The 144179-nt window shown below is 39.8% G+C and overlaps 1 protein-coding gene across 1 annotated transcript; it reads left to right on the forward strand.

Moving 5' to 3' along the window:
* The first annotated feature begins 2102 nt into the window (after positions 1–2102).
* Positions 2103–117372, forward strand: TRPC6 (transient receptor potential cation channel subfamily C member 6). Its single transcript, XM_074817004.1, has 12 exons — positions 2103–2245; positions 73982–74756; positions 82684–82869; positions 84901–85065; positions 89771–89984; positions 91820–92047; positions 97942–98206; positions 101118–101313; positions 102919–103122; positions 110931–111014; positions 112912–112987; positions 114318–117372. The coding sequence occupies exons 1-12, from the start codon at positions 2103–2105 to the stop codon at positions 114467–114469; spliced, it is 2688 nt and encodes an 895-aa protein (XP_074673105.1). The 3' UTR covers positions 114470–117372.
* The last annotated feature ends 26807 nt before the right edge of the window (positions 117373–144179 follow it).

The raw sequence follows: 144179 nt of genomic DNA on the forward strand, positions 1-144179 counted from the left end.
TTAGTTTTAAAAAAGAAGTATACCAGAGGGTGAGCAAGAAAGAAAAGAGGAAAAATATAAGGACCTAGAAGAGAAGATCTGAAACACTAGCCTAGTATCAAATAGAGCAGTTGAAATAAAATGGAGAAATAAAAAATATCTGCAAATATTTTTGGAATATACAAAAAAGACTGATTGGAGAAGCACTATATGTTCATACAGAGTAGTACAAGTGAAATGAAATGGTTATGCACAGAGCAGCATAACACATTAAAATTCCTCCCATCACAAAGTACTCTGTTACTGGTAAACAATTTTCTTACAATAAAAATGTGAGATATTATCAACAGCATATTTCTCAAATGCAAAGCTTGCACATAACTTTATAATATCTGTTTTTATAGTAATATGAAATAAGCATTAGCATGAGAGCTAGAAAATATACATGGTAACATTGTTACTAAACCTCCTATTTAAAATAAAATATTCTTTAACAGAAAAAAATGTTTTTTAAAGAAAGGAAGATTTCTAAAACCCATTAGAGTCTAATTTTAAGAGCCATAACTATGAGGATAAAAGAAATTTTGAAAACTTTGAGCAACTGTGGAATTACCTTTGACTGCAGGTATTTCTAACCCTCATCTACAGACCATGTCAATACCGTCATGACTTCAACGAGCTGTGGATCTCTTTATATACCTCCTCCTCTTGCAGTTCAGTTGGTGAAACAAGTCTCAGTGGCTCAGACAGTCAATAAAACCATGGTCCGGCAAAGGCTGGTGGAGAGCAGGGACAGCGTCAGCCTGCCTGCATGCTTTCCAAATGATCGTGCTGGGGTTTGCCCAGTTAGTTTCTCAGTTTATCACCAAATTAGGGGAAGGTGTGCATGCCCGGAGGGTAAAGGGTTTGTGCTATTCAAATACAAACTCTGGCAAGAGTTTCATTATGTGAACATGGCTGGGGATGAGGGAGAGGTTTTACTTGGATGCACTCATTTTTAACTGTATGTTTACAACAGTTATAAATATTCCATTATGAAGTAGTAAGTCTATCATGTGTACTGTGAAAGAGGCCTATAGGTCATATGTTATTTCTTCAGTGCCTTGTATTTTTTCCTAGAGAAGTTTGTAATTACTTTAGTATATTTAAGCTATTACAATCTATATAAGTAAAATAAGAATATCAAAGTGCTACCAGTGAAGCAGAACTGAAAAATCCAAGTGTTTTGCTAAAGTGTTATTTTCTGCAAAACTATTGGGATTTTGCTAAGAAATATTTTACCCCCGCTCTTATCTGAAATCATTAGAGGTGATAAAAACAAGTTCTGCTGTGAAACAGGTGAACAGCGTTTGCAGAAGGACCCAAGCCCAGCACCCGCTGCATTTCCAAGCTAAAATAACGCCAGAGGACCTGCTGCTGCTTCCCCCCGGCGGCACACCGGCAGTCCGGCCAGGTTCCTCGGGGGGTTCGCGTGGGTTTTTTCAGACCGCCGGGGGTTACATTTTATCCCCAGCGGCTGCAGGTGAGCGGTGTCGCTGCCGAGGCTCTTTCGAATACAACCCCATTTCTGGGGCGTTGTGGAGCGCAGGGACGCACCGCTCCGCTCAGACGGCTGGGCCGTGCAAGCGCAGGTGAGACGGTGTCACCGCGGCGGGCGAGTGGGGCCGGCTCCGCTGCGGCGGGGCGCCGGGGCCCGGCAGGATCGGCGCGGGACCGGCGGGACCGCGAGGGCGGCGCGGAGGGGCTACCGCAGCCCCTCGGGGGAGGCGAGCGGCGCCCGCCGCCCTCCCACCCCCCGCCCCTTCCCGCCGGCTGGGGGCAGCCGCGCCAGCTGGCGCGCCGCAAACTTTGCAGCCCCCGTTCGGAGCCGCGCTCGGACTCCGGCGCGGCGGCGGCTCCCGGGGCGGCGGCGGCCCCGGTTGACATAGTAACCCCGCGGCGGGGCGCGCAGGCGGCCGCCCCTCCCTCCCTCTCTCTCCCCCCGCCCTCCCCTCCCCTCCGCCGGGGGACGCGGCGCTGTGAGGCGGCCGAGCCGCAGTGCCGCGCGCTGGCCGGTTCCGCGCTGCTTCCGCGGCGCCCTCAGGGAGCCGCTGCGCGTCCGGGCGCCTCAACCGCGGGACAACATGAGCCAGGCGCAGCCCTACGCCCCGCGGAAGAGCAGCTCCCCGGCGGCCGGCACTCGGCGGAACGACAGCCAGGACTACCTGCTGCTCGACGCGGAGCCGTGCGAGGAGAGCGCCCTGCCGCCCTACGCCTTCTACCCCGTGTGAGTCCCGCCGGACGGGCCCGGGGTCCCTTCCTCCCTCCCTCCCTCCCTTCTTCCCTCCCTGCGCGGGCGCGGAGCGGGGCGGACGCCGGCCTCTGCGCTAACTCCCGCTGGAGGGAGCGAGGCGGCAGCGGGACAGGTGCGGGCGTGGGGCTGGGCTGGGCTGGTGCCGCTGCCCGCCCGCTGCGCCCCGGCTGGGGCAGAGCCCGCGGCGGGGTCCGCTCCTGGGCAGCCGCCGTGGGGACTCGGTCATCTTTCCTCGTCTGCCCCGGTAGAGGAGCGGGGTCTGCGAAAGCCGGAGGAGCAGCAGTAGCCTCCCGTGTCCAGCTGGCAGAGGTCTGCCGAGGCGCAGATACCTGCCCCGCGGTAAGGGAGGCGAAGGATAGCTTCGATTTGCTGTGGAGAGTGCTCGAGGGACGACGGTTGTGCTTAAAACTAACGGTATCGAATAGGTTTAATATAGTTACAGAAATTGTAACTCCTGCGATCAGTTGCTCCCGCAGAGAGGGTGCACGTTACAGGCGTATTCACAAACCCATAATCTTTTCATTACCGTGTTTTGTCAGAAACGTGTAGCCTCGCTTGATTTGATTCTCTAAGTTTTGCTGGATAGTTATCGTTTAAAGTAGGGTGTAAGAACATACGCAATAAAAACTAAATGAAGCATAAACTATAAAGGTTTCAGGAACCGCAATTTTTAATATCCAGGTCAATTGACATTCAGGGTTGACAGCGTCCTTCTGGTTATGTGTTGTCAGCATGACTTCTGTAATTACCACTTGTTAATGCTTCTGAGGAGAAGCTGTCCCACAGAGGGGGAAAATGGGTATTAAGAAATGCAAGATGCGTCATAAAATCTCAGGTGATTACCAGAAGATGTGTACTTTCTTTTGTACAAATTGTATTTTATTGCTTAACTGGTAAATTCCAGTTACTAACCTCTCATGGTTTTTGCTGTTTTATCCATGAGGGACTTACCAGCCACTTGCCAACTACCTGGATATAGGAAAGGAATAATAGTAAGGAAACTAGCAACACTCACAGTGTTTGTTTATTTATAAACACAGTTAAGAACAAATTTTCAGAATTCACTGCTGTCTTGCTATTCCTAAGTGTCTCTGTAGAGTACTAATTCAGTATGCTCATGTAACTGTAATTGCACATTGGACTTAAACCCCACCTCAAAATATATGAATGCACCTGTCTAATGAATGCTTTCCGAAGAAAAACCTCATGATGGTTAGTTCAGAGACTGGTTCTGACTAACAGACTTCAGCTGTGAACTAATATGGCAATTCCGAAGTTCTTTGCTGTGTACTTAGAATGGTTGTGCAGCTATGAGAGGATACATCTTGCGTAAGTGATTCAAAGCATCTCTTGAAACAAAATCTGCAAGGTTTGTGAACTGCTGATATTTTCAGTTCAGCAGGATGAGCCTGTGCTAGCAGCTCTTGGTCCAGCACACAAGCGTGGAGATCGCCTCTCATCATCTCACAGTGGCAATAAGGAAAGCCTAGGTCCTAGGCAAGTTACTTTGTAGAACTAGGATAGCACTAAATGCAGGAATTTCTCTCCAATTATGTCAAAGCCTCAGATGGCTGGCTCTGTGGTACAGGTAGGTCCAGGACCCTGGAGTCCCTCCTTGGTAGAAGGTGTTTCCATCAGTCTTTGAGAGAATAGACAAAAGCTACCTGATATGCATGGCGGGTATAAATTTGAGGAACATGCCCCTTCTCTAATTTATATAGTTGCTACTAAAAAGGGTGCTTTAGTGGGCAGTGCTTGTTTTTTAGATGCACCTAAGGCATGGGGAAGCTGTCATTCAGGGCTTCTCTGGGTGTGGAAAGGAGCCACTTCACAGGCACCCATAGATGATGCCTACATGCAACCACTGCAAGGACTTCTTGTCTGACAGGGATGAATGCAGTGAGTATAGGCTCCTCCAAGGTGGAGGACTAAGATGGAGGACCTGTACTAAGTACAGGTTTTGAATTTTCCTGCCTGAATTCCACCTGTTTTAGGTATATTTTGCAGATCTGTCTTTTCAGACAGAAGTCATTAATTTTACTGGTGGCCTTCAAAGGGCCAAGAACATAGTCAGATGGCCAGTGCTTAGAATATGCTTTTCTAATCTTTGTCATCTACATGCAGTAAGAATACTTTTTTCTACTTTATTTGAAAATCCTTAAATCATGTTGTTATGGTAGAGAGTGTTATATGAATCCTACCTTGTATCTGTAAAGTCATAAGGTCTCTGGAGATCCCAAGGATGCTGCTGATGAAGGGCATGTGTTACCCTGAGAGATAAATTATGTAAAATCAGTATTTCATCTGCTATGAATCTGCTTGGACTCAGTGCGTGTGCCTTATCTGTCCTGTTTTGTCAGCATTTATTCTTTAGCTACTTCTCCAGAAATGTGGCAGCTCAGGGAGCTGGTCATGCTGTTCGGTGCTGTACCATGAGTCCTCGTATGAATCTTTGGTGCCCATTGGATTATGAGTCTAAACCATGGGGACTGTGGGTCTGTCCACTGAGATAGAGTTACGTGTCCCTGGAGATTGAGTGGTGCATCTGCGCTTGAATGCAAACACAAGAAAATAACCCTCCAGATAACATCAGTTGGTGTATTAAAATGTTTTAACTGAAGCCACGTACATTTCACTTGGAGTATTTCTTGGTATATCCCATTACTAAGGGTATTTTTTTCAAACTAACTGGAAAATGATAGGCATCATTTGCACATGCAAAAATGCCCCAGGAACATCTTGTGTGATGGTGATTAATGCAGAACAGTAATGCAGAGTACAGCTGATGTCCAAAAAAAGCTCAAGTGTACCTCCTTTTAAACATTACTGAGAGGGTAACATGCTTAGTGGTGTAATATGGCATGTGACTGTCGCTTGAAAAGGAGTCTGATACCATGCAATACTTTTCCTCAAGTGGTGATTTAGTGCTAATGCTGACGTTTTTGCGCATTGTGTGTAGAACAGGTTTTTCATGTGTTGTTTTGTGACTGCCTTTGAGTGGTATAGTGGCTGGATTCTAAAATCACCACTTTAAGAGAACTATTTCTTGTATCTACAGCCCTAGTCTATCAAACTACTGCTTGAGTTCAGTGGTGTTACTCCTGAGCCTTTATAACAGCAAGTAATTGTTTAATAAAAGACATTGAGTTTGCCTTTTTTTACCCCCAGGTGATTTTTCAGATGATTCATTAATTGTAAAATAGTGTGGTCATATTAAAAATCAGAGTAACTGTCACTGATCAACCCAATTGGCTTGATGTTGTGTCAATTAGGCTGAGACAGTATAGCATGCTTAGGTATTAAATTACCTGTAAATTGGACAAATATTTGAAATACTGACCTGTCAATGTTAACTGACTCTGAGTAGCAAGAGACCTGACAGACTTACTCATATATTTGAGGCTTTCTTTGAGTTTCAGCACTTGTGCTTAACAATGGGCATGATATTGAATGAGTGTGAATTCAGTACCACTCTTTCTGAGGAACAGCTTTAATTTGTCCAAGGTAGCCACTACCTTTGTTGCAAACAAGACTTCAACAAGGTACCTTGGGCTCAGCAGCTGTACCAAGTGGGGTCACACAGTCTTTTGGCAGTAAGTGGATAGAAGACTCTTACCTTTATTTGTGGTATGATGCAAAATGGAATTCTAATGGGATTTTGTGCTGAAAGATCTTGCTTTTCCTTTGAATTCAGAAACTTTGGTAGGAAAACCACACTTCAGGCTATCTGCAAAATTTGTAATTAAATGGTTTCCAAAAGATGAGGCTACGTTTTAAGAATTTAATAACTGTATATTAGAAATCATATGCAAGTAAACACTTTTTTTCTAGTAGTCCTCCCATCTAGTCATCAAGGCTCATCCCTAATGTGCTAAAAAATACATTGCATCATGCATGTCAGAAGATTGCCTCCTGAAATAAAAAAATGTGGATATGTTTTTTTTGTTCTTCTTGTTGCAAGTATTTTATTGGCAAAGAGCCTGGTTTTGTAGTTTAAAACAGGATGGAAAGTGCATTTTAAGGTCTAACCCCAAACCTGAGTGCTGATGTGCAGTGGGATTGGAAAGTGATAGTACTTGTATGTAAATTTCCCTGCTGAAAAAATGTAACTGAAGAACAGATTGTCAGCATACTGAGCTAGTGAGAATACGCTAATTCGGTCAGACATCTGGTTATATTGCTTATTTATACTTTGAAATATTTTCATTGTGAAAAATAAATCTGTTTTCTTATACACGTGAGGATGGATAATTTTGCATTAAAAATGTCAGTGGTAAAGTAAATGAGGCACACAAATTATCAGATGAAAACAGGGAAAAAAAGGGTTCTGATGGGCATAACTGCCTTGAGGCATAGATTCTTTCTCAGTTTTTGTGGTTTCAGATCAAGTGTTTCTCAGTACTATCAAACTCAATGCGTACTTTAAAGCCCTTTCTTTGTTAAATAATATGTTTAGTAGTTTCTTTCCTGCCTGCAATATAACAGTTTCTGCTGCTGGTATAACATCATTTTTATCTCCAGCCTCAACTATCTTGCTTGAAATGACCTGTAAAATTATCTTCCAGACTCTTCATTAGCCATAATCTCTTTAGGGAGTACTGTGCAATGTGGCAGCTGTGTTTCAGATAGCTAGTCTCCTTGCTGAGATGCTATGTCCTCTGAAAATACATTGCAATAGTTTTGGTGATAGCAAAAAGGTAGAAGAGTTAGTATGGAGGGGGGGTCATTCCCTTTTATAGCTTAGTGGATGGAACACTTTCCTATGAATTAGAACTAATGGAGCTACTTTCTACTGGGCACAGGAAAAAAAAATATCATAGTTTGGGTGACTGAATTCAATCCCCAAGTCTTGGGTAAAAGAACATCACCATTATTACAAAGCCCCAGAAAATCCAGCTTTTAGTTCCCTCTGCATCTTCTACAAGTATCTAGAAGAGAATGCTTCACTTTGAAAAGATATGCTTAATGTTTTTTTTTTTTTCCCTAAATACATTTCTTTTAAAAATCTGAATGAATAATAGCAAATAAATATTTTGTTTTAATCAAAAGGAAATATATTTATTTTTATATTTCAGCCTGACAGGTTAATTAGTAAAAAAAATCAGTCATGTGGTCTGATGTTTCCTACCTCATCAGAAATGAGGAGAAGAGAAACCATAACCGTGTTTTTTTGGGGTAAGACATTCAATAAAGGTTTATTTTAAAAGAGTGGCAAAGCAGACCAACAATACTTGTTTCACCTTGGAGAGCTGAGGTCTGTTGCTAATGAGTACTGTGCAGCTCAGTCCGTAAGGTGCACGATACTGGCCAGGGCTAGGTGCTGGTCTGGTGGGCTTTAACATGCTCCGTTTTGGTGCCTCCCTGGAGCAGACTCAGTGTTCTGTAGATGGAGTTTTCTACCAGATCATTTTATGCTTTGAAGATGTTTGAAAAAACAGTGAACTTATGCAGAAACTGGTATACAGTCTGAAAACTACCTCATAAAGATGAATTGAACCATGTATGTTTGTTTTTGGTGAAGACCGGTGGGATTTGTTGGGTTTAGTTGTTTGGTACTTTTGCATTCACTGGATATGCTCACTAATTTAACAGTGAACTTCCTTTGGTCACCTATGTCACCTATGCTTGTACTTCGTAATTGGTTTTGCATGACCCATTGCAGTATTTCTGTAGGTTTATTTATACCCATTCTTAAGAAAAGGATATATTTGTGGATCACTCTTAGGTAGTTACTGAACGAATGAAAGCCACTTCCCTGTGGGACCTAATTTTATAAAACTGGAAGCTTTCCATATAAATACGTCATTTGTTAAATTTGCATGAGGAAGGTGGAGTAGTGATTAAGAAATGTGTGGGATATATATGGCATGCTTTTCACTGTAAATGTTAATAACAAGTGTGTTCTTTGTCAAACACCCTCCCAGCAGCATTTGCCACCACAGGAGCTGAAGGTTATAATAACTGGCTACTTGAATTCCTGCCAACTATCAGTATCCCCAACTAAAGGTGACTTGGCATGGTGGGTCTACTTCATCATGCTGTCTTTAGACTTCCCATCTCTGCACACATGAGCAAAAGAAAATTTTGGCAGGTAAACTATATTCATCAAATTCTTTATAACTTGTTTTCGTACCTCAAACTGTGAGAAGTGCAAGGCAATAACTTAGGAAAGGGCTTCAATCTTAAAGTGCATGAGTCTTATGTACACGTTTGTGCACATACTTGTGAGTGTAGACACTTGCACACAGAGCCTACTCAACACGAGGCTTAAAGGATTTGCATTGATAAGTGGTATTTAAATGTAAGTTTTGATAATTAAATGTCGACAAAAAAACTGCATGTAATTTAATTATCACTAAGCTTCTCTGGAATGGATTAACATTTTTATCTTGTATTAGAATGGTTATTATTTGTTTAGCAGTGACCACTTAAATACATAATCAGGTATGCTATTTTTAGCAAAATAGATGTTATGGAATATAATGTGAAGATAACTAATTAAAGTCTGGGTTTATTTTCTATATCCATTTCTGTACAACTACACGTTTTCATACCAGCACAGCTCTGTTGTCCCTCTCAACCTAATATATCTAAATAAATGTTTGTCAATATTAAAAAAAAAAAAAAAGTGCAAGCTTTGGCACTAGGAATGAGATGTGAGATTGGGTACAAGAACCCCAAGTAAGTGGAGTAGAAGAGGAACTGCATATCAAGAATTGTCATTTTAGATGTGTTCTCAAGGCTATGTGGGAAGTGTGGATGGCTTGTTTTCTGTAAGAATTGAATGTAAGTTCCTTTTGTTTAAAAAAAGTTGCAAATTTGAAGAAAATGGCACTGTTGTGGATGTAGATTTGCTGGGTGAAAGCTTTGTTGTGGATGGGCAGCTTTCTTTTAATGTGGAAGAGTATTGATGAAATAAAAATGTCAAATAGTAGTAGCAATAATAATTGTGAATCACCAAGAAGTAGATGTGATGCCCGCCTCTTCGCTCAAACGTTCCTGCGGTAGTGCCCTTAGTCATACTGCTGTTAATGTTCTCCCTTGTACGTCATTAATTAAAAACAAAACCAGCCTTGCCCACTACCAGATTAAAAATACCCCAGGAAACAGAGTACAGATCACAAGGTCTGTATGATGCAGCGCTAGCAATTTTACAGAATATTTGGACTGGAGAATTTCCGTGAAACTTTGCTGCTTTGTTACCAAATCTTGACCGAAACAGTGCATCTCTTACAAATGGCACCTTGTATTCTTTGAGTTAAGTCCTGGTCTATTGAAGGTAGTGGGAGTTTTGCTGGATAGCCCAGGTGTTTAGGAGGTTCATACTACAAATTGACTCAGTTGTGAATGACCAGCAGCAGCCGGAGCCCCTCTTGACCATGTGCACAAATAGCTGTTCCAACAGACTTATGCTTGGCCCAGCTGTGGTACGCCAATAGTTGTGCACGTGATGGGTTGTAATCACTGAGCTGCACAGATGATCTCATATATTTCTAATCAGATGCTGGCTAATTGCTGCTAATAAGGGCAAAGTACTATAGAGCCAGTTGAATTCTTATTTTGAAAAGAGAGGACCTTGATTTCACCATGACACATAGGGGACCCCCCCATGCAAGCAGGCAATGTCTAACTCGGAGCTGGACAGTACCTAGCCTGAGACCAAGGAGGTGTTGAAAAGACTTGGCAACCAGAGCTGTCCTGGTTCCTCCTGAAACATTTTAATGCATCCTGATCAGCTTAATTAGCAAATAGGTATGTGCACAGCAGATTGACAGGGTGAACTACAATGCTGGTCTGTTGCCTCCCATTTTTACTGGTGTTGGTTCAAATGGAGACTTGGTTGTGCTGATTTTCTTCCTGGCCCAGTCTGGGTTTCTCCTGTCTTGCACACTGACTGAATTTAGGAATGATGACTGATCGCTTAGAAGCCTTTCAAAAGGGAAGATTCCCTCATCTTTGAGGAGTGATTTATGTTTTCTTTCTATTCTGTAATATTTTTGCCTGTGGCATATATGTTTCAGCTGTTCTAGACATGATTTTTCTCCCCTTTTTTAGAACAGGTAGCCAGGTCAGACCGCTAAACTTTGTTAGTCTTACTCTGTGTACGTGTCTTAGGCCTGCCAAGTGGTAATAATCCAATACTTGGTGCTTTTTATAAGGCTCTTGAAGTGCTTTGCAAGCAGACATGTTGCACACAGTCCAGCTGTCGACCTTCCAGCCGCTGGGTGCTTGGCAGCAGAGAGAGCTGTTCTTACAACAGCAGTGTTTTAAATCATGGGTTGTGTCAGTTAAACAACTCTACAGCACCTGGCACGTTGCAGAAGGCCATAACAGTGGTACTACCAGCATGAATCCAGGAAATACTTTTAACTGAGGTGCAGTTTGTGGGAGGATGTTTTGGAAACTGTCATCGTGAAGCTCGGAGGATCTGTGCCATTGAGACTCACGCTGTGAACGTCATGATTACCATTTCTCTGCTAATCATGGTGTGGGAAAGTGCCCTTCCTTCCCCACGTGCCCATGAACATGCCAAGTCATGCGTGGCAGAAGCATGCTTATGAGTGGGGGCTTGTGATGTGGACAGCATTTAATACGTCTGATCACTTAGCAGTGGGCTGCTGCATCCATCCCATGTGAAACAGCTGAGCTTGGGAGAGATGTGTGTTGACTCGCAAGCCCCACCACACAGGGAGCTTAGTGCCATGAAAGATCCAGATATTAGTTAAAATAGTGGATTGTAGCGTTTTTTTCCTAAGCATTTGTGATATGTGCCAATGATTATGGTCACGTTCTGTGAGTTTCTAACCATGTTCACTGATTTATGTGGGATCAGAACCATTGTATTGATTTTTTCTTTTCTGTTTTTGTAATCCTTTCAGAAGACACAGTGAGCCTCTTTGAGATTTGTTCCTAACCAACTGTTTTTCATGATTGAAGACTATAAACCAATTTTCCCTTCTGTTTTGCAATGTAATAATTGATTTTCTACATTAGTTTAGTTCCACTCTGCTAATCTTTGGTTTTATGTGTTATTTTCTTAAGCTAATTTAAAATTATTTTCAAGTGTGTTTTAAAATTTGTTAATGCAATGTCACATGTACTAGAAATTTTTAGTTTATTATCTGCACTTGCTGAATTTGTTGGATTATACTTGAGTCAGATTTTTTTTTTCTTGCTGGATTTATGATTTTATAGTTATACAGTAAACCTGCTATGATCCACATATGTTAAGTACAGAAAGATTTTGAAATGGTAATTTAAAGGTCATAGAGCTTTATTTTGGACACATGTGAGAGAGGAGTCTTTTTAGAAGTTAATATAAATTTATGTAATACGAGTGGGGCTTACTCAAAGGGAAATCCCATGCTCCGAGAACTCTCAAGTTTCCCTAGCACTGAAGCGAAGGATGAATCAGTATGTTCATGGATCTGCCTGCACCACATCCACGGTCTGGCTTTTGCTTTCCTCTGTCCTGTAGGAGCACATGGACTAGGATGGTTGCTCAGAGCGTTTAGGCTCTGTATAGGATCAACATGCTCCACTGTACCAGGGAGGTGAAATTAAATTAACTCTGGTGCAGTGGGATACTTGAGAACATTTGCAGTAGAACTTTTAAAATTTCTGTCCAGACATTTAAGTCCTGCTCTAAATTGTGTTGACAAATCAGATGCAAAGAGCAGGCTGCTGGATGGCAGCAATGACTCTTCCTCTATGTAGCTCTTCTTTTCCTTTCCCTTTAAGAACAGGTTTCCTATAAATTTCTCAAGACAGTTTTTGAAGTCTGCTGCTTTCATAGCTTTCTCAAGTGAGTCTTAGAATCATACTTCTCCCCTTACTGTGTACTATTTTGTTGTCATCTCTTTCAGTGTAGAAATCTGAACTGAAAAATGCGATGACTGTTAACAAAAATTGGATCAAAGTGCTAACAAAAGTTAGTTAATACAACTGTGTTTTCAGGTAGTGGCAATGGGATGGAATTTCCCAAAGATATTAGATATTTTGTATGGCCTCACATTAGCATTCTCACTTCAGGATATTAAAAACTAAAACCACACATCAATATCGCTGGAAAGTTTGGGCTGCAGTCCGTGTTACTGTTCCAAGTCCCATGGAGTTTGGTGAGGGTGGGAGTCTGTAACAGCCTTTTGCTGGCTAGGAAAGGCTAAGGAGTTACAGCAACATGGCAGATACTGTGGAGGAAGAATAGCTATATCTTGAACTGACATCTAAGCAACAAATAAAACACACAAAAATTAGGGTGGGAGAGGAACATAAGTTTCTGAAGATACAGTCTATTCTATTTAAAACATTTTGTAGAGCACAGCTAACAAAAAAGTCAGCAGTAGCAGTATCTCCAGAAGGTCTGTAGAATGAACCACTGCCTACAGTATGAAGTGGTAGAAGTTAATGTTCTCCACTTTTCTTCAGAAAAGAATTTCAGAAAATTAAGTCAGAAAGCTATTTAATCATTTAGCAACATCTTATGTGAGCACATTGGTAGGTAAACAGCAACTGATGTGATAGTGAAATTTCAGCACTGCTTTGTATGATAAAATAATAATGACCTTACCTAACAAGTTGATATATAAAATATACACTGGGATTTCTTACCCCACAGCCAGTTCCAGCCTAAAATCAGCAACAATGTTTAATATATAACAGGAAGGAAGGCCTAAAAATCTAGGAATGGATTTACAGAGACAGCAAGGCTAATGCCTCTAATCTTACAAAGCTGTCTGAGGATCTTTAATAACCTAAGGTGTATACATTATTGATTTTCACATCAAATCTGAAAAAAAGCAGAATTTTCCCTAGTATCAGTGAGAGCATTGATAACACCTTAAAGGGTAGTAATATCCTTTGTGGATTGATTAACCAGCTTCAGTTCATGCAGGATTTGTGATATGTCCCAATGAATCAATGAGGAAGGTGCTGGTACAGGGGTAGCAGCACTCTGCTGATTATCCGTGTGCCTTGTCTGACCTCTGGCTGTGACAGGACTGACTTACTCCCAGCATGCAGATCTTGATATCTCCAGAGGGCCAGAAAAGGCATAGAGGTACACAGTGAGGAGGAGGGGAAATAGGGGGACTCACTGTGGGGGATATGGCGCAGTTCCTATCTGGATCTCCTTTTCTTTGAAACTTGAGTAGGGGGTGGGAGGGCTGGTGCATGTACAGGTATCACCCCAAAGACAGCATGCATGCATACAGGAAAGTGCAGGAACTTGGTAGGATTCCTAGTGGTGGTGATGTATGAATAACTTGTGATGCTTCATGTTCTTGAGTTCATGAGTTCCTGATTTCATGAGTCTTGAACGTCTAGATCAGGTTGTAGGTGTTGCATATTGTGGATCAAGCATAGTAGGATTGACAGAAACTCCACATCCATCCATGGTTTGTTTTCAAATCCTATAACTTTTAGTAAAAATGTAAGGAACTTTACCATCTTCTTTTGATTTAGACATGGAATCTGTGGTTGGAAGGTGGAAATCCTGCTGGTACCTGTTTTCATTTCTGTGGTGGCCTTCAGGCTTTTCCCTTCCTTGAAGACTTCTGCCGGGGTGACAGCAATGTCGACGAATCTAGGAGAGACCAAGGGGTTTGTCTGAAATGAAGCATCCAGCTTGGCCTCATGGTCTGGGCTCCTTCTGTAGGGTGTGAAAGAGCCAGGCCCCTTCAGGGGCTAGTTCATCAGATCTGTTTCAGAACTGGGTGAATCATGATGGTGACTAAAATATTGTGGAAGGGTTGTTGATGAATAGCAAATCTATATTCCACAACATGCAGATGCGCTGCTGCTTCAGTGGGATGTGTTCATAGGCCTGTGGAGAATATTATCCTCAGTCTTCAGTATCCCTGAATGTGTATTTTGTCCTGTGTTTCACTGTTTGTGTTGTGTAGTGTGTATCAATAATTGATAATCTAAATACAGAAGAAAAGATGATAATGTATTTCAGGAACAGATTATAGAAATGAGAAATATGTGATATACAGTGAAAACCAGCATGTAATTCTTTGACTAAGGCTAAATTCTGATATGTATCTATATGGATGGATTTTCTGACCTTTGGCTACTGAACTACACAAAATTTAGATCGACCTAATTTTTTTTGAGAGAAAATTTTGAGAGCATTAGAAAGGATATTTTGCATGCAAATCATCTGCACTGCATTAGTGAATAGAGTTAGAAGGCAGAACATGAGATACAGACCCTAACAGCTTTATTTTTTAACAAGAGGAATTTTGTTTCGAATTTAAATTAAAACTTGAACCAAGCAATTAGAGCGTAATCCTTCATTTTCATTAAAAGCTTCACTTAGAATTTGCAAAAGTATTAAATCTGATTAATTTAATAATAAATTGTAATGATGGATTCCATAAGCATTACAGAAGACTTTGCAGAATTTCTGTTCCTGTTTCCTGATTTTTCAGTTGGTCAGCATGGATAAAGTAGTTTTGTTAGTGGTGATGTAACTCTGTTTCAAAATAGAATTTCTTACAGTTAAGGCTGTTTACTAACATCCTGTAATGTCAGATTGTGTTCCCTCCTCTTGAGTTACACGCATGGCTCGCTGACATAACCTTTAATTAATTTAATGCTTCTGCAGTCTACGTGCAGGCTAGTACAGGCTGAAGTTGAGAATGTACCTCAGTTGTAAATGAGATTTTGCTCTGCAATTATTTAGAATTGTAAAACATTCATTGCATAAAATTTGCATAAAGTTTGCATAGAAAACAGGAACATTTTCTGTTCGAAAATGAATGAAAGTCTTCATTTTCAATATCTCTATGACCTGAACGTTCACCCAAAATTGTTTTCCTCCGTTCACAAATCTGTTCAGTCGATGTCATTCTCTCGGGAGACCAGCCCAGGTGAGGCAATTGTGACCAGAACTACAATTCTGTCTTCCTTCAATAGAAAAGTATAATTAACTGTTCTGTGGAGCTGATGCAAAATGGTACATTTCAGATGAGTTACAAAGTAGCCATATGAATGTTTTCTCCTCCTCCACAATATTAAGGTTTGGATCCAAGTAACACAACTTCCCCTTCTCCCCTTCATTTTAATGTATTTGGTTAAAATCTGATAAGTTCGACAAGCAAGAAAAATTCCTGTTGAAAGTTTTTTTTCAGAATCTGTATTCGCCACTGGATAAATGAAAAGGCCGCTTTGATTCTCATTTCTCTTTATGTAGTTTGTTTTTCCAGCAGAAGAGTTTCCTTCCATCCCAAAGAACTGATGTCGTATGGGTCTTAACTCTGCTAGTGTACTTGTGATTTCACACTAAAAAATGCCTTGCATTGTTATTCTGCTTCAATTCACCGGATTCTCTGGATGTTAGTATTAAGATAAAGGATGGTGTTTCTGTGTAACTAAAAGTTTTAATTAAATAGTAGTTCTCTCAAGTATGTTGCAAAGCCAGTATAATTTGATAATAAGTAGAACTAAGTAAAAACTGGTTTTGCTTAGTATTTACCACTGCAATGTCAGTGGTCCAAAATCCATGTTTATGTGTCAGTTTGAATAAACACCCCTTAGGAAGATTTCTCGTTTCTTTATTTTGCCATAGTGAATTATTTAGTGGTAAGGTACATTTGTGGGGTGTCAAAGACCGAGTTGCAAGACCTGTTTCAACTAGGGCAGAACAGAAATCTCAACCACAGTTGCTACCTCCCAGAAAAAGGTCAGCAAGTCCGAACCGTTCTTCTATCTGTTCCTCAGGTTTCTTCTTGAAGATAAAGATCTTGAAGTTTTCTCAGTGTATTTTGAAACTTTATTTTTCCACTGTGAAAGTGAACCTCTTGATTTCCATTTAGATACAATAACAGTCTTTGTCAAGTGGTTGTAAGAGCCTCCCTATGTTATTCTATTATCATCTAACTAGACAGCTACAGCAACTAATGATATTGTCAAATATACTAGCTGAGGATTTCTTCTGTTCTGTGGGATCAAAGGCGACATGGTGTTTAGTGGATGCCGGGGCTTTTTACTCTCTTTTGAGTGGTGGTGGGCTGACAGAAGGTTCTTTAAATTTTACAAATGTCACAAGAAAATATTCTGCAATTATGAAGTAACAGTAAGTGTTAAAGGTCTCATTTTATGTCCTTATCAGATCAGGTCTTTTACATTGTGCCATGTATTGCACTCATTATATCTCAGGTCTGAGAAATGCAAATGATCTTTTCCTGCTGGAACTGGGTGTGTGAGTTGCCACCAATTCTGTTTTCACTAAAAGTGTCTCTGAGGTCAGAATACCACATACTTCATTTGTGCATATCAGGGAACAATAAACATCATGATTGTTTCTTCATTCTGATAAAGCAATTACTTTTTAATAATAGTAATTACAGTTATTAAACTAAACCAAAGTAATTACTTTTTTTACATTGTTTTCCCTTTTATGTAAGTGCACACATTGAAATGCTAAGCACTTCTTCAGTGGCTGTTGTTTATCCTGAAGTTATACTGTGCTGATTTTTAGTGGAATTTTCTTTTTTTGTGCAGAATGCATATTTCTTCAACCTGCTTTGCAGCAGATAGTGTGTAACATCTCCAGAAATAACTCTGCTCCCTCCTTGTTTTCATGGAATTCAGCTTCATGTTTTTTAACTGTTTTTAGTTTAATTCTGGGTAACATCTCTCAGCTGTTCTTTTTGTTGAATACCATTTGTTTTTTAAGCACTTCTAAGGTAAATTTTGTCATATTGCCTTGCTTCTTCCATTTAATTAGCAATACATCACATTCACATAGTGAAAATTACTTCTTCCTAACATAGATGCAGGAGGAGTATAGATAGGTGCATTTCATTGTTTTCCCATAAGCAGAGCAGGAAGAAAAATAAACGTCTCCTGTAGCGGAGCTATAATTGTTGTGGAAATCTTTATTTTATCCAAGAAGGAAAAATTGGTTTAGATTTGTTGTTTTCTCTGAACTTGTTAAAAAAATAGAGTTGCTAGTTAGCATCAGCACTTCATTGGTTGAGTTACAAATGAAGCTTTTCTGGAAAATCTTCATTTTGTAGAAATACTTGGTTAGACCCACATTCATGTTAGCTGATGGACACATTTTATTGTTACAGAGTATAATGAGTAAGCAAATGGATAAACACGTTAAGGTCCTTAATCAGTCAAATGTGACTGCTAGAATAATCATACCTATTACCTTTATGGAAGTGTGTTTGATATATTATTGCATATCTGTTTTATGGGAAATGCAGTTACCTTTAGGTTAATTGCTGCCTTTAGTCATATCCTCTTCTGCTTCTTTGTGAAGCACAGACAACTTACTGCCCATTCTTCCTCAGGTGCTGAGCAGAATGCGTACGTGCTGCTTCTGCAGAAGGAAGTTCTCTGTCCCCAAGCCCTAGTCACTTGTCTAATTCCAACAGGTTCTCCTATTGCTGTTTTCAGACATTTAAAAGACTTTTAGTGCTTTTTCCTGTACTCTGAGTAGCTCTGAGGTTGTTGGTTGTCATTTTCCTAATCAGTTGTTTACATGGCTTTCATTTCATGAGTCCCTTTTATCCACAATTGCATCCACTCATAACTTACCATATTAGTCTAGTTCTTCAATCACATAAGACATTTGTATTCAGCATGGAGGATCCATGATGTTAAAGTCCATATTCTTCTCCCATCCTTATTTTACTGGCAATTTTCTTCAGAGCCCTCCCTATGACAGGTCAGGATCAATGAGAGATATCCAAAGGAGGATATCTGGAAAGATGATATATTTTAAAAAAAGAATAGGATCTGAATAATATTTCAGCATGAAGAACTCTGAATTTAGGGACTATACTTAGAAATTGATGCTATTTGATGACATGTTAACATTGTTATATTTCATATCTGCAGTTCTCTGAGAAAATCAGACACGATTACTGTCAATGGTAGTGATGAGTGGGTTAGACAGATTTCAGCTATATTTGATGTTAATAGTTAGATTCTCAAGAAATAAATAGAGACTGAATAGATCTTCTGAGAGTAAAAGAATTACTTGGGCTTTGGTTACAATCCAGAAACTGACAAATATGATTAAAGCGCAGTTCATTCCTATGTTGGAGTGTTAGTTCAGTGCTGACTGGAGGGCATGCTGATCTGCCATATCCTTGTTACGGACTCTCTGGTTTGTGTTGTACACTACAGGTTTTACGGATAAACCATGCAGGTGTATTTCCCCTCATTCAATTAACCTTTTTTTTTTTTTCTTCCACTTTTCTATCTTTACTTGCATTGGATGTGGAAATATTGAGGTGATTTTAGTTGCCACATTGTTTCCTGTCTAGAGTTCATACTTTGCAAACTTGATGGCTTTTTAGACAATTCTGTGCTATAGAGGATAAGAACTATTCTACTGAAGATCTTAAGTTTTGTGCATGTTTTTCTTAAAAGATGAGTAGTTGCGGTTTAAGAGAAGCAATAAAAAATGTGAATAGCTAAAATTAATACAGGTTTACAAAAATAAAGTAAAAGTATTATATTTAGACTTCTTACATTTCTCTAATCAAGTAGTAGAGGAAGCAGCTAGCTTAAATGCCATCTTGTTAAGACATGACTGTTATCCTTTTTGTGATCCTCTACAGCTTTTCTGTTGGAGATGATTTTTATGTTTCTCTGACCTTTTTGCTGATACCGTACCCTATTGCCTGGAACTACAACTCTGTATAATAAACTGTGCTAAAGGTAATGGTGAAAATTGTGCCTGACTCATGCCAGAAGTAATTCATACCACTAGGAGAACAGGGAAGAGGAAGAAAAGGTGACCTTGTGAGTTTGGTCTGAATTCTGTGCCAGTGTTTCACCCTGTGCTTAATTCCTGCATTACTGTATTAGAATCAGATTTAGATACATTCAGCATCTGGGATGAGCTCATTAAACTGCACTGTGTGATACACGTTTGTTTTCCCTCCTTTTATAAATGTATATACAATACATGTGTACATTCATATACATTCCCTTTTCTCCCCCTTTTTGAAAATAGATGTCATTAAATGGAGTTAAAGGAAGTTACCCCTTGTCATTAAATGATCAAGGCAGTGAGAGCTCAGCAGAACTCTTGGCAACACCAGCACAGGCTTGTGTTATCCTGTCAACATAGCGTCACGTTCCTCCTCATCTGCTGAAGAGTTCTGTGAGTAGATGGTGGCTGGACCTTATGTGGGTATAAATTGTGTGAAGGCAGTCGGGAGTTTCTTCTCCCTCCCCATCACATGGCAGCCCCAAGGGGCATTGTAGCTTCTGAGCTAAGGTAATGTAGGTCACTGGTGCGAGGATACTCTTCAGCAGGGTTACCGAAAGAGGCAGGGATGGACAGGGAGAAGATAGGATCATGTCTTTGTCCCACAGGTACATAAAAGGAGTGGCTGAGGTAGCCACCCATGTGGGATGCAGGGCAAGGGTTATTTTGCACCTTGTACATACAGAACTGTTTTATCTGGGTTAGTTTTTGAAATGTGATGTTAGCCACTGCATGCCAATTCATATCTTTTAAGTGCTGATTGACATTGTTCAAAGGTTGAACAGTTTGAGCATGAGTTTAGGGGGAGTCGGTGTGCCCTAGCATCACACCTTTCAAATATAAGCCAACAGAAGGTCTGAAACAGAAAGTCTTCACAGTGCCCGAGCACCTCCTTGTTACTGCAGTAATATGGCTAAGTGCCATGCTCTAGCATTTGGCAAGTGATTGCAAACACAAGCAAAGCAGTTGAGTCAGACTATGGCTTTTCAAACAAGGCCCTGCAGAGCTATAGACACAAATATTTACTGTTTGAGCTTAAATCTGTTGTCTGGAAAGATGAGAAGACTCAGGTGTTTATGTTGACCAGGCGTAAAGTTGGGAAGGGAAAAGCTAGGGTCCTAGCAAGTCTTGTCACAGATGGGTCTTGTTTCCAGGCCTGAAATCAGTCTTACTTTCTGTTTCAGTTTGTACTGGCTAATATTTTTATACTTTGTTACAGTTGCTAAACACAAGATGTTATCTACAACTCCCCAGGTTATTATGGCTAGGAAAAGATAGTGCTCTACAGAGCTCACTTACTGCTAGTAGATCATGACATTAATAATGAGAGCAGTTAAATACTGTTTAAATATTGAAAAATAAACATATCTTGAAGACGTTGAAGCATAAATAAACATATGTTGAAGCATAAGACATGCAGCTTGTGTATTTGAGAAACGTACTAAACATGGGACTGCAATACTGAACATACAATCCAGCAGAATGCCATAAAATCCAGTTTAACTAAAGCAACAGTAGTTTAATGTTAAAATGGAGTGTGCCGCAGTTGCCTACCTGGTTTGCCCATTTTCTGTGTTCTGCTTAATCACAAATTCCAGCTGTAGAGATTTTTGTGTCTGAGGAGGCAAAACCCCAGGCCTGGGAAGGAGGCAGGTAATGTTACAGAAGCTGGTGCTTCTTCTGAGGCTGTCTCTGAGTATGGGGGCTCTCTTCAAACAGCATAGTGAATACTTTCTGACCGGGAAAGCATCAAAGGGTTGTTGTTAGTAGTTTAAAAATGAGAGGACTACAAGGTACTTGACAACTATTAGTTTGTTTTGACAAATGTAATTATATGTGCTTAAATCACAGCTGTGTAGAACCTTCTTTTGCTTTTGAATTCGTCTGTACACAAAAGGTGTAGGGAGCAGCGGAAGTGATATGAAAATGTAAATTATCTAAGCCTACCCATAAGGTTGAACACACATTTAAGACTCCTCCAAATTCAGAAAGTACTTGAGCTTGTGATTAAGTCTTAATGGTTTCAATAGAACTCAAGTGTATTCTTAAGTGAAAACCACAGATCTTCTTTTATGAACTTAGATTGTAGCTACAGAAGAGGAAATGGAAAGAATCAATTCTGGTATTTTACTACTCTTACACTCCTACGAAAATTTTTTTTCTAGTTTCATGTGTGGTATTTTCATTGTACAGAGCTTAAAGAAAAAGATAGTTTTAAATATATTAAAATAAATGTTTTAATTTTCCTAGTGTGTATTTTACATCACATTCCTGAACATGATCCTGGCATTCTATGGTTTTAAATAATTTAAATTATGCTGATATTTTTTTTTATGGTTTATTATACTGAGAAGCAATAAATTAAGTTTTCTGTAGCATTTATTTGACTATGAATGAGTCATTTAATTAAGTTGATAATAATATGAGTTAGAAATTTTGCAAGACATAAAAATTTAAGTTCCAGTATTTAACATTAATGAACAGTATTCATATGATATGTTAAAAGGATGGGTAGGCAAAGATGTATTATACATGTATTGAACTGATCTGTTTCTGTATGTGGATTTTTATAAAGTGTGTTATAAGGCTTTAAAGCATTTGTCAATTTTGCAGATTTAAAAGGGGGTAAAATACAATTTAATTTGCATAGAGATTGAAAGATGATTTGGTTTAGATGAGTGGTAGGACTTTATCTGCTAAGAGGTTCTATCGACTGTAAGGTATTAGAATGAGAAATAATTTAAACCTGATTCTTTCTTTTTGTTAACCGGGACGGTTTAAATACGTCAGCACTGAGTAGTGGTGTTAACTGACAGTAGAGCCAATGTGAAGAACAAGAATTTGAAAATGAGGACTGCTGACTACAGGAAAAAAATCGGCCACTCATTTAATTTAGATGAATAAATGAGAGTACTTAAGCACTAAAAACTGAACCTAAATATATCTGAGGAACTGTTTAAAAACATAGCATGTATCTTGGCTGTAGTCAAATTGTTGAAGTATGTACTGCAAGAAATTCAGCTGTTCTTACAGATGACAGACTGTGAATATGGGAACACCAGCGCTGTAGGTTTATAGTTCTCCTGAAGTAGCCCTGAAATCTGTGTTTTGTGTTATAGAGAAGTAAGTTTCAGCTTAATTTAGCCATCTAGCATCTCTTTAGTTTACTGCAGGTGAACAGGATTTGAGTAAGTGTTGCTGTACTTACACAGGACTTTCTTTTCTAGTTAGAAAACAAGTGATATGTTTTCTGCACTTCTCCAGATACTTACTGGTTGTCTTCTCATTGCATAGGCTGAAAGTCTGCATGAATTCCTGATTACCTGGATGACTTGCATTTTTACTGATTAAACTGTCTTTTGTGGATGTTGTGAGGGGTGTTGTGTTTAGATTTGAGAACCTTAGCAATCTGCATTTTTAGCAGTTAAGTATGACTGGTTTATTTGTAATCTGCAAAACTCCAAAAAAACCATTTTACTGTGATTCACTTTCTTTAACGACAGTTCAGGTATCTTTATGGTTATCTTTAGAGTTCCTATCGATGTACAAAAATAATTCCTTAGATAGTGGTACTGGCAATGTCATAAATGCTATTGAGACAGATAAATATTATAGTGATAATGGGGTGTTTATGCATGTCAGCATAACTGGGAAAAGATTGATGGGTTTCTAACAGCTTACACCATCCGGAGATCACCTGTATTTATGACATTAATTGTGGGAAGGGAGCAGTGTTTGAACAAATTTTATATGGGTGGACAACATTGAGAAACATTTTATTTGAAGACCAAATAATTACAAACTTCAAAAGGCCGTTTTTTTCATAGGTGCAAAGCCCCCAACTAGTTAATTTGTTTCAAAATTCTGAAGATTAGTCTTTCTAGTTATGGATATTTGTTTTGTAACATCACTTTTAGAATGACGAACTTATTATATGGGCAATTATAACTACTGTGAAAATAAATGCCTTTGATTATTTGTATCTGACACTGGATTTATAAGACTTCTGATTTTGAAATTTACAAATGAATTTGCTAAAGTGAGCTTCAAGGTTTGATAAAATTGCCTGTGTATGATCGTGGTGGTATTTTATTATGTGCGTTCTGTCAAAATTTATTCTGAATCTGAAAATTATAAGTACTAGTCTGTCACTTTGCTACATTTTTTCAGGTACAAGTGTAATAACTTCAAGGAAAGTTAATGGTGACCTTCAAGTGTGAACAACACAAACATTCTCTATTTTAAAGTTACATCTCAAGATACATAGTACAGTTAGAAGCTGTGAGCTTTCGTTAAGGATTTCTATACTGTGAGTTGATCTAATTTTGATTTTTGGGAGTTTCTGAATCAGATAAAGGTCATTATTTGGTTTTCTACAGTAGCTGAAGTTTTCCAACTCAGGGCAAATGGATACTCTTGACATCCTTATCCTAGGGCGAGTTTAGTGAGGCAGCTATTGTCTATGCTTTCTTTATTCTAAAGTGTACATTTCAGTATGACCACAATTCTTATTTAGGTCTTGAAGGCATCATCTCACTTGTTAGAATAATTAGAAATGGAATAATTAATTATATGCTGTGTGAAAGTATCTTTCCACATTTGGCATTTGTTTAAAGTTTACAATATTTACTGCACATTGCACAGAAACTGGGACAACTTCCAATTAAAATAGGTCCTACTTCTCATTCACAAGGCTGATTCTGATCCTTTTACTCATGTTAGGAAGACCCAGACCCAGCGTATGCCCAGTGTAATACTTGGGCAGAAGATCTGTTTGTTCCACAGTTAAGATGTCGGGTACAGTATTTCCAGATGAGCTTCTTGGAGAGCATCAGAAATATAATTGACATTTCAGAGACTTTGGGTTTGGAAGAGGCAGAGACCCCACAGACTTCTGAGGTCAGTGGCCTCATCGGCCAGTGCTTGGGAGAAGCCTGAGAGTAGAGTCAAGGTGTGAATGCCATGCTCAGTGTGTGAAATTTGACAGATCTGCAACAGTTGTCAAATAACTTGACTAGGAACACAGGTTAGAGAGTGAAGTGTATCTAGCAATGTTAATTTTATCATTTGGTGAACTGCTCAAAGGTGCTGAAGTGCTCCATTGAGGAATCCCCAAAAAATTCTTAGAAGAGTGACACGCATTTGGACTGAAAATGTCAGAGAGTTATAGAGATTTAAATGTTAATACAGTAATAATTAGCAGAGCTAATTTGTTATAAAACGAATCATGGATGTCTTCAAACAGCAGTTCTCTGGTTTGAACTTTCATCATCACTGGACATTACTTTTGACATCACTTTCCTTAAAAACAGCTTTCAGTGTATTGTACATAATGTACTTGATCACTGATATAATTAATTAGACCACTGGAGTTACTCTAAGGTTCCTTCATAATCAGTAGAGATAATTAGTAATTTTTAATGCAGAGTTTAAAACTCTAAGGTGTCTAAAATAGTGCAAAATAGGTGGGATGTACCCCAGGGGTTTCTGATTCTGTCAGTTACAGTGTGAGCATGTGGTCTAGCTCATGTGTCCCTTTCCACATTGTACTTACTACGTATATGTTGTTTAGATATGCTGTGCTCTGCTTTTCTATACAGTTATCTCAGTGGTGGTGTAACACTCAAATGTATACATTACTTGTGTTTAAATTAATCTTTCAGGCAAATTAAATGGAATATTTGAACTTCTGTGAATTTACTCCCACTTTGCAATAGAAAGGCTCTGTAACGTATTTTCATATGGGTATAGAAATGTCAAAGAGTCATGTAGAACACCCATCTTGGGAACCCATTAAAATTAGCTCTTTCATCTTGAAACAAGCTTGAAACGTCTTAAGTATGTTGAACAAGTAGAATAAGACCTATGAGAGGCTCAGCTCTGCTATCTTTTCTCCGTTGTCAATTAAGACATACTGAGCAACGTCTGTTCCAAAATAAACCCTTCATAGCCTTCTTTTTTTGCTATATCTTTGCATTTTGATTGTGAATCTTTGACTAATTTAGTCTTTTTTAATACTGTTAATTATGATAGGATCCCTTTATCCCTTTATTATCTTCTTTAAATTAAAGGTCAGTGAAGACTGGTGCCAGCAGTACATTAACTGCTTTGGGATTCTTAGATTCATCCACTGTAGCTCTCCCTTGTGGTGGAGTAGTGGACCAAGATTCGTCTTGGCTCCTTGCTTCCTGTTAATGTGTTTTTGGAATAATTTCTGACTACTCTTCAGGCACCTCCAAGCTGTTTGAATTTCATTTTTTTCCCTGTGCTTTCTGCTTCTATATTCTCTTTCTGTGTTTGTAATATTTCTTAGCAAGCTGTCACTTCTGTTTCCAGTACTTTCCCCTCATGTATCCAGAAAGACCCATGGTTTGGTCAAGATCATCTATTAACTTTTCTATCTTTCACGAAAGAAAAATGTATATTTTTCCTCATTGTACTGGCTTTATTTTTAATAATTTCTTAATTCTTGTGGACTCCTTTTTCTTTTAGAGATTTTTCCAAGATCTTATTTACTGTTTCTTGAAATATATCCTGCTGTAATCCACTATTTTTGTTTTGCCATTACATTTCCTTCTTGTATTATAACCATTTCCCTTTCCATTTATTGACAAGGTTCTCATTTTCCTGACCCAGGCAATTTGATCTGAAATACATAAAATTAATTTCCTGTTGCTCTTCAACTGTTTTGTAAACAAAAAATGTATAGATGATTGAAATGAATTTATGAAATATAATAAAGTAGAATAAAAAATAAGCTACATCTCAGATAGAAGCTCAGAAGAATTATAAGACTTTCTCTTAAAACGAAATTTCATCTTGGTAGAGTTGATTCAAAACATGTTATAAATGGAATAGGGAAAATATTACAATCATTTTTTCCAAGGCTAATGGAAGCTTTCAGTTTCTAAAGGCAATCTTTCCTTTGCTTTTTCAGTTTTTAATATATCTATCAAATAGGGGTGCTGTTTCATGACTAGTGAATGGTAGATGTACTAATGCTGTTTTAAGAACAGTATACAAAGTTTTAGAAAAAAAATGAAGGAAAGAATAATTAGACAAAATGAAATAAAATGCATTGCAGGCTAGTGCAAGACTAATTGTATATGAATAGGAAGGACAATAGAGTTAATTTACCAGAACTCAATAAAGCATTTCCTATAATGTCATATAGGAAATTATTCGTTAAGTTGGAAAAGATGGTTGTAATTGAAGTAATTAGTTTAGTGGAAGGCAATAGAGAGCTGAGTTCTGGCTTCCAAATGTTTAACTTTTACAGTTTTTCTTGATGTAACTCCTTGGCTAGTCCAAGGGGATAGTTATTCCTTTCCTCTTTGAAGCATTACTTATCTGAAAACTTTTTTGTATAGTGGAAGTCTTCCCAGGTTGAGAATAAACAATCCAGTTCCTTCAGTCTTTTCTCAAGATCTCTTTTCTTGACTTCTAATAATTTATTATCACGTTTGCCAGTGATGATTGGGTCCCTATTCAGTCATTTGCAAAAGAAGTTGCTTCTCAGAAGCAGTTCCTGTTTCTTATGTTTCTATGCTTCCAAAATATACTTACTTTATACATTTTCTAGGTTGAAAGGGAGGTTACCTTTCTAATGAAATGAATCAGTTTCTGGAAACATTCCTGAGTACTGGAATGCAGTCGTCTATACTATTAAATTGTTCATAGGGTCACTAAATCATAGAACAGTGTAGGCTGAAAGGGACCTGTGTAGGTGATTCAGACCAAACGCCTGCTCAGAGAAGGTCTGACTAGATCGTGTTGCTCATGGCATTGTTCAGCTGTTTGGACAGTTTGTCTCCAACAGTGGAGATTCCATAAATGCTCTGGTGAACCTGTGCCACAGGGAAGAATTCATTCTTTACACCAAATCTGAATTTCCTGTGTTGCAACTTCTGCCTATGGCATCTTGTCCTTCCACTGTGCACTTCTGAGATTAATCTGACTCAGTTATCTTTATATCCTTCCAGTAGGTCTTTGTAGAAAGCAGTAAGTTCTCTACCTTGGCTTCAAGCTGACTAAACAGATTTTTCTCAATCTCTGCTTTCATTTCTTGTGCAGCCTTGAGCACTCGCTGGACTCATCCCAATATGTCCATGTCTTTCTTTTTTTTTTTTTTTTTGTCCTGGTGAGTCCAGAACTAGACACAGCACTCCAGATGTGCCCAACAGAGTCTCACCAGTGCCCAGTAAAGGGGAAGGATCACTTCCCTTGACATGGTGGTAGAACTCCTGGGTTTGACATGATTGACATGGATTTGATGGATGGACCACTGGGAGGATAAGAAATTGGTTGGATGGTCACACTCAGAGTTGTGGTCAACAGCTCGATGTCCAAGTGGAGAGCAGTGACGAGTGGCGTTCCTCAGGGGTTGGTATTAGGACCAGTGCTATTTAACATCTTTGTTGGCCACATGGACAGTGGGATTGAGTGCACCCTCAGCAAGTTTGCCAATGACACCAAGCTGTGTGGTGCAGTCAACACACTGGAGGGAAGGGATGTGCCATCCAGAGGGACCTGGACAGGCTTAAGAGGTTGGCCTGTGCAAACCTCATGAAGTTCAACAAGTCCAAGGACAAGGTCCTGCATTTGGGTCGAGGCAATCCCAAGCACAAATACAGGCTGGCTGATGAGTGGATGGAGAGCAGCCCAGCGGAGAAGGACTTGAGGGTATTACTATGAGCCAGTAATGTGTACTCACAGCCCAGAAAGCCAACCATGTCCTGGGCTGCATCAAGAGAAGTGTGGCCATCAGGTCGAGGGAGATGATTCTCCCCTCTACTCCGCTCTCATGAGACCCCACCTGGAATACTGTGTCCAGCTCTGGGCCCCTTCCAACATAAGAAGGACATGGACCTGCTCAAGCGGGTCCAGAGGAGGGCCATGAAGATGATCGGGGGGTGGAGCACCTCCTTTATGAGGACAGGCTGAGAGAGTTGGGGTTATTCAGCCTGGAGAAGAGAAGGGAGACCTTACAGTAGCCTTCAGTACTTAAAGGGGACCTACAGGAAAGATGGGGAGGGACTCTTTATCAGGGAGTGTAGTGACAGGACAAGGGGTAATGGTTTTAAACTAAAAGAGGGTAGATTTAGATTAGCTATAAGGAAGAAGTTGCTTCCTGTGGGGGCAGTGAGACACTGAAACAGGTTGCCCAGAGAAGCTGTGGCTGCCCCCTCCCTGGAAGTGTTCAAGGCCAGGTTGGATGGGTCTTTGAGCAACCTGATCTAATGGAAGGTGTCCCTGTCCATGGTAGGGGGGTCCCTTCCAACCCAAACCATTCTATGATTCTATCTTTTCCTTTGCCACAAGGGCACATTGCTGAGTCCTCTTCACCTTGAAGACCTTCAGGTGCTTCCTGGAAAGCTGCTTTCTATGCAGTTGTCCTCCAGCTTGTTTCTTTGTGTTTTCCATCCCAGATGTAAGACTTTACAATTGTTTTTGTTGAAGTTTATGATGTTCCCTTTGGCCCATTTCTCTAGTCTACGTTCTGAATAGCAGCCCTACCCTACAGTGTATCAAACGCTCCCACCATCTTGCTAAAGGTGCAGTCTGTCTCATCATCCATGTCATACATTATACACTATTGGCACCAGTATCATTCTGGAGGCATGCAGTGGTAACTAGATGCAGTTGGACTTTGTAGTGCTTAATGCTACCCTTTGAGCCCAAACATCCTGGCAATGTTCTGCTCACGTTATGTCCCTCTCCAAAGCATATCCTGCTAATTTGTCTATTCCACTGTGGGATCATGTTGAAGGCCTTGCTAAAATCAAGGGAACTCGCAGCCATTGCTCTGCCTCAGTGCAGTGAGCCCATCATCTTGTCACAGAAGGCAATCAAATTGGTCAGGTATGATTTGCCCTTTAGTAAATTGATGCTGGCTATTCCCAGTCACCTTGTTATCCTTCACATACCGGAAATTTCTTCTGAGTGAATTTGCCATGTAACCTTCTCGAGGAACTGAGATTGGGCCGATTTGCCTACGGCTCTGCATATCCTGCTCTGGGGAAATCCTGCTTTGAAAATGGATGTGACATTTACCTTTTTCTAGTCATCAAGAATCAGAAACCTTTCCTGATTTGCCAAAACCTTTCAAAGATGGTAGAGGGCAACCATGCAATGATATTGGTGAGCTCCCTCAGCAACTTTGGACGTCTGATGTGATCCATTGGACTTATGTATAGCCAATTGGTCCAACTTAATCTTCTTGTAATGTAGATAATGCTTTAGTCCCCCAGACTCTGATAGTTGGATCAGGGATCTGCAAGGCTGGATGGCAAACTTTGCTAGTAAAGAACGAGGCAAAGGAAACACTGAGTACCTCAGGCTTACTCATGCCACTGGGTTCACTGGCCCATTGAGTAAGGGACCCACATTCTCTTTAGCCTTCCTTTTTCACCATTGTATCTTCAGAAGCCTTTCTAGTTGCTTTTCACATCCTTTGCTATTTTTGAATACCTGAATTTTGGTTTACCTAACTATCCCTGTGTGGTTGGGCAGTATCTTTGTATCACACTCAAGTAGTGTGCTCCTTCTTCCACTATCCTAATGCTTCCTTTTTGCACCTGTGGTCAGTCTTTGTTGTTCATCCATGCTGGCCTTCTACCATGCTTGTTTGACTTTTGGTACATCACAAAGGACTGTTTTCATACTTTTGAGGAGGGTGTCCTGAAGATCAACAAGTTCTCCTTGACTTATTTGCCCTCCTACAGGATGCTGCCAAGCAGGTTTCTGAACAAGCTCATGTTTGCTCTTCTGAAGTCCAAGGCTCTAATTCTACTGTTTGTCTTGCTGCCTTCTTTCAGTGTATTGAACTGCACAACCTCACAGTCCTTGCAGACAAGGCTGTTGTTGACTTTTGTATCTTTAACCAATTATTTGTGAGTAACAAGTTAGAAGGTTTCCTGGCATGCTTTTTGCCTGAGCCATCTACGGTGTCCTAAACAATTCCCTTCACAGTTTGGGAATTAAGAGTGTTGCTGGAACTGCTCCCAGTTGTTGGTTTTCATGCAGCTGCTCTGTTTTCAGCAGTGAGAGTTTACTGGAACTGAGCACAGTGGTCATAGTTTTGGGCTACTAGATGCCAACTGGCATTAGTGACCTGAAACATTCCTTTTTACTAGTGTAGATGTAGCTGATTAGTCTCACAGGCCTGCCATGCAAGCAGTTGACTAAAATGGTGAAATACATTGTACCACCTAGTGCCAATGAAAATAACATGTCTTTGTTCTGCAAAAGCAGACTTTCTTTAGTTTTAAAAATGGGAAAGATACAGAACAAATGATAGAGAAATTTAAGTGTGTGTGTGCATGTTCCCACAAGCACTCAGCCAGTCCTGACCTGGGAAAGTTGCAAATGGAGTTCGTTGCTGGTAAGAGACAAGTGGTCTGTCTGATCCCCCCCCCATACCTCTGTTGTTATACTGGTTTTCCTTGCTCCGAAAGTCTTCCATTGGACTTAAGTTTGCTTCATGCTGATTCTAGAAGGAAAGCCTGAAGAAGTAGCTGATAGTTTTTTTACTCTGTCTAAACTGGTCCATGCACACTTCCAAAGCTCTGCATCTAAAACATGCCCTGGAAGCTTCCAGGATCACAGTGTCCTTTCCCCACCTCCATCTTTCCCACACCCCTCCTGTCTCCCTTTGGTTTTATATGAAATAAACTCTCATGTGCAGGTTGGGAGGGAGCCATAACTCTCTGGAGTTTACTTAATGCTGAGTTTTGACTTAGTCTGAATAAATAAATCTCTTATGACAGTTTAATTTAGGTGCATGTTACAGCCACAATGTGACAATACACTGAACGGGAATGTATTTATAGTTGTACAATAGAAGTGTAAATGTGTTCTTGAATCCTTCTAATAAAATAAAAATGTCATGGTAACAAAAAAGAGAAATTGGCCTGAGGAACACTTACGAATTTATTGTATGATAGTATTTCACTGAAAAGTTATTCACAATGTTCTAGGTAGAATTTATGAATTTTTAAAAGTGTGGGTTTTTTGGTTTGTTTTTTTTTTTTTTTTTTTTTTTACTGTTTGCAGTATTTCCAGGGGACATTTTGCTTCCATAAACTCCTCTATACAGTAGTTTTTAAACAGTATCCCTTTATATGGTACCTTCTCTGTAAGTTTATTGAAACTACTTCGGAATTTTTTTGTATTTGTAGTGCTGAAGTTTAAATCTGTGTATTGATGTAGTTCTGCAATGATGGGCACCTCGTTCTGGATGGAGATATCTTACTCTGCCGTGACTTGTACTGAATTGGAGCTCATGAGCCAAGACAGATCAAAGCTGGCTCCCGCAGAATGTCTTGTCACCAGTCAGCATTGCTGGAGAGACATAGTAGCTGGATACTGCATGATATGTATGTACTGGCTTGTGTTTGCTCCAGTTCTGGAGTCAGTCATTTCTCATGTATCACAGAGTGCTGGAACATTGCAGGAGTCCTGTGGACTCAATAACTTCAGTTTCTTGCCAGCATGGTAGCTCTAGGCTGGCTCTGCACAGTGCAAGCTGTGTGTCTGTGGAGCACACTCCCACTGTGCATATTGTCACAGCTTTTTCATTCTCTTCATAATCCCAGAGCATGCTGCTAATGGGAGGTTGCAGAGAACTGGGGATGAGTCTCTTTAACCAAGTAATAAGTGACAGGACAAGAGGTAATGGCCTCAAATTTCACCAGGGAAGGTTTAGACTAGATATTAGGAAGCATTTCTTTACAGAACAGGTAGTTAGGTTTTGGAATGGGCTGCCCGGGGAGGTGGTGGAGTCCCCATCGCTGGAAGTGTTCAAGAGTAGGGTCAACATAGCACTGAGGGATATGGTGTAGTTGGGAACTGTCATTGTTAAGTTAATGGTTGGACTAGATGATCTTCAAGGTCTTTTCCAACCTAGACGATTCTGTGAGGTTGGCCGTATTAACTATGTAGAAATACTGGTTTGCAGAAAATGAACATTGCTTCTGTGCAAAGGATCATGGAATAAGACTTCCTGAAGATTTACGTAGCAGCCAGATTCATGACTGAAAGAAGTATTATCCACAGGTCAAGATACATGTGAGGTTCATAAATGTTTTTTTTTGTGCTGTGCAAAAGTTTCTTATGGGAGTTTTTGCTTGTTAAACTCAGATTATCTTCGTACTGTTGTGTGTGGTATGGACATTCCACTTGGTAAAAACAGGTGAACCAGAAAATATTCTGAAAGGGGATGTTGACAAAGGTCATAGCTAAAGTCTGCAAATAGTAACAGAAACAAGGCTCATCAGTCTAAAGTTTAATTGATCCTGGAGGATCGAAAAACTTGCTAGATGAATAATGGTGAGTCCTGAAAAGCCCCTCACATTCTATCACTGCTTAATTACCTCCAACATGAGAAGCCACCTAATACCCTCTTTCAAACTCCGTAGAAGAGAGTTTAAAATACTTGATAAAATATTTTGGTTCTATTTAAAAGATTTTCTTTAATTTCAAACTGCAGATTTCAAAAGTAGTTTTTTTAGTTTACAATTTTTATAGACATTTGTGGTTGACTGTCTTAGGACTCTGGTTTCAGCAGATTAGTATAAAAAAACTTCAATCAGAAAGTTGTTCAAGATTCATCTTTTCATAGAAATAACTTCTGTTACATGAGGCTGGATTTGAATATGTCCAATGTTTTGTGGTAACCTAAGAACAAACAGCACTGCAATAAAATGTGAGAATGAGGCAATTAGAAAGTTAAGAATCTTTTCCTTCTCCAGTAAATTCACACCTGAAAAGCGAAGGCAGGTCTCTTGAACCTTCCCCAGAACCCTTGCCTGAGGATTACAAAGCATGCTGAGATTCTGTGGTGACAGGATACAAGGATTTATACTTCTGTATAACCAATTCAAATCCACTTTATGCTATCAGAAATGTGGGAAAGATCCGTGCCTAGCTAAAAATGTTGTACTCCATGGAACTTCAGGGATCTAGCTTCAGAATTATCAGTAGCCTCTTGCTCTGTATTCATAAGAAATTACTTGGCATTTTCATTTTAATTCTGCAGGTACTATCAGCATATATACACTTCATGTTTTTGGCTACCTACAAAATCAGGTCATTCATATGCATGGTATAGATGGCTTACTGTTCCCACAGAGAACTTCGACATTGCTGTGTATACACAGTCCTTCACACGTGGATGCCAACTCGGCCTGAACTTGCTCTTAGCTCATAAATGCCATTGGTATGGCGGCAGCATTTGGGTTATGAGCTCAGCTGGAAGGCAGATGGCTTAGACTGAACTTTTCGGTTAGCTGTGGGTACTCAGCTTTGCACTTGGTGAAGGTTCACATCAGGCCAGCTTAGAAAGTCAGCAGAATGAATGAACGCTTGCCTACAGGCAAAGGTTATACAGATAACAGAGTGTCATTTTTGATGTTCATTAATGTATCTGCCCAGAAACTTCAATGTGGCAGTTTCTACTACATGAGGAAAAAGGAGAATCTCCGGCAATTACAGGTGTATGATCTATTCTTCTTCTACCATTACCTTAACTATAATCAAGGCACTGAACTGTCACTTAGCAATAACATGAACTTACCAATAACAGAAACAACCAGAGGTTCAGCTACTCAGACCATGGGACTCGCTTTGAGAAACCTGGTCTACTGGGGACTGATGGGGTCCGTCTGTCAGAGAAGGGGAAGAGCATCTTTGGTCATAGCCTTGACCAGCTGGTGAAAAGGGCTTTAAATGAAAGTTGCCAGGGGAGGGGAACCTCAATCCATCCCATTCCTACCAGTTTGATGCTAGTGCCAGCAATAGATGCCCAGAGCCTCACAGGTCAGCAGGAGAGCCCCTGAAGAGCAGCACCAAGGAATTCCAGACATTCCAGTCAGTAAGGCAGCTTCATTGGGGGCCCAACTTCAATGCCTCTATGCAAGCGCACGTAGCATGGGGAATAAACAAGATGAGCTAGAGACGTGCATATGCCTGCAGCGCTACAATCTTATTGGCATCACAGAGATGTGGTGGGATGTCTCCTATGACTGGAGTGTTGTAATGGAAGGATACAGTCTCTTTAGGAAGGACAGGCAGGGAAGAAGAGGAGGGGGCATCACCCTCTGTCAGTCACCAGCTGGAGTATGTGAAGCTCTGCCTGGGGATGGATGAGAAGCTGATAGAGAGCTTATGGGTCAAGATTAAAGGGCGGGCAGGGACAGGAGGCATTATAGTGGGGGTCTGCTACAGACCACCTGACCAGGAAGAGCAAGAGAATGAGGACCTCTATAGACAGATAGGAGCAGCCTCATGTTCACAAGCCCCGGTCCTCATGGGGGAATTTAAACACCCAAATATTTGTTGGAGGGACAACACAGCAGGGCATAAGCAACCCAGGAGGCTCCTGGAATGCGTTGATGGTAACTTCTTTCTCTAAGTGATGGAGAAGTCAATGAGGAGAGGTGCTATGATGGACCTTGTTCTCACCAACAAGAAGGGGCTGGTGAGGAGTGTGAAGCTCAGGGACAGCCTTGGCTGCAGTGACCATGAAATGATCCTTGGGGCAGTGAGACGGGTGCACAGCAAGCTTGCTACTCTGGACTTCAGGAGAGCTGATTTTGGCCTCTTCAGGGATCTGCCTGGCAGAGTAGCATGAGATAAAGCCCTGGAGGGAAGAGAGGCCTGAGAAAGCTGGTTAATATTCAAGGATCACCTCCTGCAAGCTCAGGAGTGGTCCATCCCAACAAAGAGGAAATCAGATAAGAATACTAGGAGGCCTGCATGGATGAGCAAGGAGCTCCTGGACAAACTCAAACCCAGAAAGAAAGTCTATAGAGGGTGGAAGCAAGGACAGGTAGTCTGGGAGGGATACAGAGAAATTGTCCTGAGACACCAGGAATCAGGTTAGGAAAGCCAAAGCCCTGATAGAATTAAATCTGGCCAGGGATGTCAGGGGTACAAGAAAAACTTTTATAGGTACATCAGTGATAAAAGGAAGACTAGGGAAAATGTGGTCTCTCTCTGGAAGGAAACGGGAGACCTGTTTACCCAGGATATGGAGAAGGCTGAGGTACTCAATGACTTTTTTTTCCTCTCAGTCTTCACCGACAAGTGCTCCAGCCTCACCACCCAAGATGCAGAAGACAAAGGCAGGGACTGGGAGGAAGAAGATCCTCCCACTGTAGGAGAAGATCAGTCCATGGGACCTGATGAGATGCATCTGTGGGTCCTGAGGGAACTGGCAGATGAAGTGGCTAAGCCACTATCCATCAGATTTGAGAAGTTGTGGCAGTCCAGTGAAGTTCTCACTGACTGGAATAGTGGAAACATAACCCCCCTTTTAAAAAGGGAAAAAAGGGAGACCCAGGGAACTACAGGCCAATCAGTCTCACCTCTGTGTTTGGCAAGATCATGGAGCAGATCCTCTTCGAAACTATGCTAGGGCACATGGAAAATAAGGAGGTAATTTGTGACAGTCAACATGACTTCACAAAGGGCAAATTATGCCTGACAAATTTGGTGGCCTTCTAAGATGGGGTTACAGCATTGGTGGAGAAGGGAAGAGCAACAGATGTCATCCTCCTGAACTTGTGCAAAGCATTTGACACTGTCCTGCATGATCCTTCTCTAAATTGGTGATACATGGATTTGATGGATGGACAGATGGATCACTTGGTGGATGAGGAATTGGCTGAATGGTCACACTCAAAGAGTTGTGGTCAATGGCTCAATGTCCAAGTGGAGAGCATGACAAGTGGCAATCCTCAGGGGTCAGTACTGCAACCGGTGCTATTTTAACCTCATGAAGTCCAGCAAGTCCAAGGATACTGCATGTGGGTTGAGGCAATCCAAAGCACAAATACAGGCTGGGTGGTGTGTGGATGGAGAGCAGCCCTGTGGAGAAGGACTTGGGGGTATTAGTAGGTGGAAAACTGACTATGAGCCAGCAATGTGAGCTCACAGCCCAGAAAGCCAACCGTGTCCTGGGCTGCATCAAGAGAAATGTGGCCAGCAGGTTGAGGGAGGGGATTCTCGCCCCCTCCACTCTCATGAGACCCCACCTGTAGTGCTGTGTCCAGCTCTGGGACCCCCAACAAAAATGACATGGACCTGCTCAAGTGGGTCCAGAAGAGGCCACAAAGATGATCAGGGGGCTGGAACACCTCCCCTGTGAGGACAGGCTGAGAGAGTTCAGGTTGTTCAGCCTGGAGAAGAGAAAGCTCCAGGGAGACCTTATAGCGACCTTCCAGTACTTAACGGGGGTTACAGGAAAGATGGGGAGGGACTCTTTATCAGGGAGTGTAGTGATAGGATGAGGGGTAATGGCTTTAAACTGAAAGATGACTGTATGAGGTTCAATAAGGCTAAATGCCGGGTGCTGCACTTGGGTCACAACAACCCCCAGCAGCGCTACAGGCTTGGGGAGCAGTGGCTGGAGAGCTGCCAGTCAGAGAGGGACCTGGGGGTGTTGATTGACAGCCAGCTGAACATGAGCCAGCAGTGTGCCCAGGTGGCCAAGAAGGCCAATGGCATCCTGGCCTGTATCAGAAATAGCGTGGCCAGCAGGGACAGGGAAGTGATCTTACCCCTGTACTCGGCACTGGTGAGGCCGCACCTCGATTACTGTGTTCAGTTTTGGGCCCCTCACTACAAAAAGGACATTGAATGACTCGAGCGTGTCCAGAGAAGGGCAACGAAGCTGGTGAAGGGTCTGGAGCACGTGTCGTACGAGGAGCGGCTGAGGGAACTGGGGTTGTTTAGTCTGGAGAAGAGGAGGCTGAGGGGAGACCTCATTGTCCTCTACAACTACCTGAAGGGAGGTTGCAGAGAGCTGGGGATGAGTCTCTTTAACCAAGTGACAAGCGATAGGACAAGAGGGAATGGCCTCAAGTTGCACCAGGGAAGGTTTAGACTAGATGTCAGGAAGTATTTCTTTACAGAACGGGTTATTAGTCAGTGGAATGGATTGCCCAGGGAGGTGGTGGAGTCCCCATCCCTGGAGGTGTTTAAGAGTAGGGTCGACATAGTGCTGAGAGATATGGTGTAGATGGCAACTGTCATTGTTAGGTTAATGGTTGGACTAGATGATCTTCAAGGTCCTTTCCAACCTAGTTGATTCTGTGATTCTATGAGGTCAGATATAAGAAGTTCTTCAGTGTGAGTGTGGTGAGACACATTGGCACAGGTTGCCCAGAGCAGTTGTGGCTGCCCCCTCCCTGGCAGTGTTCAAGGCCAGGCTGGACGGGGCTTTGAGCAACCTGGTCTAGTGGAAGGTGTCCCTGCCCATGGCAGGGGGGTTGGAACTGGATGATCTTTAAGGTCCCTTCCAACTCAAACCGTTCTGTGATTCTCTGTATTACGTATTGATTATGAACTTTTGCCCTCATCAAAACATTCCTTTCCTTGCAATTTTGTTTTGATTTCACATTTAAGAACATTTTCAAAGCCTTTGTTTCCTCTTACTGCTCTGTTTTTCCTCTCAGCTCAGTGCTTACCTTCACAAAGTGATGAAAGATTGCAGATTGCAAATTCAGAATACCCAAATGATCCTGACATGGTTATTAGGATAAAATTGCTGTGCTGTTCTTTTTTGGTGACCTTTCCTCACTTTGTTCCATTTTCTAGAAAATATCTGTGCTGGGTTTGAGTGGTGGGGTTTCTGCTAGTGGGGGAGGGGGCTACAGCAGTGGTGGCTGTGAGAATCTTCTCTAAGCTTTCCTGGCTCCAAGTCAGATCCGCCTCTGGCCAAAGCTGAGACAATTAACAACAGTGGCCGAGCCTCTGTGATAACGTATTTAAGAAGGGGAACCTGAGAGTGTGTTGGGAGTTGTGAGGAGGCATTACGAGAAGGACACCTCTGCAAACACCAAGGTCAGTGGAAGAAAGGAGGAGAAAGGGGGGGAGGTGCGCCGGAGCAGAGAGCCCCCCTGTATCCTGTGGTGAGATGGCAAGGCCACCCCCCTGCCACCCATGGAGGTCACTGGAGGAGCAGAGACCCACCTGGAGCCCATGGAGGACCCCCGGGACTCTGTGGGAAGAATCAGCCCCCATTGTTGTAGTTCGGCACTGGGAGGACTGCAACATATGGAGGTGACCCACGCCGGAGCATCTCAAGAAGAATGCATCCCATGGGGAGGACTCACAACAGAGAAAGTTTGTGGAGGACTGTCTCCCCTGAGAGGGACATGATGTGGAGCAGGGGGAAGAATGCAGAAGAGTGCTTCCCTCCCCTTTGTAGGAGATGCAGTGGACTGACCACACCCCCCATCCCCTGCCCCTGTGCTGCTGGGGAAGGAGGTAGAGATATTGGGAACAAAACTGAGCCCTGGAAGAAGGGAGGGGTGGGGAGAAGTGTTTTAAACTATGGTAATGCTTCTCACTGACCCATTCTGTCTGTTAAGTGTTGGTTTTGTTAGTGTTTGAATTAAAGTGATGTTCTGGGTTTTTTTCGTCTAACAAGGCTGTCTTTTGCCTGTGACCACAGTGGGTGAGCACCCCCTCTCTGTCCTTATCTCCATTCCTGAGCCTTTTGATTCTTTTTTCTCCTTCCCAGTACTGGGGGGGAAGGGGTGAGTGAACGGCTGCATGGTGCTCAGTTGCCCTCTGCGCTCAAACCACAACAATATCTTAACATATCATTTAACAATTGTAGTCTTGGAGATATCATTGTTGGTTGAAGTTTCAGTTTCTTTCAGTTGTTTTAATTTTCTGTTTTTCAAACTCCCTCCTGTTTATAGAATCTACTTGTTTCACATATACATTAGTGCAGATCCCTCCCTTCTTTTATTAGGTTACAACTCTCTTTTAATTGTAAAATAATATTTACATTTTTACATTGTAAACAGCATGTCCATAAAAAGCAGATGGCTGAATTTTTTGTAATAGGTGTAAATCTGAAGTTACTCAAGAGGAATTAAGGAATGGGAAAAAAGCTGCTGCTGCTGCTTCTTGTAGAAATTACTTATTTGGTTTTAGGAACATTATATATTTGTAATGGCTGTGAGACCTCAGGCTTTTTTGTCTTCCTCTCCTCTCCAATCCATCAATAACTGCACAGCATTCTTTCCTCCTCATTGTTTTGTTTCATTGCTTGTCCTTGGAAATACATGGGGTGGGGGGAATCTTGTCATTCAGCTAGCTGTGTTTCCTGGGATATGCAAGGTTTATTATTTGTTTTGGAAACACAGGATCTTTATTAGGGTTATTCTTAGGCATCTGCTCTCTCCACATTTTTCTGTCAGGACCCAATGTGCCTTTTTCAGCTTTTTGTGAGTACCCAGGAGTTTCCCAAAACACCTGCAAATGGAATCAGTAGGTACTGGGAACTGAAATGAAGTTTATATTTTTGTCTCCCTCATAAACCTGTTGATCACAAAGGTACTGTGTTTTCTTATGTATCTGGACAGCTTCTCACACAAAGGGTTTCTGCTCAGTGACTGAAGTTCTTAGGCTATGTCTGTACTAATAAATGAATAAGTGCCAGGGAATGTTCCTGGGCAGCAGAACTCAGTCATCTGTATGGCTAAGTTCTTAGCATGGTCCCTGGTATGTTTTTGGGCTAAGCCAACTAGCACTCTGAAACATTCCCACGCACTGCTCAGAGTTAACCCAGGCCACAGAAAATTTCCATTAGGTAGTCTGAATGCAGCCACCCTGTTTTGGTAACTAGCAGAGTTTAATGTAGGGTCACGGGTGGTTCAGAGCCAGTTCACTTCAGTGGCCCCAGCACACTTCACTTTCTAGCGCAGATACAGTCTTAGAGCTTTTACTACTTCCGAGATGTGCATCACACCGCTACTCTAACTCCATGTCAGAACAAGACCCAGGAACTCATAATTTTCTTCAGATTTTCTTCCCACATCTTGAGGCTTCCAAAGAAGGAAAATGAGTCTGCTGGCTGGAAGCCAACCATAGCATTATCCAGACAGATCCTCAGTCTGGACGGGGACAGGATGAAGATGATGTGAGCACGCAGCAGAAAGCACCTGCCTGCCATTCTGTTTCTCTGTAGCCTTACATAACATGTCTCATTTTGAGCATAAAACAATTTTTTCAGCTCTTGTTTCCTGCATTAAAAGGGAGGAGTCTAGAACTTCTTGGGAAATTACTTGTATTGCAGGCACTTGAAGTCTGTCATTTTCCTCAGGACCAGAGGCAGCTCATTAGCCTTCCCTGTGATCCAAGAGAAATGAATGAGCTTCATCCTCTCTATCTGGAGTAGGGTTAAAGTGCACACCTCTACCAGAAATGTGATATGCAAAATTTTTCTAAATTGACGCAGATTGACTTATGTTTTAAATAGTATGGCAAAACAGAATACATTTGTCTTTTAAGAGTCGTAATTTTGATCATTGTCAAGTCATATAGTGAAATCCCAGCCTTATTAAAGTGAGCAGCAAAACTTCTGTTGTCTTTGATGGAGTAAGAGTTTTATCCCTGCTATTTGGTTTGGATTTTTTTTTTTGTTTTTTAACTTTGATGTTCTAAAACAGCCTGGTCATTAAAGTAAGATGGATCCTTATTTTAATAGTGATTCATCTCTTCCAAACAGATAATATTACTTCATCTCATCACAGGACTTTTCAGACCCTTTTTGACTATTAAAGGTCCAGACCAGTTCCCACACAAGTCAGTAACAGTTGAACCAGATCCAAAGAGATGTTTGGCTTTATCTAGCTTAAACTGACATGGTACAAATGCAACTGCCTGGGGAATTTTCACAGCATTATCTGCCCTTTTGCAAGAGCTTAGACTGAGTATCAGAAAACTATGTTTTTAAGAAGGCTTTGGTTCTTACGTAAACCTCTGGGATCCATGCTTTAAATCTAATTTCTGGTACAACTTCAAGCATAATTCTCTGTGTTGTGCTTTATAGATAGAGGAGCACAGTTTGAAAAACTAGTATGCTTCAGGTTCCAGAGGCAGTCAGAATGATAAGGATAAGGTTTGTGGGTAGAGGTGATACCTTTCTTGGACCAATTAGTGTAGATCTGAGTCAGAACATGAAGAAGTCTTCATCTTCTTAGATAACTTCAGTGATATATATGTAGGTATCTACATCTCAACTAGGCATGCTTAGCTCATTTTATAATCAGTGGAGATAAATAGGGACTTCTAATGTGCAATTCAATTTAGACGTTTACTTGGGGTGATGAGTCATGCTGTGGAAGGGCTTATTTCTGTCCGTCAATGATGTTGGAGGTTTGGGGTGCCTAGCTCAGTTGCAGATGTCTGCATTGTGTACATCTATATTTAGTCAAATCAATCCCATCTGATTGTGTCACACATAATGGATATGATTAGACATCATCCCATTTTCCAAGTCAGTTCTGGTGTCAACATGAGTATACTCCATTAAAAGCTGTCAGATTATTTTCTACTGTGCTCAATGACTAATGTTTAAATTTTTTGAAGAAAACTACACCATACTGACATATAGTATATTTCTTACTAGTGGATTGCGTAAGTGTAAAGGTTTGAACTCAGCCAGACGCCACGTGGCCGGCCGTTCACCTCCCCCTCCCCTCTCTGGTGAAATAGGGGAGGGACAAAAAGAAGAGAATTCATAGGTTGAATAAAAAGAAAGAATTTATTAAATATAACAAGAGAACAACTGTAACAATAGTGAGTCCAAAAAGAAAACGGGTAAAATGCAGCAGTGGCTTACCGAGCATGGTGACCGCCCCCCCCCGCCCCCAGCAACAACAAGACCCGATGAGCAGACGGCACAGGCACCTGTGCAAGCCTCAAGTGAAAAGCCATGAGAGAGAGAGAGAGAGAGAGCGCCCACCCACCTAAATCCCTGGGCATGACATCACATGGTATGAAATACTCCAATGAAAATTAACTCCATCCTGGTTGAAACCAGGACAGTCTGTCAGAAAGATCTAGTGTAGTAATGTAGACTATACACAACAGGAGAGAGCATGCTTGACAAAAGAGCTCTCCAGATCTTAGTAGTAGTAGAAGCGTGACTGAGTCATAGTCCTGAGTCCTTTCAGGGCGTATTTGGAAATGCCTGGGGCATTCTGCTCAGGTGTGTTGAAATCTTCTGTGTAACAGCATGAGAACCAAAGGCTAATTTGGTCTTCTAGGCAGAGCTCTTGACATCCAACCAGTCCTTCAAAAATTCTGTAACCATTCAAAGGAAAGTGATTAAAGATTAGTTTGCTAAATTCTATTAAGAAAATTTAACAATTAAAATCAAAAGAAGAGGTAGTAAGGAACTTCTTGTTCTTTGAGTTGTAATTAAAAAATAAGACATTAATTTAGAAATAAAATATATAAAGTTAGAAACTTTATCATACCAAGCTCCACTAAATCCACTTGAATTTGATGACTTATTTAGGTATTTTTCCCAAGTTATTGCCCAGTGTCTGGACTTCAGCGGGAACGATTATAGTACTTGTTCCTTAGACACCAGTTTTCACATCCTGATTCCTGCACACCCTGTTAACACACAGATGCCTATGCCTCCCTTCCTTGCTTGTTTCCCCTATCTAAAGGTGAAAAGGTTCAAATATAGGTACTAAAGGAATGAAGTGGAATCCATTGGTGAACAGAAATTTCCTATGGCCTAAAATGTGTGTATATGGTAGTTTCAGCAAGGAGCCTATAATGACCTCTGATGAACAGCTTGACAAGATACAAGAGATACAAGAGAAGTTTAAGGGGAGAGATACTTGTGGGGTTGCCCTGTGTTGCATTGGCAGGTGCTCATTCATGAATGCACCTACACAACCAGTTTTTCCTCTCTGAAGTTAGACAACACTAAGGACACTTGCAAGATAATAAAAATAGAAGTATGTAATTAAAGAAAATGTCAGGTCTGTAAAGAGGATTATGTCTTCCCTGCTCTGACTCACCCTGGGGCATCGCAGGGCCTGAGTAAGAGGCTGCTGCAGGAGGTCTTGTTGAGGCAGGTTGTCCCAGCAGAGTGGTCATGCTTAGGGCAAGCGGTTTGAATTTTGTCCATTTATAAGCTGAGCCACAGATAGAGCTGTTCACTTTGGAAATTGAGATGATAAAATGTTATCATGAGAGAATGTTCTGTGAAACACCTTGACAGGCTTAAGAGATGGGCCTGTGCAACCCTCATGAAGTTCAACAAGGCCAAGTGCAAAGTCCTGCACATGGGTCAAGGCAATCTCAAGCACAACCACACTGGGTGGTGTGTGGATTGAGAGCAGCCCTGCTGAGAAGGACTTGTGGGTGTTGGTTAATGAGAAGCTCAACATGACCCAACAATGTGTGTTCGCAGCCCAGAAAGCCAACCGCATCCTGGACTGCATCAAGAGAATTGTGACCAGCAGGTTGAGGGAGGTGATTCTCCCCCTCTACTCTGCTCTCATGAGACCCCACCTGGAGTTCTGTGTCCAGCTCTGGGACCTCCAACATAAGAAGGACATGGACCTGTTGGAGCGAGTCCTGAGAAGGGCCACGAAGGTGATCAGGGGGCTGGAGCACCTCCCCTATGAATACAGGCTGAGAGAGTTGGGGTTGTTCAGCCTGGAGAAGAGGAGGCTCCAGGGAGAACTTATAACGGCCTTCCAGTACTTAAAGGGGGCTACAGGAAAGGTGGGGAGGGACTCTTTATCAGGGAGGGTAGTAATAGGATGAGGGATAGCAGTTTTAAACTGAAAGAGGGTAGATTTAGATCAGATATAAGGAAGAATTTTTTTCCTGTGAGGATGGTGAGACATTGGAACAAGTCACCCAGAGAAGCAGTGGCTGCCCCCTCCCTGGCAGTGTTCAAGGCCAGGCTGGACGGGGCTTTGAGCAACCCGGTCTAGTGGAAGGTGTCCCTGCCCATGGCAGGGGGTTGGAACTAGGGGATCTTTAAGGTCCCTTCCAACCCAAACCATTCTGTGATTCTGTGAAGTCTCTCAAAATGAAACCTACAGAGAGGCAAGGTAATACACAATCATACATGGCCTGTATTTTTGTACATACATGCTCATACCTTGCTGTAAAATGGATCTATGTGATGGGGCATATATAGAGAGCCCAGTTGACAACTGTGATAGTTGATGGCTGGTTTTGATTACTACTTTGTCATCTTTGAAGAAATGTTATCATAAGAGATGTTGCTCTTAAAGGTATATATCAAGATCCCTCTAACTAAGTTCTTCTTAGTCTTCCTGGGTGTCTGTGGGGCAGCCAGCAAGGTAAGAATTAGGAGGCTTTAGATGCTACATCAGTAAATAATCATAAGGGCAAAACCTTTCTCATAATATTAGTGCTATTTATTTAGTTATGCATTATATTTTCAAATAACTTCTGTCACATCACTGAATTCAGTGCACATGAAATGGATGTCAGTTTTTACTCTGATGTAGTGTCAAAAGGGGTTTCAGTGTATGCGGTCATAACTAGATATGGGTACCTCATGCAAAGAGCTGTGGATGCCCATCACAAAAGCAATTTCAGAAGCTCAGGAAATAGAACATGAAAAGTGATGTTTCACAAAATACAGGACATTTATTAGTTCTTTATCAAGGACAGCATTTAGGACATACTTCTTTAATCCTAGCAAAACAGGCAATTTGGTGACATTATTTAGCTTCTGACAGTGTTCAACAAAAAATCACCCTAGACATAGCAATGCCTACTGCCACATTGTAAGAGGTTGCATTTTTCCTCCAAATCTATTTTATGATATTTATTATTCAGTCTCTAAAAGTTTTGCTTTTGCAAAGCCTGAAGAAAAGCATGCAGTTGTTCAGGGATCTGGTGACACTATTATATTGTTTCCAGAAGTGAAAGCGGACAGAAATGGATTGTTACATTTCAGGGCCACTGACACTAAATATGTGATGCTAACACAAGACTTATTTTTCCTTTTAAGGCAGAAAAATAGCAATTTGACAACTAGCTTGTGACCTCGAAGATCAGAATTAACATGTATCCTTTTGATGCTGAGCAAAACACTTAAGACTTTTTTAAACTTTGCACTGATGAGTCTGCAGAGAATCCCAATATTCAGGTTTTGCTCTATGCCTGCAGTCATTGAAACATTTAATTTCTTCACTAATGAACTTCAGGACAAAAAAGAAGTTCCCCTAGAAAATAAACTGCTTCATCAGTTAAGTTCCTTTGTTCCTATCCCAAATGTGTTAACATCAATGGGAATTTTTTCCTTTGTTGTCTGCGGGTTTTGGATTTGAGTTGCTGCTCTTTTGAGGGAAACAGAATCAGTTTAAATTGTTACTTTTTTGAGAGAAACAGAATTGGCTAACAAATATAAAGACAAATAGATTATGGATGTCCTGGTCAGTTCCAACTTCCAGGTAGTGACATCTTCAAGTTTCTTTTTTGCAATTTTTTTTTTTTTTTCCCCTGAAAGAGTATCTTCAGCTGGGAGGTCAGCTTGCGGGTTTTCAGTATTTTTGTGGAAGTGATAATAGGTGCAAGAAGCCTTTCCTGGGTACAAGGTAACATGAATTTTGTCAGTCTAAGAAAACAACATGTTCAGACTATTTCCTTATATGTCATAGATGTTGCCCATGATTTCATGTGAAAATAATGACACAAATGCTTCACCGCCTGCTGTTTCATTGACTTTTTTGTGCTGCACACAGAAACCCTGAATGGTACCAGTAGAATCAGTGTAATCCTGTTATGCCAGAGAAGAACTGAAGCTTCAGCCAGGAGCTGTATATTCATTCCTTTTCTTACAGTCCATTTATCCACAAGGATTCCCACATACAAGCTTGTGCAGCATGCCTATTGGGGAGTGGCATTTCAAAGACGTGTATCATCAGATCCATAAATCTTTCACTGTTCTGGAGAAGCACATTTAGACCACCTTGCTAGTCTCAGTACTTCCAGGAATGGAGAACACAAAAGATGGTTTTATTTTTCTTTGTATCCCTGTAGCTGTTTGGTGATATAGCGTGAAGATTCCCTGCCATCTGAATATGCAGATATGACGAGTTTGGACAGAGTACTTTCACTGGCATTGAAATCCAATTAAATGTTTTGTAGGGCACAAGAATTCTTCAAGTAAAACAACATACAGTTGGAACGGAGCAAACCAGCATGTTTTTATTTCTTTCTTTTTTTCTTTCTTTGTGGAAAAATGTTGATTTAATGATGCAAAAGGAGAAGGGAGACATGCAGCCAGAAAGGGCCCAACAGTGCACTTTCCTGGAGTGTGTATAATCCAAATTCAGGCCGTCTCTGACACCATGGATTTTAGCTTTGCAGAGAAACATTCAAGATCATATACTGCTTCAGGAAGCTGTGTTTTTATTCTTGAGTAATTTCCTGACCTGAGGTCCTGGTTGTTAACTTTTCCTTGAATTTTCTCACGCTCTCCACTATTTAAAGAACACTTTTCCACTTTGGATCAACTGACTGCCATTTTCTCATTTTTTAAGTGCCTTAAATAATCCAGGTGCCAGCATGAGAAGTATGTTTATGAGTCAGATTTCTTACATTATTTTCCTTCTTGTCAGCAGTGCTTCCTGATACAGCTGTGGAATGATAACAAAACCCTTTTAGGTCATTCAACCAATTTTTTATGGGCCACTCCAGCAAGTCCTACTCGGAAGACTCTCTCAGACTTCATTCAGGTTGTTTTTCTCTAAGAAAAAATCTCCAATGAAGACTAATATTGTTGATGTTGTTTCAGTGATGTTGTCTGATATTTGATATTATTTATTTTCATTATTTATTTCTGATTTTAACTCATTTAAAAATATTTACCCTTCCCTGCCTTATTTTAATATTTGCTTGTCTTTTTTTGTTAATTGAAATGAGTCAAAAACTTGAAAAGTTATACCTCAGAGACAGCAGAATTGAAAGGAAGTATGTGGTCTCTGTTTTGGGCTTGCTTTTATTCTCTAATCAATTTGCAATAAGTTTGTAATCCTTTCAACAATTTAATTATTGCAATTGTAAAGCTGGCATGACTGCTCTAGCAATCACAGTAAGCAACAATTTCAACAGAGGTACGGTATATATGAAAAGTTTTGCAAAAGAACACTGAAGAGTTAGACCATGATAAATAGACTATTATGGTTGATGACGCAGACAAAGGGAATGTAGTGTATTAAACTTATTTCCTCCCTGCTATAGCAATGAAAACACATTGATTTTCTTGGAAAAGATGAGGCTGACACAGCGTATAAGCATACTTCTGCTATTACCAACCTGTCTATAGAATGGAATAAGCTAAAAAGAAATACAACAAATTAAATTAAAACCTCTGGGCTGGTTTTCAGAAAGTTTGTAAGACTTATTTTTAGACACCAATGTAGAAACAGATCATAGAATCATAGAATAGTTTGTGTTGAAAGGGCCTTAACGATCTTCTAGTTCCAACCCCCCTGCCATGGGCAGGGACACCTTCCACTAGACCAGGTTGCTCAAAGCCCCGTCCAACCTGGCCTTGAACACTGCCAGGGAGGGGGCAGCCACAACTTCTCTGGGCAACCTGTTCCAGTGTCTCACCACCCTCACAGGGAAGAATTTCTTCCTTATAGCTAATCTAAACCTTCCCTCTTTCAGTTTAAAACTGTTACCCCTCATCCTATCACTACACCCCCTGATAAAAGAGTCCCTCCCCACCTTTCCTGTAGCCCCCTTTAAGTACTGGAAGGCCGCTATAAGTTCTCCCTGGAGCCTTCTCTTCTCCAGGCTGAACAACCTGAACTCTCTCAGCCTGTCCTCCTAGGGGAGGTGCTGCAGCCCCCTGACGATGAATAGACAACAGGAAGAAATAATAGAACTTGTATATGAAGGCCTGAGAACAAGGTCCCTACATTTTGTTTTTGTGCATAATTCTAGGACACTGTGCTGTTCACCATACAAAATACATTAATCTGGAGAAAAGTAAAATTGAATGAGTTTTTGTAAGGAACACTGAATAGTCATCTCTTTGTGTCTGTTGTTTCCACTGTTTCTACTTTATTTCATCTTTTCCTTTTATTCAGTCTTGATGTTATTTTTAGTTTGCTCTTAATTCTTTAACTGTTTGTGGAAATTTTATCATAGTGAATAACAGAAGTCTGTTGTCTTCTGCATGATTTTTCTCAGACTCTTTCATAATACCTATCCTTTTTGCCCAATAGTCTTTTCCATTATTGTCTTATGTTTGGAGAAATAGAAAAACACAATATCCAAAACATGCAGACCTCAAAAAGAGTGAGCTGAGTTCATCCAACTTATTTTTAAATTACTTCTCTTAGTGTCTGGCATTGCACAGCTTTTAGGGGCTACAAAAGGTGCTTCAGTAAGAAATCCATCCATTCTGAAACTAAAGGTAGCATTAAATGAATCTATTCACTTTTTTTGGATAGCTGAACTAGGTTTTGTACAGTGAACTTGGCCCAGATGCTTCATATCACTATTACTTATTTATAGGTAAAATGTAAAGTATTTTTAGAAAAAAAGAAAAAGCTCATTCTTTGCTTACAAGAGTTCTTTATTTAGGTCACATAAAAAGGAGGAAGTGGGAAATTTTATACAATATACATGAAATGTGAATAAGAAAATATAGTTCTGACTGTGTTTCCAAACCTACCACTCTAGATTCAAGCTGCAATGAGGTTAAGGAAAGGGTAACAGTTACACCAAACACTAACGTCTTTCAGCTAAATTCAGCAAAGGTCTAGGTGATCTGAATTACTTTTTGCGCTTCCATAAATTAGATCATTTGATACTTTTTTTCCCTTTAGTACTAAGTACTGGAATGCTTTCACTTTGGTTTTGTGAGTAGATATAATTTTCTGTTGCTTGTCTTGTATGTGGACATATCAGGCATCTCTACGGAAGGGTTTTCTTTGGGCAGTGTGCAGGTAATAAGTGAGGAGATTTTGATTTTTGGCATAATAACCTAAAGTTTAGACTTTGGGATGGTTCGCTTTCTCTGCTTACTGCTAGAAAAAGCAATTCAGGGTGAGCCTGGACTACTGAACAGCTTGACTAATGTTGAATAAGCAGTTGAATAGGTTAATCAGATACCTTCTACAATTGTCCTATACATTTGCTTAATATTCTTTACCAGTGTGAAATTGAAGCATTGCACAAGTGCCTAGAGTAAAATGACGGGTTTTTTTCTCATTTTCTGCTAGCTGATATTCCACTTTATTGTTTACATATCAGACTATCTTGCATCCACTGATGTTTCTGCATACAGAAACCAGTATACCAATGAACCGATGAAAGTCAAAGCTCAACACTCAGCAAGCAAGTGGAGTGGCCACTCCACTGGCTTCTGCTCCAGCAAACTCTTCTGAGTGGAGTGACCTAGGCCTGTGGTGCTCTTCTTAACAGAAGGTTTCTAAATATTTAAAACCCTGTTTGATGACAGCTTGTGTGTCCATAATTACCTTACTTCATCCCAGTATGTTATATTTTTTCTTGAAGTTGTGGATTTTTTTTCACCAAAACTGTCCAGAGCATAAGTTCACATCTTTATTCCTGGAAGATCAAGACTCACATGGATTTTAGGTAGATTTATTGTTTGTATTGTGAGACAGATTTTTAGTATAATACAGAGAGAAATCTACTAACCAGAACAGAGTTGCAGATAGACAGCAATGGTTTATTGTTCTCAAATACAGTTTAAGCTTGCACAGCCTGAAGTACTTCAGAGTGCCTTTTACTTGCAGAGGCAATGTTGAACTGATTCCTTTCAGTCTCAGTATATCTACTTCATCTCCATATCAATTACAGTTGCATGTTTATGAAGTATGTTCATGATGATGGTAGGTAAAATCAGGAATTTGCATCAGGAAGATCCAGCTGGGGACCTGTCATGCACTGATTCCTCTGCATCACCACTAGTAATCTATGAAAGCTCAGTCAAAAAAAAAAAAAAAAAGCCAAGAAAATTGAATGCTTTAAAAAGAATAGGGAGTGGATGTATTTTTTATAAGCTTAATTAAACAGTTTTCAGAACTAAATGCTTGAGGTGGTTAGTAAGTCTAATGAAGAAGAATAATTGTGGTTCTTTTTTTCCCCTTTTTACTATGCAAAGGAAGTAATGATTGTCTGAGCTCAATATAATACCCAAGTTATTACTTGAAAAATGGTCAGTAGTGCTAGAAGATGGCCTGCCCTTTGTCCAGGTTTAGCACTGCTTTCTAAAAAATGTGGGAATGGAAATTTGGCATTCTTGAAAATGGAAAGTGAATCCAAGCTCTGTATGGCAACTCCTTCTAGACACATAGCTTGTGTTCCTCCTGTGTTATTTCCAGTTCTTGTACTACCATGGCCATCTTTTATTCTGTTGCTGGATTATTCAAAGGAAGGAATGAAAAGCAACTATATACACTATATATAACTATAATATTTTAATTTGATAAATTGATGATTTATCCATCAATAGCCATGACAGTTTGAAAACAAGAAAGTATGCCTTGTTAATTTTCTGAAGTCCTTTTTAAGTACCATAAAAATGTTGCATCAGATAAATTATATGCTTTGGAGATAGCATATTTATGTTTTCTAAAATCACTTGACAAGATTCCTCACTGAAGGTTATGAGTTGTGGTAAAATGGTGTTGAGTGAAAGATGAAATAGGATATTGGCTAATTCCCAGAAACAAAAGAACAGCCATAGATGGATCTTTTCATAATGGAAAGGAGCTAAGAATGGAGTAATCCAGCAGCCCTTGTCAGAAGGGGGATTTTGTTATACTACTGGGCTTCTCCATGTCTCAGAGGTGAAAGACAGTTGAAGATTGGTAATAGCACAGAGAGGAGAGACAAATGCTGTCCTGCATCCTGAAAAAATCATACCATGTGCTCTGGGAAAGCAAACGTACCCTCTGTATTTCAAAGAACCAGAAATGGAAATTGTAGATGGACTTTTTTTGCTGAAAATACAATCTGGTTGAGATTGCTGGGTTTTAGGGGTAAAACCTCTACATTTATTTCTTACAACTACAGAGCAGGAGATTTTGAGCCCTGATTACCTGGGTAGATAGTTAGCTGTCTGCTGGAATGTGGTGTATCTCCATGCAAAGTTTGTGCAACTTTTCCCCTGTGTGTATTCCTTGGGGAAGTTCAAAGTAGGGTGACTTTTCTGCATGTTCTGGTTTGGTTAATTGTTATTAACAACTATCTTCTAGGCTTAAACCATGTAAAGTGCAGCCCATCTCTGCCCTAAACACATAAAAACAGAACCCAAAGAATTGGGAAGAATGGTGCATTGTTTTATAATTTTTGTTCTAGTATATTAATTTTATTGCATATTGTTATTTCCAGGCAATTTCTTAATATCTACTGGCAGGTTTTGAATGTGGGTAAAGTAGGTGACTTGTCTCTAATGAGTGTTGGTTTAAAATTAAATGGAGGAGTTAAGAAAGTCCTTGGGGAGAAGCATTTCACAAATGAGGTTAAATTATCACATGTCAGTAAGCAGAGTTCAGTTTGTGAAAAAGAAAACAGCAGAATGAACAAGGACTCTGGTAAAAAGTAGAAAGGTACAATTAAAATAAACTGAAAAGGAGCAATACGGGCAAGAGTGTGAAGTTTCCCTGCTTTTAAAATGTCTTCTTGAATGTGGCAGCTTTACAAGCTAAAGTGAAATTAATCTTTAAACATGCAACTCCACTGTTATCAGAAGGCTAATGCCTCAGGACCATAATAGGACATCTCTTCATATCTGAGGCATAACTTAAATATATCCTTCCCCCGCATTACTTGAGTTTTCTTTGTCCTTTCCACTTTTTTTTTGTCAACAGTATTCAACCAGGACTTTTTCTTGTCCCTCTGTGCAGTCTCCCACAGATTTGCCTGTTCTAGGAAGCAAAACAGAATATTCCAGGAGATGCTGTTACTAAAGGCTGCTAAGTTAGGTTTACCCATCATTTCACAGATTTAGGCAGTCTTTTACATGCTGCACCTACCCACGGTGTTCAGCTATGGTCATCTGAAGTCACGGCCCCTGCAGTTCCACAGCTGGGATTTTGCTGGTGCTCATAAATGCATAACTGTACTCGAGAGTCCTACCTCTTCGGCCCTTACTCTTTGCTTTGGGGGTATGAGCTGGTGACTACTGATAGTGTCACTTCCCTGACCACAGACAGCCTGAAACTGTAGCTCCACAAAGTATGAACTGCCCAGTTATTCCAAATTAGATATCTGAGGTTTCCTGCCTTTCACAGAATCATCTAGGTTGGAAAAGACCTTCAAGATCATCTAGTCCAACCATTAACCTAACACTGACAGTTCTCAACTACACCCTAAGCGCTATGTCAACCTGAAGCGCTATGTCAACTCGAGGTTGCCTGGTCCCAGCAGTGTTAAGCCTTACAAGTAGTAAAACTCTATTAAATGGGATTAAATGTACCTCACTGAAATCCCATGTAGTTGCATCTTGTGGTTTTTTTTCTCTAAAGATCAAGATGTGCTATGCAAAGTATGTTTCATACATTGTTGTGTGTACTATTCGTAAGAGGGTAACTGCTTTTAGAAAAAGGTTCTGAGCTGTGCTGTCAGATACTTTAAAGGTCTTGAATTTCAAACTAGGGTTGGAGAAACACGGGAAAATTTTCCTCACCTGTATTTTTTACAGTTAATTACTCTTGTAGGTAGAATTTCATTATCAGAATCATGAGGCTTACATCAGTGTTCTTTTCTAGCTGTGAGCCATAGTTGTATAAGGGTTTGCAAAGACAAGAAGGCTTGGATGTAGAGGATGATAGATGACGGCATAGTAAATCAGTGTTGCTGCAGAGTTTATAGGCTGTTGCTGCAGTATCAAGAGCTCATGCCATTGAACTTTGACATTTCAACTCTGGAATTTGCTGATGAAGAATGGACTGCTGCAGAGCTAATCAATTCATGGGTGATCTCCCTGTCTTTCTGATACATTGTACACAGATGTTAGTGTCTTTTAAAGCTGTTGTTTAATTTCAGATGTTGATATTTATTAGAAGGGAACCTAAATCAAGTTCAGCTGTCTGAACACTTGAGTTCTTCAAATTCTAAAGAAAACTGTAACTCAAGCCAGTTTCTAATCCTTACACTTATTTGCACTAATCTCTTTAGTGTATTTTTCTCTTAGGCGTGAAGTGATTTTATAAACATAAATCCATTAACTGTAAATTACCACTATACTAAAACAGATTCCATGTCTCTCTGATAGAGATTGTGACTTTACTCAAAGGAGCAATGCAAATATAATTTTGTCTCTAGTATATAGACATACTTTCCTGTTGCCTAATTTAATAATCTTTATCCATACTCAAGTTTGTGTAACAAAATGCTCATACAGAAATGAATTTTTATTAAGCTACATTGTTAAAGCATGCACACATCTATGTGACACTTAGAAATATTAAAGTTATTGGCCTAAATCTGAAGCTGTTCTAAGTCCTGGTCAGAGAATGAGAAAAGAAACAGTCCTTTGAAGAGGTTCCTGTGCTTTTCTTATTTGTGAGGCACCCAGAAGAAAGCTGTTCACCTCTCAGGGTAAGCTGAACAGCCTCAAAACCCTAGAGAACATGCCACTGTGATGTGTATGTCATGAGTTGACTCTGGCTGGACACCAGGTGCCCACCAAAGCCGCTCTATCACTCCCCTCCTCAGCTGGATGGGGAAGAGAAAATATAATGAAAGGCTCATGGGTCGAGGTAAGGACAAGGAGATCACTTGGCAATTACCATCATGGGCACAACAGACTTGACTTGGGGAAAATTCATTTATTTCCAATCAAATCAGTGAGGGGTAATGAGAAATAAAAACTAAATCTTAAAACACTTTCCCGCCACTCCTCCCTGCTTCCTGGGCTCAACTTCACTCCTGATTTTCTTTACCTCCTCCTCCCAAGCGGCTCAGGGAGACAGGGAATGGGGGTTGCGATCAGTTCATCATATGTTGTGTCTGGCACTCCTTCCTCCTCAGGGGGAGGACTCCTCACACTCTTCCCCTGCTCCAGCATGGGGTCCCTCCCATGGGCAATAGTTCTTCATGACTGCTCCAGTGTGGGTCCCTTCCACAGGGCGCAGTCCTTCAGGAACAGGCTGTTCCAGCGTGGGTCCCCCACAGGGTCACATGTCCTGCCAGTAAACCTGCTCTTCTGTGGGCTCCTCTCTCCCCAGGGCCACAGCTCCTGCCAGGAGCCTGCTCCAGTGTGGGCTTCCCACGGGGTCACAACCTCCTTCGGGCACATCCATGTGCTCCAGCGTGGGGTCCTCCATGGGCTGCAGGTGGGTCTCTGCTCCACCGTGAACCTCCATGGGTGCAGGGCACAGCTGCCTCACCATGGGCTGCACCACGGGCTGCAGGGGAATCTCTGCTCTGGCTCCTGGAGCACCTCCTCCCCCTCCTTCTTCACTGACCTTGGTGGCTGCAGAGCTGTTTCTCTCTCATAGTCTCACTCCTCTCTTCACCTGCAGTTGCACAGGTTTTTTCTTCCCCTTTCTTAAATATGTTATCCCAGAGGCTCTGCCAGCATCACTGATGGGCTCGGCCTTGGCCAGCGGTGGGTGCATCTTGGAGCTGACTGGCATTGGCTCTGTTGGACATAGGGGAAGCTTCTAGCAGCTTCTCACAGAAGCCACCCCTGTAGCCCCTCACTACCAAAACCTTACCACACAAACCCAATACAGTGCTCTTTACTGCCATGGGGATTGGAACAGAAGCTGTTGGAATCTGCTATGGGCTATGGAAACAGCTACAGATATGGGAGTACCTTTACTGAATCTTTCTGCCCAGTGTAAAGGATTCAAAAGACAAACTAGTATCTCTCCTCAGTTCTACCTGTGGTTCAAGGAAACCTTTTAAGTCAGGCATCTATTTACAATTATATATATATGATTAGGTATGTGCATAATTTTATGTATAAAAATATATATAAAAGGGATAAATTACAGACCTCACAGTGTCCTGTCTCTAACGGGGGCCAAAGCAACGTCTAAAAATGACTATGAGACTAGTGAAGACAAGAAGCGATACTTTTCCTAGCTTCCTGCAATCTACTGCTCAGAATTTTCAGAAACTTGGTATTTAATACCATCAGTGGACTTTTTACAAGGGCATGTAGTGATAGGATGCGGGGTAACGGTTTTAAACTGGAAGAGGGTAGATTTAGATTAGACATAAGGAAGAAATTATTTACTGTGAGGGTGGTGAGATACTGGAACAGGTTGCCCAGAGAGGCTGTGTCTGCCCCCTCCCTGGAAGTGTTCAAGGCCAGGTTGGACAGGGCTTTGAGCAACCTGGTCTAGTGGAAGGTGTCCCTGCCCATGGCAGGGGGGTTGGAACTAGGTGACCTTTAAGGTCCCTTCCAACACAAACTATTCTATGATTCTGTGATTTCTGTTCGCTGAATTTGTCTAGTTGCCCCTTGAACCTATGGGTAACTTTTAGCACCCGTAGCATTGTGTGGCAGGTTCCACATACTAAATGCACAGTATAAAGGAGCACCTCCTTTTGCTAGTTTTGGACCAGTTATCTGCTAATTTACTTACTGCTTTATTTTCTTCAATTTCCTTTGTAGGGAAGAGTTACAGGCTCTGCTTGTACATGTTCTTGGGAAAAAAAGGGAAAACAGGCAGTATAAGTCATCAGCTCTCCCTTCAAGTGCTATTTAAAAACATGCCTATGTGTGGTCAAAATCAAACAAGACATGACAGAAGGGAAATACACACTACAGAAGCGCAATATTGCGTTGCCAGATAGTTTTAAATATGTTGTTCTGTCAGTTCATCGGCATACGCTCTCTAGAGGGAAGGTGTGTGCGTATGTATGTGTGTAAATGGAGCTTTGCTCTTGCTAGGCTCCTGACTATTCTCTCAGCAGAGAATCAGAGTAGCAGAGTTCAGTAGTTGCCTTATGATGACTCAGAGATTTGAGCAAGAGAGCTGTGCATGAGCATTCCTGGGGGCATGGAATCCCATTTGTGAACTGTAGACAGTGAGTGGATAGTAAAGGATTAAATGCTGAGAAAGTAACCTGGCCCTTCTGGACCCATAGGTTTCAACCTGTTTTCTGTTTAGTAGTCACTAAAACCAGAGATGTAGTTCCTGTCAGGTTTTAATGGAGATCAGCTGAGGGACCGCTATTACTTATTTAAATATGAATAATATGCCCAGGTTCTGTTTATGTAGTTGTGACATGGTCAACCACAAAACAGAGATTGATAGAGAAAATCCAGATGAAGTTACATTGTCTATTCTGCTTTTCACCTGCCTTCTAGATCATCTTAACTAGTCACTTGATCATCATCATAGGTAGATCATCTATCTGTTCACTTGATGAGTGAATACAAAATGCTGGTTGAAAAAAAACCCCACATTTTTTGCATGATAGCTAATTGTTCTGACTAATATTGCTCACAATATAAATATAACATGAAGCAAAACAGGGTGGTATGATGGACAGAGGGAGAGCACAAGGAAACAATGAAGTCAAAGTAAGCAACTTGGTAGACGTCTATGCTTGGTACCATAGATATTAAGTAGCATTAGTCTATAGATTTCCATATGCTTTGGGGGTGACTTTAACAACCACTGTCACCACAAGAATCAAGTCTCCCTCTCTCCTTACTCCCTGTCTCTGATTCCTGGCCTCATACTATCTCCTACCATGGGCCAGCACAGGTGTTTGCATCTATAGGATAAACTGAGGTGGAGAACTGGGCTTAGAGTAAGCATTTTTTTTTTCCTGAAATGTTAATTTTCATTTAGATAAGCTCCTTGATTGGGGTCAACCTGGAGATGCCCCAGTACTTATGTCAGAATAACAAATAGCATGGTGTGAGAGTAGCAATGAGCAGCCAAAGCAGAGCAGAGGGTTAGGAGTGTTTCTGCAAGAATGCACATGAAACAACATCCTGACCTAATTTACTAAGCAGTTAGCAAAACTGCTGCACTGTATAAATTATGACAGTATAGGAATTAACCTGTTTAATTGAATAAAATTCAATTGTAATCCTTTTGAAGCTAAAAAAAAAATGTATTTGTCCCTCCGTCTCTACGGGATCAACATTTTGTGTCTTTGGAAAGATGAAACACTGCACCTTGTCTGTAATTTATAGTTTGAAAGTCAGTTTCTCTTTAAGAATTTTAGTTTCCAACAGGGGAGTACCAAGATCAAGTTGCTTGCACATAATAGAAGTTTGCTTTGTTTGTATCCAGTTTTAGCATTGGTACAAGTATCCATGCTCTATTTTAAGTGCTTTTATTTATAACCAGTGGGACACAGTGCTAAAGCACATACTACATGGTAGCATAACATTCCAGAGATCTATATGAGAAGTAGGTTTTGCTTGTATTTGAACTCCTTATCACTCTGTTCCTAAGGAACTCAGAAAATAACAAGGGCTATCTTGTTGACATCTTCTACTTTATTACTAATGTAATAATGTTCTGTTTATAGAGGCATGTTTGTCATAGACAGCCAGCTGTGTTTGTGTTACAGCCATTATATTGATTGTGATTGTTCTAACTGGAGAAAGTTTTAGCTTCATTTTAAAAAGACATGACCTGTCAGCTTTAGTGATTTAGTCTACAATTCATCAAGAATAGTCTTATGATAGTAATAATGAAAGAGTAGTAATAGAAGGAAGTGACATTAGGAGAGTTATGGAAATTAAGTCAGCATGGGTTTATGAAAAGCAGGTCATGCTTGACAAACCTCATCTCCTTCTACAACAGGGCGACCTGCTTATTGGATGAGGGAAGGGCTGTAGATGTTGTCTACCTTGACTTTAGCAAGGCCTTTGACACCGTTTCTCACAGCATTCTCCTGGCAAAACTGGCTGCTCGAGGCTTGGATGGGCACACGCTTTGCTGGGTAAAAAACTGGCTGGATGGCCGGGCCCAAAAAGTGGTGGTGAACGGAGTTAAATCCAGTTGGTGACCGGTCACGAGTGGTGTCCCACAGGGCTCGGTTTTAGGGCCACTCCTGTTTAACATCTTTATTGATGATCTAGACGAGGGGATTGGGTGTACCCTCAGTAAATTTGCAGATGACACCAAGCTGGGTGGGAGTGTTGATCTGCTCGAGGGTAGGGAGGCTCTGCAGAGAGATCTGGACAGGCTGGAGCGATGGGCTAAGGCCAACTGTATGAGCTTCAATAAGGCCAAATGCTGGGTGCTGCACTTGGGCCACAACAACCCCCAGCAGCACTACAGGCTTGGGGAGGAGTGGCTGGAGAGCTGCCAGTCAGAGAGGGACCTGGGGGTGTTGATTGACAGCCAGCTGAACATGAGCCAGCAGTGTGCCCAGGTGGCCAAGAAGGCCAATGGTGTCCTGGCTTGTATCAGAAATAGCATGGCCAGCAGGGACAGGGAAGTGACCTTGCCCCTGTACTCGGCACTGGTGAGGCCGCACCTCGATTACTGTGTTCAGTTTTGGGCCCCTCACTACAAAAAGGACATTGACGGGCTGGAGCGTGTCCAGAGAAGGGCAATGAAGCTGGTGAAGGGTCTGGAGCACATGTCGTACGAGGAGCGGCTGAGGGAACTGGGGTTGTTTAGTCTGGAGAAGAGGAGGCTGAGGGGAGACCTCATCGCCCTCTACAACTACCTGAAAGGAGGTTGCAAAGAGCTGGGGATGAGTCTCTTCAACGAAGTAACAAGCGATAGGACAAGAGGGAATGGCCTCAAGTTGCACCAGGGAAGGTTTAGACTAGATATTAGGAAGCATTTCTTTCCAGAACAGGTTGTTAGGCATTGAAATGGGCTGCCCAGGGCAGTGATGGAGTCCCCATCCCTGGAGGTGTTTAAGAGTCAGGTTGACATAGCGCTTAGGGATATGGTGTAGTTGAGAATGGTCATTGTTAGGTTAATGGTTGGACTAGATGATCTTCGAGGTCTTTTCCAACCTAGATGATTCTGTGATTCTGTGAATTTTAGCAGTGGATCTAAAATGAACCAGATAGACCTTTTCAGTAGGCTCATATCTAGGTGGACAAATGGATCCTAAATTGCCACCTCTGATAATGTCAGATGTTGAATTTTTAGATTGCTAACTGCAGTAGCTTATTAACACAGAAACCCCAGTTATAATTAATGAACGGGGAAGCCTGCTTGAGGCAGCCAGTCACCTAGGAATTGTTATCTACAGTAGTCTTCCTGCTAGCAGCAACCTCATAATGAGGTGAGTAACGAAAGCCAGTAACTCATCAGAGATAGTGAACATAGCAGACTGCTTGCATAGCGCATATACTGTACAGTATTAATAACTACATGAAAGATGTAGCTTGAACTGGACAGCAAGCACTTGGCAAGAAGACTGAATTTCTGAAAGGGGAAATAGTTTCCAGCACTAACAGAAGGAACTTCAGAAAGAACCATCAACTGCAGTGACAAGTTAGACACTGCCTGGTAACTGAGGAGTGAACAAGGCATAGGGCATTCAATTTTGCAAAACATGCAAGCTCAGATGGACCTACACAAATTGTTTAAGTCCCAACTCCAAAGGCATATAGATACGTCTGGAATTGCAGAATGATTTACTTCATCTCAAAATGGCTATGCATAAGACTGTAGGAATAGATACAGAATTTAGCATACCCCTTGGAATATGCTGGAAGTGGGATAGCTCTATAAACACATGGCAATGAAGACTCTGATGTACTTTAGGTATTCCATATAAGAAACACAAATTAACAAAGTAGCCAGCTGTTAAAATTATGTTAAAGTCATACTTTGTATTTCATTTGCTTCTAACTTTATTTTTTTTTCCAGTCTTGTAGCGAAAATGTTAGCTTTAATTTGAATTATTAAGACTTTTTTGTTCGTTGTTTTACTGTTGCTGAAACCAATAAGCTTCAGATGGTCTGTCTCCAGAGGGATAAAGTATGTAACAAAATTATGCAGTAGACACCAAAAGGTACTTCCTGGAAAACATGTAAGGAACGTGGAGCTATAAATTTTTTATTGACAAGTTGGGTATAGAGTGTGAGGCTTAGTAAGGAGTTCCCTCTGGTGGGCGCACACCAGTATTCTTTGCCACCTTCTGCAAGAAACAGTCTGGAAACAAAATGCTTCCTGGCTTTAAACAACCTCAGAGTAGCACACTGATCAAATAATCTGTGAAACTAGGCAATTACACTCAAAGTGTGTTTTAAAGGGTGAATGCATTCATTTTTTTAACAGTTGAGGAAAAATGTTTGAGGAGGTATGTATTAGATATAAAGGGACTACTTTTGCAGACAAAGCTAGACACATTCTGAGCAAGATCAAGTACTGGAAAACAACAATTCAATTTTTCAGTAATTCTAAAATTAGACTTCAAATCTTGTATTTAAGGCTTATTGTCAAAAGTTTTCAGCAGCCAGCATGAAATTATGCCTGTGCTCAAGTACAACAGGATCTTCAGACCTACAAAACCCAGTTCCATAATAGTCTTCTAAAGCTTAAAATTACACTAATCCCCAAATAAAAGGATGATAAAAATAAAAAGCTGTCTTTTGACACTCCATACTAGGCAGTTGCAACCCGTTTCTTAGTGTCGCCTGTCCCACCTTACCATCCTATGCTGTTTAATCTGCTGTTTTCTTTGCCTTGCAGGTATGATATATAACACATTCTGGGCTGGTAAAGCACTTTCTTCTCTGCTTTTTTATTCTTAGGAGAGAATTGAAATCCCTTTTCTCTGTTTAAAAACTTCAAGTAATCAGAGTGCTCTAACCTTTTGTTTGTTGTTTCTGATAAATCTCCTTTAAGCAGGCTCAGTTGCAGTTTTCCAGGTTGTCTTACCTCCTTGGATGATTTTTCTCCAGACACTGTTTTACTAATCATTTCCCTAAACTCTTCTATTTATTTGTCATTCCTGTTGCAGTGGTGAGCAGCTGCTTCCTAAATAATAAACCACTGGTTTTATTGCTGGAGTGAAAGAGCAGGGTAAAAATTAGGGGAAATGACAAATGAGAGGCTGGGAAACAGTTTGCCCTATGTTGTGTGCTTTCTCTCCATCAACCATTAAATAGCCACTGAACTACTTTCCAGGGGAGAGAGAAAAATTTTTTGCTATTTCCTGAAGAAAATGTTTGTTAGACCACTACCTTTCCAGGATCACATCAAGAGATGTGAACTTTCCACCAAGCTGTGGATGAGGAAATACTCTCTAAAATTAAATTGTTTTTAACTGCTTCTGTACAAAAGCATTTGCACAACATAATCAGCTTGGAGAAAACGCTTCTCAGTAGTATGTAAACAAAAAGCTGTGACAGTCCAGGTCTCAGAAGTGCCTCCAGGGCAGTCCCAGAAGACACATCAGTTCCAATTTCAAGTAACAGTCTTAAAGGTGACATATTTTCATACTTGGTGTTAGATGTGCATCTTCTGATAAAAAAACCCCACATGAGTAGAAATACTCCTACTTGTACCTTTCAAGTGCTGCAAAATGAAATACTTCAGGGATGTTCATTACAGGCTTTTCTCACTTCTGATGCAGTCACGGTCATTGATTATTTGGAAATTTTTTTGTAAATGTCCTCAGCTGGTTTTGGCTTGTTATTTACAGAGCGATTCAGCTCTAGCCCACTTATAATTGAGCACCAGCTTCTAAGTGTTATGGGGGAACCGTGGATCCTTATACCAAAGTGGATATTATTAAGAGGCATTTCCCATTATCACTAAATAGATCAAGGAATGATCAAAAGTCATTCCAGTTAGAAAACACCAGAAAAAGAAGGCCATCTTGCTACCTGTAAAAGATAAACATTTCTCTGACACTGTATGGGTGGTGGCCCCACAATCACCCCTGTGTACCCTGTGCTACACTCAGACCGGGAGACAGTAATAACCAGCGCCCTTACTCAGTGTCCAGGCCTGTGCAATGGGCCTTTATCAACACTCAACACTTAGCATGCCTTCAGTTTGTACAGGCTCTGACTTCAACGATCAGATTCAAACCAGGGAGTTGTCGTGGTCTGTCGTTTGTTACTGGTTCACTGAGGGAGACATATCTTGTGAGAGCTGCATGCATGTGCTTTGTAGTGTCTGACTCATAATGGAGAACTGCAGAAGCAGGAGTACTGAATAATATGGTCTGAGGGGTTTGTCTTCTCTCGTGAGACAGATATGTGCCTGTTAATAATTTGCAGCATCAAACTGTAGACTTAGTAGGGCTAGGAGAGACATGGACATCTTAACCAATTTCTCTCCACCAAGAAAAGTCAGCTGTCCCCTAGCCATTCCTACCACTTGTCTATCACAGCTCTTCTTCAAGATCTCTGGTGATACAAAACCTAAGGTTTTTTCAGGTATTTGTTTCCAGACATTCACTGTCTTTACATTTAGAACGTTAATCTAACATTCCTTTCTACAGCCTATCACTTTCTATCCTGTAGCATGGTATTGCATAGAGATTCAGACCACGTGTCTGTCTAAGCCCACATCTTATCTCTTATTGGACTGAGTAGATATTATTTAATTTTATACATGTTACTATATATTTTTTATATATCAATATATAATTTTATAAAATATATTTCTTGCAAATATATGTATTATTATGTTATGTACTACATATATTGTTATATTTTTTATATATATATATATGATATAGAGTAGAAGAATAGAACATCCAAATAATCCTCTTTCCTCTGAAGTATTTTCTCACCATCAAGTTTTCGGAACTTTGGAGCTACAGGTTGCCTACAGATCCCAGACCTGAATAGAGACAAATTATTCCTTTCCTTTTACACCATTCCTTTGAACACTAGCTTCCTTCCAGTCTTGTCTAGATTAAACAAAACCTACTTGTACTTTATTTCATGTCTTCCAGACCTTTGATCAGCTGTGTAGTTATTCTCTAGACTAATTGCAGTTGGTCTGTATTGTTTTCAAAGCACAGGGCCTGTGTCACCACAAGTTTGTGTAACACCGATATTATTTCATACCCACCCCTTCCAAACTAACCTATGCTATTCCCGTCTTTTAATGTGTGCTTGCTTATTCCTACTTCAGTGCAAAACCTTTTATTTCTTGTTTTTGAATTGCATAGCATTTATTTCAGATCACTTCTTGTCAGGCCCAATCAAAATGCTAGCCTTGCTTTCCTCTCGTTTTCAGTTTCTCTCAGGCTATGTTCCCGTGCAAATGTAAAACATGGAGTTTCTATTCCATCATCCATCACATTTAATGAATATATTAAATAATACCAATTCTAAGACAGATTATCTGAGCAAATTGTCTTTATAACCTTTGATAGATAACTACAATTTTCCAACCAACTGTGCTCCCTCTTCATAATTTCATTCAGCCTGTTCACTCAGACTAGCATTTGTGACAGCAGTAAAAGCCTTACCTGTAACATGTATCTGGGTCCTATCTCATTCACATGGCTTCTTGTTCTGTCACAGAAGGAAATTAGATTGTTTTAAGATAATTTTTTCTTGGGTGTTTGGTGTTGACGGTCTTATTTGGTATTACTTCTTATCTGATCTCCTAGATAACTGCTAATTATTGACAGTTTACCAACAGCATATGAGAATTAAATTTGAAAATGATGATTTAGTTTACGTTGGCTTTTCTTTTTTTTTTTTTAAAAAAGTACATGTCTTTTTAAGTTTTCTGGATGCTCACCCAGAGAGGTGATTCAGAGGTGATCGCTAACGGTTTCAACATTGTTTCACGTAACTCTACTTCCTCCATTTACTTTGCTCTGAGAGTATTTATCTCTATGACTTTAATATTTTTATAGTTTTATAAAATGGATGCTGTCAGCAGTCTCAGCGCCCTTTTTTTCTCACCATGCTTCCAACCTATAGATTTACATTGCTGGCAGTATACATGAATACACATTTATTTTCTCTTCAGAATAACTACAAGCATTATGTCTGGTTTTTCATTAATATACACAAGTAAGGGACTTCAGTGTGGTGTCTCTTACTAAAGCATGATCATGGAGACAGAAGCATAATTAGATTTTGAGTCTGTATGTTCTAATTTCCTAAGAAGTTGTATAATCATCTTCCAGAGGTAATAAACTTTTGAAGGTAAGCCAAACCTCAAGTTTAAATGAGTTAACAGTACTCTTACACAGTAAGTTTAGAGTATAATAAACCCTTTTACATGAGTAAAGGAAGAAGAGGAGGAGGCTATGCTGTCACTATGCAAGCTTATTCAGCCTCTAGCAGCTATTGCAGACTCTCCTAAAAAGCTTTTTACTTCAGATTATAATGCTGTGGATGCTCACAGTTGTTTCCCATGCCCAAACCTTCCCAGCTCCACAACTCTTTGTAATGAAAGTCTGTGTCCTCAAAGGGAGTTGAGGATTGAAATCATATCTCTTTCAGCACAATTCTTTCAGTTCATAAATCAGAGACTCACTGTCTAACACCTGATTAAGAAAATTCAGCTAAGGCAGGAGACTTCTGTCTGGCTCACAGAGGAATCCGTAATGCCTAGATGATTTCTTGGATGTAAATGCACCAGAGGGATAGCCAAATATGTACATTTTGCCACAAAATGGTTGCTAAACTTTGTAATGACACATGGGTTTACTGTGTAGTTTAGGAAGGTGTGCTTGAGTGAGTTTTTGTTCAGTGGCAGATTTAACGTCATGGACATAGCAGGAAATGAGATGAAGTTGATTTAGCTCAGCAAAATGAAGGTTGAGAGGGGATATGTTTGCCGTGTGTTTGTGTGTTGCAGGTAACCATTGTCAAGGGAAGGGGCTACTCAATTTGAAATACAATTCTCATTCCTAAACAAAAACAAATATAAATTTGCCATTATTAAATTTAGGCTGAAAATTAGATGAATGTTTCTAACTACTAAAACAATCAAATTCTGGATTAGTCTTTCAGTGGGATTAGAAAGAGAAAATAAAATTCCAGCAAGACAACAATTTCCTTTAAGACAGAGTCTGATATTTTAGTGGGAATTGTTTGAGAGGGTATCTGTAATTGTAAGGGGCTTAACTGAATCATCCTTCTGTGGCCTATGTTCCTACTAAACTATATACATTAAAGGAGACCTTAATCTCACCCAATCAGCTAGGATTCTTTTGTAAACAATGGAAAAATATAGGTGCTCCATATGAAAATTTATGCTATCCTAAAATAAATATTAAAGGTAGACAGGAGAATTGTCTCTCCTTTATCTACAGAGTAGATCAAGATGACTAATTTATACTTGAATCCTACTGTTCTTATGGTAGAAAGATGAGTAGAATATCACCCTACATAATTCACAAAATCAACCTTATTGTGCTTGAAGTGCAAAATACAGTGGAGACTGTGACCCCTGCTGCTCTCTTGCATTTAATTTCTTAGTTTTTAGAATGCCTTCCTGTAATGTGGTATCCAAAATGATGACTGTATTCCAGGCTTGGCCATTCTGACTCTTAAGTAATAAGTAGTAATAAGTAGAGTCATTTAGACCACATTTCCCCCGAAGTGCATTAATAATCTGTTGCAACCAACAGTTATTCAGTAGTCTGGGAAGGTTGAGGTTTCAAGTGGCTTTAAGACTTATGTGGCCAGAATCTGTGTCAATATGTGATAGCATGGGCATCTTTTTGATAAAAAATGGACTGAAAAGACCTTAGTAATGGTGAAATAAATGTAAGAACATCAGAACATAACAGGACTGAACATACTCTTCTGGATCATCAAATTCTTTTCCCTGCTCTTGGAGGCAATCAAGTGTCTTACACTCTTCTTAACAAACTCCTGAATTAATATTTACTGTGTGTATCTAATTAAGTAGGAATAATAAATTAGGACAGTTTGCTTTCTGTTTTACTGTTAAACATATCTATAGTCTTGTGCTGAAAGAACCAGTTTTAATTACAGAACCTTAACTTTAATTAACTGTAATTGCAAATGGGCAAATCAGGAAATTTATTTTGTACATGCATAATATATTGATGCAGGAAAAATGGATTACACTGAGATTCTAGAGCTCTGCATCAGACCCATGCTGTAGTCCAGCAAACAATGCGAATGTCTTCTATTTCATTCTGTAATAAGTTCTACTCCAGAAGATGAGCTACTCTCTAGGGAATGTATGTACTTAATATCTCATTTAAGCAATTGTTTTCTTCCAAATACAGGCAAGGAGAGAGGAAATGCTACTGGACAAACAAGCTCATTCTAAGTATTCTTCACTAGCAGTGATTTCTCTTTGTTTTGATAAATCATACTGAATGTATTGCTGGAATAGAAATTGAATTGGTTTCTATTATTTGAAAAATGAAAGAGAAAGTGATTAATGAACTGCAGTTTTTGGCTGGTTAACTGAAGTTGTTAACATCTCAGGAAAAAATAGTGACTGTGATCCTGCTGAAGGGTTTGTTTCCTTGTATAAGGATCAAATGCTAGCAAAATAATTTTATACTGGATTAGTTTTTCAGGGTGCATAAAGATATGTATTTTAAATCAATTATATTGTTATTGTCGCTTAGTTTAAACAAGGTCTGGATCTACACTGAATGCATCTTTATTTTTTGAAGGAGTTTTAAAAAATATTATTTTTTAATGGGCTGAATTTATTGTTTGTTCAGATAACTTCAGCATAAATTATTTAAATGATATTTAGCAGTAAATGATTGCTGCACAGATCATGAAGAAGCAGTTCAAGATAGATACAGAATTTGGCAACATGCTGCTCAATAGGATGGTTTCTGCATTTCAGATTATTGTGCTACTGCAATTCAGTGGTTAGTTTATTCAAAAGTGAGAAGCCCATGGGGAGCTAAGAAAGTTGTAAAACCTGTTTCCTATGAATAAAAATCCTCCAGTTGCTATGCTCTTCAAAAGGTGATAGAGCGCAGCCTTGCAATGACACCTACCTGCTTCCTCTGTACCCTTGGATGCAAGGTTGCAGGATTGTGTGTCTGGTTGCCTTAACTGTAGCCCAGGTCAGTCTTCCTTGAATGTAGGTAATGCCTTACTCTGCTGGGGACCTTTGAGTTCTGGGGACAGACCTTACTGGTGAAAATTGAGGCAAAGAAGTCCATTTTTAGACTAGATATTAGGAAGTATTTCTTTACAGAACGGGTTGTTAGGCATTGGAATGGGCTGCCCAGGGAAGTGGTGGATTCCCTATCCCTGGAGGTGTTCAAGAGGTGTGTTGACATAGCTCTGAGGGATATGGTGTAGTTGGGATCTGTCAGTGCTAGGTTAACGGTTGGACTAGATGATCTTCAAGGTCCTTTCCAACCTAGATGATTCTGTGATTCTGTGATTCTGAGTACCTCAGTCTCACCTGTGTCCTTGGTCACTGGGTCCACCGGTCTGTTGAACAGTGGGGCCACATGAATTTCCTTAGTCTTCCTTTTGCTTCTAGTGTACTTTTGGAAGACAGTTTTTGCTGGCCTTCACATCCTTTGCTACCTTTAACTCGAGCTGAACTTTAGCCTTCCTAACTCCCATCTTTGCATGCATATGTATTGTCTCAATGTTTCTGCCAAAAGTGAGAGTCAAAAGGATAAGAATAAGCAGTAGAGATGTGTTATTATGAGTCGAGCAAATGTAGGGAATTTAGGCTATTTATCTAAGGCTAACATAAACATAACGTAGCTAATGTTATGTTAATGATGCTAACCATCCTATGCGTGGATCTAGAAAGACATGGAGTTCCTGCTCTGGATTCTAGTCTCATGGTGTCTGTTTGCCTTTACTGACTGTAGGAGTTGGAGAGATTAACCTCACTAAACTGAACTTAGACTTTGTGAACACTTCCCACGATATGTACGAGATGCAGCATGGCTTTTTGGATAGTAGATATTAGCAGGAGGAGCTTTCACATACACAGTCGCAGCACATATGGAAGGAATGGGAGAGAAACTGATGGAGTAAGAATTGAGGGAGATAGACCCATAATACGAATTGGAGCAAAACAATAAATATTTCTTAAAACATGGTAGTTTGGTCAGGATGAATTGGGGTGAAATAAGGCAGAGGGAGCGTAGATGCTCTGAGGATTTCTGAGGTGAGAGATACTGCAGTGACTTTTGTTGGAAGATGGTCATCACATCTTAAAGTCTAAAGAGGCCATGGAGAGGGAAATTGCAGTAGCTATGATGAGAGTTAGTAGAAGTACAGATAAGGACACTTGTGGCAACTGATATGCTGATAAATTTGTGATAATTCAAGTCTTTCAAAGCCTTTCCTTTGCTAAATGTATGTCCTTGTTTTGGCTGGGATAGAGCTTTTTTTTTTTTTTTTGTTCTTAGTAGCTAGAATAGTGCTGTGTTTTGGATTCAGTATGGGATTTGGTATGAAAAGAATGTTGATAATGCATTGCTGGATTTAGTTGTTGCTAAGAAATCAAGGACTTTTCAACTTCCCATGTCCTGCAAGTGTGCAGATACACAAGAAGCTGGGGGGGAGCATAGTTAGAGCAACAGACCCAAATTGGCCAATGGAATATTCCATATCATATAATGTCATGCTCAGTATATAGATGAGGGTTGATCAGGAAGGTCACTCTCGCTTCCAGGATTGCGGTTTGGGGATTCTTGCTTCTCTGGGATTGGTAGCTGGGAACGTGCTGGACATCAGTCAGCGGGTGGTGAGCAATCACACTGCGCGTTACTTGTTTGTGTTTTCTATTATTACCATTATTATTATTATAATTATTTTAATTTTATTTCAATTACTAAATTGTTTTTATCTCAACCTATGAGTCTCCTTACCTTTACCCCTCCAATTCTCCTCCCCATTCCCCAGTGTGAGGGAGAGTGAGTGAGCGGCTGTGTGGTGTTTGGCTGCTGACTGGTTTTAAACCATGACAATGTTAGAAGTAGATTAAAGATCAGTACCTGATAGACACTGGTTACTTTACTCATTGCCTGCTTCTGCTGCCAGTTGAATCACAGAATCACAGAATCATCTAGGTTGGAAAGGACCTTGAAGATCATCTAGTCCAACCATTAACCTAGCACTGACAGTTCCCAACTACACCATATCCCTCAGAGCTATGTCAACCTGACTCTTAAACACCTCCAGGGATGGGGACTCCACCACCTCCCTGGGCAGCCCATTCCAATGCCTAACAACCCGTTCTGTAAAGAAATACTTCCTAATATCTAGTCTAAACCTTCCCTGGCGCAACTTGAGGCCATTCCCTCTTGTCCTGTCGCTTATCACTTGGTTAAAGAGACTCATCCCCAGCTCTCTGCAACCTCCATTCAGGTAGTTGTAGAGAGCAATGAGGTCTCCCCTCAGCCTCCTCTTCTCCAGACTAAACAACCCCAGTTCCCTCAGCCGCTCCTCGTACGACATGTGCTCCAGACCCTGCTGCACCAGCTTCGTTGCCCTTCTCTGGACATGCTTGAATAATTCAATGTGCTTTTTGTAGTGAGGGGCCCAAAACTGAACACAGGAATCGAGGTGCGGCCTCACCAGTGCCGAGTACAGGGGCAAGATCACTTCCCTGTCCCTGCTGGCCATGCTATTTCTGATACAAGCCAGGATGCCATTGGCCTTCTTGGCCACCTGGGCACACTGCTGGCTCATGTTCAGCTGGCTGTCAGTCAACACCCCAGGTCCCTCTCTGACTGGCCAGAGAGTCAGCTGCAAAGCTCGCAGTGACAAAATATTAGCTCCTATAATGGCTTTTATTGAGCAGAGTAAAGAACTATGGAAGGGGTTTAATACTGCGTAGTTTTAGAACTGATCAGGATATAATAGCATTTTTTACTTTACTTTCATTAATTGTACTGGGAACTTGAACTTACATGACGTGATTAACCTGGTATAGGACATGTCCTGCCACAGCATTTCAGATGGAGTTCTCTGACTCTGTAGCAAACACTGAAAAGAAGTACCATTTCTTTGAATAATAAAACTTGCATTTTGTTATTGTCATAGTGCTTATATTTGACATAAACAAAATTTAAAGAGAAACTGAGCAACTGATACTCTGAAGAAATCTGATTGTAAGAGTTTATTCAAGTCAAGAGCTAAGTCACACAGTGGCTTCTCAGAGGTGGATGTTCTCACCCTTTGCTGCCCAAACTTGCTTAGCCTTGTGGAATCCAAACAACATTATATCTTCAATTGTGGAAGAAGTAGGAAGATGAAACTCAAGTCAAATATAAGTCAAGTAATAGGTTGACTATATAATATCAAAGCAATCTAAATGGTTCAAGCACAGTTATAACTACATGTAACTATTACATATAATAATTAGTTTAATTATTTGATATTTTGTAATAAATAGTTATTCCAAATCGTTAGTAGAGAAACATTTCCTCTTCTTTCAAACAACACAAAATATTTAAATGCCAGCAGGGCAATATTTAGTTCTATGTGTAAATTCATTTTAAAAGCAAACTTTTTTATTAGTAATAAATACAAATCCTGTGAACTGTGGAAGTGTAGCTCAGAAGAAAAGCTATATGCTCTTTACCCTAGTTTTCCTGTATATATGTGTTAAATCTTATAAGCTTGCTGTATTTTTCTAAACTGAAAAAAACACCTCAAAAGTATTTCTTTTTAAAGTAATCACTTTAAATGTCACCTTTCTTATCTGCAGATGCTGGTTTTGACCAAATCATGCTTTATTCTTCCTGTTTGTTTAGGGCTGCCTCCTATGATGATTTTACTAGGTTCTTGCATTTATACACTCAACTATAGATTAGAAAAAGTGCAAAGCACTATGCATCAAAGAAACAATACAATCATTCATTGAAAGTGCAGGAGAAGAAAAGAATAATTAGAAAAACATTTATATATCTTACTGACAACTGTCCAACCCAGATATACTTGTTTTTCTAAATATCTCCTAGGAAAGAGTAGCAATTCACAGTTCAATGAACTCCCGTGACATTGCATTTGTAGAAAGTCTTAAAAGCTGTACAGTCAAACTTTCTGTATCCATTTTTTATAAATTTGTTCTTTTACATTAGAGAAACTTTAATTTTTATCAGTTAAGCTCTAAAACCAAACTATGTTTAATTAAATTTGGTAGAAGCATACATGTACAAGGTGCATAGCTACACTATGTATTCTTTGTTTTTACTTTAGCTTTAGTTTATTTCACTATAAAAATGTATTTTTTTCCAAGCATTGCACAATTTGGATATGTAAAGGCAATGGTGAGTGAAAATCAGTTCTGATCAAGTTGGTCAAGATCAACTAAACATTTTTCCTCAAAATTTTATCATTAATACACTGAGCTGCTTTTTTACAGGAAGCTATAAACCTTAAGAAACATATAGCCTGATTAAAACCCTTGACTGTAGGATTAACTTCATTGGGGTATTTAAGTGAAAGTTGGGAACTTGTCTCCCTGTGGTCCTGCTGTGGTCATCTCTTAAGAGTTATTCAGTGCATAAATCTTAAAACCCAGCAGGTTTTAAAATTTCCCCTTACTTTCTTTTATTTCTCATTTTTTCCCCCTTATCTTGTCTTTAACTTTCTTCTCTTTCCTGTCTCCCAGCTGATTTTCACCTTACTTCACACTCTCATACTCCATGTTTGCAGAAACACGTTACAGTCCTTTAAGGTATAACTTTCAAAACTAGGGAGTCTGGCATCTGCTTTCTGTGCTGTGATCGCTCCTTTCTACCATTTCATCCCTGTTCCAATTTAGCACACGCATTTCTAGTAAAACACTTGTAGGTATATCAAAAGACTGACTTCTGTTTAATGAATTTCAGGTTTTGGCACCAGTATTGTCACCAGTGCCAGTAACATTTTTATTCTTTCAGTTTTTGTGTTTTCTATGAAACCTCTCCAAAGGCTGTCTTTTCAACAAATACAAATATTTTTTTATTTTAAAATATCTGGAAAGATGCATGGAAAAATTGCAACCAGCCATATAGCATATTCACTTATAAGACATTAGCATATATCCATGCTCTCTCATATGCTTTGAACCCACAGTAACTGAGACAGCCTTTGTAAAGATCTTGAGGAGTAGAAGAGAATGAGATCTAACTTTATTCCACATCATGAAATGATAGACATAGTCTAAACTTGCCATTGTAGCACAATATTAATACTGTCTGCATATTGAACAGTGTTACAGTGGTTTATTTTTATATAATCCACATTCCATACCTGTGATTATCTTTGCAAAAAAGCCTGTCCTTTTGGATATAAGACTTTAGCAATTTGAATTGTTTCCAGTGCTGCAGAGGACTACATCTCTGGAACTGAGAAGGCAAGAGGCGAAAAGGAAATTTGTGCTAAAGTTAAATATAAACAATCTAGAAGAAATAATATCTTTTAATGTTACTTTTTGTGAAGATGTTTTGAGTCGCAAAGGACTCATTTTTTTACTGTCATTTAAATACTTAAATTTACATTCATTAGTAAGTACTTAGTGAATAAAATATTGGTCGTGGTTATTATTTTGTGGAAAATACTGAAAAGAGTAAAGTGTGTTTGAGCATATGTATGTAAAGAATCATTAAGCTACCATTCAAAAAGAAAAAAGATGAAGTTGTGAATATTATGTAGTTTCACAGAGTAATTCTAGGAGAGGAAATTATTTGCAATTGAATTTCTATTGAGGATTGGGATCTTATTTGACTGAAATAGAGTCATGAATTAGATTTTCTTCTTGTTAAAGAGAACGTAGCATATTTTGTAGCATTCCTCAGCAAACTTAGCTTTGATATGGTTCATTTTATGATTTAATAATTAAATAATTATTGAATGGCTGAGGATTTCAATAGTAGAAGAATGGGTAACAGTTCAGAGCTATCATGAAGCAAGAATTGGCAGGATTTGTTGGCAAGCCACTGAGTGGATGAATAAATAGGATATCAAGGTTAAGAACTGTAATAAAGAAGAGGATGGTGGAGATAGGAACTTACAGATGTCATACAATGTAGCTGATACGCTTTTACCATGTAGAGATTCACTTTATGACTGAGCATTCAATTATAGATGTCAGAAAAACATCAGCAGGGTGAAGAGGAGAAACCAGATCCAAAATGTAAGTTAGATAGTTGCTGAAGTAGTGATGGGGGTAAGAATAATAAGAGCAAGTGAAGTCAGCCTGCCTACTTTTCTGAGGCAGAAGGGAATTTAGAGTTTCTGTGTTTGTGCCCTGCTGTCTCGTGCAGTCCCTCTTCCCTTATCCCCCGACTGCTGACTCCTTTCACACTGTGACTTGTCTTCACTCTGAGCTGTGACTGAGCACCAACATAGACCAAGTAAAGAGCTTGGGTGAATGGCATCCTGAGGGGATGGTGGCTTTCAGACGGGCCACCTGAGGTCATCTAGGCTCAGTGTGGTGTCACTGGGATGACTCCTACCAGCTGAGTGGATGTGGGCTGTTCTCAGTGCCTTGTGCTGTTGATACCAGCTGCCTCTGTGGACTGAGGCAGTCATTGCATGTCATCACTATTCTCTAGGTCATCTTTGTATTTAAAAAATATATTTGAACAATAGACTTGAGGTCTGATGTTCTTTTTTTTTAATAACCAGCTGTTCCAGTGAAGTCCTTCAAAATACCTGCTAGATCTAGCAAAGGTGTCAGAAGGTACTACATTGATCCAGAGAAAACATAGTTTTGCTCTTGAAGCAATTCTCAAACTAAGCTGAATGTTCTCTGTTGGAAATATTCTTGTAACCAGAAAGTGAAATCTTAGCACGTAAAAATGTTATAATAAATGTTTCTTTTTTCTAGATTAAAATAGGAAGCACTGTTTTCATGAAGTGACCGTACATATCAGAGGGATGTGTGGGATACCAAATGATGATAAGTTTGGATAGAAGAGTGCTGGAGAAACAGATGGTTTTCTGTGTAAACCTGAGAAAGAACCCTACCTTTAAAACTGTTATTCTACTTATGTAACATGAAGCACAGCCCAACTTCACTAAAAATTACATAAAAGCTGTGGAGGACAAAATAGGGAAAAAAGTGTAATCTTGAAGGATGATTGACTAGGGCTTTTTCTTATTGTTGAAGTAAAATGTAGCTGGCTACTGATTCCAGGGCTGTGCAGCGATAGTGGTTACGAAGTGCATCAAAGTCAGAGTTTGTGGTCTCCCTGCTGCTTTAAAAATATGCATCAGATAAATGGTTAAAATATTTTCATGAATTACTGTTTAAAATGGATATGCCCTTGCATAAAACAGAACTAATAATTTCTCTATTTCCACACAGCCGAGGCAACGAGAATAGACTAGCACTACGACGGCAGACCATTCTCCGAGAGAAGGGGAGGAGGCAGGCCAGTCGAGGGCCAGCGTATATGTTTAATGACCACTCAACAAGTCTTTCTCTTGAGGAGGAGCGCTTTTTGGATGCAGCAGAATATGGAAATATTCCAGTGATTCGCAAAATGCTGGAAGAATGTCCCTCACTCAATGTGAACTGTGTGGACTATATGGGGCAGAACGCTTTGCAACTGGCAGTTGCCAATGAGCACCTGGAGATCACAGAACTTCTGCTGAAGAAGGAGAACCTGTCTCGGGTTGGGGATGCCTTGCTTTTGGCTATTAGCAAAGGTTATGTTCGGATAGTGGAAGCCATCCTAAACCACCCTGCATTTGCCGAAGGCAAGAGGCTTGCATTGAGCCCTAGCCAGTCGGAGCTCCAGCACGATGACTTCTATGCGTACGATGAAGATGGCACACGGTTTTCCCATGATGTTACACCGATCATTCTGGCTGCACACTGCCATGAATATGAGATCGTCCACACTCTGCTGAGAAAAGGAGCTCGGATCGATAGGCCACATGACTATTTCTGCAAGTGCAGTGAATGCAATCAGAAGCAAAAGCATGACTCTTTCAGCCATTCTAGATCCAGAATCAATGCCTACAAAGGTCTGGCCAGCCCTGCTTATCTGTCTTTGTCCAGTGAAGACCCTGTAATGACTGCCTTAGAGCTCAGCAATGAGCTGGCTGTGCTTGCCAACATTGAAAAAGAGTTTAAGGTGAGTAGAGACAGAATCACAGAATCACAGAATCACCTAGGTTGGAAAGGACCTTGAAGATCATCTAGTCCAACCTTTAACCTAGCATTGGCAGTTTCCAACTACACCATATCCCTCAGCGCTATGAGTCGCAAGGTTCAATCAAAGGTCTTTCTCCCATTCCTTGAGCAGTAAGAGATCAGCATCATCTTCATAAATCAGCAGGATAATGTGGGAAAATATGTAATTGTTTAATGAATGGAAGATTTAAATCTTTGGGAATGTCTTACTGCTCTGTGCTGATTGTGATTCATGCTGCTTATATAGCATGTGCCAGTGAAGTAATTTTCTACTTCCTATCAGGCAGGATGGTAAAGGAGGCCCTTCAAACCCATGGGTGAAGCTGGCTTAGGATAGGGGGAAAGAGAAGAATATAGTGGTACACTTTGGTCACTTATGCAAGACAAATTGCACGATTCTATTAAACCCTCATGCATTCTCATTATTTTCTCATAGTTGGACTGAAAGCTTTCTCACTCCTCGCAATGTTTTGCATTTATTCACAAAAGGACTCTAAATAATGTCCTTCTTTTCCTTTTTTAATGTGCTGCTTTTCTCTGGTTTGTCTACTCACCTCTTCCTCTTTTTACTTATTTGTACTTAGTTATATGTGAACACTGTGAAGTTAAAGTCTTTTTCAGTGTTATATAGAATTTTTAATGTTTCACAAATGCATGATTTTGAAAAAAAGAGTTGCGACCCAGGGATTCAAGGCCCCTAAGATCCTTGAAGCATGAGTGTTCTTTGAGTTTTTTTTAATGTAGATACAGTGGTGCACAACCTACAAAAATATTTGCCACAGTTTATTTGTGTTAAGATAGTAAGAATGTAAGCTTTTTGCTCTCAGTAAATGCAAAGGCAGGTCTTCTGAGAATGTTGACAGTGTTAATTATGACCTAGGTTAGCTAAAATCCTTTGGAGTGGGTTTACCTCATGGGACTCTTTTGAAAGCAGGTGCTAATATACAATATTGCTGTGACAGAGGAAGATATGTAGACTTTGCTAGCAGGAGAGCAGACCCCCTCCAAAGCAGTAATAGAATCATTTCCATTGTGTTAGGAATGGTTTGAAGTTGCCATGATCAGTGTTTAATGTTAATCTTCTTAGCAGTGGCACAGTTCACAAGGCTGTGAACCTGTCTCTGCTCAGCCAACCTGAGCTGAGGTGCTGCAATTCTGAGTTAATTACTTGTGACTTGTGCTCATAGGTGTGGCATCAATCTGTTGTAAGAAGCTGAAATATTTATTGGAGAGGCAAAAGAAGGCAAAGGAATGTGTAAGGAGATCTTAAGAGCAGCGGCTAAACAGCTGGAATAGGAGCAGAGGAAGATTTTTATTTTATATCAATAAGACAAAATGCTGAGAAGAGCATTTCAGCTTAATGCGGACAATGAACATCTGCCCCATGAAGTTCCTGGCGGAAATTCTTAGGACTTCAGTGGACTGAGATTTTATCCACTGCTTTAATGTATGGTTCAGAAAAGAGTATTTAAACCACACTCTTGTTTCTTTCTCTTTAGCAGCTGCTGAAGATATGAACAAAAGGACTTGATTAGCTTAAAGGGGAGTAAATTTAGAACAGAACAGAAAAACATTTTTCATACACCATAAATGTAGCCTGTTAAGTTCACAGCTATGTTGAGATAAATAGCATGTCTCATTTGTAGGGGCTGTATAGCTCCATTTACCGCGATTGGAGCGACACAAACTAAAATTATTATAAAGATAAATAAAATCATCATCTGAACAGTCAGCAAGAAGTGTCCTTCAGATGTATGCTGCAGTACATAACCGGTGAGATGAACTGGGACCACAGTATTTGTCTGTGGTGCCTCCAGGGCAGGGAACGGAGCACATGGGTGAGAAAAGATGAGCTGGTTCAGAGCAGGCTTCTGCAGCCTGCCCCGGAGTACCATGAGGAGGTCCTTTGTCTGTGTAACCTGGCTCATCCCTGAGTGACTTTTGGTTTTTTAGTTCTTCTTTTGTCTCAGTTGCCTTCTCTAAAATTAGAGCTCCACTTCCAGTTCACTGCAACAGAGATTTTGAGGTACTGTCCCTTGGCAGAAACAGGAGGCTAGACAAAAGACAGAGCAGCTCCATATTGCTGGGTGTTAATCAGCCATGCTCTGCTGGGGACGTGCATACTCTAAAGAGTAGAGGGAAGGTGAAATTTAACTCTGCCTTAATTTAAGGTTTCATCGGGAGCAGGTGGCTGGCAACATAAGGTCTTTTGGGAATGTTTTTGTAGGTAATAAAATCATGTGGTGGCTCTGGATAAATATTAAAGACCGTGGAGTATATTTATACATGCATTGACAAGAGTTAACATTTACACTATTGATAAGTGATAACATTTACAGTATCTAGGCAGGCTGGGGGTTTGGCTGAGAAATACCTGGCTTAGGTTCAGTGCAGGCAGTACAAAGGTTGTGTGTACAAGTTGCAGGAAATGGACACTGTTGTCTTTGCCGAGTCTGGTCTTGTTTGTGCTCCTGCAAGCTCATACCTCTGCTTGGAGCAATTTATCTAACCATTGTTACCCTTACTTTATTTCAGGAGTTTTATACAATGATCAGGATAGTGTGGCCCCTGCATAAAAATGTGTTTTTATTAAAAATGTGTTACACATGTTAGTGTAATCAAAACAAGTATATTTTATAGTGCGTAGATTAGCTGTTCATGGCAAATCTTTAGCTCCACCTAGAGTTTGCCTGAGCGATTTAAAGTATTTCAAACATTAGCTAAATTAAAATTGAACTTTCTGGTAATACACTGTTTTAAAAGTCACCTATTTTATAGTACTGATGGGGTATTTTTGCAGAGGAGCTTCCTAGTGGGTGCCTATAGCAACCAGTGGCACAGACAATTCCCAGGTCTTCCTCAGAGGCAATGGAAAGGGTTAATGCTCAACTGTGATGGTGGTTGTTTCATGACTATCTTATAAGTTACTCCTCTCTCCTGTCTTACACCATCAGGTAATGTTAGAGATAACACCAACCATGAAGATGATTCATGCAAAATAGGAAATGCTGTAATTAGTGGAAACTACTATTCTCTGGAATAAACTCCTTTCTTTGCTTCAAACCCCTGTAGCAGTATCATCCAGCATTACATGCCTGTTGCATTTGGTTGCAGATACTGTTTTTACAAGTGTTTTGGAGGATCATTCTTTATAAGGAGTAAAACCAGAAAAAAGTAGAAGATGACTTCTGAAGAAACACTAACTGGACAGATGTGTCAAGCACAGCGTAGGAATATTTTTGTACCAACCAAACAGCTAATTCAGGCTTCCCGAGTAATTCTGAGATCTTCAGGATTTTCTGAACGCCATTTAATTTAGCTCTTTATGACATGGCTAAGTGTGCAGCTTTACAACATATGATATTATACAGAATATTTGTATTTTGGGTGATTGTGCTTGTATTTTCTGTCATCTAAATTGTATGCCCACCCTAGAGCTAATATCTCTTCTATGTTTATAAGGATGTAGGTGATATCTGACAAATGTTGTCCTGCAGAGATGTGGCCTGGAGTCTTGAGAGGGACAGCTGTGACCCAGTGCTGTTCAAAATGGATAAGATTTGCATTTAGTACAAAGTTCACTGCAGCTATAATGGCAACAGATTGTTTTGTTGTTTAATGGGATGGATTAGAAAATGTATTTTTAGATTAAACACATATATGTTACTGTTTGCTATAAATTAATACCCCTAACAAGGTTGTCTGAGTTTGCTTTTGTGATGAGAAGCAAAATTCAATTTATCATCTCATCTTCTGTTTGTTTTCATTTATACAACCCCCAGTACAGAAATCAGATACCAATCTTCATTATGGGTATTGTCAGCTCTCTTAAAGAAAAGTTAACCACCTTTTAGAGAAGGAGAGCTGAGGCACTGAAGGAGTAAGGGCCACCTTTGTAAGGGGAATAATGTGTTTATCTACCTACTAAGATGCCTAAATTCAACATTTAGGTACCACTTACATTCACAAGGTACTTTGAAATCCTAAATCCTCACATAGCAGTACCTGTGTTTCTGGTCTTGGCCTCTACAGTTGACTAAGCAGGGTCAGGACGTGGTCTGAAGCACTGCTCCATCTCATCTGCGGGGTTCAGTGTCAGCCTGCGTCCTGAGAGTATTTTCATCCCAGGCACAGTGTGGGGGACAGCAAGAGCCTGTGGCTGATCAGAGGAGGCTGCGTGAAATCCTCTTTCTTCTGGGCTGTGGTGATGCTCTCTGACTCTCCTGGCCATGCTCTGCTGCTTGCGTGGTCAGAGATAAGACAAATCATGATCAGCTGAGGTTTTCAGCATGACTGTGGCCTGCTTGCTCCCTTACCCAGGACACCAAAACAGTCTGTGGCTGCTCCTACCATAAAGAGCAGGTGACCCCTCTCAGCAGCAGCCACTGTCACCCCCAGCCCTCCTGTCATTCCTCTGCCACCAGCATCTTTTTCCCCTGGTTTCTCATCCCCCACAGTGCTCACCCCAAATCATCACCTTCCTTTTGCAGGGTGGGAGAATCCAGTGCTGCCCCCTCATCCTTGGTGTGGCAAAATTTGGCAAAATTGGGTTTTTCCTAAACTGCTGAGAAGCCTTGAAGCAACGTTGTCACATGGGTAAAGAAAGCACATGCATGCTTTATTGCAGAATTAAGGGCTGATTCTTTTTAAAGCCTCCAACTGTAATTTAATTGCTAACTACCTTCTCAAGTCTCCCAGGAGTGCTTTTTTAATTCATTAAGTTTACAATTTGCAGTAAAGGAGAACTCATGGAATTATCCATGTGCCTTTGGCCATTTAAAAAAATAAGTTAAGCCAAACAAATTACCACATTCCCTTGGCTCACATTAATGGTAAGAGACATGTGAGACTCTGGGGGAGGGTGAACTTTCTGTGCATGTGTGACAACGAGACACTGAGAGAGCGAGAAGAGTGTATTAATCATTTTTGCTGTCACTACATATTTAAGTAAACCAAGGAGACAAGGGGCAAGAGGCAGCCTGTGCAGTAGTCTCTGCAAGTTAACACAATTTCTTAGAAACAAAGCTGCCGGGCTAGAGCTACCTGCCCTGTGTTCAGACCCTGACAAATCTTCCTGTAGCAGTTTAAGACATTATCATCCCATCTGTCCTCCATAACCTTCCCTGAAAGAATAAATTTTTCATAAGGGAATGCATCTCAAGACAGCAAACTGTGAACCGGAGCAGGGACGTGCGTTGCCTTCAGCAGTCTCTGCTGTGTTACAGCCGTCCTGTGCCGCGGCTGGGGTGCAGGCAGCGATGCTGGGTGCTGCTCAGTTCCCCAAAGCTCGTTTGCTGTAACCTGACCACCAAGGACATCTCAGCTCAGCTACCACCACTGATCACAGCTGTGGCAGTATTTCACGGGAGGGGAAGCTGTTTTACTGCATTTACAAATGAGAAAAGAAACTGATGGGGTTTATGGATGAGTTTACTGGGTGCTAATATATACCGTGTACAAACCTAAATTCAGAAGGGATAATTCTGCAAAGTGTGAGTGGAGGTATCTGGCTATTTCTAAAAGTGCCCATTCATTTTGGTAAACAGGACCACACTCAGAAAAAAATCATAATCTTCATTAGAATAAATTACCATATATGATTTGTGTTTTGAGACTACCCAAAGGCATTGGACTCCACCATGGATTAATGGTCTCCTCACATACTGTTTTGAAAATCCGTGTCATGTCTTAGTCACCAGAGCTGGAAAATACTGATGAAGAGTGTGTGTGAGTGTGCATGTATATATGTATCTTCTACCATAAAATATGCACATACCAATATATTACAAATATATTACAATATTTTGCAATATTTGTGAAGGTGAAATTATTGTGTTCCTAAATTTATTGAAAACTACTCCTTTTTTCATTTGATGATTTAAGGGTGATTTTCAAGGGTCATTTGGAACAATTCATGGTACCTAATCATACAAAGATGCATAATCTGACTCCATGTTTTTCCTTTGTGAATCTCAAATGGCTACTTTGCCTTTCATTTTGAAGAGGACATTTATTTATTAAAATGATTGATTACTGAATCTTATCTTAGCTGCTGCTACAAAAATGAAAGCCAAACAGAAGGTGTTATATTACTCTCAAAAAATGTCTTTCTGTAGTGCCAAGAAGTCAGGATTTTGGTTAATCTCTCTTGTTATTCTTCTGAAGAAACAGAAAATAAATAATACTATAATAAAATACACAGCATGTCATGAAATGGTTAGTTTTAGTATTTAGCTTCTGTTGCCTTTGTAGAGAAATGACATTGAAGTTTCTTTCTCTTTTATGACAGATCTGAGCTATCTTGCTTACATTATTAAAAAAATAAATCACTAGCAGTTTTATGTAGACATATAATAGTGTCTATAACTGTTTGTCTAAGCATGTTTGCATCCATCTAAGTAAAGTGAAATGTAAAACTTGGATGCAATCCTTTAATATATCCAAGTAATAAACTGGTATTGTGGTGCTGGGGGTAATAAAGCACAAACATGCATGAAGTACACCCTCAGCAAATAAATTAGGATATTCTGTATACTCAAAATAATGGTTTCTCTTCCAGGGTATGCATTAGATGGCAGTTAGTACGAAGGAAGTAATTAAAAAGAAGGGACTAAAGAGACTAAGAGTGGGAGAAGGGGGAATGCTATGAAGAACAGACCAGAAGAGGGGGAAATGTATCACGGTAACAAAAACATTCATAGAAAGTTACTTTGAACATGAAATAGAGACCATATGAGCAGTCCTGTATGGTGTGGGTTAGCTGGAGTTTTTTTCATTCTTTTGGGAAAAATTCTACAGTAATTTCATCTTTTTAAGACATTAAAATTAGCAGAGATCACAAAAATACCAGAAGTTGTTGACACATGTATGAGTAAATCTCTCGTAAGACTTGGGCCAGGGACAATATATCTGTACACATTTTTTAGCTTTAGATATACATCTATTTATCCATCTAATTCCCTGTCTGTCTAGTGATATTCATCTTTTATGACCCAAACACAGCTGCAAGAAAGGAGTGGTTAAAGAACTGAGGATTGCAGTGATCAAAGTATCTTTTTCTGGTTTGACTTATGCCTTGAAGAAAACAGTGACTGCAAAGAATATTTGGTAGTTAAAGCAATCAGCAACTGAACCTGCAGTTGTAGAGCAACATTTTGGCTCACATGGCGAAGTCTGTCATGAGATATTTGAGCTAAAGAGCATTGAGAGTTGGAGATGTGGTATTACCGTGCTATCTGTGGCACTGCTGACACTGCTGGAAAACGGCAATCAAATCTTGTGTTTGCAAGCTAAAAGGGATGTTGGAAAATGAGAAAGATAAGATTTACAAGAATCATTCAAGACCTAAGAAAATTCAATATATTTATGTAATTCTCCAGAAGGTTGGGAAGTTGTTACATGTTCTCTCTAGGATACTCATCTTGTCCAACTGAGATCTCTACATTGTAACTGTCTACATCTGAGCTAGTTATCTAGACTTCTGTGACAGTCAGTGAATAGAAAATTTTCCCCTATGCTATTCATCTTAACTTGAAATAGTCATTAAAATATGTCATATTTTATATGTCACAGTATTTCTGAAAGCGTTTTTTTACTTTCAGTTGACTCTAAAGCAAGTCTAGAGAAGTAACTCAGGTGTAAAAGTTGGTAACATAGATGTCCAAGGTGACCAAGGTGAGACGAATCTCACACTTTGGACATTCAGGGGAAGTAGATGACTGATAACAAAGTGCTGTTAATATACTGGAAAAAAACATGACGAGATACAAACAAACTATTGATGCTCACAGATATGTAGCTGGTGTGTAGAACTATTTCTCTTGTGTTAGGTTTAAACAGCAAGATATCATTCTTCTTTTCTTTTCTAGAATGATTACAAGAAATTGTCTATGCAATGCAAGGATTTTGTAGTTGGACTCCTTGATTTGTGCAGAAATACAGAAGAAGTGGAAGCTATTTTGAATGGTGATGTAGAGATGAGCCATAATAATGGAGAACATGGTCGCCCCAGCCTTAGCCGCTTAAAACTCGCCATTAAGTATGAAGTTAAGAAAGTAAGCAATTATGTTGATCAAATAGACATGTCATGATAGTGGTATTAAATTGTGTTATTATTGAATGTTTATGTTTTGGTAGCCTATGACCCTTAAATAAACATTTTGGCCCTTCTGCGCAGTGTACTTTACCAACAAAAGAATACTTACCCCAAATAGCTTGCAATAAAACAAGAAGTAGATATTCAGGGTGGATACCGGTCACAGTGAGTATAAGAACAAATGGCTCTAAAAAAAATGTGTACTTATATGCAAAATTTGCAGATATTTACTTGGTTTTAGGTTTATTCTATTTTTTTAAAAAAAGAGGGAAGAAATTTGCACTACTTCTGCAGCCTGGAAAAGTATAAGATTTAATAAAAAACAGAGGATAGCGCAGCAGTCCTTTGCACTGCATGATAACAAATACTGATACACATTTTTTTCAAGCTGTTGTGTCTTACTCAGAAAGTTGAGAAAACTTAATGAAATTGCGTGTCTCCCAGAAAATTTATATTTGTTTGTATAGATGATCAGAAACACAATCTAGGAGTAGTAGTTCTGTGGTTCTCACTTCTGAAGAACAGCAGACTCCAGGCAGTGTTGAATACAGGGGTTATCATCCCTTCTTTGGCTTAGTTTCATTTCTGCTGTCAGTTTAATACTCTAGTCTGCATCTGAAAAGTGCTCAAGGAACAAGGGAGAAATTGTTTATGTGATGAAATTTGTACAATTGAAGGTCAGGAAGATACAGCTCAGGAATATACTTTGAAAGCAGGTTACCCTAAAGTAGAGCTATTTCCTGACAGAGCAGCACGACCTTTGACATAACTTTTCCTACATAATGAAGTGGATCAGATCGCTGTGAAAATAAACAGTATCTTATTTTACCCCCCCCCAAAAAAACAGGTAGGGAGTCAGTACTCTTAAAAAATCCGGTATGGACTGAACAAACAGATCTAATTTATAAGACAAGAGTTGTAGGTTTTTTACAAAAATTGGCTTGACATCTCTGGAGGACACCTAAAACACTTATATGTGAGGAGAATTTATGTGTTCATGAAGGGAAGAAAAGAAAAAAAACCCATTTTGACTGAATAGCACCTACCAGCATATGAATGCAAACCAGCAAAACACTTAGCAAGCTACGATCACTAAAGAGAGCTGAAAAAACTTTTGAAGAAAAGATACCACATTGACCTTGTCCTTCATAGTATTTGAGTCCTAATTCTTGCTTAAAGTGAACTTTCTTTCAACACTTTCTCTTGCCTGAATAAAGACGTTTCTTGCACTTTCAGCCAGTCATATACAGAACTATTCTAGAAGAAAAATACTAGATTCAGTTAAATTTTTAATTGTATTTCAAGGTCTAGACTTAAAAATTTACAGTGTGCAAGAATCCTCTGTTTATTAATATCTACTTTTGTAATATGCTTCTTATACTCTCCAGAGGTTTTGACAGAAAACAGGGTTATAGGCCAAACTTCTCAGTTTTTCAGAGTTTGTCCAAAAGATTCCAGAACCAAGTTATAAATAGTCTTTATCTAATTTCCTGCAAAAGTGACAGCTTTTTTCTTATGCCAGCTGAAAAAAAATGGTATTTTCCATGTTAGCATGTGAAAAATAAGGCATCTTCTTTCTTTCATAACTAAAGGCTATATAACGACCTTTGCAGAACAAAGACTTGAAGTTTTAAAATTTCTGAAGTAGTAACATGAAAGTTATAAATGTCAGAAACAAGTAGAGTTTGCCTGGATAAAGTTTATGTTTAATTACCCTTAGATGGAAATTAATAGTTTGTGATGGAACACAGTGTCAATACAATAGTAGGTTTTTTAATTAAAGGATTTATTGTTGCTGATAGCAACATGCCTGCATACTGGGAGATTATGCTCATCAAAAAACTTTTTCTTATACCCTTGTTAATGCTCCTTTGAATATAAGCCGAGTTGTTGCTATTCCAACATTCTTAATGTGCTTCATATATCTGTTATTTTAATAAAAGATATTCTGATAGCAATATCCTTTTTGTGCTCCTTTTCTTTGTTACAGTTTGTAGCACATCCAAACTGCCAGCAACAGCTTCTCTCAATCTGGTATGAGAATTTGTCAGGTTTACGACAGCAGACCATGGCAGTGAAGTTTCTGGTTGTTCTTGCAGTTGCAGTAGGACTGCCATTCCTCTCAATGGCTTACTGGATTGCTCCTTGCAGTAAGGTCAGTCTGTGAAATCTTGTAATGGCCTTTTATTAACTCCCGTATCATCTGTATGTAGATTCCTGTTTGGCAAAGATGAAGCATGAGTATAAATTACTGACATGTTTAAATACTACTTTATAAAGGTGTTATTTTAAAGCTGAGTTAGAATGGAATGGCTACAGGATTGCATGTTCTGACAATTGTAATTAAGACAGGTAAATGTATTGTGTTAAATGCGATGTATATGAAATTACAATGGTTGAGCAAGAGTTGCCTTGTAGAAATTAATACTTTAGAAACAATGAGTCAAACTATTTAGTTGTTGCCTTAGTAGGCGGATGCAGAGGATCCTCATTTCCCATTGATTCAGAACTAGACTTAAGTTCAAGCTGTGGGTTGATTCTAATTACCTCAAAGGCAATTTTATTTTTGATGATTAAAAGTTAATAAATAAAAGTTGCTGAAACATGAATGCCAGAAATCAAAACAGTGATCATCAGTTTTCTAGAAATCAAAGTGAACTGTGTTGGCTTGTCAAGACAGTGCTAATACTCATTATATTTCATGAGGTTTTTAAAGCAGTCACGCAGCCTCCCCTGCATCCATTTATAAGGCACTGTCTGGATTTGGATGCTGCCACTGTATCTGTTTTGGATGATACATAGTATGGAAAACCTTTCCACTGAAGATGGGTTACAGTCTCTGTCCCATCTGAACTTAGTGTTGAATCTCTGTTTTAGCTGGTCACTATCCGTTTTAAATGCACACCGATGGAAAATTTCCCTTGAGAGTATGTTAGAGGGAACAAATTGGATCCTATAAGAATTATTCAACAGGTTACAGTATAACATCCATGATTTTAGCAGGTTGAATCTTGTGCCACATGCAGTGATTCCAGGGTAAGAGGAAGGTTGAAGGAGAGGACTGAGATCTTTGTGGGTTTTTTTGGTTTTTAATTGGTGGGCCTTTTTTGTTTTGCCATATTTTTCATTTCTTTCAGTCTGGATGATAAAAATCAGTTATATATTTTTCACTTTTCTATATAGTGACTAGGATTTTTATGAATACTTGTGTCTTAAAACACACCTTGAGATTCAACATACTTCAGCAATTGGCTTTCAACTATAGCAGTGACTTATCTATTTGTCATTTTCCTTTTTCAATGATTTATTGGATCTTTAAGTAATTTTGAACCGTTGTACATTCTGAAAAAGCTATTTCAGAGTAGCTTTTTAAGGTTCAAGGGACAACATCCTTTAAGATTTCACTTCCTCTGTCGCTATTGAATCGTCTCATCATGTGATTTATATGATGAATGCTTTCTGTTTCATTATATTCTGCAGATGTAAAATCTAACCCACCTTTTTCACCAGTTGCCATTTCTTACATTGTGCCTCACTCATACTTCAAAATCTGATTCTTCTGTTTTTTGAAGACAAAATGTTCATTGTTTAATTTCAGAAGAGGATAGCTCCAATACAGAAAATGATCTGTATCAACAGAGTCCATTCTGTGTATGAATTGATGGAATTTTATAAATCTCTTCTCGTCCTACTGAGATAAAGTACCCATTCTTTTTTCAGGCTTGGAACTATAGGTCACAGTGACAGAAGAGAGGGAAAGTACTCACAGTATTTATGGTGAAAATAACAGCTTGCAGTGGAGTTATTCTGACACATTTCTTTATATTCTCATGCCATGGCTCTGAGAAAGGCAAAAATGTCTTTATGACATTTGCAAGATCTCAGTCAGTTACCTGTATAGCTGACCAGTTTCCTCTTTAACAAAAAGTTAATTTGAGCTTGGACCACAGATACTGAATTGAGACTTTCAGATCTGGAAGAAATTTCACAGTAATACATGAACAAAGTCCTGTTGATTTAGCAGGAATGCACTAGTGTCAGGTGCCAACAGGACTTAAGATTGCCTCTTATCTGAATTTCTGCCACCAATCTGCATGGAGGGACTTCAAAGTTTTGCGAACTGTTTGCTCTGCATTTCTAATTGGTAATTCAGTGTCACTACTGGCATGATTAACCCAAAACTTCTAGAATACTATTTTATTACATCACATTTTGAAAGAGTAAAAACTTTTTTTCAGTTATCTCCAAGAATCTCTAATGTCTGTGCTGTTCAGCTGTAATTAATAATAGAATTTAGATTGTTAGCTTTATGAATTCATAAGTAATTCAGTCAGCCCTTGGCCAAGATGAGGGCTCTGAATTTAAAATTGAGTCTTCTTTCGCTGTTACCAGCCACCTGGGGTTGGCATTGCTAAAGAAGTAACTTGATAATTCCCTACATGCTTTCTAGAAGCATGTTCTGAGGGTTATACACATTCCTCTTTTGCACTGTGGTAGAGGATAAGAAATTGAAGATTATGCCCAGTAGATGAGGAGCTAGGATATTGTTCTTCATAGAAAAGTATACTCATTCTCTCTTTTTTGTTATCAGGCCTTTTCTCCTTTGTGATAGATGTGCTACCCGGAGTCCTATTATATAATTTCTTTATCAATGCCATAATGTTACAAATTGATTGTTTCTGCAGAGTTACAAGAAGGGAATAATGTGAATCACTGACTCCAGTCCCCAGCGATTTCAGGTGACCCTATATAAAGACAAATACATGTCAAAGTGTCCACAGTATGACTATTGTATATCTTGTCCTAAGCAAAACCAACCTATAAAACACTCTGCAAAACTCTATAGCAAACCAAAGACCATAGCACTGAGGATCAGAAACCAGAAGAAAACTCAAAACAAAATCCCAAACTAAAACCACTTAAATTACATAAAAAGATTCAGAGCATTTAGATCATGTCTTTGGTCTGTGCAACAGGAGGGAATTTTTTATGTCAAAATGCACAGTGAAAGTGTATTAAGGAGGGACTCTAGCTTATAGAAATGCCTAAACTTTCAAGATTATGGCCTTGTCTTTACATGTTGCTCTTTCTTTCTCTGATTTGTATTTTCTGACCTACAGCTTCTCCATAAAGAGATTCAGAATTTTAGGAGTGTCATTTCAACATTTTATTGGATCACTGTTATATGGCAATGTCATTATAACTTCAAGTATTTGTGTAATCAGTTCAACTGTAGTCAGTCTTGCTTCCAGGGAGATTTTACTATGTATATGTAAAAAATACTTTTCTTTCTTTTTTGAAGGGGTGGGAAGGGAGGCGCTGTGAGTTTGGTCTACTATATTTTATATTTTTTGATCAAAGGATATATTAACATTACTTCCTTCAGTATTATTTCTTCTTTTCTGGCTATGTCTGTTTCTGGCATCTGTCTCCTAACCCATCTTTGTTTGTGAACATAACAATAATGCATTTAAAAGGACACAGTCAAGGTACTTTATAATTTTCCAGCTCTGCTTTATTGTGTGTTGTTTATGACTGTTCCTTCCTAGCTTGAAATAAAATCTTTCCCCATGACGGTTACCTGTTCTCTTTGTAGTTCACCCAGAATAATTGGTTGTTGAGGTTCATCTCATGAGACTGACAGAATATTTTATTTAATAAAATATAAATTAATTTTATTGAGTGAAAAACATAACGAGTGGCATGGGTTTGCAAAATAATATAAAGGAGAAAGAAAACCAAATTTTGTGCCTGCTAACCTTGACAGTGTTCCTTTAACAGTATCCTCTTTTTACATTGGTGTAGTTTTCTTACTGTTATCTGTATTTGAGACTTTACCATTTACCTGTATTTGAGATTTACCATCCTCTTATTCTGTGTTTCTGTAAAAGCTGACTGTAAGGACAACAAAATTCTGACTTTGATGTTGAAGCAAGTGTAGCAAAAATGCCAATACCATTAACTTATCTTTCTACTTTCCCCTCCCTTTTCCAGACCAAAGATTGTTATATGTTTCAGCTGAGATCCAAGACACTTGCTTTCAATTCTTTCCAAAGAATTTTTGTTAGATACAGATACTGTCTTAATCTAAAATAAGAAAGTATTTTTCTGCAACTGCCAACTAAGTGAACAAGCTAAGACTTTTACTATTAGTACAGGCCCTCTCAAAAATAAATAATTGCTAAAAGTTCAGCCTTGTGTGAATTTGTATGAAACTTTTAGGTTTTTAAGTGTTGCACTAAACCATTTTAAAGTTGTTTTTGGTCATGACACAGTTGAGGACATTTCCATTAAAGGAGTCAGGAAGGAAGTTAAGACACTACGCTATAAACATAACCTTTTGAGGCCTCATGAATTTTTTTTGAATAAGAAAATAAGTTGGGAAAAGTGCGTAATAGCTGTGCTAAACTGAGTATCACGTCAGCCAGGAAAAAGAATTCTTTAGTCATAATTCACTCCTGGTGATAATATAATGCTTTTAGTAAGTATCAAAATCTCATTTTCCTTGTTGCCTCATAAAGATGAGTAGCAATTAAGAAATTTAACAACTATAAAAGATTTTTCTCTTGATTACCTATAATAAACTTAGATGTCCCCAAATAATTATAGAATTAGTTCAAAACACTAAGTTAAAAATACATTTATGGTGAAACTGATAGATTATCACTCTGAAAATAGCACATAAGTGGAAACATTTCAAGGTGACTGTCAGCATGGCATCGTAGTATACAACTTTTGCCAAATATTTGTTCCTGTGTGTTACTGAAATATATATTTCTCTGTGTTACTGTTCTTTTTATACATTTTTGTTTTGGAAGAAGGCAATGCAATATCCTTGTGTTTCATAACCTCTGTTGCAGCTGGGGAGGATAATGCGTGGACCATTTATGAAGTTTGTAGCCCATGCAGCCTCTTTCACCATTTTCCTTGGTCTACTTGTCATGAATGCTGCGGACAGATTTGATGGCACCAAACTCCGACCTAATGAAACAACAGGAAATGTAAAACAGCTATTTAGGATGAAAACATCCTGTTTCTCATGGATGGAGATGCTCATTATTTCTTGGGTAATAGGTAAAGATTAATTTTCACTTAAATTTGTCTTGCTATGATTTCAGTGAAGCTGGACCCAATTTAATCCTTTGCTATTAATGTTATGTGTAAAAATTGCAACAAAGGGAGTTTATTCAACTGGCTGCATTCCCACATTGGCCTCATGTTTCTTATTGGATGTCAGCAGGGTTCACATGTGCCTAGTTAATCACAAACATTCAGGTTAAGGACTTAGGTGAAATCCACACCATCTGAATATGAATGAATGCATTTTATGAATATCAAAGGAAAGTGTCTACCAGTGTTCTGGGTTTTTTTGAGTCAGGCTGTGTCATCTCCCAAGGGGAAAGATTTCCACATGATGGGCCAAGATTTTTTGTGTCCAATTGTTTCCTTCTGCTAAGATTCTCTTGCAGGTATGCCTGCAGAATTAATAGTGTACAGCTGAATGTATTATTGACAAAGAAGAAGAAGAATATAGACCCTTGAATATTTAGCAGCAGATTTTTCCATCCCAACATAGGGATGAAATTAATACTGTGAATAGTACTCTGAGCTGACCCATTCAATTCAGTGATGCAGTACTGTTCAGCATCAGAACTTCAGCACAGGCCTCCAAAAATATTTTAGCTGTCTGATTCTTATTTACAAGTCTAATACCATTTATTCCAATGGAGGTTAGATGCCCAAATATTTTAAGGATCTGGATTCTGGTTGTTAGTTAAGTCAATAATATGGGAGAGTTAAATTCAAGCTAAGGAAAATCTGTTTCCATTCAAGTGTTTATGTGTTTAAAATATTTTGCTTTTATGAGCTCTCCATGATTGAAATTGGAGCCATTTGTACACCAGCTAATTCTTATACATTTAAAAGACTTTGTCAATCTTTATTTCATCATAAAGCTGTTTATAATTAATATAAATGTGTATGATAGGAATAATATGTCACTTAGATTTCCAAATATTCTATAAATATCAGTGTTTTCATCTGATAATAAAGGAGTAAATAATAATTTCCCAATTTGAAGTTCTAGTTAGCTAATTTAATCTATTGTTGTTATTTCAGTGTCATGTGTAAGATGGTTTATGAAAAATTGATTCGGTGCATACAGATGTAGCACTGACTTTAATTGCTGTAATTAACATTATAATTGTCCTTATCTGAAAAGTTCTTTCAGATAATTTGATAAGTGCAAAAAATAGTGACATTATTCCAATTCAGTGTTTTATTAACTCTTTTTAGAATCCTAGAAATGTAGTTCATGATTAAATAAATTTTATCTTGAGAAGAAAAATGTTTTGCTCAATAAAAAGCATGCCATAAACTAATACTGTAGTTCTATATTTTATTATTAATTAGGAATCAAACAGATACCTTTGCCCTATTGAAGAAGCATTAGGTCTGATTCTTAACTCTCATACTCATTTGGCACATGTATTTGCAATTTCAGTAAAAGAGGCTGTATCCAGGGTACTCCACAAATAAGAAAATGTGAGTTCTGGTATTAGTTCTACCACTGCTATATGATCATGGTAGAGCATTTCTGCTCTTTCCATCTCTTCCTGTGTCTGTAACAGATGGTAATACTCACATCCCATTCTTCTCTTTGAAAGCTTTTGTAGTTGTACGGGAAAAACCAGTGTGAAAGTTTGTTGTTATTATCTACATGAGAAAGAAGTATTGGAATGTATATGAATTGGCAGGTTCAAGGATTTTACTTTGTGTTCAAACTCCCACTGATTAAAATTGGTTTGTTTGAGTGCAACCAAGAACATCTCCTATACATAATAAAATATCAAATAAAATAAACATGCAGATAAAAGAACATACTGTTTTCTCTGTTATGTCTTATACAGGCATGATATGGTCTGAATGTAAAGAAATTTGGTCTCAAGGTCCAAAGGAGTACCTTTTTGAATTATGGAATATGCTTGATTTCGGTATGTTAGCAATTTTTGCAGCATCATTCATAGCAAGGTTTATGGCATTTTGGCATGCGTCCAGAGCCCAGAACTTCGTTGATGCAAATATGAAAGATCTGACAAGTCCAACACTGGAGCCCAACATAAAATACTACACCTTAGGTAAGTTGATTGCCCATGATTAAGATTTACTTCTTGGGCCAAGATGAATTGATTTTCTGTTAATAAGTCTCCAATACTTTAGTTCCACAATGTACTGCTTAAGAAATGCCTACCCCTTCTTCTCTTTCTCATCCCTGCTATTTGATCACAGTTCCCTTGGCTATACTCATGCATCTCTTTGGGGACTGTTCTAGACATCAGGCACTGAAATGTTCTAAGATCAAAATAACCCCACAGTCACCCCACCCCTTTTCAAGATTTATTTTAATGCAGGTCATTTCATCTATTCAGTTACACAATGCTATCCTGCAAACACTTGTGTTGGCACAACTGCAAACATGGTGTACTGTAATGCAGGGGCAGAACTAAGCAATGAGATGCAGGGATTTCTTAAACCTGCTTTGCCAACATAACCAATATATCTTTTATATATTCTTTGCTCAGAGACTCATATTATTTTACTATTTCTCAATCCACTCTCTACCAGTAAGAGATAAAAATATTAATAAACTTTCTTGGCATATATAAGAAGTGATTAGAAGCTATTTTGCCCAAATGAGAAAAAATTAAGCTCTGTTTACTTGTGTTCACTCTTAACACCACAACATCTCTCTTCCCTTTATTAGATATTTTTCTCTGGATACTGAATTACATCAGTTTCTATCTCTATTCCATGCGTCAAATACTATTTCTGATAAGGTTACATTTCTTCATTATCCAGGCTGTAGAAAAAGCAGAGCAATTAATATATATTCTGAAATCCATTAAATTGTAATCTTATAAATTTTACTGGAAAGCTACAGATTTCACATAAGTTATAAAAGCAGCTAGTTAAATATTAATTCAGTTTTCAGTTACACCCACTTGAAGAGTTTGCAAATAGGGACTGTTGTTTATGTTCACAATTTCTGGGTATGACAAGCACAAGTCTCATAACTCATTTATACTATATAGTACTGTATCATTTAGCAAGGCAGTTTCCATTGACTTTAGTCATGAGTTGTGACTTTGTAATGCACTTAAGCAGAGCTGAGCCATTTTTTAGTATATGCAGATACACTGAAGTCTGCTTGGACGACATCTATGTATGGTAGTGCTAACATGGATAATATTAATAGTGAACATTTAATGCCACAGGTTTTATTATAGGCTATCAAACACAACTTGGTGGACCCCAAGTTGAACATGAGCCAGCAATGGGCCCTTGTGGCAAAGAAGGCCAATGGTATCCTGGGCTGCACGAGGCAAAGCATTGCCAGCTGGTGGAGGGAGGGGTATAGTCCTTGCCCTCTCCTCAGCACTGGTGAGGCCACACCTGGAGAATTGTGTCTAGATCTGGGCTCCTCAGTACAAGAGAGACATGGACACACTGGAGAGAAGGGCCGATGAAGGGCCATAAAGATGATGAAAGGACTGGAGCATCTCTTCTATAAGGAAAGGCTGAGAGCGCTGGGACTGTTCAGCCTGGAGAAGACAAGCTTTAGGAGGGATCTCATCAATGTATACAAATACCTGAAGGGATGGTGCAAAGAGGACAGAGCCAGGCTCTCTTCAGTGGTGCCCAGTGCCAGGACCAGAGGCAATGGGCATCAACTGAAACACAAGGAGGTTCCCTCTGGACACCAAGAAACACTTTTTTAGGTGAGGGTGACCAAGCACTGGCACAGGTTGCCCAGAGAGGTGGTGGAGTCTCCCATCCTTGGAGATACTCACGTGCCATCTGAACATGACCCTGAGCAACAGGTTCTAGCTGGACCTGCTGTAGCAGGAGTGTTGAACCAGATGGCCTCCAGAGGTCCCTTCCCACCTCAAACTTTCTGTGATAATACAGCTTATCTGGAAACCTAAAAGACATCTGGCTACTAGCTCATACTGAAACATCTGACATCTTTGATTTTAGTGATCCATGAAATCTAAGATAAAGCTAACATAGGTATGTCTGTTTATGTGAAAATGTGCAGTCTTTTGCTGTACAGACATTTTCTCATTTGAATATCGTGTGTAGTAGGCTTTACAGTGAGGAGCTCAGCAAACAAAAAAATTTGCACATACCTGCAAGAAACACACAGCAGCTAGCAAGGCAATGAATATGTGCTAACTAGCCTTGTAATACCTAAACCCAGAGTTATTCACTGCTTTGTCATGATACAAGACTACTGGTGTGGCAGTAAGTTCCTTGAAGAATATCGTTTTCTGACGTATCTAAGGACATTTTGAATAATGCTCAGCATCACTGGGTATTAGAAAGCTGTATAAATAATTGACTTTTTATTAAATGATTATGTGTTACTTAAAAGCTCAAATTACTATTTTTCCAAATGCCAGTGATTGCCTTCATTGCAGTATAATTTTTTTCTTTCATTTTGTGGCTTTACAGCAGATTAAACACAGATAACAACATTTTCCTGCAATGTAGGTAACCCATCCCAGCTAAACCTTTTCTCTCTGCCTGAAGCACAGTAGTGAATTGTATTTAAGACTTCTGCATCATCAGAGAATACCTTAATCTCCAGCAAGGAAGTATTCATAGAATCATAGAATAGTTTGGGTTGGAAGGGACCTTAAAGATCATCTAGTTCCAACCCCCCCTGCCATGGGCAGGGACACCTTCCACTAGACCAGGTTGCTCAAAGCCCCATCCAACCTGGCCTTGAACACTTCCAGGGAGGGGGCAGCCACAAACTCTCTGGGTAACCTGTTCCAGTATCTCAGCACCCTCAGAGTAAAGAATTACTTCCTTATAGCTAATGTAAATCTAACCTCTTTCAGTTTAAAGCCATTACCCCTCATCCTACCACTACAGGCCTTTGTAAAAAGTCCCTCCCCATCTTTCCTGCAGCCCCCTTTAAGTACTGGAAGGCCGCTATAAGGTCTCCCTGGAGCCTTCTCTTCTCCAGGCTGAACAACCCCAACTCTCTCAGCCTGTCCTCACAGGGGAGGTGCTCCAGCCCCCTGATCATCTTCATGGCTTCCTCTGGACCTGCTCGAGCAGGTCCATGTCCTTCTTATGTTGGTGGGGACCCAGAGCTGGACACAGCGGTCCAGGCGGGGTCTCACAAGTGCAGAGAGGGGGAGAATCATCTCCCTCGACTTGCTGGCCACACTTCTCTTGATGCAGCCCAGGACACAGTTGGCTTTCTGGGCTGTGAGCACACATTGTTGGCTCATAGTCAGTTTCCCATCCACTAATATCCCCAAGTCCTTCTCTGCAGGGCTGCTCTCCATCCACACACCACCCAGCCTGTATTTGTGCTTGGGATTGCCCCGACCCATGTGCAGGACCTTACACTTGGCCTTGTTGAACTTCATGAGGGTTTGTATGGGTCCACCTCTGAAGCCTATCAAGGTCCCTCTGGATGGCACATCCCTTCCCTCCAGCGTGTCAACTGCACCACACAGCTCGGTGTCATTGGCAAACTTGCTGAGGGTGCACTCAATCCCACTGTCCATGTCACCAACAAAGATGTTAAACAGCGCTGGTCCCAATACCGGTCCTTGAGGAACACCACTCGTCACTGCTCTCCACTCGGATATCGAATCATTGACCGCAACTCTTTTGAGTGCAACCACCCAGCCATTTCCTTATCCACCAAGTGGTGCATCCACCAAATCCATGTCTCTCCAATTTAGAGACAAGGATGTCGTGCAGGACAGTGTCAAATGCTTTGTACAAGTCCAGGTAGATGGCATCAGTTGCTCTTCCCTTCTCCATCAGTGCTGTAACCCCATCATAGGCCACCAGATTTGTCAGGCATGATTTGCCCTTAGTGAGCCATGTTGACTGTCACCAATCACCTCTTTGTTTTCCATGTCCCCTAGCATAGTTCCCAGGAGGATCTGCTCCATGATCTTGCCAAACACAGGTGAGACTGACTGGTCTGTAGTTCCCTGGGTCTTCCTTTTTTCCCTTTTTAAAAAGGTGGGTTATGTTTCCACTATTCCAGTCAGTGAGAACTTCACTGGACTGCCACGACTTCTCAAATATGATGGACAGTGGCTTAGCCACTTCATCCACCAGTTCCCTCAGGACCCACAGATGTATCTCATCAGGTCCCATGACTTGTGCACCTTCAGGTTCCTTGGATAGTCTCAAACTTGATCTCCAACAGTGGGTGGATCTTCATTCTCCCAGTCCCTGCCTTTGCTTTCTGTGTCATGGGCAGTGTGACTGGAGCACTTACTAGTGAAAACAGGCTAAAAAGTCATTGAGCCTTCTCCATATCCTGGGTAAACAGGTCTCCTATTTCCTTCTGGAGAGGGCTAACAGCTTTCCTATTCTTGCTTTTATCATTGACATACCTATAGAAGCTTTTCTTGTTGCCCTTGACATCCCTGGCCAGATTTAATTCTGTCAGGGCTTTGCTTTACTAACCTGATCCCTGGCTGCTCAGACAGTTTCTCTGTATCCCTCCCAGGCTACTGGTCCTTGCTTCCACACTCTGTAGGCTTCCTTTTTGTGTTTGAGTTTGTCCAGGAGCTCCTTGCTCATCCATGCAGGCCTCCTGGTGGTCTTACCCCACTTCCTCTTTGTTAGGATGGACAGCTCCTGAGTTTGAAGGAGGTGATCCTTGAATACTAACCAACTTTTTTGGACCATCTACCCTCCAGGGCTTTATCCCATGCTACTCTGCCAGGCAGATCCCTGAAGAGGCCAGTCAGGTCTCCTGAAGTCCACAGTAGCGAGCTTGGTGTGTGCCCTCCTCGCTGCCCTAAGAATCTTGAACTGCACCATTTCACTGCAGCCAAGGCTGCCATTGAGCTTCACACTCCCCACCAGCCCCTCCTTGTTGGTGAGAACAAGGCCCAGCGTAGCAGCTCTCCTCATTGGCTCCTCTATCACTTGCAGAAGGAAATTATCATCAATGCATTCCAGGAACCTCCAGGCTTGCTTATGCCCTGATGTGTTGTCCCTCCAACAGATATCAGGGTGTCTGAAGTCTCCCATGAGGACCAGGGCTTGTGAACATGAGGCTGCTCCTATCTGTCTATAGAGGTCCTCATTCGCTCGTTCTTCCTGGTCAGGTGGTCTGTAGCAGACCCCTACTATAATGTCACCTGTTCCTTCCCTCCCTTTAATGCTGACCCTTAAGCCCTTAGTCAGCTCCTCATCCTTTGCCTGGATGATTGTGAAGGGTATTGCTTTGGTTTTCTTCTTTTGACACTTTCCTGTAAATATTGCTTTAAGTACAGGTTTGAACCTGAATGTTCTCCTCTGCAGTTGAATGTGTTCCCTGACAAACAGCAGTGTCACATTCACTCTGATTGAGAGGATGTTCAAGTAATTCACACAAGTGGATTAGCTTCAACCGAAGAGATTGATAGAAATGATGATAGAAAAGGTCATGGAAATGGGTGTTTGGTGTATGCTCTGAGTAAAAAGATGGAGTAAAGCAGAGAAGCATTGTTGTTCCCACAGTTTTGTAGTTGTGGATGGCATTTAATGGTTCCAGATCCCCACATCAAAGCAGTTCATTTTGGGTAGCTCAAACAAATCATATTTCTAATTTAATTTATTCAGTTTTCATCACTTGGCACTGTAAGCTGAATTTTACTTAAATTCTCTAATAGGCTGGCATTAAACTCCTGAAAAGTTACCTCAGTGATTTTACAGCCCACCTTTGTAATCAATGGAGTTTAATCAATACAGTCAGTGGAGCTGTGAAATGGTTTTAGTGCTACCTGGCTCGATTCATTTGGCTAAACAGAAGTGACTAGTGCTGTTTGAGTTGCCCAAGGTTTCTTCCCTCACCTCCAGCTGCTGTTCCAAAAAGACCTCCCACAGATCTGTACAGACATCTTGAAATACTGACAGAAATTCTCATCCAAAAAGACCTCCCACAGATCTGTACAGACATCTTGAAATACTGACAGAAATTCTCATCTTTTGTTTCTAGCCAGAATAAACTGGGATCCGTCCGATCCTCAGATCATATCTGAAGGCCTGTATGCAATTGCGGTAGTATTAAGTTTCTCCAGAATAGCCTACATCTTACCAGCTAACGAAAGCTTTGGACCACTGCAGATATCGCTTGGCAGAACTGTGAAAGACATCTTCAAGTTCATGGTGATATTTATAATGGTGTTTGTGGCTTTCATGATAGGCATGTTTAATCTCTATTCCTACTATCTGGGGGCAAAACAAAATGAAGCATTTACAACGTAAGTACAACTGATTAAACTGTTATGATTGTGGGCTATTTTTATGGAAAGTTGGCTGCTTGCATTATATGTATTAAATTTACTAATTGTTTTGTAAAGTTTGCATCTCTTAAAAATTTCATCATCTTGGATTAAGTAGTAATTTTCTCTGTTGTTCTGGTGCTTAAAGGATATATTTGAAATCAGAGGATGAGCTGTCGATCCCAACAATACTATGATAAATCAGGAAAGACAAGCTGGGAAGGTGAGAAGTAGTTGCCCTATATGTGAGAGAGCAGCCAGAATGCCTGTACCTCTGCCTAGGGATAGGTGATGAACCAGTGAGAGCTTATAGCTCAGGATTAGAGGAAAGACCAACATGGGTGATGTAGTGCATGTCTGCTACAGAATGCCTGATCAGGAAAATGAGGTAGGTGAGACCTTCTTCAGACAAGTGGAAGAAGCCTCACACTTGCAGACCCTGGTGCTCATGGGGATTTTTAACCACCCTGATATCTGCTGGATGGACAATACAGCAGGGCACAAGGAATCCAGGAGGTTTCTGAAGGGCGTTGACAATAAATTCCTGGCACAGGTGATAGAGGAGCTGATGCAGAGAGGAGCTTTATGACACCTGACTTTTACAAGCAAAGAAGAACTGTTTGAAATGTGAAGGTTGGGAGCAGCCTTAGCTGGCTCTGAGATAGTGGAGTTCAGGTTTCTGAGAAGAGAGAAGGCAGCAAATAGCAGGACCATAACCCCGGACTTCAGGAGAACAGACTTTGGGCTGTTCAGGGAAGAATCTCATGGGATAAGGCCCTGAAGAGAAGGGCAGTCCAGGGAAGCTGATTGATTTTCGAGAATTGCCTTTTCAGTGCTCAAGATTGGTCCATCTCAATGGGCAGGAAATCAAGCAAAGGTGTCAGGAGGTCTTTGTGGATGAACGAGAGTGACTGATAGGCCAGCAGGTTGTAATGCCATTCAGAAGGACCTCGACAGGTTGGAGAAATGGTCTGACAGGAACCTTGTGAAGTTCAACACAGGCAAATGCCATGTCCTGCCCCTGGGGAGGAAGAACCTCAGGCACCGGGAGATGCTGGGGCTGACCAGCTGGAAAGCAGCTTGGAAGAAAAGGACCTGGGGGGTCCTGATGGACACCAAGTTGACCATGAGCAACATGCCCTTGTGGCAAAGCAGACCAACAGCCTCCTGGGCCACATTAGGCTGGGGAGGCTTATAGAAAACCAGAAATATCTCAGACCCCTTACACAACCCTATACATATGTCAGATGACCTGGCAGTGCAATTTGTAATAGCACTCCATGCATGGGGCTTGTTCACGGGGTTCAGGGATTTGGGGACATAGGCTGGTCAGACCCTGGACCTGCAGGACAGCATCCTGCCTGCGAGTATGGTCGGCACCGACACTTCAGAGTGCAGTGCAGCAGCTCCCTGCAGCCTGTGGGAGCAAGGCTGGTTCCTCCATCAAGTGCCATTGTCATCTGTAATTGAAGCTGTATTGAATCTGTAATTAAATCACTACAGTGTTATACAGATGATAAAATATTTGTAATTTAATTCAGACAACTCTGTATATTCTCACCAGTAAAAAAAGTAAAATCTAATCCCTTTTTAAAGTGGCATCCTGTAGTTACCAATGGTAATAACCTATTCCATTTTGAGAGGAGAAAATACATTCCCCTTTTTTTCTTTGACTCTCTATTTTCTTGGTTATTCTTTTTTTTCTTCTTCCACCATAAGAATAGAAATTCTGAATTTACTCTCTCTGTCAGGAGTTACTTGGTATACATTTGTCATGCCTCTCATTTCTAGCTGTGATTTAAAGATAAATCACTTGAGTGGGAACTCATTCTTTTTCATGCTCTGCAGCCCTTACCCACTTAATTTCTGGCTGTCATGGTATTCAAGCTGTAGCTGTTATGAAGTCTATTCAGCCAGGAAACAAATTTGGCCAAGAGAGAAAAATTTGTTACTACTTTTTTAGTATTATTTGATCACACAATAGATAAAGTACCTGAAACTATGACTCACAGATGGAATACTAATAAAATATTATAAGCAGAGAAGTAAATTCACAACTAAAAATTACAAATTTCTTTTAACTTTTTTTTTTCTTAACAATAATGCAACAAAATCCAAAATGTGCTTTGCAATGCTACTGCATTTTTGGACATGCGGAACTGAGATCTCTTCATCAACGCAAAAGGAAATATATTTTCAGACAGGTGGAGATAGGAAAAGATACCTCAGAGGTTTGGATTTATGTTTATGCATATATATGTAAAAAAATATTAAGAGGAGATACATGTATTTAAATGAACTAACTTGAAAAAAAAATCAGTATCCCCCCACTATGGCTTTACCTTGAATTTGTGGAACAGTGAAAACTCAAGTGGAAGGTTATGGTCTGTGAGACTCATTCTTTGAAAAATACTAATTTGCAGTCAGACATCCTGTCTTCTTCACAGTTTCAGAATGTTATATTAATGGTGAAATAATTCATACTAAATGAACTAATGGTGCAATTAAAATGAAGTATCTACAGGTTAATTATTTTTGTTATGTGCATTCACATTACCAACAAGCACGTAGCATGTAGATTAAAGTAGTTAACAAGTGAATCGTAATATTCTTTTGAGGATATAATAACATAATAATAGTATAATTCCTAAACTGAATCAGATGGTTTTATTGTCAGTCCTAAATATTAGGAATCTTATATTATGAAACAGCCTGTACCTATGAAATTAGATAGTCTACTTGTTCTGCATAATATCACTATGATAGAGTTCTACATTATGATAATGGAAAAATTTGTACACTGTATAAAAATGGTAACTGGCAATTAATACAGTAAGAATATACAGCTTTTCTTCAGTAACATATGCGTGTGTTCAATTTCTCCTTTTAGTGTTGAAGAAAGTTTCAAGACATTGTTCTGGGCTATATTTGGACTCTCAGAAGTTAAATCAGTTGTCATCAATTACAAACACAAATTTATTGAAAATATTGGTTATGTCCTTTATGGAGTCTATAATGTTACCATGGTCATTGTCTTACTGAACATGCTTATTGCAATGATCAACAGCTCATTCCAGGAAATTGAGGTAAAATTTCCATTTATGGTGAAATATCACCACATTTACTGTTATACCTAATTGTCTAAATTGCCTGGAAAATTTTCTTGTTGACATCTTGTTTAAGAAAAATAACACATAGGCTTTTGGAATATATTAGGAGAAAATACTAAGTCCACTGTACATTTTTATTATAAAATACCTGGAAATTATGCAGCTGCATGCTTGCAATAGTAAGAACTAGACTGGACTACGAAACTGCTGGTGAACTGTGTTATGTTCCTGAAGAGGATGGGCTATATTGTGTGACTTCTTTGTTGATCTTTCATTTGCCTCATTTGTAGTTACTATTTGAGTAGCGTCCCTCTTGCTGCAAGAATGTTCTCATTCCTGTGCCTTGACCTTGCAAGCAAGTCTATAACGTGCTTTTTCTTCTTTTATTTAAACTGTTGCTCTAGTCATCTGCAGTGAACAGAACTTTACTTGACAAAGTAATCAGCAGGGCTACAGAAAATCAGCATGAACTTTTGTATGCTGTGGAAAACAAAGGGCTAAATCATTATCATTGTTTAGAAAAAAAAGGAAGTAGATCTTCAGGAGCTAGGCCATCTCAGCCTTTCCCAGGTGACGCCCTTGCAGACTCAGGTTTCACACCGCTCTGGTCCCAGGTTCTGGGCTCTGGTTTGGGACTGCAGTGTTGTCCAGCTTGAGCAAGAGCAACACATGTTCTCTAGGGAGTTTCAGATTCTTCTGACTCAGGAGGCCATCAGGTTCACAGCAATAAAAACCAAGCTGCTATCTGAAAATATGGTGACTGGATACAAACAGCTTCTAAAAACAGCTACAGCAATACTGAGTCATGTCCTTGAACATAACTTCGGTCCTTTCCGCAGAAACCCTATTGAACTTTACAAGGAGTGTTTTGGCTATCGTAAATGTTAAACATAAACCATGGTGGTGATACCATACCTGATTTAATCATATATTCCAACAAATGGAAAGGATTAGGTAAAAATCACCTAATCTTTTCTAACTTCATGTTTAAAGTAATAGAGTGAAATTTTAATTTAAAATTCTGATACTATGCCTTCTTCACGAAATGATACTAGACTAATTGCTACAGAAGAGACCGATAAGAAATCAGAGCTTTTAGTCTCATTGAGAGATTGTTATGTTAACATAGGATTTTTCCATTTTATTTACTGACCGTGAGAGTTCCAAGCAAGCAGCTACTCAGTGAAGCCCTAGAGTGGGTGAATTTGAGTGTTGCCATGAAGCTTTAACTTGAGCATTGTATTGCTTTTAAGTCAGAGCTTTCCTTCTAATCAGTGTGTTTACAAAGAGAACGAGAGGTCTGTCTTTGTGATCCTGTATTGCAGACTATTAGCACTCACTCTGCAGTAACCAATGTTTAAATCAAATCCACTTTGTTCTTCTGTAATTACATTATTTTAAATGGATTAAGTAGTCCCTCTCATTGAAATTTGGTTTTCACATATTACAAACAACTTCTTGATCTGTTCGAGATTATTTTCAGCCAATTACATTCAAAACATACATAAAGTTTATCTAGATCATCTTCAATAGTCAAGGTGATATTAACAGTTTATTAACAGCCATGTTTCTGTTTTACAGGATGATGCTGATGTAGAATGGAAATTTGCAAGGGCTAAACTTTGGTTTTCTTACTTTGAAGAAGGGAGAACTCTTCCAGTACCCTTCAACTTAGTGCCAAGCCCAAAATCTTTGCTGTATCTCCTACTCAGAATCAAAAACTGTATTTCTAAACTATTTCTGTGCCAAAAGAAAAGCTTTAAGGAAGATGCAGAGATGAACAAGGTAATTTTTTAATGTGTATACTGACTGCTAATTTTAAAAGATAAAACCAATTTTAAACTTCATTTTTGTTGTTAACCTGTTTTTTCTCATGAATTTCCCAACATAGTTAGTCCATACTGGTCAGTCACGACATACAGGCTGTATTCTTTACTTTGTTTTCTAATATAAATATTTGTCTACATCTGTCATCTGTTAAGTTCAAAAATAACTTTGTAAATTTACAGTTCTTTCTGCTTCTTGTCACAAAATCAGAGAATAATTCAGGCTGGGAGGGACTTCAGGAGGTCTCTGGTCCAGCCTCCTGCTCACACCAGGGTAAACTCTAAGGTCAGGCTGGTCTCTCAGGGCTTCATCCAGTCAAGTCTTGAAAACCTCCAGGGATGGAGACTGCACAACCTCTCTGGGCAGCAAGTGCCACCACCTGACTGCCCCTCAGTTGCTTCTTGTGCTTGTGTCTTGGAATGGGCTGCCCAGGGAGGTGGTGGAGTCCCCATCCCTGGAGGTGTTTAAGAGTAGGGTCGACATAGCGCTTGGGGATATGGTGTAGTTGGGAACTGTCAGTGCTAGGTTAACGGTTGGACTAGATGATCTTCAAGGTCCTTTCCAACCTAGATGATTCTGTGATTCTGTGATTCTTCTAACTCTTGTTTGAATTTGTAGCAGCCTTCCAGTACCCAAAGGGGGCCTACAAGAAAGCCAGAGAGGGATGTTTCACAAGGGCATGTAGTGACAGGACAAGGGGTAATGGCTTTAAAATGAAAGAGGGTAGATTTACATTAGATGCGAGGAAGAAGTTCTTCACTGTGAGGGTAGTGAGGCACTGGAAGATGTTGCCCAGAGAAGTTGTGGCTGCCCCCTCCCTGGAAGTGTTCAAGGCCAGGCTGGACGGGGCTTTGAGCAACCTGATGTAGTGGGAGGTGTTGCCACCCATGGCAGGGGGGTTGGAACTAGATGATCTTTAAGGTCCCTTCCAACACAAACTGTTCTATGATTCTGTGATCCTTCTGTCCTGCAGTACTGTGAAGAGCCATGCTCCATCTCCTCAATACATCCCTGTACACACTGGAGGCCAGTGTTAAGTATGCCTGAAGCAGATACGGCCCATATTCCCCAGTGTCTCTTCACATGGCAACTGATCCAGCCCCAAACGTCTTGGTGACCCTCCGCTGAACTTGCAGAAGCTTTTTTAACATCTTTCTCACTGTCCCACAAGTTTCCCAGGTTCTTTTCTGCAGAGCTGCTCCCCAGCCAGCCAGTCCCCAGCTGTTGTTGAAAGAGTTATTCCTTCCCATTTGTCCTTATTGAAATTCACAGGGTTCCTGTCAGCCCTATCCTCCTGGGTGGCATCCCTGCCCTGCAGCCTATCAGCTGCTCCCCCCAAATCTGGCTTTGTCTGCAAACTTGACAGGAGTGTGCTCTGACACCTGGTCTTTGATAAAGGTGTTTAAAAGGGCAACTCCCAGGACAGGACCCCTATACTACCTTCTGAGCACAACCATCCACCCAGGATTTTACCCATCTAGTTGTCCACCCATCCAGGCAGTAACATCCTAACATGGGTACAAGAATATTCTAGAATATGGTGTTAAAACCCTTGCTAAAGTCAAGGTAGTTGACATCTCCAGCTCTCTCCTCATCTGCAAATCCAGTCATTTTATCTCAGAAGGCCATTCAGATGGTCAGACAGGTTTACTTTTCATAAATCCACACTTACTTTTCCTAACCATCATCTCCTCTTCCATGTGCCCCAAAATATGCTCTAAGATGACTCAATCCATTATTTTGTGTTACTGAAGGGACGTTTAGTGGCCTGTGGTTGCCCAGATCATCATTCTGACCTTTTCTGGAGATGAGTTTGACATACGTCTTTCTCCAGCCTTTGGGGACCTCTCCAAATCTCCATGATCTTTCAAAGATGATAGCATATTTTCAAGACCTTAATCTGCTGTCTCAACACCCATAGATGCAGCCCATTGGGTCCAATGGACTTGCCTGGGCCAAATTCTCTCAAGTAACCCCTGACTTGACCCTCCTCCACAGCTGGTCATTCTCGTCCTCGAATCGCTTCACTAAGCACAGAGGCCTGAGAGACTGTTGGTGAAAGCTAAGGCAAAGAAGGCACCAAGTCCCACAGCCTTACCTGAGTCCACTGCCACTTAATCCCCTGCCCCACTGAGCAACAGGCCTACATTTTCCTTGTTTAGCCTTATACTGCTGTTGTAGCAGTAGAAGCTCTTGTTACTGCCCTTGCAGATGTCAACTTCAGGTGAGATTTATCTTTCCTAACACCACTCTCACATGCCTGGGCACAGTTTCTGAATTCCCCCTTTGTAGCCTGTCTCTGCTTCCACTGAGAGTGCTTTTATTGTAAAGCATTCTGTTACCTGTTTTATTTGCACAAGTGCAGTGAAAAGCACTTGAGTTGATTTATTGCTGTGTCTCACGTGCTTATTTAAAGAGTTTGTAGTCAGTCTGGTTTTGCTACAGTGTCTTGGTATAAATCAAATGACTTGCTTTAGGAGAATATGGGGCATAGCACATGGTTTTAGGTGGTATTGGAAGTGTAAAGACTAGCACTATTGTAACATGTTAGGGAAGAAGAGCTTTGCAAGACATAGTGAGTAGAAAGGTGAGCATATGCTAACATTCACAGAAAAAAAGGAATTACAGGTTCGTCATGGTGGCAGAAACGAATGTGTCATTTATGGAAATTTTAATGTGGAAGGATATTTGTTAAAATAGGCAGTAGTTTGACCAGAGGCCTGTTCAAGGTTAGGAGTTCTTGAGTCTGTAGTCGATTCATTAGTCATTAGACTGGGGGCCAGTAAAGAATTTACATGCATCTGTCAGCTCTCTGTCACCAATGTGACAAGCCCATTTTCCATCACAGTTATCAGTTGAAGAGTAAAAGAGAAAAGAAACTGGTTGCAATCCTAGAAGAAAAAAATGGAGCTATAGGGAAAAATACTGTGCCTCTGACAAGGCTCTGCCTCTGGTTAAGTTCGTAGTAGTCTATAAAAACAAACACAGATATTACAAACATCACCAAAGTCAAGATTTTTATTAACTTCAGATGTCTCATGTGTGCTACCAGTAATTTTTCTAGCATTTCACACATCTCAATTTTATTTGGGAAATCTAATCCTAATATATTTAAGACCCAACAGAGCTGATACTGTATTTGCTCAAGTTTTTAATGATGCTGACATTTGCAAAACTTTTCATCAAGCTGCTTGATGCAAATCAATTTTATAACTTCCATGAGTGATAAAGTCATCACTGAAAAATCATGACTTTAAGGAGATGCATATAAACTTCAAATTGAGTGATGATGAGATGCAACAAATCAAAGGATTTTTTCTTCTAATTCACTTAATTTGTGACTCTCAAAAGCACATAAGCTAGAAGTGTATTTTTAATGACTTTTTAAAATGAAATTTATGTTCCCATAAAACAGGTACTCTTAAAAATCCCATTCTTACAACCTAAGGAAAGAAGCTGGATTTTTACCATTCCTTTCAAAATTATATTCAAGCCTAGCAATTCAGATGGCTAGAAAGGTGCAAAATGTAATAATTACCAATTCTAGATAAAACAGTAACAGCTGATTCTGCTTTTACAGCAGTCCCTCTGAAAGAGATCTGTAAGGATGCAACCATCATTTATCAGATTTTTTCCTAACCCTGAAATTTAGTCTTCAAACATTAATGCTTTCCACTCACTACAGATTGTAGTACACCTAATGCTAAATAAAATGTCCTTACTCCCCAGCCAAAGAAGCTGTAAAACTGCAAATGAAATTTCAAAAAAAGCTTTTACGTTGAAAAACATAAAGCACCTGAGTCACACCTATTCCTTCTTCAGCTTTTCCAGCAGGGTGACTGATATTGCCAGATGATTACATTTTTACTTACCTATTGGACCACCACATACTGTGCAGTTGACTTTATCTGAATCTATCAGATGCTGCCATCCTTCACACTCCTAAAAAATAAATAAAATGGTTTTGTGTCACACCTTGACCCGCTGTTGATGATTCATTATCGTTGAGGTTGTTTTGTGACACCTTCTCAAAGGTGTTCTCAGGCTTTTTGGGTTTTGACTTTGGACTCATCCTGTGCTGAGCAGGCTCATGCTGCTGTGACTGTTGAGCAGGGAGCTACTTGTGCAAGGAGCTACTAAAAATGCAATGAGCTGTGCAAAGATAAGAAAAGATTTGTCAAGACCAGATCCAAGGCTTGGTGGCTGTGTCTATGCTAGTAAATTAAATGTGACAGAGAGTTTATCTGGGCACTGAGGCCAATTCAGGAATGGCTTACTATTCAAGTAATTTTCCTCCCAAAGTAGGGTTGCTGCAATCTATTGTCCCCAGACTGTTCCAGCTGCCAAACTGTGCCTGAGGTTGCTCTGGTTTGAGTCGTATTTGGGAGGACACTAGAAGTTTACTGATAGGAGACATTGCATTGCAGTACCCAGAAATGTTAATACACGCTTGAGTTTACTGATCTAGACCCAGCCTGTGGGTCTTTCTCCTGCAGAACCTGCATCTTCTCAGTGCAAAAGCGGCAGCAGCACTAGGGTGAGTGTAAAGACAAGAATTAGGATGGGAAGAGGGGAAATTCTGCGCCTAGAGCCAGTATGCCCTGATTACCTTTGGCAGAAAATTAAGCCAGATGCCATCAGTGCTAAATGACAAGTGATTTACATAGCTGTGTTCAAAGTGTAGCACACCAGAAACTAATTTCTTGAGACATATCTACATATAATAATAAAGGCTATGAAGATGTTTTCTTTTAGGCTGTTGATCAAAACCCACAGATTTCTTCTGTTTCAGGCTAGAACTGGTGTTTTAAATATCAAGTGAACAAGAAACTGAAACGAAAAAAGGGGAGAAATAAATGAAGAAAAAGGAGAGTTTTAAAAAAAACTTTGAGTTTTATTCTAAATTGAAAAATTGCCTTGTGAATGAGAAAGTTTATGGTTTAAGAGTCACAGAACTTGTTCATCTTCCTGAACTAAAAACCGACAGTGGCAGATGATGTATTTAAACTTTTTTCGTAAAACATGACCTTTCAGGATAGAAATAAGGAACAACTAGTTATTGAAATAGCTTTAAACCCTCATTCAAGCAATAAAAACTATGTTAACTTTTACTTTCCTAGTAATTAACAGTGTTTCTGAAATTTTCACAAGTGATCTCTGGTTATAGGAGCACAAACTGAGTCATTTTCTGGGAACCCTCCCTTCTGGTCTGAGCACGTACGATTTACTGGCATTCCAAGTTGTCAGCTGCTTCTGAAAACTGGGATTTAAGATGTTAACAAAGTTCTGCACAAAACAGCTACAGTAATTGCATTACTATCCTGATTGCATTGATTTTTAAGTAATACTAGAGAATGACGAAATGAGAAGCAAGTTTGAAGAAGGTGTATTCTAAGAGGAATGATCCATGTATGCTGCATTTCTTCTTTTACACAACACTCCTGGAGGAGTGTTTATGTTAGGGTTTTTATCATTGTTTTATTTAAATTGTATTTTTTTACCCTCCATTTACTCATGTGCTGATGTTCAATAGATATTAACTTAAAAATACAAGTTCTAGTTCATTCATTAATGTGACAAGCTGAGTTTACTCTAGTAGTAATTTTTGGGAGAGGATAAAGCCATAGGCATGAAGCTTAAAAAGAGTTTAAAAATTTTGTGTAAAAATGAAGTTACAACGAAATCTTGGCGATCTCTGCCACCAAGTGGTCATTCAGCAACATACAATAGCTGTTCTGTCCTATCACTGTTACACATAAGTAGATTCATTGAAGTTATATACTTCTGATTTACCTGCCAACTTTCAAGGTGCAGCTTGTAGCTAATTAGAAGTACATTATTCTGTTCAAAAAGTGCAGAGTGCTGAAGGGTCAAAGTTAAGATAAAGATGTTACAGTGTATCTGGTTTTACAAGTTTGCAGTGTCTCATTTAACTCATTTCACCACATATTACCAATTTTGCTATTTCAGGTGAAAATCAAGTTTTAGTTAAGCATTGGACTAACTTTTGAAATGAACCAATGTAGCATAAATTTGAAATTGGTAACCAGCATGACAGATTACATTTAAAATACATAATTAAATGCATAATACATATTAAAAAATATATAATAAAATTGAATGCATTTGCAGATTATATGTAAACTGGTAAGTAACAGGATCATGAATGATATCACAGCTGCAGAAAAAGTCAGAGATCCAGAAGGACTGGGACACCAGCCACATAGCTGGAGCCCAAGCTCACGCCTTGGGCGGTGAGCCCAAGCAGCTTTGGCCACAGCAACTTTCCTCTGCCACTGAAGAGGGAGCATACTCTTCCTCTTATTCTACTACATTATTTCCAAAAATTGTGCATTAGGAAACCAGGAGCTGAAAAAGCAGGAAGATTGTTTTCCTTTTTTAATCTAGTAGTAAAGGTGAGGCCCAAGAGTATTATTAGTTCTAAAAACCTAAAAGACAGTGATTACACAGTCATGTAAACTCACTAGCCACTATTTTTTATTGTAAATTAGATACATAGTTTAAATTAAAACATTTAGATAAACTTATGTTTTCTAATATATATTCAAAACATTTAAGGTAATTTTATTCAGGCAAGAAAAAGCAACCATAACTTGACTTTTTATACATCTTTGGTGCAATTTCCATCCAAATTCAGGTTAATATGTTAGAGATAAATATTAATTATTTATATAGCTATTTATATATTACTATATATCTTCTATCATTATTTTTCTTAGTCAGATAAACATAGTCTGAATAGATAGTGTTTTCAAAAGTACCTGTATCTAGATATTGTGAGTCTTTCTAAAGAGCAAAAAGAAAGTCAAAATTCAGTGTAAACTTTATATTAATTGCAAATTAATATATTTTACCAAAAAGTGTAATCTTTTCTTCAGGAAAAAAATATCAAATTACAAACCTGATTTAATGAAAGATGTCCCTGCCCATGGCAGGGGGGTTGGACTGCTTGATCTTTAAAGGTCCCATTCAACACAAACCATTCTATGATTCTATGAAATGCTAAACAAAATCTAAAAATATTTAAATTATTCCATTTGCAGATTCATAAAGACTTATTTGCTTTACTGTTAAAGTGAATATAAAGTTATTTGGAATTCTAGAAAACTAGAAGACTTTTAAGGAGCAACCTCTGCAGCAGCTGTGAGAATTGAGCATTTTAATGGATATTCTCATTGCTGATTAAACAACTGAACCTGATGCCTCATTCAGCCTTTTTATACCTATACAATTCCCAAGTTTTTTATTTTAGCCTTTGTATTAGTACATGTATGTTAGAATGAAGCCCTGGTAAATGCTGAGAACTTTTTATCATTTTCTAATTGACATCTGGTGAATATTTATCACATATTCCATATTCCTACTTCCATTTGTTATCAAAGTTCAACCATGGGAAGTTCCTCTTATACCTTAAGAGTGAAGTATATATGCATGATTTCAGTTGCAGAAGAAATGGCTACATGAAGGTCTTAGCCTTCATTAACATCAGGTATTGTGTTGTGGGCTCCCTTGATGCGTGACACATGCCTGTAGAGCTGCATAAACATCTAACCTTCCCCTGCTTTCCTCCCGAGCAAACTATATCCCAGCATATCCCAAATAACCAAAGGCCTTAGAAGACTTCAGCACAGTAATTTAATACTCTCCAAATTGAGTTAATGTTCTGTCATATGATATATGCATGAGGTAGTTAAGCATATTGTTCTTCTATTTATTTTGTACTCTAAATTTAGTTTCCATTTCAGCTTGGTCAAAGGAAGCAATCAAGTATAAGAAGCTCGGATGAAATCCATTTAAACAGTTTAAACAATCCTCCAAGGCAATACCAGGTAAAAACAGTTTATTTTAAAACAAAATCAAGAAGTAATAGAACTGGCAGACAGACAGCACGAGGACAGTTTTGGATTTATGTTAAACAATATGAATCAAGAATAAATCCACAGACCTTGTGTATTTCAGAAATAAATGCAATGGTTTAGGTATTTGCAGTACAGTCTGAGGTTGTTTTTCTCTACTCTTTGTTTCTTAAACCTTACCCTTATAGTGCAATATTTTAAAGTGCTTGAAAAATGTTTTTAATTTTAGAGACAGGTTGAGTCCTCAACTGCACAGTATGAGTTAAGAAAACCAAAAAGAAACTCAAAATCAAAATCAAAATAGCTTATTGTGCCACACTTCTATATACTAATACTTCAAGCACTGCAAATATCTTTCAGCCTTTATGCTATCTGTATAGTCTGTTTATTCTTTGCCTCCTAAACAACTGCAGTGAGCCTTTGTGCAATTAAGTATAAAGAGACCCAGCACAGTTCACATAAAGCTAAGGTATTCTGGTCCAGAGGCTGCTCCTTTCCTTCCTGTAATACTACAAAACAGGTGGAAAGGAAGAAGCAAGAGCTGCCTGGGCAATAGAACAAGACCATCTGAATGCAAAAGGGTATAGAAAACAGGTGTACCTTTTTTAACCATACAACAGAAAAAAGTTTTTCCCCTTGGGCAGGCTAACTCAGCTCCACTCTTACATTATGCAGTGTCTGCACAAGTCTATTCCAAAAACTCCCTGACTTTTTTCACAGCCAATTTCATTATGATGCAGTGGTACATTTGAAGAGTACAAATTTATCCCATAAATGTGAGGATGTGTGACTTTGTATTTGAAACATTCTCGGATTACTAGAATAAACAGTACAGCTGCTGACCTTGCAAACATGACTGCAGTGATGGTCTAGAACCACTAATCTGGGATGATTCACCTCATAATCATCTCTGGTCAGGTCTATTACTGTGGAGACAAAAGCAGACACATAAACCTACATATATTTTATATCTTGTAGTGAAAACCAGAAAGTATTGTGTTGTCATGGGTTACACCACATGAAAATATTAAACCCAAAGATAGAAAGATAGATCCTCAGAGGTAATTAGATACCTTGTTCTCGTTCAAGTAATTTGAACTAATGGGAGAATCAGGGGTGGAATTCATTTCTCCTAGGGAGGTAAAATTTACATCTCAATTTGCGGGCCTAGGTTCCCCTTATTATTAGTAGAGAGGGTAGTCATTTGAATGGTGTGATTTATTTGATCAGTTTTAGTTGTCTGAAATGAACTGTGCTCTCAGGTTTGCTTTTTCTATCCATAGAGAGAATTAAAGGTGAGTGCCACAGATATGTATATTTACATTAGAAAGTATCTCTGTTTGGTTAGATGAGTCCCAGCTGAGATGCTTAAATAACTCTTAGAATTGTGGGTCCCATTTTCTCTAAGGCTTACACTGGGAAAAGTTAATTTATCAAATATAATATAAAAGTAGATTAAAATAAACTGATGGCAAAAGGGTTTAGCAATTAGCACTGCTAATCAGGGTCATTATCATATTTTGGTAGCAATATAGGCTGGATGGTTCCACCTACATGGAAATCAAAGCTGCAACTGTATTTAATCATTCTCACAGACTCCAGTAGTAGGTTAAGCTTCGTGAATGATAACATTCCTAAGACATATTTAGTTTTCTAACTTTCATGTACATATATGTGCAGAATCATAAAGTTTAAATATCTACTGTAGATGAAAACAGAGATTTTTTATTCCTTTAACCCTGTAAGTCCCACACTGAAATGTCTGAATGCAACAGAAGGTAACAGACCTCATATTTTGAAACGTCATAGCAGTACTAGAAAGTCCAACTAAGAAAATTCTTTTTTTTCTTTCCTTCTTTCTTCTCTGCAGAAAATAATGAAGCGCCTCATTAAAAGATATGTACTGAAAGCTCAGATAGATAAGGAAAGTGATGAAGTCAATGAAGGTGAGTATGTTTATGAATTGTATGTTTATCTCTAATCAGAGAATCAAAACAAACTAATTAAAGTGGTTACATGTGCCACTTGAAAAAAATGTTTACAAAATACTTAATCCACTTGACATGTTTACAAGTGCAAGAGGTAAAATTAACATGAAATCGAAGTTAAGGAAGAGATGTGGCTTTCTGTCTCTGCTCTCCCATCAGAAACTATCACTTATCTGACGACTTCTTGTGAAAAGTGTTGCTACTGCTAGTAATACCCATGCATTTCCCATGGTGAGGCCTGCATTTAGTGCAGCAGCTGATTTGAGGCTCTCCTGTACGAATTCTCCCTGTGTGGATATGCGTTCTTATTGGGGACTCATATATGGGGATACACACACTTCAGCCTTTTTTTGGAGTGATTTATTATCTGGAAACAGCTAGTGAATGCACTTCACCGAAATGTTTTCTTTTGTTTGCACCCTTCTGGTACTGGAAGAACACTTAGTGCAGCAGGAAAAGGAGAAGACCACTCTCTTTTGGACAGTGCTTGTTGCTGGCCAGGAAAACTCAGGCACCCCCAGTCTGCATGATCTACAGAAAAGGACCTGGAGGTGTTGACCAACAGCCGGCTGAACATGAGCCAGCAGTGTGCCCAGGTGGCCAAGAAGGCCAAAAGCATCCTGGCTTGTATCAGAAATAGTGTGGCCACCAGGACTAGTGAAGTGATTGTCCCCCAGTACTCAGCACTGGTGTGGCCACACCTCTAATACTGTGTTCAGCTTTGGGCCGCTCACTACAAGAAAGACATTGAGGGGCTGGAGTGTGTCCAGAGAAGGGCAACGAAGCTGGTGAAGGGTCTAGAGCACAAGTCGTATGAGGAGCGGCTGAGGGAACTGGGGTTGTTTAGCCTGGAGAAAAGGAGGCTGAGGGGAGGCCTTATTGCTCTCTACAGCTACCTGAAAGGAGGGTGGGTATCAGTCTCTTTTCCCAAGTAACAAGTGATAGGACAAGAGGAGAAGGCCTCCAGTTGTGACAGGGAAGGTTTAGATTGGATATTAGGAAATATTTCTTCACTGAAAGGGTTATCAAGCATTGAAACAGGCTCCCCAGGGAAGTGGTTGTGAACTGATGTGATCTCTCACACTTTTGCCTTCAGTTTTGTTTGATTCCTGAACTGCATCTTCATATTCCTATCCCTAAGCCACCATTCACCAACAGGTGCAGAACATACACTTTTTCTGTTTCAACAAAGAAATCCAGAGAAAACCCATCATAACTGTGAGATATTTGGATATGCTGGGTTTTTTCTTTGTTTTGTAATAGTGTGATCTTCTAATATCTGTTACAGGTGAATTGAAGGAAATTAAACAGGACATCTCAAGTCTCCGGTATGAACTCCTTGAGGAAAAATCTCAAAATTCTGAAGATCTGGCAGAACTTATAAGGAAACTTGGGGAAAAACTGTCAGTTGACTCTAAGGAAGAAGAAAGCAAGAGATAACCTAAATGTTTAAAAAGTGCAACAGAACGTTAAAGAATTCACTTAAAGCCATATTTCTGTTCTTCTCAAGGCTAGCTCACATTTCTACAACAGATTCAGAAATTAAATCATTCCAGTTCTTTATTGAAAAACCACAGTGGCAAATCCTCTGGGTCCACGGTAGGGAGGAGATGCCACTTGAGTAAAGATATTTATTTATTATTCACCTGTTGAAGAAGACTTAATTTGAGATAATTTCTGATATTCAATTTACCTCTTTTAGAATTCCAGTGGAATCTTGATAAGCCCAGTCATGAAAGATTAAAAGCATAAATCTAAACTTTTCCTACATTAACTGGTTATTTTTGCAAATTTCCTTTTGTAGACATCCTTACATATATTTTAGTGAAGCAAAAGAGGAAAATTCCAGGCTTTTACATATTTATATCAAAAGCTATTTAATTCTTCAAGCATTCCCAACTAACAAAAAAAATCTAACTGCCTTTCTTAAAAATATGCAGGATATTAAAGTAATTTATTTGAACATTTCCTTGAAGAGATAGATATCAGAATACTCGGACTACTGTGTTACACTTTTCCCTATTTATCCCTGTCACCACTGGACTATCCTGAAATATACCTAGTTTCCAATGGGAGTTAGTGCATTAAGAAAGAAATATTTTTCACCAAGTTTATTGAAAAGCTATTGCTGAGGCCTGAAGAAAACTTCTTTAATCCAAAATAATTAATCTTGATGTTCTAATCTGTTCCAGAATTCACAAATTCTCCAGCTTTTATGTCTTGAACTAAAACTTGCAGACTTTGGGGTAGGGGTTTTAATGTAAAGCTGGTGACATGTTTATTCAAGGTGGAAGATACTAAAATGTTAGGTGCAAACCCTATCTCTGAATTCTGGGAACATTATGCGTTGGGGACCACGTTTCCCCACAGTTAAACTTAAGTCAGATCTATCTTTTTTCAGATCTATCCTTAGCAAACAAAAAAATGTTGTTCCAAAAATTCATGAAATCTCATTTTCTATGGATTTTCATCCCTTGTCCTTTTTTCTGCTAGAGAAAGCTCAGCTCTTGTGCTGTATTCCCTAGGACTTCTTCAATGAAGAATCTTCACTCCATGTCATCATCAGAAGCCGCCAGTGCTTCCACCCTGCCCACTGCAATACTTCTATGTCTCCTTCTGTTAAACTGGAGAAGAGGTAGCCCATGCTGTGCCTGGCTGACGGTTGTGTAAGTGGCCAGCTAGTAAGTCCATGCAGGATAGTCAGCTGGTTTCTGTCTCTCCAGATAGATAAAGGCTAAATTCCATCTAATTTTTCCCTCAGTTAATACAGTAATTTGGGTTTCTGTCTTCTGACAGTCACCAATTCTGGGACTATTAGAAGCATATATTACTTTGGGGATCTCTGCTTCTCTTAGGCTTGGTTGAAATTAATGAAAGGGCTGTGAAAAATTGTAACAAGAACATCAAGATATATAATGCACCTGTAAAAGCCTTGTATGTTTAGGAAACAAGACTGAAAATGGCTTGTCAGTAATTGCTTTTAAATTAGCTTTGTGAAACTTATTTATTGTGGAATGTATCAGAATGTTCTTGTCTCTCCCTTTTAGACTGGAGGTTATTTTTTAATGGGTTTAGATTAGTTTCTAACTGAATTTACTGGTAGTCCTTTTTAAAAAAAATTGTTGGTGAAATCACTGTGTATTTTCAGGGAAAAAAGAGTGCATTAGAATGGATTTTGAAATCATGTAGAGACAGGTGGAAGCAAGGGGCTGTGTCCTGCCTGGAGAGCCTCTGTGGCCCCGAGCATGTTTGTCATGGTTTGGGGGAACTGCTCAGCCTTCTGCTTGGCCCATTACTTTAGCCACAAATGGAGCATGTGGGACAATACGTGTCCTGTAGGCCTCAGGCATAATGAACTCAGGGTTTAGAAACTTTTAAGGCTTCTTCCTCTGAGGGAGGAGAAGGAAAGTGTGATTTTCAAAGGTAGTAGAGCAGTTTGTATTAAAAACCACGTTGTGCTGGCCTGAAAAACTATGAACTACAGAATATCCAATTTCATAAATCACCTTTGATCATGAAAAAGCATTACCTCATAACCTGCAGTATTTTCTGTGGTAATCAACAGGGGTTACTGCGGACTTTGAGATGACCGAACTGGCTGTTCTTTGTCAGAAACACTCTGGTTTCTATGTCAGCCATTGTGTAGAAAACGAAGGCAGCTGAGGTTATCTTGGGCTGGAAGGCAGCATGACACTAACTTTGCTGCCTTTCAGCTCCTGGATGGTTCCTGCCCATCTCCCTTGGCCAGGACTGGCCACTGATTTTGCGTTCCTGCTTGAGTATTTTGGGCCCGGTTTTCTGAAGCAGTGAACACTTACTACAACTCCATTGAATGACCACGTTAGAGGCCATACTGCTCAAAGCATATTTTCCACCTTTGACAAGCTCTTCAGAAAATCTGTTGGTCAGAACTTGAAGTAACAAGGACAGTCAAAGTTCACTTTCAGTAATCAAAAGTCTTTATTTTTGGTCATTGTAATATACAATTTGGATCTGAGATCTAGTTCTAGATGATGGTAAAACCTTCAATCTCCATAAACCCAATGTAAGGAAATACATAAACACAGTTTAAGATCCAGGCACTTTTGAAGTGAAGATTTTTATTACAGAGGTAAAATGGACACTGTGAATTTGTTTAAGCCCAAATTTTGACTTACCTTAAAACTATAAGATCGTAATGTATATATTGTATTTCATGAAGAAAATACATACGGATTTTTTTAATTCAATGAAGATATTTTATATGTAGTTATTACTCATGGAACAATTTGTTAAATATATTTGAAGAGGTCTATTGCCAAATGTAGTGTGACAAGCAATGTAGTATTTAAAATGAGCACAATACCAAATATATTATTCTGATAAAAAAATTAAATGTACCAGACTCAAAATACCTTTGTGATGTATTGTATGAATACATTGGTCCTTCACTGGGAACCTTTGACTGCTCTTGCTTCGAAGACAGCAGCAAGACAACTATGGTAAAATAATTTGCTAGCAACACTAGTACAAAAAAAAAGTTTCACAGAAAAAACAAAGGTCTTCTCATACTTGATTAGGCTCAAGGTCAAGTATTTTGTCTGCTGTGACTAACTGTGACTGATGCTAGATGTTTTGGAACATCTCTAGTAGGTAACAGATAATTTGCATCCTACATAGTTCTCCTTCTGGTTTCTAATAAGACAAGATTGACATTGATGAGGAAGTATTTCCAGATTTTTTTGTGAATTATCAGGAAAACAAGATAGTCTTGCTACCTACTTAATTGTTTCTTTAAATCTTGTTAATTTTTTGAGCTCAGCAATTCACAGTTTCTGCAGCAGCGGCTTCCGCATCAACCAGACCTGCTATGAAGAAGTATTAACTATATAATTTTTTTTCCCTGAATATTTCTTAATCTTGAATTATGAGACATGGTGAGTAGAATCTGTCATCTCTTAGACATGCTCTTTTCTGTTCATGCAAACATATTTCACTAAAAGATATAGGAAGGCTTAAAAAATTGTGAACAGAGATCCCCATATCAACAAAGCTTCGCCCAAGGGTTTCTCTCCCTATTCTGGATGAAACCAAATCATGCCTAACTATTGTGAAAAAGCCTTATACATCATGGAGGACTGCAGATATTAGAGAGTAATACTGCAATGCAAGCTTAAGATAATCAAGATTTGCAGTAACAGGTCCTGAGTAAGAGCTACAGGGTTTCACATATAGGTTCAGATATTTCAGGCTAAAATCTGCTGTATTTCACCCTATTTAAGAGCACTGCCAGGCCAAGCCAATGAATCTTACTGATTTTAAAGTGAGATCTACAGATTCATCTAATTTTAGATGCCAGCCATAAAGACTTCTGCATCTGACCTCATCTAGACTTTCTTGTATTCAGTGGATAGAAATGGTCAGAGGCATGATTTTGCTTCATCTTACGGTGGACAAGTATCCCAGGTGAGTCATATAGTAGAAGTGACCATTTCTCTTCAGTTACTCTAAAGAAGCCACTGTGGCTGTTAGCAATGTTTATAATGAAGTGTGGGAAGTCCCAACTTGGCAGAAATGAGCACTGCAGTATACTGCAGAGCCATGAACCATCACCAATGGTCATCTCTTGGAAGTGACTGAAGTGATGATGCCAGTCATTGAGAAGGGCAGGATCTAACTTGCCTTCAGAAGAGTTCAGCCCATCCTCCAGGGATGACAGATTAGTATGGTTCTTCTTTACTCTGTGGCAATATTACATTTTTTCCTTCTTCATTAGTGTAACTGAGGATAGGCATAAATGAAAGTACCCATTAATGGCATCTACCCCAGACATGAGAAAAACTGTAACTTACTGTGCACATGGCAACTAAATTCTTGTTGATAAACCAGGTGCTTTATGTTAAAGAGGAGTTAATATCCCGTGTTTTAGTGCCTTGTCATGAGCATATATTTTCAATATTATGTCTTCAAAGTTTACAATATACAGTTGATCTTGGCAGTGCTACAGCTATAACAGCTGTATCATGTAATTTACTAAGAACATGTACTCATGACTGCAGTGTCCCAAAATGCAGTTTAATCCAATGAAATCTTGCATTTTCCTCTTAGAGATTCCCTCAAGCTTGAAATTTGTAGCTGAACATTATAATTAATACATTATAGACCACATAATGTGCAACTGTACTCCTTTGCAGAACAGTAGAAATTGTCCTTATGTTGAAAATTGCTCATTTTTTTCATGTAAATATTTAATGCTTTTTTTAATTCGTTAGAAAATGCCTGGTGTGAATAATATTTCTAAGTGCTTATGTTCCTGCTGAAATTTTAATTTGGCCTGTGGAAAATAGAACTCGTAAATTAAAAAGTTTGTGTTTGGCAAAATACTTGTACTTCAGGAGCTCATATCAAAAGAGAAGTTGGGCGAGGCTGAGGAGCGTACCTTAGACTCCATACACTTAGAAGGTCAGGGAATCCCATATGATACACTGGTCTTCCCTGGTGTATATGACCTTGAGTAGCTCAAAGTATTTCATTTGTTCTCTTGTTTCCATTGTTGCAAAACCCAAGTCTGCTGTTCCTCTTTCGGTTCTTGTCACCATCCTTAATGTGACAGTGCAGTGGGGATCACAAGGTACAGTCTTTCAGTGCTTTCTGTGTCCAAGCAATGGTATTTTAGTAGCATCTGGTTTTTTTTCAACCTTTTCAATATTCTGTGATTCAGCTCCTTGACATTTACTCTTTGGTCCTTTAATCGATGGATCTCCAATCAAAGTAGCTGAAGAAGATCAGATTGTCTAGTGTGCAAATCACAGTTTAGCAGATAAATCATTATCAATATTAATAGCAATATTTTTGTGCCACTTTTATGTATGAGCACTTTTAGATCACTTAGATATTTCATTGTGCTTTATAAACAAGAGTGTATTCTGTAGGTTTGCAAGGTCTGTCAAAAAGACCATAAGTAAAATGACCACTAGCCCAAAAACTTTTTGATTGTAGGCAAAACCTACTCACTCTCAGCTAGTAAATTAATTTCTACAAATAAATTTATTTTCCCTGACTTTTGTCAAGCCAGTTCAACTCTCTGTTCCTCAGCTTCTTAATTTATGCCGGGGAGAATGATACTAACTGATGTAATCATGCTCGAATAAGTAATTTGAGGAATTGATAAAAGAGAAAACTGCAATTCTTTCTTAAAGGGAGTATTTCCTTGCTTCCAGAAAAGATTTTGATTAACTATGCCAGAGCTCCAGTTGTGTAATCCAGTTCAGTAGAGAAGAAACAGGATTTCATTAGTTTAATGTATTCACAGCAAAAGGCATTGCTATGGGATTGTTCTTGAGAACTACAGTTCTAAAAATTCCAGTTAAGACAGTCACAGAGCCTATCCTGTCTGTAGCCCAATTACTCAGTCCCCATCTCTTCATGGTAAACAGACTCTGCAGCTGGCTCATAAGATACTCCCTTTTGAATGGAGAAAAATCACCGACAGAGTAAGTTTAAAAAAATACACCATGGGTGTCTTTCTGGCAAACAGAAAATAAGATACAGTATCAGGGTGTTACCAAATCATGTTGGTAGTAAAAGATTCAAGACTGCTTTGGGTGGCTGTGCCAGAGCATATATGATCTCTACTGAGATGGTGATTCTGTTTTTCAAAAGAAAATGTTTCTCCTAGAAATGACCTTGTGCCGCAATTTGTCAGCATCATTTGAGAATGCTGTGAGTTTCTTCCCTGTGAAGTGGACCTTATGCTTTGCTTTGCACTTTATTTGAGGAAACTAAACTGCCTGATACAGCCACATCCCTTCAGCAGAGACCTGTCTGACCCTACCGGAGGCCATTGACTGTAGTACCATCAAGAGTGTGAAAGCCAAGCCCTGGCTGGACCGAGAAGGATTTTTCAGTATCAGGGAGAGAGGAAATGAAGAGAAAATCACTCCCGAAGAGTCTATGGTTCTTTTACTATCTGTAACCACCCATGGTGGTTTTCTCTCTTCTGGTTTAGATATCCACAGCACAGATAACTTGTCAAGCCATCTAGGCTCCTCTTCTAGTCTCTGAAAACACATCATAGAAAATTCTAGGGCACAATTTCAGGTGTCTAAAATATGGCAGCAAAACATGCTTTCAAAATACGTCTGTCTCTCCACTGCTCAGGTAAGTCCCATCCACTGTCACAAAGCCCTAGTTGTGAATGTCTGTGTGAAAACAAGCACAGGTCACTAGCACCTTCTGCTTCAGGGCCTTCACTCATCACAGACTTCCATTGCCTGAAATGCTGCCTCAGAGGTAAATCTTGACTTAGAGTGGAGGCATAGCCTTGGCCCAATCTATTTGTAGTTCCAAGATCTTGAGAAAACAGGAATTCCTTATTGGGTCACCAATAAGGTCTGCATGGAAGTAATGAACTAACAAGAACTGCTGGCAGTTGCACATAAAAATATGCTGAGTCCTCTTCTGTGCAGATGGTTTCACAGCTTCAAACAACGTACTTTAGTAAAACTAAGATTTTAGGTAATTTATTTGTGACTGTTACAAATTAATCCCCATTACACTTGTCTTTACACCATAAAATCCAGTAGTTCCAATTGATCTAGTAGCTGATCACTCAACCTCAAATTATTCAATTGTTGCATTGAGCAAGCACCAAGATGCTTTTATTTCATGCAGGTAAATTTTCTAGTCACCAGCCAAAACTTAGCATGAAGGAGATTGTGTTGGGGATAGGATGTGTGTTGATGATCCCAGTGAGGTATCCCCACCTTCCTGCCCCAACAGTATCTCATAGGATGATGGCATGTCATGGTCCTCGTGAGTTTCCTCAGGAGCTCAATAAGAGAGAATACAATTACACATAATTTAAAAGAATAAGAATTGGTTTTAACAGATGTTTCTGTTATCAGGCTTTCTTGAAATTACTTCAAATACATGTATTTATTTTGTTTTATACAGAGAACAGTACCTGAGCCACAGGACTGCAGTCAGTGTACTGCAGTAGCTCTGGAACAAATAATCCCAGCTCTTGCATTATTTCATCAAAAAAAAGACTTGAAAAACTTGGAAGCAGGCTTGGCCACTGCCAAGTTGACATATACATGCCTCTCCAGTAAACTGTTTCTGTTAAACTTACTCCTTCAGTTATTCTAACACTTCTTTTGAAAAATTAATTATTAAGGTTACCCATTTATTTTTAGGTTTATTGGTTTACATACTTGGTTTAGGCAGGAATTCAACTCTGATTGAAATAAATTTTTCAAGTCATCATTTTCAATGTCTATAAATTTTACAGTGGTGTTGTAGCACAGTCAGCAGCTTCTAGCCAACAGTTTGTCATCCTAAAATGCTTCCATGCACAATAAATATCATCAGTTCATGCAATGGTAGGTAAAGCCCTCTGTGCACCCGCAGACCACAGGATGCACACCAGAAGACAGATGGTGGTAGATACTCATCTTGTTTAACAGGCAATAGCAAAGACAGCCTGGACTTTCTGGCGGGTCAATTGTGTTTGAATTCACAAGACACATTGTAGCAGAGCTGCTATTCCAGACTTTGCAGACCCTAAATCAAATTAATCCATCCCAGTGACTTCAGTAGCATTATACAAAGAATGAATTTGCCTTCCTGTGTACTCAGACAATTTAAATCAACTTTATAATGGAACTGAAAATTAGCTATATGCGTGCTGTTCTATGTGATACAAACCTGTAGTTGTTTGTCCAAAGTAAATTCAGTCTAATAGCAAAGGTGAAAACAACCTGGAGAAACCAGTCTTCAAATGCAATCATCTCAGGTGTTTCTCAGTTCAGATGACTTGGTGCATAAGAGGGAACTAGAGGGAACTATTACAATGGGGGCTGAGTTACAATGAAGGGCTGTGGGTAGGCTCCCAGAGCACAGCAAGAACCATTCTGGAATCTCTAATGACAAAGTTCATTAACAATTGTAAATTTCTAGTCCCCAAAATTGCAAAGCAAAACCTAAGGATAGTTCCAATATAGCTGAAGTAGTAGTGACTGAAAGACAGCTTCTAACAACTTCTGAGGTGTATGGTCCACCAGACATCTCAGGAGAGCTAGACGCATAATTCCTTCTTTGCCAAAAAAGCATATGTTAGTGGCTGTCCACATGTGGACAACAGGCAAAGAAACATCATTGACTTAGCTGAGTCACAGCAACATGTTTTTGTGGTGCTATCCAAAATAAATATACTGTCTGGATCAAAAAGAGGATTTGATGTAGCCTAGAAGCATATCACATTCTCTCTGGTTTAAGAGAATTACATTGCCTCTGATTGTAAGTCCCACTAAACCCTATCTTTTGCTAAGTTCATCCCTGTAAATGTCTTAACTGGATATGTAAATACATGAAGTATCATTCTCTAATCAACAAAGCAAATACTTTAACAATTTTATTTTCTAACTGTATTTCCATGTTCCTTCATCTACTCTTTTCCTAAGTAACAATGAGCTTGAAAACAGTAATTTCCCACAGCAGTGCCTTGGCCATGCCAATATAAACTCATTATACCATGACCAGAGGTTTGAATCAACAAGTACAGCTAGGAAATAGATTCAGTATATATAACATAACCTACTTACCTTCGTGCAATACATTCATCAAGGTCATGGCTAATTGCATTAAGTGCATTAGCTTTACAGAAATCTTACTATAAAAAAGGGGGGGGGAAACCAAAAAAACCCACTTGTCTGAGCAAACTCAATTCTGGAAATCAAAACCACTGTCCTTATTCTTATTTCTTCTTGTTTACACTGTAAACAGATTTGAGTATTACAAAAAGGCCCTTAAAATCCCAGTTTCTGCTGGAAGAAGTTATCCTTAGCACTACAGGTGTCTGTTTAAACAACTGCAGTGTAGATTAATCCCCTTCAGCAGATTGCACCCCTATAAAATTCAAACCTTATAGCCTGGTTCATGTTTTATCTGCACCCTCAGGCTGTAGCAGCAGGGAATGCAATGTATGTCCTGCCTGGGCATCAGTGTAAATAAAACACATCAGCCCCTGATGGTCTGGTGGTTCTCTCTCTATTCCTACAATCATGAGATCTAATTTCCTGGGAGTGTGCATGTAACCTGCCTGCCAAGCCGGAACACAAGCCTTAATGCAGCTAAAACCTGACTCCCATTTAGATTATTTGGATGAAAGTGTTAAGAAAAAGACAGGCATGGAGGCTGAGCCCACATATCCTTCAAAGTAGGTTCAAGTGTATTCCTAGCTAAAGTGTGCATGGACCTGACACAGGAATATGATATTTGCCTGGCCCGTGGTCACTGTTGTAATGCCTACAATGCTGTCATTTGACTCCACATGTCTCACTCAGGATAGATAAATTGGCCTAACATCCTATAAATATCCTATAAATCAGGTACAATAAGGCCTTATCAGTTATGCAGTGCAAGAATTACAGCTGTCTAAGGGCAGCAATGATGCACAGAGCGTATCAGTGCCCATGGTTTGGGTGATACTGGCCCATCGCACCACTTTGCTACCCAGGAGTTAAAAAAAAATGGGAAAATGCAGTGTGACTAGAGCTTGTGCCTCTGTGAGGTCTCTCAGGCACAAGGTGACTGACCAAATCATGGGAAATCACAAGCACAGACATCACTTCCAAAAAATGTTCTAAACAATCTGTGTTGAACTGTTTATATTAGTTTGCCATATATTTTTTTGTGTATGACTTCTTAAACAAAAAGCAAAGTATGGCACTGTTGGAGCAAACCTGTTATTTGAGGTTCAGGCAAACTGAAGTACAAAGTAAACCAAAACCCTATTTGAATCTTACTAATGAGGCAAAGCTTTAAGGACGAAAGTGAGAAAAAGTTCAGTGAATTCAAGACCTGCAGCTTTAAATGCAAGAGCACAATCCACCACACTGGGGCAGTAATTCCCTGGTTTTGCTTAAAAAGCAGGTGGTGGACAGACAGTGCACAGTCCTTCCCAACGCTGCCATCTCATCTCACTGAGCAGTGCTGGGAAAACACACTCACACTGACACAAACTTTGTATTATACATATACACGTATGTACATGTAAATTTACACATTACATACACACTCATATATACGTATGTATATACTATATATATGTATATATTATATGTACGCACACACACATACACCAAAGTTCCTTATTTGATTTTTATGGTGCCTTGGGCATTCCCATACAACATTTCCTATAAAGCAGACTGTCAAGTGAAACTACAACTGTGAAATCACTCAAAAGCTACCTCAAATGCTGTGGAAAACATTTCAGACTTACAATTATACATCTCAATCACAGAAGGAGAATAAGGGGCAATGGATGCAAGCTGCGAGAGGGTGAATGCGGCTTAGATATTAGGAAATGTATTTTCCAACTGGATGTGCTCAAGCACTGGCACAGGCTGCTTACAGCGGTTGTGTAGTCTTAATCTTTGGAGATTTTTAAAAATTGACTTGGTGAAGCCTTAAGACACTTTACCAGGGTTTGGATTTACTTTGGCCAGGAGCCTGGTCCAGGTATCTATTGATCTTCCTTCAAAACTAAATTATTCTATAATTCTATTAGTTTCTGATTATACTATGGATAACTTTATACACATTTACAAGCCTCAGTGATTGAAAGTGTTATCTGTATTTATCCAAAGAAACTATTTGGGATCGTGGACCAGCCATGTTTGTGTTCCAGTAATTGGAGGGATGCAAGAAAACTTCTGAGATGTCAACATTTTGCTTTTCCTTTGGTGAGTTTGGGAAATTTATTCATTTTTATGCATGGCTTCTAGATCTATGATTACTCACTTCCCTTCATGTAAACACAGCAGTTTTCCAGTATTTGTTTATTTTATTTTCCTAGCCAAGAAAAATAACCGAGGAACAAACAGTCAAGCAAAAGCCCCAAGCAGACAAACCAATACAGGCAAACAAACATGGACCCATCCCTACTTGGGAAGGCTGGAGACTGCAGAATGTAACATTTCATGTAGCAGAAAACATTATTATTCTAATCTGATGCAGCAGAGTTAAGAAGTTGCCTATAAAATTATCTTAACAATCCTTAGAAATATCTTATATCAATTCTTTATAGTATTATCAAAATGAAGCTCTATAAAAGAAGTCACACCTCAGGTATAACTCAATATAAATGTTTTAAACCCCTGAACATGGAAACTTTTAAGTCTTAAAATACATCTGCTGTCACTGCTAAGGCTAACACTCCAAGCATGAAATGGATTGTGCTCAATCTACTTCACCTATTTTCATGTTATCCTGTTTCTAGAAACATGACTCCAAATTCTTCAAATTCTTCTTTCCTATCTTGCACCATATTTTCAATAAACCCTTGGTCATCAATGTTTGATGTCGATTTTGGAATAGCTGGGTGGAGGTGAGAGTCTGACGGAGCTTGTTTAGGGTAGGAAAAGCCAAGAGAGAAAGCAGCAGAAAACCTGCTCTGGGTTTAAAGCAGAAGGTCAAATGAGTTGGATTTTTTGTATTTTAATTGCCATGGATCAACTTTAATAGGTTATAGGTAAATACAAGATATGTTTTGAGTCTTTCTTTCCTTTGTTCCTGGAGTTGTACTAGATTTATTCAGATTTTGTAAAAAGATGATTATTTAATATTTTCATTCATTATTTCTTCATTAATGCAAATATTTCCCAGTTCCAACAGCCAGCCAGTGTTGTAGCTTTGCACAGGGCTTGTGATGTATTTTCCTCACTCAAAAAGGATGGAGCCAGTGGTTTCTGATAGATGCCCCTGAGTAAAACGGCCATTTTGGGCATATATGAGCTTTGAAAATAGAGCAGGGAATTTGACCCAGCAGCCCTGGAGTTCAAACACAGCTCAGGGACAGGATGCAGCCTTGGCCTCTGCCCCATGCAGGCAGCAAATCTGTGCTGCCCATCTGGGAGAAAGTACGAGTGCCTGGGCCAGGACTCCTTCCAGCTTGGCACATAGCGGCGGCTGGTGCTCCTTACCCCAGCTCTCAGCTGCTCTGGCTTTACAGTGATTGAGCCTGCAGAGACATGTGAGAATATAGCCCTCAGCTCTGGTTTTTTGTCTCTCCCATGTTAGACCTGTTTACTGGCTCCCAAATGGGTCTTATTTCAGAATGGTCTAAAGGCTGTCTTGATTTTACCCATTAAAAAAACCCCATTCAAACCACCTGTCCCATCATCTTGAAGCATCGCAGAAAGCCACAGCAGTGGCACACCTTGAACAGGGAACCTGGATATATTTCCTTAGGTCATGCTGCAATAATGGACACTGAAAACTGCAGAGCTGTCAGGCTATATTTTTATATTTCTCATCCACACAATTCCACATCTGCTAACTGACTGCCCGTTGCCTCATTTGTAAATATGAAATCTCTGTCCCTGTTCTGTCTCTGTTCACTGTCCCTGTGACTTACGTTTATTGTTCTGAAGTCTAGTTTCTTCTTCTGGGGCTGGCATGACTCCAGTCTTGGCAGTGTCATAAGGGTTGAATTACTTCAGTTGCTGGGTTTTATTCTGCAGAAAAATGATTAGGTGACATGGCCTTGTGCCTATTCTCTTCCTTCCCTTGCTCTTGAGCCTTGACAGGCTGAGCAGTGATGTGAGTAAATTGACCGCAAGTTTTCTATACCTGCTAGAAGCTAAGCTGAAACTGCTAGTTACCTGGAAAAAACACAGCGATTTATTGATGTGTTACATTTGAACACTTTTTTTCATAAGTAATTTTCACTAAAACCAATGCTGGAGTTTGCACACTGTGGCTCAGAAAGGAACAGGGACTTTTCAGAGTTTTAGTGATAATTCTTCAACCAAGCAGGTGGCGTTTTAGCAAACTGTGTTAAGTTATCATTCCCCAGAAGTTTTGTATCTAACTGCAGACCAGAAGGCTTGTGAAATTATAGAATCTAAGGAGGACTCAGAAGAACAGAGTAAATACATTCCCCTATTTATGGTTGGGAAATGTTCTTGTTTTTACTGTTTTTTTGTGGAGGACAGGTAGGCAATAATGTTGTATGAAAGGTCTGCAAGCAGCTTTCCAAGGGAAGGGGGTTGAGTGGAACAAATATATCATAAACAACATGTCCTCCCACCAAAAAAACGACCAAAGCAGTTTGTCTGAGTTTTGGTAAAAAAACCTTCTTTAATCTACATGAGGTAGATCAAGGCATGAATGTCTCATCGCTGTATGTTCAGCACAACACGAGTGCTCAGTAAGAAAACACTAAATCGCCCCCCGCAGCTATAAACAGCAAGGCTGTAGTCTCTCTTAACCCAGAGATAGAGCTGACTTGTGTGTATTTGGTGCTACTACTTTGTGATGAGCAAAATAAGGGGTGTTAGAAGGCTTTCATTGTTAGGACAGAAAAGTTACCCTACTTTTAAAGGAAATAGTAAGTTCTACTTACTTGGAGTTTAGCCCTAGGTATGGTACTGCCACCAGCTTCTACTGTCATTAGTGCTTCTATGGCTGCCTGATATCTGGCATCAAAAAGAGCACCTTTTGTATTCAGAATGCATTGGGACAGGGTCTGTGTGTCCTTACCTCCATACAGGATCCCCAGCAGAGAAGTCTGTGCCTGTGGGAATCCAGCCAGCACTGTCTGCTCCAGAGCTCCTGTTGCCCCTCCATGGGCTGCTCCCAGACAGTCTAAAGGTCCACACCAAGCTTCGTTTCTCTGGACTTATTTACTGGATATGGGGGAAAAAAATAATATATTGTCATGAAAAATATTATTACTTTCATTCACATTATTACTCACTGCACTTTCACATAAAGTTCCTGAGGTTTGACTTCAGAAAGCATCAAAATGACAAGAGAGGGATTGGAGTGACAGCCTGACAGTGCTCTAGAAGCACTCTGTGTTTTTTCCCTGAAAGGATGAAGTTGGCTGAAATGGGAGCGTGAAGGTTTCTTATCTCTTTCATCAGAAGAAAACTTCTATTTTTTCCTCCTCTTGACCAGCACCATTTCCTATTGCTTCTGTATAGGAAAGGTCAGAAGATTTACTTCCTTATAAATAAATTTATAACTACACTAGATCAAATTCCTTATTGGGAAAAACTCACTTTTTCCCAAACCTCCTTCTTAACCTTCTCATATTCTTACATTGTTTGTATATTTAGAAACTTGCTTATGCAATAAATATACAATATATTGTGAATATGTAACATATCCTATATATAGTCTCTGTACATATGTATCTACACAATGTAATGTGTTTATGTATATGTGCATCTATATTTATATAAAGACAGTTTGTAAAATACAGTTCTATATAAATAGACATGCTTGCACACATGCACATACAGACACACACTTTGAATTTAATCAAATGTCTACAGCACTCAAAGTATTATGCCATAATACTCTGATTAAAAATCACTGGACTTGCCTCAATGGTGATCAATGCCAAACTAGCAGAATTTTCACTTCCTGGTTAATCCAGACCCAGGAAAAGAAGATATTTTCCATTTTTAGTATGAACTAAATGAACTGTGGATTCATTCTTCTGTGAGTAGAGGGTTTGGCAAAATATATATGTCTTCTAGACCTGAAATGTAACCAAGACATTTAGCTCACAGGATTCTGGCACTCTCAAACCTGGGCTACTGTTGCTGTACAGACTTCATCCATGGTCATGTGCTATTAATATAGGTTAAAACTCAAAAACCAGAATTTTAATATTTTTTCTTCAATCCATCACTATAAATCACAAATGAAAGGCCAAATTCCAAGAGCAAAATAAATCTCCAGTCAAAATAAATCTCTTTTTCTACTGGTTGGAGATATTATTAAAACTGAGACCCACAGGATATGAAATCTTTGAAGTGGTCAGAAAAATTGTCATTAACTTTTCAAAAACAGCCATAGCTTCTGTATTTTGGATACTAAATAAGTTACACTTTGAGCTCACTCTAAAAGAGCTGCTAGACATATTTCAACTGAAAAATCAAGTGGGAGCAGGTTTCTTCTGTCTGAAGCTCAAGCCCTATAATTTCGTAAAATGTCTTAAAAAGTTTTCCTCAATCATCTCCCAGTGACAACCATAGCATCACTTTGTCATGCCCAAAGTAATTCTGTAAGTGACCCTCAAAGTTATCAGTGTTTAGGGAAAAAACACGCAAGGAGTGAACTCTTCCTGGCACAGGGTAAAAAATGTGTTTATGGATTAAACCACTGTGGTGGTTTTTATGGAAACAGTTTCAAAACTTCATTTGCAAAACAGAAAAAAAAAAAGCAGAGATAGCTCATCTGCTAATACTTGCAATGAAAATAGATTGAGCAGGAAAGACATTTCAGTTCTTAAGCTGTTTGAGGGTCTTTCAGATCACCTGGCAAACACATATTATATTTAGTCTACCTTTCAAGTACACAGAATTCAGTAGGACAGCAAAGGCAAAAATAAAAAAAGTCAGAGGTGCTCTCTGCAGAGCAGAGGAGGGAAAGCTGAGTTTGATTCCAGCTCTGACACAGACCTCCCACCTCACGTTAGACTGTGTCTACGTTGCAAGCTCTTGTTGGTGCAGCTCAGGCTTAGGGTTTTGTGCTAATCCAGCTAAAATAAACACACATTTCAAGGCAGACGGGTTACCGCAGACGCCAGCATGGACTAGTGCCCTGAGCACATCTGTGGGTGAGTGTTACAGGCCACTGGCTACCACAGCTACGTTAATCACAGCCTCTAAACTAGAGAGGGTAAAACTAAACTTAGTGCCCCTGCAGGTGCAGGTACTGATGTATCTCACACTAGCTGCAAATACATTAATGCCACAATCAGCTCAACGTGAAGTTGCCAGTGTGGACCCCCTGTGTGCTGCAGGAGTTTTCCTACACACTGGAAAGTGCTAGCAGGGTTTCACATAGAAAATAGCAGAGACAATGTTTCTGTGCTTGTTTCTTGTCGGTGTGAGAGAAAAAATAGCTTGTTTTCCACTCCTATCTTGTCTCTTATAAATTCTCCAGTGACAGTTTTATTCTGTGCTTTCTTATGTCTTTCACAAGTGGAAGTCTATAGAGTTGGAATAACACAAGTAATAACCACAAAAATAGGAATAAATAATGAAGTGCAGCACTGTTACAAGTCAACTATCTGGCCAAAAAGACTTCTTCAATGTTTCTTCTGTTCTTGTCATTTTGATGCTCCAAGCTATTTGCTGGGGCTAGGATGAGGGAATTGCTGGCAGCAATCCCTGTCAAGACCTGGTCAAAGAAGTCATAAGCCAGAGAGAGGGAGACTTGTTTTCTCTGTCTGTAATTTGTTTTCTGTTCATGTATTTCCTTTGGGCTTTACAGGAGGAGATGTGAATGTAGGTGTTTTAAGTGAAATGTTGTTCCAGACCTCCTCTAGCATGTTTACCAGTTCTTGCTTCTCTTGGGATGAATATAAGCATTACCTTCTTTGTGAAATCTATAAGGACATCCACAAGTTCCTGCAGAGTTCAGTGGGAATATGACATAAAAAACTTTGAAATCTACTAAAAAACCTGCTCCCATGGAGTCAGGTTCCCACCCATTTGTCATATACTGTGTTGCTGATCAGCTTTGCCTTAAAATAGTGCATTCCAACAGAAAAAGACTTTCAAGTATTTTAAAATATTATCTGTGTTGATGGGTCAACAAAAGCAGCCAGGTGTCAGCATGGTCTTTTAAAAACCCATAGACTCAGAAGTCCACCCTCATCCTGAGATGGGATCAGCTTTATAGATATCTTGTCTCAGTCTGCTTTTAAAACCTCAGATGCTGGTGACTCCATGGCTACCATAACCCATACACATGCTTTATTGTCCCTAAATGTAAGTTTTTCTTTCTCTTTTTTTTTGTGATCTCAAGTTTTCTTGCTATATTTTCAGGCCATACTGTCACAGCACAGAGCGTTAGAACAGATTATTCTCTTCCTCTTTGCCACAGCCTCCTATGCCTTTGAGAACTATTGTAATTTCAGTAATTTCTTTCAGACTAAACACCAATTCTTTCAATTATTTTCTTCAAAAATCATGTTTTTTAGACTCTTCTCATTTAAGATTTTTTATTCCAAAATTTTTTATGTCTCATACTAAACGTGGCTCTCCAGCTGAAGCCCTGCCAACACAAAAGAGAGCTGTACTATGGCTTTCTCTTACTAGATCACCTTCAGTTTATGCTGGTCATTTTCTTGAAAGCATGTCACAGGTGACTTTAATTTCATTCCTGATCTGCCATAAGCCCTGGATCCATTTTTTTGGTAGAATTCCTACCTAATCTGTTGCTTCCCAGCATGAATCTGCAGATAGATCTGTACCTACACCTGCAGGGGCACTGCAGATGAATCTGCTCACGTTGTAATTGAATTATATTCTATCTGGGGTTTTCCCCAGATCATTTTTCTAATTTATCCACATGATTGTACATTTAGCCTGCCTTCCAGCAGCTCTGCAGTCTCTGACAACTCTGGGAAAGGACTGTCTTGATTTGAATGTTCTGCTTTTTTGCAGAGTTGATGCCTAAGGACTTTCCTGAGTCTGGGCAAAGCTATTCCTTGATATAACACCACTGACTTCAGCTAAGGTCTGCTGTTCCTCACATTGTCAGGCTCAGAGCTCGCTGCATATAAATCAGATTTTGTGAGAGGTCTTATGATGCTGCCGTCCAGCTTGCCCAAGGAACTCCTCTCTTCCCTTACAAGGCTGGAGCGAGGCACCGCTGCTCTGACCTCCTGAAGGAGGATCTGCTTCTGGCCATGCTCTTGTTCCAGCATCTGAGATGGGCAAGCTATTTGGTGCAAAGTTAAAGGGACAGCAACAGTTTGCACAAATTTATATAATGATTTTACACGGTGTTGAATGCCGGCACCTGCTGCTCGAGGTTTTCATAACTTCTGCCTGGTGTTAAAGAGAATGTTTCCCTGCCTTTTTTGCTGTGTTGGAAATGCGCACCAGTTCCTGGGGAGACCAACTGAAGTCCCAGGCTGGATTGTGAACCCCTTATCTCGTTAACATGTAGTTATTTACACATGGAGTAACTCCACTAAAATTAAAGAAGTTTTTTTTGGTGACTAACTCCATCTTGATGGGACCAAGATCTGGCTATTGTCAAATATATAAATAAATGAAAATGAAAGAGGTTTCTCCTTCAACCTCCCCATATACTTTAATTCTAGTTATTTTAGGGATCACTTGTAATAGCAACATATGAAAAAAACAAATAGGCCAGATACTATTTTCTTCAGGTTCTGTTATAGCAACCATGCCTTCCTACACTGTCTTGTTTCAAGGCACTGTTAATAACTTCATTGTTAATTCACAGTGTTTCATAGAATCATTGAATCACACAATGGTTTGGGTTGGAGGGGACCTTAAAGATCATCTAGTTCCAACCCCCCTGCCATGGGCAGGGACACCTTCCATTACACCAGGTTGCTGAAAGCCCCGTCCAACCTGGCCTTGAACACTTCCAGGGAGGGGGCAGCCACAACCTCTCTGGGCAACCTGTTCCAGTGTCTCACCATACTCACAATAAAGAATTTATTTCTAATATCTAATCTAAATCTACCCTCTTCTAGTTTAAAACCATTACCCCTTGTCCTATCACTACACTCCCTGATAAAGAGTCCCTCCTCATCTTTCCTGTAGCCCCCTTTAAGTACTGAAAGGATGCTGTAAGGTCTCCCTGGACCCTTCTCCAGGCTGAACAACTCCAACTCTCTCAGCCTGTCCTCATAAGGAAGGTGCTGTACTGATCATCTTCATGGCCTCCTCTGGACTCACTTGAGCTGGTCCATGTCCTTCTTATGTTGGGGGCCCCAGAGCTGGACACAGCACTGCAGGTGGGGTCTTACATGAGAAACCTCCTGTTAGCTGCATTGTTGTGGGAATGCATCACGAATTTTGAAATCTTTCAAGGCTGCTCTTTACAAAGCAGCTTGAATTCACATTTCCAGCAGTACAGTAGAAATGGAGGGGCAAACTTATAACATTCATCATCACTTTCCCAGTGAGCCTTTCTCATTTGTCAAACTGATCTAGCTCCATTCACTTTCCTGAAAAAATTTGCTCATCTACATGTCTCTTTCTTAGCCCACCAGAAAAGTCCTAAAAGGCTTAGATACTGAAGCAGGATTAAGATGAAGTATCAATGCCTAAACCCCAAACTTGTCATAAATCCTTGCTCAGCGGCTCTCTGAGTTCACCAGGTACCTAAAGTCACCTTTGTTTTTCTTTCAGCTGCTGAGCTTATCTGTGAAATTCATACTTGATAATAGCAGCAACGCAGAATTTCATGCAGTTTCGAATGCAGCCTCATGTTTGCATTGAAGTATTTGTTGTCTAGGCAAGGAGGGGAAAGGCTGTCTCCACTCCCCAGTTTTAGTGGTGGAGTGCAGATAACCTTCTGTGTTTGTCTTCTCCTTTGGGTGATGAGGAAATCAGGATGCAGAAACAGTGTGGGGAGCTGGAACCGGTTGCCACTGAGCCTTCTTCCAGGCAGTATTGATGACCACAAGATTAACTTCATACATGGTCTTTCTCAATCTTCCTGCAGTTTCTGTGACAGACTATTTTCTTGTACAGCAAGCAGATAAAAAAATGCAATACCCTCTTTCTTTCACCATCAGGGGAACATGGAAAACAACACAGTTTGCTGATGAAGTAATGATGAAAAGGAGACAGTGGTATCAATGTCAGTATAACATTTTCCTTGCTGGAAGTTGTGTGAGCTGTCTTGTTGTGTGTATGTAGTATCCTTTCACCTAACTTTCTGTGATCCTTGCTTTTCTGCAGGGTAACAGCTATATTATTCAGGATGGGCACCACTGACTGGCCCCATCCTAGTGTGACTAACTCTCTGAATTAGGTTGCAAACTCTGTTGTGTGCATTGCTCCATCTTTGTAGAGTTGTCTCTGAGCTGCTTTCTTTCTTCGAATAGATTTTGTTATCTTCTGCAGCATAGCCTAGCCTCTCCCTGAAGCTATATTTAGAGCCATTATTCCATCATGTTCTACACTATTTCTCTGTACTCTCCATCAACTTGTCTTGAAGGGAACTAGCACAAAATACTTGTCTCTACCAATACTTTTCAATCACTTTGCCCTTCTGTGCACCCTGAATTGAGGCCAGAAGCCCTATTAAGTTGTTAGAGCTCTAGCCTGGTTAGGTTTTTACAAATCCAGATCATTTACTGGCAGAACGGACTATACAGGTATTGCTACAGAAAATAAAAAGGTAATTTAAGACATGAGATCACTCAAGAAGAGCTAAATATAACACACTGATATATTTGTTGAGGAGAAATCTTTGCAGCAAATCTAGTGTTTATTCCCCTACAGCCCATCTTTGAGGATTCCCGATTTGGCAGCAGACCGTGATCTATGTAAGAACTGCCTTTTTGTCTTTCTCTGAGTTGCATGCACTGATTTCCTGATGAAATGTTTATAATCATTCTGATGACATGAGGAAGTATTTTCCTCACATTCCCTCATATTCTGGGGGGAAAAAAACCACCAAAAGTAGTTTTCATAGTTCACTCTTTCTGTTACCTGGTTGAACATATGTTCTGTAACAGATTTGTGCTGCTTTAATATTTACCTTTTTTCCAGCTATAACATAGAGCAGTGTCTCAGAAGTCTTTTAGGACTTTCATCTTTTATTGTGATGGAAACTAGCTATATTATTGGTGTGGAGGCCTCTGTGGCCCTCTGCTTTAGTCAGTTGGCTGCAGGGTCCTTCACAAGATTTGTATGTCATTTTTGGTGTGGGTTTTGTGTGGTGGTGTCTTCTAGCTAGGTGTTAGCTCTACATGTTCAACATTTTGTCTCCACTTATTTTTACGAATTACAAGCAATTCAACTTCACTGACTCACTGTTTGCAAAGGACAAACCCTTTGGTAAATGTTCAGTCTAAATTTCCATATTACCAGTAATAAATTCTGGCTATAACATGTCCTAACATTAATAAATTATTTGTTTAAGGGGCTCAATTAGTGATTCCTCCAGTGAATCATGATACTGATCTTTACGTTCAAGGGTTAATTTAATTTTTTTAGAAACAAACCAGCCAGCTAAAATGTTTGTGACTGATGACAAGCGAAGCTATAGAGGAGGGAATGAGTGGGAGAAGTACAATATTGGAGTTGTCTGGGAAATGTGAGGGCTTGTACTGTCATGTTTTACTGCTCAGGAGCATACCTGAGAACTATCAGTGAGTGAAATGTCATGAATACAGATGTAGATGTCTATTCTCATGTCAAAGCAGTATAATTTACAGAGAGGAAAGCTGACGCAACTGTCTGCCTGTGTTTCTACACTCATTCACATGTCGGCTGACTTTAAAGAAACTAGAAAAAACTGTTGGACATGTGCAGCCATAGAAAGTGTAATTCTGCAAGGAATGGAATCATCTCCTGTTTATAACCCAGTTTTGTTGGAAGGGCTATAACCAGTAGATGATTAACTTTTACTATTCTTGTTCTTTACTACTAGTGAATCCAAATGCACCAAGACTCTAGGATCAATGCTTATTTAGCAGCTTCGTTGACAGTGTCTGGATTCCCCCGTGTGTGCCAGAGCACCTGGAGAGATAGATGGAGGTGTTGCCTGGGTACTGGCCAAATGCCCTGGTGACAACAGGATGCCGCACTCTAACTGTCCTAGTTAATTGCTAAACTTGCTGTTAAAGGAATATTAAAGCTCTAGGATCAAAAATACTCGAAAGGTGATCGGCAAACCTGAAGTTTCTTGTACAACTTTGCATGCACATTTTAAGTTAGTCTTGAGTAAAAAAATAAAACTAATTCCAGGTTATATATAGTCTTCTAGTTAGTGTCACATCAAATTTAACACTGCTATGACAGTATGCAGATATGCACATAGAAACTCATTAAGTCATGGACAGAGAATTACAAGCTACCTGAGCCAAGTAAGAAAGAGATCTCCCCAGGGTTCTTTGCCAGGATATCTCATAGTTACTACTGACAAAGGTAAGACCAAGCTTCTGGTTTTAATTATATATTCTAAATGTTGTGTCCTTTAATAGCAGTCATTCTTAGTTTTTTTCCTCATCCCCTCTTAATTTTCGACCTATTCTGCATTGAACCGTCCACATGCATTGAACCTGCTGTTCCCATCACTCCATTTTTCAGTATCTTTGTTGCCGCATCAGTCTGTGTGTCAGGACCTGTGCCAGTACCAACCACCACGCTACCTCCTGGCCCTTCCCTGCTGTTGTCACCTCCTTCCAGAAGATCACTGCTTTCTTGCTCTTCACTTACTTTTGAAAAAATCAGAAAGAACTGAAGGTAAGCATGTAGAGGATCTGGCAATTTAGTCAGCATAATTTGTGCCAGATGTTACGTATAGATTTTCTGATGCTCTGCTCCTTGGATTTTATGCCTCTTTTGCACCAGCTTCATTGCTTTCAGGAAATACTTTCTCTCCACACATGCCCCCACCACGTGATGGCTCATCTCAGAAAACTTCTCTTGGGAACTCTTAGAGTACAACTTTCCTGTGACATGGAGTGACGGGAGTTTACATTCACATTGTTAATGTAAAAACACATCCTACAAAAGATATGAGAAGTCTAGCTGTTATCCAACCTCTGACTGAAAAGGGGTCATGAGGAAATTTCACATACAGGCCTTCCAATACCTGCCATGTGTCACATGTTTCTCATGTCAGTCCCCATTGGGATACCAACAGGTTGGTCCTGAGTATCTTCCTGGCAGTCACATTATTTTATTTATGTTCTTTGGAAACAAAGGTACCTTTCCCAAGACAAAATCCTTCTAGGAGATATTTCATCTTGGAGAATATTTCAATGCAGGACAAACATAATTATCTCCTGTGGCAAAATAAAACCTGTTCTGTTTTGATGGGAAAGGAATTGAAGGATTTTTATGCATCCCTATTGTGTCTGGTAGATTTTGCCTTTTCTCAGAAGTGAGGGTAAGATGTAATCATCCCATCACTTCTCATCACGCTTTACCATGGTGGCCATAATCATGACAAAAAAATCACTATAAGAGCTGTTGGGATTTACTCCAGAAATGCTAATTTGTGGTATCATGTAACTCCTGGAAATCATGTACCTGAAAAGTTGCCTGGTGGAAAAGGACATGGGGGTGTTGGTTGACAGCCAGCTGAATGTGAGCCAGCAGTGTGCCCAGGTGGCCAAGAAGGCCAACAGCATCCTGGTTTGTATCAGAAATAGTGTGGCCACCAGGACTTAGGGAAGTGATCGTCCCCCTGTACTCGGCACCGGTGAGGCTGCACCTTGAATACTGTGTTCAGCTTTGTGCCCCTCACTACAAGAAAGACATTGAGGGGCTGGAGTGTGTCCAGAAAAGGGCAACGAAGCTGGTGAAGGGTCCAGAGCACAAGTTGTATGAGAAGCAGCTGAGGGAACTGGGGTTGTTTAGCCTGGAGAAAAGGAGGCTCAGGGGAGACCTTATTGCTGTCTACAACTACCTGAAAGGAGGCTGTGGCAAGGTAGGTGTTGGTCTCTTCTCCTAGATAACAAGCAATAGGATGAGAGGAAATGACCTCCAGTTGTGCCAGGGGAAGTTTAGACTGGATATTAGGAAAAATTTCTTCACTGAAAGGGTTATCAAGCATTTGGAACAGGCTGTCCAGGGAAGTGGTGGCGTCACCATCCCTGAAGGTATTTAAAAGACGTGTAGATGTGGTGCTTAGGGACATGGTTTAGTGGTGGGCTTAGCAGTGCTAGGTTTACAGTTGATCTTGATGATCTTAAAAGTCTTTTCCAACCTAAATGATTTTATGACTTTATGATTCCTAGATCTGAACAGCAAAAATGTCTTTCCAGAGGATGCATGAAATGAAAATACAGTGTTTATTGCAGCTGCTGTTCTGACTTGTTTAAAAGGCCATTGCCACACAACAGAGAAAACCCAACCACAGTTCTGTGGTTTCTTTTTGAATAGCTTTTTTCCTGGGGAAATTATATGTATTGACCTCAACTTATACATGGAGCATGTTAAGGAAACAAATTTATGTAGCTGTCTGATTAAGGACAACTTCATTAGTTTTCTAATAAATTAGATTTATTAAACATACAGCCTAGGCACTTTTCTGTATTAAAGGAAAGAAAAGGAAAAAAAAGCTAAATAAACCCAGCAACTTTAGTAGATGTTTATCTAGATCTCACAGTTATTGTTAGAGCTTTTTCCTAAAGAAATGTTCTCATTCCATACTCATTTCCCATTTGTATTTTTATGCCAGCTCCATCAATAATGCATCTCAGCAAAAAGGCTGTCGTGTGCAACACTGTAAACGGAACATTCCTTGCTGTAGGCATAGCAGTAGCCTGTGTCCTTCCATTCCAACACTCGAGTGCATGGAGTTCCAGCTGGGGATGGATGAGGAGCCGACCAAGAGCTTATGGGTCAGGATTAAAGGGAAGGCAGGGACAGGTGACATTATAGTAGGGGTCTGCTACAGGCCACCGAACCAGGAAGACTGAGCAAATGAGGTCCTCCATAGACAGATGGGAGCAGCCTCACGTTCACAAGCCCTGGTCCTCATGGGGAACTGTCACGTGACAGTCCAATATTTGTCAGAGGACAACACAGCAGGGCATAAGCAAGCCAGGAGGTTTCTTGAATGGGTTGATGATAATTTCCTTCTCCAAGTGATAGAGGAGCCAACAAGCAGAAGTGCTATGCTGGACCCTGTTCTCACCAACAAGGAGGGGCTGGTGGGGAGTGTGACGCTCAAGGGCAGCCTTGGCTGCAGTGACCATGAAATGGTGCAATTCAAGATCCTTGCGGCAGTGAGAAGGGTGCACAGCAAGCTCACTACTGTAGACTTCAGGAGAGCTGACTTTGGCCTTTTCAGGGATCTGCCTGGCAGAGTAGCATGGGATAAAGCCCTGGAGGGAAGAGAGGCCCAAGAAAACTGGTTGATATTCAAAGATCACTCCCTGGAAGCTCAGGAGTGGCACTTCCTAACAAAAGGAAGTCAGGTAAGAACACCAGGAGGCCTGCATGGATGATCGAGTAGTTCCTGGAAAACTCAAACACAGAAAGGAAGCCTACAGAGTGTGGAAGCAAGGACTAGTAGCCTGGGAGGGATACAAGAAACTGTCTGAGCAGTCAGGGATCAGGTTAGTAAAGCCAAATCCCTGATAGAATTAAATCTGTCCAGGAATGTCAAGAGCAAAAAGAAAAGCTTCTATAGGTATGTTAGTATAAAGGAAGAATAGGGAAAATTCCTCTCCAAAGGGAAATAGGAGACCTGTTTACCCAGGATATGGAGAAGGCTGAGGTACTCAATGAGCTTTTTGCCTCAGTCTTCACTGGGAAGCACTCCAGTCACACTGCCCAAAACACAGAAAGAAAAGGCAGGGACTGGGAGAATGAAGATCCACCCACTGGAGGAGAAGATCAGGTTCAAGACCATCCAAGGAACCTGAAAGTGCACAAATCAACAGGACCTGATGAGATGTATCTGTGGGTCCTGAGGGAACTGAAGGACTAAGTGGTTAAGCCACTGTCCATCATATTTGAGAAGATGTGGCAGTCCAGTGAAGTTCCTGCTGATTGGAAAAGTAGAAACATAACCCCAATTTTTAAAAAAGGAATAAAGGAAGACCTGGGGAACTACAGACCAGTCAGTCTCACCTCTGTGTTCAGCAAGGTCATGGAGTGGATACTCCTGGAAACTATGCTAGGACACATGGAAAATAAGGAGGTGATTGGTGACAGCCAACATGGCTTCATGAAGGGCAAATCATGCCTGATGAATTTGGTGGCCTTTGGTGGAGAAGGGAGGATCAACTGTTGTAATCTACCTGGACTGGTGCAAAGGATTTGATACTGTCCTGCATGACATCCTTGTCTCTTAAATTGGAGAGACATGAATTTGACGGATGGACCACTTGGTGGATGAGGAATTGGCTGGGTGGTTGCACTCAAAGAGTTGTGATTAATGGCTCTATGTTCAAGTGGAGAGCAGTGATGAGTGGCATTCTTCAGGGGTCAGTACCGGGACCGGTGTTATTTAACATCTTTGTTGGCGACATGGACAGTGGGATTGAGTGCACTCTCAGCAAATTTGCCAGAAACACCGAGCTGTGTGGTGCAGTCAACACGCTGGAGGGAAGGGATGTGCCATCCAGAGGGACCTGGACAGGCTGGAGAGGTGGGCCCGTGCAAACCTCATGAAGTTCAGAAAGGCCAAGTGCAAGGTCCTGCACATGGGTTGAGGCAATCCCAAGTACAGATACAGGCTTGGTGGAGAATGGATTAAGAGCATCCCTGTGAAGAAGGACTTGGGGCTATTAATGGATGGAAAACTGACTATGAGTCAGCAATGTGTGCTTGCAGCCCAGAAAGCCAACTGTATCCTGGGCTGCATCAAGAAAAGGGTGGCCAGCAGATCGAGGGAGGTGATCCTCTCCTCCTGCTCCAGTCTCATGAGATCCCACCTTCAGTGTGCATTCAGCTCTGGGACCCCCAACATAAGAAGGACATGGATCTGTTGAAATGAGTCCAGAGAAGGGCCATGAAGATGATCAGGGGACTGGAGCACCTCCCTTATGAGGACAGGCTGAGAGAGCTGCGGTTGTTCAGCCTGGAGAAGAGAAGGGTCCAAGAGACCTCATAGCAACCTTCCAGTATTTAAAGGGGGCCTACAGGAAAGATGGGGAGGGACTCTTTATCAGGGTGTGCAGTGACAGGACAAGGGGTAATGGTTTTAAACTGAAAGAAGGTAGATTTAGAAGAAATTCTTTATTGTGAGTGTGGTGAGACACTGGAACAGGTTGCCCAGAGAAGCTGTGGCTGTCCCCTCCCAGAAGTGTTCATGGCCAGGCTGGATGGGGCTTTGAGCAACCTGATCTAGTGGAAGGTGTCCCTGCCTATGGCAGGAGGGTTGAAACTAGATGACAATCTTTAAGGTCCCTTCCAACCCCAACCATTCTATGATTCTATGATTCAAAGGTATTGGTGAAAATAAATGATTATTTTAAAAAAAAAATCTCTAAAATCATCTTCTTTCATGATTAGGGGAAACTATTTTTGGCTAAGGCTATGTAGCACACAGAAACAAGTGGCTTGTATAGAGGTACCAATATTAACTTACTCTCAGCTTTCTGTCCTAGATTTTAATGAAGAAACACCCAACTGGTAGTCATGACTCCACCACACCAATTAATACTGAGAAACATAATCATAAGTTCAAGAAAAACTGTATTCTCCTTTTCATGATCTCTACTGGCACCGATAATTAGGTAAATGTGCTCAGGGGTGAGGCAGGTCACATTAAGAAGACTCGGTCCAGTTCCTGTAGAGGAGGGACATCTGATGATAGCTTTTTCTATGCAACAAAGGCCACGGCCCAGGTAGGAGCCACGGGTGATCTGAGGAAGCACTGGTTCCCCAGACACCTTAGGTCTCTGAGTATCCTACATATCTAAGATTGTACAAAGCTACTGTGCTACAAGCACTGATACAATCCTACAGCCAATGAGATACTATGGAATTCAGAAATGCTTAAGGAGAAAATCCTAAGTAGAACAACTAGGCAAGCACTGGGGGAGAACAAGGGTCTTCTCGTAGCTAGGGTAGATCTGTGTGGGGTACGTAGTAAACTTGGTTTAAATCCCTGTTCTGTCTAATTGGGTGCTTTCAACCCAGGTTTCTCCCTTCTATACCTTAGGTATAGTCAAAGTTTTGGGGTATTTGATATAAATATCTTCCAATCATTTCTATTATTTTTGTCACACCAAGTGTAGACACTCACTGGAGCAGGAACCCACAGGGGCACTTATGTTCCACCTCCTCCTTCTGAAATTAAATCTTCAATAGCTTTGGAGGTTTCTCACGATCAGTTCAACGAGTGCCTAATTCTCCCCAGGCTGGCTGACCTGGGAAGGAGAATACCCCAGGTTCAGCACCTCTAGATGCTGTTCATCTCAGTGTTGCAAGCCTTAAGTACCTTTAGGGTTTAGCCTTTAATCTGTCTTGTCCATTCATTCCCCACAGACATAACGAAGTTCTTTTTTCAAAGCCACGAGGTGCTCTGAGGAACAATGTATTCTTCAGGGCTTCTGAAGAACTCAGTTACTGTAATAATGGAGATAAAAGTGGACAGACAGGAAGATATTGTACAGCCATCTGCCCCAATAGCACAGGGCACTGTGTACATGTTGAAAAGCACTTTAATTTATTTGAGGGCAAAAGAGATTGAAAACATACCTATTGAAAATTCTAGCACACTCTAATAACAGAGAGATCTATTGCAAAGAATCCATTTTCATATTTAATTAGGCTAGCTTGACATGGTTTCTGGAAATCAGAGAAAAATATGTAGAGATTAGCTACAATAAAAGATACTTAGAAAGCTCTTAGAAGAAAGTTAGACTGACAAAAATAGCAGCAAGGTACTTGAAATATCAAAAGTGGACTGTGAGGCATTACATTTGTCATGACTGCAAACTTCAGTTAGGAATTTGAAAAACTTAATGCTAAGAAAAAAGTTGTTGGGTTTTGCTGATTTTAATGAATGAAAAAGTGTCAAGAGTGGGGTTTTTGTATGGATTAGGCTCAGAATACAATAATTGCTTCTGAGTCAATCCCTTTTCCTTTGAATAGTGATATAGGATTGAAACATTTAAGCTGCAGACTATGTTTAGATAAATGTAAATGTGACATAACCTGTGCCTCACAAAGCTGAATCTCCAAAATGAAGATCCAACAGGGGTACTTGATTCTTGACATCAGAGCAACTGGCAGCCAAGCAAGAATAATTAATCATGTGTTACTTGTTATAATATCAGTGGTTGAGCCTGAAATAATTCTAAAAATTCTCTGAAAGTTGGTGTGGCACTGGTTTTGTTCCTCACCTCCTGCGGAGCACTTTACAGGGTCTTGATGAAATACAGACAAGCAATCTGCTCTGCAGACTGACTGGTTTGGGCCCAGGTGTGACACTATAATCCCCCCCAGCTATAAATATTTTCTCAAAGACAGGTGTAATCAGGAGACTTGCCTACTGGTAAAGGTGCCTTCTGTTTGCATATCTCCATGCCAGTGGGTGGAGGTCTGAGGTTCCAAATTGTGAGTCTTAAATCTACAGTGGGAGTAAGACTCCAACAAGATAACTCAGCCCTCTTTCACCTGATTCTTCATGATTTACTTCAGGCTATCAAGGAATACTGTACAGAGTAGCAATT

Source organism: Strix aluco, chromosome 2, assembly GCF_031877795.1.
Source record: "Strix aluco isolate bStrAlu1 chromosome 2, bStrAlu1.hap1, whole genome shotgun sequence".
Lineage (NCBI taxonomy): Eukaryota > Metazoa > Chordata > Aves > Strigiformes > Strigidae > Strix > Strix aluco.

Coding starts and splice junctions, on each gene's coding strand:
- TRPC6 (XM_074817004.1), top strand. CDS start 2,103: ATGAGCCAGGCGCAGCCCTACGCCCCGCGGAAGAGCAGCTCCCCGGCG. Junction 82,870..84,900: donor TTAAGTATGAAGTTAAGAAA/GTAAGCAATTAT, acceptor TCTTTGTTACAG/TTTGTAGCACATCCAAACTG. Junction 85,066..89,770: donor GGATTGCTCCTTGCAGTAAG/GTCAGTCTGTGA, acceptor CCTCTGTTGCAG/CTGGGGAGGATAATGCGTGG.